The sequence below is a fragment of the Phaseolus vulgaris genome, chromosome 8 (genome assembly GCF_051622355.1).
Source record: "Phaseolus vulgaris cultivar YP4 chromosome 8, ASM5162235v1, whole genome shotgun sequence".
Taxonomy (NCBI): domain Eukaryota; kingdom Viridiplantae; phylum Streptophyta; class Magnoliopsida; order Fabales; family Fabaceae; genus Phaseolus; species Phaseolus vulgaris.
Window position 1 is genome coordinate 56,374,399 of NC_143505.1, and position 144,179 is coordinate 56,518,577.

The 144,179-nt window shown below is 32.5% G+C and overlaps 9 protein-coding genes, 1 long non-coding RNA gene and 1 pseudogene across 22 annotated transcripts; 3 read left to right on the plus strand and 8 right to left on the minus strand.

The window, feature by feature from the left end:
* Positions 1-5,590: 5,590 nt before the first annotated feature.
* On the minus strand, positions 5,591-19,945 carry LOC137824157 (clathrin heavy chain 1). The gene is made up of 30 exons (XM_068629636.2): positions 19,445-19,945; positions 18,892-19,096; positions 17,720-17,808; positions 17,561-17,639; positions 17,296-17,423; positions 16,186-16,284; positions 15,969-16,077; positions 15,075-15,154; positions 14,772-14,999; positions 14,624-14,689; positions 13,933-14,049; positions 13,578-13,775; positions 13,028-13,144; positions 12,801-12,860; positions 12,539-12,625; positions 12,329-12,412; positions 12,107-12,241; positions 11,962-12,024; positions 11,767-11,871; positions 11,579-11,691; positions 11,202-11,454; positions 10,978-11,114; positions 10,617-10,895; positions 9,319-10,321; positions 8,596-9,081; positions 8,341-8,511; positions 8,075-8,260; positions 7,505-7,627; positions 6,345-6,455; positions 5,591-6,220 (listed from the first exon to the last, which is right to left on the minus strand). The coding sequence occupies exons 1-30, from the start codon at positions 19,487-19,489 to the stop codon at positions 6,053-6,055; spliced, it is 5,124 nt and encodes a 1,707-aa protein (XP_068485737.2). The 5' UTR covers positions 19,490-19,945; the 3' UTR covers positions 5,591-6,052.
* A 6,581-nt stretch (positions 19,946-26,526) lies between these two features.
* Positions 26,527-60,579, plus strand: EMB2771 (E3 ubiquitin ligase). Of its 3 annotated transcripts, none has more exons than XM_090293972.1 (37): positions 26,527-26,911; positions 27,140-27,203; positions 30,173-30,257; positions 30,886-31,124; positions 31,265-31,370; positions 31,467-31,625; positions 33,352-33,539; positions 33,620-33,689; positions 36,635-36,802; positions 36,905-37,395; positions 37,710-38,169; positions 38,265-38,603; positions 39,858-39,941; positions 40,812-40,904; positions 41,013-41,072; positions 41,186-41,284; positions 44,129-44,269; positions 44,992-45,072; positions 47,314-47,385; positions 47,630-47,701; positions 48,240-48,333; positions 48,418-48,497; positions 48,661-48,714; positions 48,835-48,912; positions 49,014-49,135; positions 49,227-49,387; positions 49,635-49,711; positions 49,793-49,906; positions 49,994-50,095; positions 50,694-50,834; positions 50,934-51,107; positions 51,327-51,390; positions 51,492-51,631; positions 51,723-51,880; positions 58,550-58,628; positions 59,054-59,152; positions 60,027-60,579. In XM_090293972.1, exons 7-37 carry the CDS (start codon positions 33,358-33,360, stop codon positions 60,402-60,404), a joined length of 4,527 nt encoding a protein of 1,508 aa, XP_090150098.1. In that variant the 5' UTR covers positions 26,527-26,911; positions 27,140-27,203; positions 30,173-30,257; positions 30,886-31,124; positions 31,265-31,370; positions 31,467-31,625; positions 33,352-33,357; the 3' UTR covers positions 60,405-60,579. The 3 variants fall into 3 exon arrangements, 2 of the variants coding, with proteins under 2 accessions (XP_090150098.1, XP_068485763.2); XM_068629662.2 differs by having other exon boundaries at positions 26,554-26,911; positions 31,467-31,630; XR_016514891.1 differs by lacking the exons at positions 49,227-49,387; positions 49,635-49,711; positions 49,793-49,906; ... (7 more) ...; positions 59,054-59,152; positions 60,027-60,579 and having other exon boundaries at positions 26,554-26,911; positions 31,467-31,630; positions 48,647-48,714; positions 49,014-49,074.
* Positions 34,388-35,981, minus strand: LOC137825595 (BTB/POZ domain-containing protein POB1 pseudogene; annotated as a pseudogene).
* Positions 60,580-61,318: 739 nt separating the features above from the next.
* Positions 61,319-65,354, minus strand: ESK1 (trichome birefringence-like protein (DUF828)). Its single transcript, XM_068631602.1, has 5 exons — positions 64,006-65,354; positions 63,732-63,903; positions 62,968-63,173; positions 62,697-62,855; positions 61,319-61,955 (listed from the first exon to the last, which is right to left on the minus strand). The coding sequence occupies exons 1-5, from the start codon at positions 64,677-64,679 to the stop codon at positions 61,607-61,609; spliced, it is 1,560 nt and encodes a 519-aa protein (XP_068487703.1). The 5' UTR covers positions 64,680-65,354; the 3' UTR covers positions 61,319-61,606.
* Positions 65,355-73,295: 7,941 nt separating this feature from the next.
* Positions 73,296-76,231, minus strand: LOC137826126 (2-oxoglutarate (2OG) and Fe(II)-dependent oxygenase superfamily protein). Its single transcript, XM_068631984.2, has 2 exons — positions 75,152-76,231; positions 73,296-73,823 (listed from the first exon to the last, which is right to left on the minus strand). Exons 1-2 carry the CDS (start codon positions 75,938-75,940, stop codon positions 73,497-73,499), a joined length of 1,116 nt encoding a protein of 371 aa, XP_068488085.2. The 5' UTR covers positions 75,941-76,231; the 3' UTR covers positions 73,296-73,496.
* Positions 76,232-85,431: 9,200 nt separating this feature from the next.
* Positions 85,432-100,601, plus strand: LOC137823895 (transducin family protein / WD-40 repeat family protein). 11 transcript variants are annotated; one of them, XM_068629212.2, is made up of 24 exons: positions 85,432-85,721; positions 85,943-86,076; positions 86,598-86,682; positions 86,965-87,018; positions 87,365-87,456; positions 87,565-87,668; positions 88,535-88,607; positions 89,274-89,721; positions 90,484-90,819; positions 90,957-91,163; positions 91,305-91,403; positions 91,500-91,572; positions 93,438-93,565; positions 93,697-93,982; positions 94,056-94,279; positions 94,358-94,485; positions 96,754-96,871; positions 98,603-98,658; positions 98,986-99,079; positions 99,158-99,341; positions 99,411-99,476; positions 99,549-99,742; positions 99,816-99,878; positions 100,323-100,601. In XM_068629212.2, the coding sequence occupies exons 1-24, from the start codon at positions 85,674-85,676 to the stop codon at positions 100,428-100,430; spliced, it is 3,402 nt and encodes a 1,133-aa protein (XP_068485313.1). In that variant the 5' UTR covers positions 85,432-85,673; the 3' UTR covers positions 100,431-100,601. The 11 variants fall into 11 exon arrangements, 8 of the variants coding, with proteins under 8 accessions (XP_068485313.1, XP_090149959.1, XP_068485316.1 ...); XM_090293833.1 differs by having other exon boundaries at positions 99,549-99,766; positions 100,323-100,570; XR_016514800.1 differs by having other exon boundaries at positions 85,466-85,721; positions 93,435-93,565; positions 93,770-93,982.
* On the minus strand, positions 90,351-99,928 carry LOC137823896 (uncharacterized). Its single transcript, XR_011083178.2, has 2 exons — positions 99,790-99,928; positions 90,351-90,810 (listed from the first exon to the last, which is right to left on the minus strand). It is a non-coding gene; the product is annotated as an uncharacterized LOC137823896 (long non-coding RNA).
* A 1,840-nt stretch (positions 100,602-102,441) lies between the features above and the next one.
* LOC137825698 (small ribosomal subunit protein eS26y) lies at positions 102,442-104,393 on the minus strand. Its single transcript, XM_068631434.2, has 5 exons — positions 104,323-104,393; positions 104,136-104,228; positions 103,952-104,036; positions 103,722-103,855; positions 102,442-102,731 (listed from the first exon to the last, which is right to left on the minus strand). The coding sequence occupies exons 1-5, from the start codon at positions 104,323-104,325 to the stop codon at positions 102,657-102,659; spliced, it is 390 nt and encodes a 129-aa protein (XP_068487535.1). The 5' UTR covers positions 104,326-104,393; the 3' UTR covers positions 102,442-102,656.
* A 4,837-nt stretch (positions 104,394-109,230) lies between these two features.
* On the minus strand, positions 109,231-112,668 carry LOC137825855 (zinc finger CCCH domain-containing protein 29). Its single transcript, XM_068631641.1, has 2 exons — positions 112,093-112,668; positions 109,231-111,640 (listed from the first exon to the last, which is right to left on the minus strand). The coding sequence occupies exon 2, from the start codon at positions 111,628-111,630 to the stop codon at positions 109,579-109,581; it is 2,052 nt and encodes a 683-aa protein (XP_068487742.1). The 5' UTR covers positions 111,631-111,640; positions 112,093-112,668; the 3' UTR covers positions 109,231-109,578.
* An 8,170-nt stretch (positions 112,669-120,838) lies between these two features.
* LOC137825394 (uncharacterized) lies at positions 120,839-122,316 on the minus strand. Its single transcript, XM_068631067.1, has 4 exons — positions 122,182-122,316; positions 121,546-122,095; positions 120,969-121,363; positions 120,839-120,844 (listed from the first exon to the last, which is right to left on the minus strand). The coding sequence occupies exons 1-4, from the start codon at positions 122,314-122,316 to the stop codon at positions 120,839-120,841; spliced, it is 1,086 nt and encodes a 361-aa protein (XP_068487168.1).
* Positions 122,317-132,465: 10,149 nt separating this feature from the next.
* LOC137825804 (jasmonate-induced oxygenase 2) lies at positions 132,466-135,588 on the plus strand. Its single transcript, XM_068631593.2, has 3 exons — positions 132,466-133,307; positions 133,934-134,264; positions 135,161-135,588. Exons 1-3 carry the CDS (start codon positions 132,808-132,810, stop codon positions 135,407-135,409), a joined length of 1,080 nt encoding a protein of 359 aa, XP_068487694.1. The 5' UTR covers positions 132,466-132,807; the 3' UTR covers positions 135,410-135,588.
* The last annotated feature ends 8,591 nt before the right edge of the window (positions 135,589-144,179 follow it).

The following is a 144,179-nucleotide window of genomic DNA, read 5'->3' on the forward strand; positions in this document are numbered from 1 at the left end:
GATCAGGTCAAGTCAATGCCTCAGACTTACCAACAAACATTAGTGGTAATGGCAAACCAAGTTTTTAGTTTTATCTCATAACCTTATTTGTTGTTGAGATAAGTATGGACATTTCAATAATTTTACCTAATCTAACCCTTTAAAGTTGAACTATACTACCAATGAAATTTGAATAATTTTGGATAATTTGACATAGAAGTCCTAGGAATACAATTTAACATGATATGTTAAAATCTATTGATAATTACAAAATTAAAAAAGACACTTTTTTTAAGTAAGTTAAGTTTCTCAATCTTAAGTTAAATTTGTTATTGTAATAAAATACTTTTACAGAGTTTTTTGAAAATTAGGGTTTTTGAAAATATATTTTAAAAATATAAGAAATATATTAAATTTGTTACTTATTTTATTCATGTATTCTATATATAGAGAGAGCAAAATGTAATATAATATCAAATATTAATAATATTTCAATCTCAATTTCCTAAATATAAATAATAAATATATTTTTCTTTATATAAAAGATATTATAACAATTCAATCAATTTCCTAAAAACTAATATAAATTTCCTAAAAACTAATATATTAAGTAGATATTTCTAACATTCTATCATGCCTTAATATTTGTTTATTTGAATTTCAAATTTCAAATTTGGTTCTCCTTTTTTTAGTATTTGATTTTTATCCTCCTTTTTTTTTTAATTCTTATCTTTCTCTTTTTTTTTTAATGTGATCACATATTCGTCTAATTTGACATTATTCGTTGAATTTTTTCTTTTATCAACCTTAGGTAGTGATATTGAGTTTTTGATGGATGTTAGAATATGGTTCTACATCTATTTTCTCCTCTTGAACAAGAGATATTCATATTGTTTTTTATTTTTATCATTCTTTTATATCTTCTTTGTTTGTAGTCAACTCTTCTTTCATCAAGTCCAAAACAAAACTTTTGTCTTCATATGAACTTTGAATACTTCTAGGTTGTTTGCATCTTTAATCATACAAAGTTTGTTTTCAAAAGACACCTTATAATCTTTCTCTAACATTTGAGCAACATTTAACCAATTTTGATTAATCTAAGGAACATATAAGACACCAAAAATTAATTTGACACCTAAATGAATTTCAATTACAATTGTTTTTTTTTACCAGCAAATTACAATTGTTCATATACCTTCCGCGATAATTTGTTCATCATTCCCAATTCTTATTCTAGAAGTATCTTATTTGTTGAACTCTTTGAAAAGTTCTCAATTATGAGTCATGTGACTTGTGCAACTATTATCTATAAGTCAATCTTTTGTAGATTTGTTGGTTATAACACACGATGTTGCAAGAAGTAGTTATTTTTTTTATTCGTCATCAACAATCTTGACATCTTCTTGAGGATGTTGATATTTACATATCTTTTCTACATATTCCAATTCAGCATATTTGTGGTATTTTGCATCTGACCTCCACCAACACTTGTTGTATTAGTAATTATTTTTCTTGTAATGGGGACTAGACGAAAAACATGTGTTTTTCTATTTTTGTTGTATTTGCTCATTTTGTAATTTTTCACTTCGGAAGCACTTTCAACAATATAAAGTAAAGTAACTTCAGAAGCATGATCTTCTCTCATTAACATTCGTTGTTCTTGTTTTTGCAAGACATGTATCACTTGTGTCAAAGTAATTATTGACCAATCCGTGTTTTATAACGAAGTAATAAATGTTCCATATATTTTTTGTATTGTTACTAAAATTTTCTCAACTAATATGGAATTAGGAAACTCCTTACCTAACTTTTTTATCTTATTGGTAATACCCAACAATATGTTTGATTACTATTTAATTGTCTTAGACTCTTTCATTCTTTACAACTATAATTTTCTTATCAAATTTAACACTTTCATACCCGAAATCTTCTTCTTTCCTTAATATTCTCCTTGCAACCCAAATTTTTTGAAGTGACTTTAGGGTCATGATTCTAGTTAATATCATTTCTGAAATACCATCAAACGAAAATAATTTTACATTTGTCTTCTTTATTTTTTTTTTCTTTTTACAATTTGATTTGAACCATGACGAAATTTTCAAACAACAAATCAATAATATAATCATTTTCTATTATAGCTTTTGTTATTTTCGAGAGATTTCCTTCACCTTGCATTGTACAAGTCTAATAAAAATGACAATTCTTGACACCATTGGGATTTAGGATTTTTATTTATTTTATTCATGTAATTTATTTATATATATATATGACAGAATATCAAATATTAACAATATCTCAATCTTAATTTTCTAAATTTAAATAATAAATAAATATATTTTTATATTTATGTAAAAGATATTATAAAAACTAAAATTCGTTTTAAAACTAATTTAAATAAAAAACATTAAGTAAATATTTTAAATAATTGATACTAATGACTTTACTCATTATAAATGACAATTATATCAAAGGCCACATATAAAATATTCTTATATATATAAACTATGCTATGCTTAAATACAAACACTTAGAAGAAATGAAAAATTAGAAATAAATTTAACTATTAATACATAATATTGTTATTGAGTTTTAACAAGTCATTTTTTTTTTTTACTTTTTTGAATAATCGAACTTGAGAATTAGAATATTGATGTTTAAAAACAGTATGTTTTTAATATCTGATTATAATTTATGTTTTGAACTATTAAAAATAAATTTCAATTTAGTTGTAAAAGTTTTTAATTAATATTTTTATATTGATTTTTTTTAACTTTACACATGCGTAAAGGGTATGTAAAGAGTATAATTATTAGTATACAAGTATTCAACAAAAACGAAATTTAAAATTACTTATCATATAAGTAAATAACAAGTACAAATATGATATTCAAATACATAAGGATGTAGTAATATAGTGCATACAAATTGTCATCCTACCATTAGTAGTTGTAAAATAAAAATGTTATATTGTGAATTAAAACAATAGTAAGTTAAGGTTTATACTATTTGATTTGTTGCGAAAAAGAAACTAATATATGTCAACACCAATTACATGGGGAGTGATACACGTGTATATTTCTAACTTATTGGATAAACACATTCACATAAGCACTTGATAGGACCAGTGGTTATGATAGGATTTAGATTTAAGGTGATCAAGACTAAATACTTTTTTTCTCTTAGGATGTCATGAAATGTTTTTAGATTAAAATTTTAAAGGAAGTTAAAAACTATAATATATAAATAAAATAATAACAAAATATTGTTTTGTAATAATATATATATATATATATATATATAATAATGATTTACATTAAAGATTGAGATTCTAAACATAAATTATTTTCTTATTTTAGTTAGCAAGTCTTGATGTTAGGTGTAAGTTTTGATAGAAAACATAATTATGTGTTATTATTATTGCGATTTTATACAGAATTATAATATTGAACGCTATTGGTAAATATTTTTTATTAAATATTACGTGTATAGTTTTGATAAGTTAAAACTTTCCTTTTTTTTAAGAATCATTTTGTATTAGTCTTTACAAAAAAAAAATATTGATACGTGATTTATGAATTAAAATAGCAACATGTCACTATTTTCTACCAAAGTTTTTGTCTATGTCGAACAAGGATTTGAATTGAATAGAGTATAAAAAATTTATGATAGGGGGATAATTTACACTAAAATTACAGATACACTTCCTCGGTTTTTCACCCACATCTTTAAACGTTTTCCACTCTTGTAGAGAAATTAAGAAAGTTTAATTTCGTCAAAATTTGTCTGTAATAATTACCCTTAATTAGATAACTTCTATCTTTATTGAATGATATAGATTAAAGTAAGTTAACTTCATGTTCCTGGACGGGATCTCCGTTTTTTCTTTTTTCTTTTTTTCTTGGTTCCTCGGAATCCACGTGACAGGTATTTGCAAATAGACTCTATTACTTAAATCCCTTTGAATCTGAGTAGGTATATCAATTCAGACTAAGAATATTTTTTTAAAGAATTGTTTCTCGTTGCTTGCTGCTCCTTCTTTTTTTCTTCTTGTATTTGTTTTCTGGGACTCAATTGAAAGTAAATTTGTAAAAATAATTTCGACAATCAAACAAATGTATAAAATTGAATAATATATTAATAAAATTGTAACTTATTTTTGTGTGATAATATTTATTTATAGTGTTCATAATTCGTTTATAAATTGTGTTTAATGTATATCTTTGTTGAAACAACATTATTTGATTTATCGCATACTATTGAATATATAGCGTATTATCTAATTTATCATGTATCTCTTTATTAATATATCTGATTAATTGATTTATGATATCAAGTAACTTGTTTCATTGGATTCATACTTTTTAACTTGTATCTTTGGGCCTTTCATTTTACAAAGAAAAATTCTTCCTCCACTTCCATACCTTTCCTACAACTCCATATAAATTGTGAAAAATCAATTTTAATCCTTTTTAAATTTTTAAATAATTATAAATGAAGCATAATCTCACATTTTTAAATAACTTCAATCACACCCTGCTACCTTCCTTTCAGCTGCAACACTTTTATTCTTCTTCAGCAGCAACATTTAAGAAAGCAATTTTATCATTTGACATGTTTTAATTTATATAAATTCACACTTACCTGAGAATTTGGACTCTTATAGTTAAAAAATTTCCTCTAACAACATTGTAAAAATTATATCAAGAAAATAATTATTGTTCCACTTGTAATGGTTTCATGGGGTGGACTATTATTGCAACTTGAAATAAATTGTGAACCCTCCAAACCAAAATTTATTTTATAGTGCTTAAATAAGAAAAAGTTATGAGCTTTATACTTCATTTTTTCACCTCACTAATTGTTTTTTCTATATTTTGTGACTTCTAATTGTATGATAAGCAAATGAAAACACAACCCCCACCGATAAAAATATCACAAAACTTACTTCAACCATTACAACATTCACCATCAACCACCACAAACAATCACCACCACTTGAAAATGAAAAAAAAACATACTCTCCACCAGGGAATTGTTAAAAAATTTAAAAAAAGGTGTCGAGGTACAGAAAGAATTTACCCTCTAGAGATGATTTTAGGTGAGGCACAACTCAATTCAATTGCTTCTTAATCATTATTTGTGAAATGTTTAAAGTATAATTATTTGTTAATGACGTCATTAGGTTTCGTGGGCAGGAAGGAGATAATGTGCCGAGAGTTGTCCCAGTATAGATGGTCCAAAAGACCTTGTCAAAAAAGCTTTCTCTTGAGTTGTTTTGTCTGTAACAAAATAAATTTATTAAAAGTTTGATAAGTCATAAGTTAAATCAGAATTTGAAAAAAATCTTATACATATCATATGTAGGAAATACATATTAAGGAACGGCTCTGGTGTCCTAAGTAAGATGGGATACATCATTCTTTTTTTAACTCCATTTCAAAAGCATGATTTGTGCAATGGCAGAAGTAATTCTCCCATACAAACTCCACCATCCAATTAAGACTTTGTGACATTTTATTGATAATGCTCAACATATCAGGTGATGGATATCTAGTCTTTATGGAATAGAAATAGTTGATTCATCGTAATTGCGACTATAGGTGAAATCAAATCACAATAAAGCAGCATGCCAACAAGATTTAATTAGGTAGCTTCCACAACTAGGAAGTGCGGAAATCTAGGCTTTGACATGCATGATCAACCTGGCTGTTAAGGTCGTAAATTTCGTATATACTAGGAGTAATTCATTTTTTGTTTGGTCTACCTAAGGCTAACTCATTTAATACAAGAAAAATGGTAGAATACAGAAATTTATGGTTAGCTAGAACCAGCACAGCTCAAAAAATGCCTCAACTACAACCCAGAAAAACAATAAACTTACAACACTATTACGACACAAACTAAACAGAAACTTCACATTATTTTAACTTGGAACCTCCCAGCACCACCAGAAGCAAAGAAAGAATGCTGCATCCAAATCACACAAGATATTCTATGCAAAACTTTGAAGTTCCTATATATCGCTCTTCATAGGGATCGAGTTCATGCTACACTTGCCACCATGGCGTACATGTCAGTAACTACTGCCCATGGGTGGCATGCCATAAGGAGGCATTGGGGGCATCCCAAGTCCACCTATTGGAGGAGGAGGAGCAAAGCCTCCTCCCATACCTGCGGGGCCTCCCATTCCAGGCATTGGTGGTGCAGGCAAAGCAAGAGGCAATAATTGAGCATACATGTTCTGCAACAGAAAGCAAATCTCATTCATATCAGTACAAAATTCAAAAGGCAGAAAGAAAGGATTTGTCGACACCAAACTTTTCTGAACAGTCAAACTGCTGGCATAAAACGGCCACAATAATTACCTGTTGTGCAACTACATCCTTTTCTTCTTGCTCTTTAACCTTCACTTCGTTTTGTGCTTCAATTTTGTCCTTCACTAGCTCGTCGACTTTGCCAGTGTACTCACGAATAAACTACAACAGGCAAAAAAATGAAAATGAATATTAGAGAAACCTCTGGATAAGATGGAAATAAATAGATCCACTCCAGCTCAATGAAAGGCTGAAAGAGATAACTGCATCAATAAATCAAGATTTTCTTGCATAACTGTGTAATATCGCAAGTAAACAAGACCAAACACAATATTCAGAACTTAAGCACCACTACGGGTGCATTTGGGTAAACTTGTAATGTAGTACCAAGTACTTAAATGTAAGTGCCTATATATAAATTGGTTTTGCAATAAAGGAGGAAGTAAGATTAACTTGTTTCCCCATAAAAGTATTTAAAAGGGGCAGATTATGATTGCAACCCATAAACTCAGCTTTGCAAAGACGATAAAATTCACTCCTGAATAGCCAGCATGATTCTCAGGGAAATATCCATAGCTTTGCCGTAAAATTAATAAATATGTCAACTGAATTATAGCTAAGGTTACCAAACGGAGATTAAAATCATAAATAGCGAAGCTAATTTTTAAATAGTGAATCGTAATTTGTATCAAGTTGTAAGATTAAGAAAGAATGAAAAACAAGTTCAAATATATGGCATAGATGATATATAGTGTTCAATGTAATCATTCTGAATCAAAAATAGATAACTTGACCATGAGTCTAACAGAACAAATTGTTAGTTATATCTTATTTTTGTGAAACCTCTATTTTAGAATAATAACACCTAGTCAAATAGAGTGCATGCGTTAAATGAGAGAGTGGCAAATACAGTTCTGCAATAAGTTCAGAAGTTCTCCTTCAATCCTTTTCATTTAACAATTTAAGCCTGTATAACTTTAAATTTCTTTCATGAAAATTGGTAAAAGAGAAATGAAAAAGGAAAAAAAAATAACAATGACCTGTTGAACCGTTTGTCTTGTATCAATGATAAGAAATTGCTATAATTAAGATTTTAAATCAGTTTACATCTTATGATACAAATGGATGCTGCCTAGTTGAATCAAGTTAATAGTGAATCATAATATTATAAATACAAGTGATAAAATTAGCATCATAAAATAAAAGCAAACCTGCAATATATATGGGAAGGCAAAGTCAATCATATTGTGCATCCAAGCTAGTTCAAGAACAATGTCTGCCCGGATCAAATCATAGCAAACAAATAGACATGAGGCAAAACATTCCTTCTTTCCCTGTGTAAGATATGAAAAGAAAAATTAGAAATCTCAATTGCATGCAAATAAAATACTGTCATCATCCATAAGGACAAACAATAAAGCTTGAACCCTCAGGTAAGAAGCTTCAATGGCAATCCTTCAATCAGTAGTTTGGGTTATAAGACTAACATGCTCTGGCTAAACAAACAAGAACTAGGCTTTGACAAAAAGAAAATACTAAACTCTATGAATCAGATAATATTCGTCCATGACTTAGAATTGAACATACTGCAAGAGATACCAGTAGTTTGCAATAAAATAACCATTGCTGTGAAGAACAATGCAGAGTAACTATGTATGCATAGAAATGTACAAAGCATGATGTTATAATTATTAAGATAAACACATTATCCAGGAATAACAGTAAACCTAATTAAATAAGATACTGCAAGAAAATAAGCAATTTGAAATTGAATTTAGTACCTGGTCGATGAAATAAACAAGCAACTCCTCAGCAAGTTCACGCTCTCCAGATTGTGAGGCTGTCTCCATGGCGTCTTTGTATAGGTTATCCTTCTTTGACAAAGTAATAGACTGCTTCCACCTACCTGCCTTCTTGTAAATATAAGCAGCAACTCGTCTCATCTCAAGAAGCTCGTGCTTTTCAATCTGCATCATCAATAACATTCTATAAGGTTTCCAAAACTGAAACCAAAAAATAGCTAAATTTTAAGGCAAATGCCGCTCACCTTTTGGGCAAGGCCTATTTGATCAAAGTTATCATACAAATCAATTGACTCGCGCAATCTATCATAGTCTTCCTCCTCAACATATATCTCATTCAAAGCTTCATTAACAGCAGATACATTGCTGCTTTGAACTGCAACCATATATGGTTTCACAAGACGGAGGTGACCAGCCTATAGCACATTAAAGGGAAATTGAATGTTAGTTATATGGAAAGCAACATAATATTTAACAATTTTTGCCACTATTGGTTCTACCTTCCGCAAGATGTCAACAACACGAGCATGATCCACACGAAGTGCAAGGACATTCAGAACATCATTTATAAGATCTGGATGCTCTTCCAAGTAGAAGTGCACGGCCTTGTAATACAATTCCACATTAGCAACTTTAACAACAACATCTTTGAATTGCATGTGATCCCATGCTTCAGGTGAATGGTTCATGATGGTAGTTGCAGCATTATCAAACTCATCATATTGTATATACAAATAGGTCAATTCTTTCCAGTGTTGTTGTTCATCACAAGCTCGTATAAGTTTGGGAATATTGAGCCGAGTTGAGAATAGTTTGATATGCTCCATAAGCTTCTCAGGGCGGTATCTAGCATACAGAACTCCCAGCTCGGTAAAGATGCCCATATGAGCCCTTTCTAACCCTAAACCACTCTCCATGAGAGATATTAGTTCATTGAAGCAACCTCTATTTTGGTAATATTCACTGACTTCTTCCAAGTCATCCACCTATAAAATTAATACCATGATAAGCATTGGAAAGTCAAAAAGATCACTACCAGCATTATAACAGCACAACACCCATCCAATCATAAATCAAGTGCATTTACTACATACTTCCAGGGAAACTGTTTCACCATCACATACTGAAGAACCAGATCATCAAAACCATAAGAAATTAGGTAAACTTTTCCAATATATTTTATATACACACAGTTCATCAAAAAACAGAAATCAACACATTACCTGAATAATAATGTTGAGTCCACAAATCTGGGCCAAACGAAACTCCTCTGCATCAACACAAGCAAAGCAAACTTCCTTCCATGTCTTTGAGCTGTTAGCTTTCCTTGCTGCATCAACAGCACCTTGAAACTGTTTTAATTTGACCAGTGTGATGGCCAACTTGGCCCAGTTAGATATAAAAGCAAATATGATTTTTGCAGCCTCGTATAATGCTTCATCATACAATCGGTCACCAACAGTTTGAAGATTGGCAACATTTGGCATAAGAATGAACTCCTCAATGTCACTTAGCCTATCAATCTTTGCATATGCATAAATGAGCTCACTGTCAACCTTGGGTTCTTTTGCTTTCTGTCTTACCATCAGCAAGTATTTCACCAAGTCATGGTAAACATTGGCATCTTCAGCAGCACGGATAACATCTAAAAATTGTGTAGCGTCATCTGCTCGTATAAATGATTCAATTGCATCACTTACTAGCCCGTCCCTGAGTTGAGCCTTGGCCACCTGACTCCAAACAGCATCTTCTTCAACTCTGAAAGCAAACTCTACAGCTCTATCAATGCTGTGAATATTATCAAGCAACACATTGACTGCTTGAACATTCAAGTTGAACTTCTTAAAAATGGCAAAGGCTTCCTCAAATAACTGAGCTTCTACAGCCATTTCTCCAACTGCAGGCCCATCAAAATTATCCAATCTATTAACATAATCCATAACTCTGGATGGATCGGCCTTTATTGCTGTCAAAATAAGAAGATTCTGCAAATTAAAGTTCCCACTGAATGCAGAATTCTGAAGCACAATCTTCTCAAGAAGTTCAATCAGTTCATGAGGCAGATCAGCTGTCATGAAAGCCTTAACAGCTGCAGAAACTTGCTCAGGGCTTGAGCTTTCAGGCAAAGCAGTGGATACAACCTGATCAATAAGTTGCCTTCTATAGTCATTATCAGGATCGAGAACTTTGGCCCACAGATCACCATCCATTCTCTCAACAACATATCTGTCATCACAATATAAGCATGTGAACATTGGGCCCAAGAAAATTGATTTGATGGATTAAGGATCACAAAATATAGGTTCTTTTAATATGAGGGAGTGCACTTTAAACTTTAAAGTGCAGTTATAGCCATCCACTTATAGGAAAATCAATGGTTGAGAATATGATAAAATACATGTACATGTATGACAAATTTTGAAGCTGTACCAATTTTAACCATTGGTCTTCTAATTAATGATTGTAACTAACTACACTTTATTTTTCAAAGTACAGTCACTCTGGAGGAGCCAATATATACCTTGCTTGCAGTTTGAACAAAGAATTTTTATTGGTGACAAGGATAAGTTCATCATCACATTGTCCTCGCCGATAAGCTACAACAGCTAAGGTGGGATCACGTTTCTCACAGTACTTGCCCACAACTCGAGAATCGTAGTATGGATTGGTTGTGAGGAAATGTTCTGGGTTGTTGTTGCTATCAATGATAATTTTACCCAGTGCATTGTGAACATGTACATCCTGGCTTCCCTCACTAACAAGGTGTTCCAAGAACTGTGTGAGCAGACGAAGCCGATTCCTGCATATCAAAAAATAAGGGACAGGATAAATTAGAAACGTGAGTACAAAGCAGCAGGACAAAGGCAAAGGACAAACACCACCTCTTCTCGCATTCCTCCACAAGGGGCTCCACTGGCAGTAACGAACGGACAGAAAGAATCAAGCCTTTGATAAAATCTTCTGGGCATTCATCATCCAACAGCTGACCCACAACTAAGGGTGCATTCCCTGGGTTTACCTGTATAGAAAAAGGCACAAAGTTTTATGTAGGCAGAGAGAAAGTGAGCAGATAGCACTCATGAGGTAAGCAAGACTACTACTATACCTTCTGAACATAGCCTTCAATGTAGCGAAGCATGTTGCTTGTGTACAGATAGTGTGTTAGATCTGGAACAAATCCAAAGCGATCGCAAACATTTATCAAAGGTCGTGCATCTGGAAGCTTAGCCTCCATCAGAAAATTTTTTGTTTTCTCAGCATCATAGAAATTTGATTCTCTAGTCACGCGCTCAACCTCCTTGATTTGACCAGTCTTTGCTGCTGCCTCAATGTACTTAAAGTGAATGTCAGGATCCTCACTGTTCCATATTATTTAGAGAACATACATCAGCAGAAATATACCGGACAACATCTCAATTATAAACAAAGTCAATTACCAACAGAAAAAAAAAAACAACTTTTCTTTCTGAATGAAAGAATTACCTGGAGCTCAAGTAAGATCCAAGGAAAAAGTACAATCCCTCATACGACCTAAACTGCTCAAAAATTTTTATGCAGGCATCAACACCCAATTGTTCACAATATTCTTTGGCAACCTGAATACACATAAGAAAGCTTTGTCAACAACTATTGGTAGGTTCAAGTCATAGAAGACAAGGACATCGCCATACCTGCACAATGATCTGAAGGTTTCCCCTAAGATTGGCCAGCAATAAATCTTTCATGCACTCTAATGCCCATTCTCGTGACAGTGTACCAAAAAACTCTACAAGTGACTGTAGCAACCACACAATAAGTAAGTATTTTAAATACTCACATGAATTTTAAACCCTAAAATAGATTTAAAAGCAGAAAAGCAAATAAACCTGAGGTTCAATTGCATGTGTATTAACAATCACTCGTTTTACATCTGGCAACTCTGTGTAATGCTGCACCAAGAATATTGGAATCAACAAACATCTTGACTTTAAGATTAAGTGCCATAATAGAGCACATTTGGAGAATCCTTACTTGCAAAGCTCGCACATAAAGACCAGCTTTTTCACAAAGTTGGGCAATACGAGGACGATCATAATGGCTGAACATGCCATTAGCTAATATTGCATCGGCAACATTGGGGAAAGTCACCAGATTTATCTCCAACACCTGAACAGCCATTCACAATATCGTATCACTTCAGAGAAAGAATTATGAGAGTAAGAGGCCCACAAAGATGGGAAACAAAGGCTGCACCTTAGTCTGAAGGAACCCATGTTCTGGTAGGTTTGGTTTTAAAACATCAAGGAGAAAAGCAGTTGCCTCTCGGATCAGATTTCTCTGAGAAGAAAGTAACCAAAATGAAAAATACAATAATTTCAAGAACCATTCAGTACTAAATCAATGACTATGAAACTACAATATCGCATTAACATCACAATTGCTTAATCACAACATGTAATCAACCTGAAGAAAGAGATCAGTTATAGTGTTGTAATCAACTGGGCTACCTCCCTCCATTTGAGACATCATTAATGCAAAATTTACAGCACCCTGCAAGCCAAATTGAAAATGGTAACTTTCAGCAGAGACATTGTCAACTAGATGAACATGTTCAGAACACGGTACACATCTAAAAAGGAGGCGGACAATAAGGGAGCTACAAAGAAATGGTTCAAGTTCAACAAAAAGAATTATATAGTATGAACTGCAGAGTTTTCTCTCACACCTGAGGATCTGTCCGGAGAATTGTTTGCAGGAGGAAGAGGTAGTCAGGTGTGTATCCAACCTATAGCAACAAATAAGTATCATAATGTTCAGGACAATTGATTACAGAAAAATGAAAAGGTAATACATGTAATGCTATTTATACAGGTTAACAAAATGCATGCTATGATAGCATTAAATGATTCTGTGAATTAAACATCAATGATCTTTGATGAAGTAAACAAACACCTGTTTAGAGTATATCAGAATTTTGTCAAACTCCCTTCTCTCAGCAAATGCAGCAACAACTTTTGGTGTAGCTCTGGCTTTGATATATATTTTTAAAGCAAGATCATTATCCACAGTCTACAAGGGAGCATGCACGTAAATATTATTAGAATACAACATTTTTCAATAAACCAGTCAGAGAATCAGCACCCTATTTTGGATACAATCAGAAAGATAAAATACAAACAAAGCCTCTGGACTCGATTATAAGAAAATCTAACTTCTTTCACACTTCTTAAGAATAGTAGTTAAGTTCATTTAATATTCTTGTTTTCATACAATAAAGAGGTACATTCCCTAAATTACTCACAATTATATTTATTGAGAATGGTGCTTAGATTAAAAGATAAGGTATTTTTGAAATAGTAGTATTAAATAAGGTTTACGGAATTGGAATTTGCTTACATGTAAGTCCACCAAATATGACCATTTTGTGCTTATCATTGAGTTCAGAGGGAGTAATAAATAACAGAATAAAATTTAATTCTTCAAAATTTTAATGCAACCTAACCTTGACAAGATCTCCTAGTTCCTCACTGCATTCAAGCTTGTCCTCTGCTAACCAATTCTCCAACAGATTTTTCTTGTTCTGATTCACAACCAACCGCGACAGTTCTAATGATTCAAAGGAATTCAGCTTTCCCCTAGTTAAAAGTGTTCCAAAATACTGCAACAGTGGAGGAGTTTGCCCAGATTGCACAGGAACACTCTGCCATATAAAGCGCATAATAACATTTTAAACATTTATAAAACGAAAGGACAGCACCTAAAGGCTAAACATAAACAAACAGAAAACAATACTCTGTAAATGAAGCAGGAGAAAGAAAGAGAGAGAAATATCAGATAGCAACATCCTATCAACAAACCTGAAATTTTGCAACTGTGTCAGGAGTTCGAAGTATTCCTTGTGGAGATTCAGCTGCAAGCTCTGCAGCTTCTTTATATTTTGTTTGGGCAAACAGTTCGTGAAAACGTTCCACTACCTGTAATGTCAACAAGTTTGGATATCATTCCATGAATAAAAGAACCAAAAATACAATAAGAGAGAGCGTTTCTTAAGATGCTAAAACATAGCACAATCAAATAATCAATATTAAATGTTTTAGAAATATATAATTGAAAAAGAGAGAGATTAAACCACGTAAATTGCATTGGTGAAGTAAATGACCAAAGAAGCAACAGATCAACAGCATCATGAAGGTCAGTTACATGCCTCCCAAGACTCAAGCACAAAACTTTTACAAAATAGAATCTCCAAAATAAAGGCTGACAGTTCAAAACAAATATGCAACAAAAACAGAAAAGAAAAGAAATGTCTGTCAAACACCTATGAAATATACTGAACTAGGGACTACTAAAACGAAGAATAATTAATCATTGAAGTATTTCACATTTTATTGCAGGTTTCTAACCCGACTTCATGCAAGTGAGCATTGAGCAGTTCATCAAACCCAAGAGATTAATTCAAAAGGCATCCAACATCTCTGGATCTCACTGATAACACACCCTTGAAGAAATATATTATTACTATAAGTGAGGTCTACACAATTGACATACCAGTTTCTCAGCACCAGGTAGATTTCCTCTTTTAGCAAGACTAACTGCTAGCTCCAAATTGTTTAACTGTTAACAATATGTAGTTTGTAAAAATACCATTTCATACCCAAATTTACAACAACAAAAAATAACAAGGTCAGAAACATACTTGACCACTGACAAAATTCACAATGGTTTGTTCATTAACAGTGGCCAATAAGACCTGGCCTCTTCTGTTGATGGCATAAAAGCCTCCCACAGATGTAGCTTCTGAGGTCAAAAATATAGGATCAGGACTGATTCTGTTCCTGTATACAGCAGTAGCTGTCTCCAAATCATAGACAAATAGTAGGCCAAGTTTTGTAATCACGTAAATCAAATTGTATTTGTGAGATATCTGCCAAAAAACAAAGTAGGGATCAAAAATCTACACTGTTTATAAATGAACAACAAGTTCTAGCAACTTCTGTACCTGCATGGCAACTGGAAAATCATCCGCAAAATCAGGGGGGAAGAAAAGATCTGCTTGTTTCTTTGTAAATGATGGTTTCCCTGTCAACAAATTTGTAAAGTTTGTCATGGACCAACTATTTAAAAAGCTTAGGTTGGTAGGTGAAGTGAAGATGCGTGAGTGATTTCATATTGCATTTCCAACATGCCCTCTTGTGCTAGAGCCTTTTGGGCTTGAAGCATGGATAATCAACAGGGCCCCCTGTCCGGTGCTCATGTTCAACTTTTTCTCAGTAGAAAGAGGACAGAAAGGATATAACTTAACCATATTATTATAGAGGCTCTGATAAATATCTCAAAAGCTTAAGCTGTTAGGTGAAGACACGCGTGATCTAACATTACATCTCTACCAATTCGAGTTCAAGAAGGATGATCAGTTCAATCACAGGTGATACAATGATGCACACAGTTCAATTTCTTAATACCCTTATCCATCTTAAAAAATACGTTTCAATATAGTGCTATGAAAATTAGCTACCCAAACTACTCACTTCTAATGAATATTTACTGCTTCATCCACCTCCAACTTTCAAACTAACACATGTTTATAATTACAATTGGAAACCCAACATAAACTCAATACAATTATTAGATGCATAATAAACTCTGTTTATTGCTCAAACGCATGGTAACAAATGGAAGACAATCCTCACAGCATGGCCTAACAACAAAATATAGCAGGGATATAAGTTATGGACAATAACCAATTTCAACTTCTGATATACCATGAACATTAAAATTCATCAAGTCAAGATAGAATCAATTCAGCATACAAGACAGATTTGACTGTAAAACATATATTGCCCAGACTAATTACATAAGAGATAAATGTGAAGGAGCTGAAAAATATGCAGACCTGGCTGAGCACCGAGTTCTATAACATGCAACTTCGATGTAACCTGACCAGCATTAAGTGTCTTTGAGGCAAAAGAAATCAAAACAGAAGGGTTTTCATTTCCAGGAACCTGTCCAAAAACAATTAAGATTTACCAAACACGTAGTAGCATATGCTATTCATGAAATATTAAGTAGAAATTGAACAAAAAATGAGCCAGATAGTAAAAGAAACGCACTTTATATTGGGCAAATGATGCAGCATGAGCTTCAAGAGCCTGACTGCGTTGTTGATCCACAGAGAAAAGTTGCATGTTTCCCTTAACCAATTGAGGCCTCTATAATGCAAAATAGTATTAATAAATACACCAAAATAGATCAGGCTTGTTAAAATCAGTGTAAAAATATCACAATTCTTACACAATTATACACAAATAAAGCCGGCAGAAACATGGGTGAAGACTGGTAATGAATGAAAATCCTAAATTATAGTTGAAAATTGGAAATGCTTCTCATCATGAGATAACTATTGTCGATAGCATGTGATGTTGGTGCTATTTGCAGCTTAGCATCACAGAGTGGAGAACAATACAGAAAGTCATAGAATATAATATCATGAAGCATGTTGTCACCACTACACTGGAACAGGGAGACCTTTTATTTTGCTGATCATTTTCCTGGTAGAACAATAACTTTTTCAGTTGTTTTCATTATTTCAGCCCCATATTTTCATCAAAACAACCTATGAGGTTCAAAAACCTAGTTTGAAGCTTGATCAGTGCAACACCCACCGTTCTCCCACCTGTTTTCATACAAACAGCCAACACACAGTACTCAATGGTGTTGTTTCTGACCAAAACCCTGCACTTTCTAGCAAAGCCTGAACATAACCACTTCTCTGTTGATTGTTCTGATGGGTAGAAGAAAGGCCGTGCCAGCCTTTTTCTCTGTCCAGTTGCTCACTCTTTTTTTTAATATTTTCCATGTCACATTCTGTTCTTCTATCTGCTCACCCCTATGATCCAACTAAGTGTTTTCTGTTATGATTTGGTTTTTTCATTTCATTGGACATCCGTCAAGCAAGCATGGCATCATCTACTTGGAGGCTTAAACTTGTTTAAGAATACGATTTTGATTATTACAATTATATCTTTCCCTTTATGTAATTTTTTTTTTTTTCACTTTTGAGCACTTATATATGTGTAATGTAATTATTTAACTTGAACCTATAACCTTCACAGAATAACTATCACCCCCCTACTCATATTGTCATAACATTTAAAAGTTGACAATTCCACATCACTATTTGAGATTGATAACTACGACTAAAACAGGAACCAGAGATATACCTCAGGGGAACCAGGAGCAATGCCAATCAAGACCAACCATTTTTCTGAAGGGTCACATCGATAATTAATTATCTGGTTGTTTGCCAAATTTGCTGTTCTCTCGAACATCTTAACAGGTTCAGAATCACCTACAAGTTATATAGATCATGAAGCATATACCAGTCAAAAATTTGCAGAAACTACAAGCACACTGTACAAGAATATGTAAACTGGAAAATAAAGCACCAGTGTACCACACAAATGCATTCAGTTAAGCAAATGTTACCTTCAATAGACCAGTGGTATACAGAGGTCTGTGTTACAAGACCCAACATCTTGGGGCTAATCCACTTCCAAAAGACAACCTATATATGATTATCAATGTGTTAAAATATTGAACCTGTTGTTATAGTGTATGTACCCATATAATTATAATTATAGTTACCTGCTCAGGCATCTGATATGATTTCATCTTTGCTTTCAGCTCAATATTAAATATTTGTAGATGATCTTGAGTCGTCCCTTGCAGTTGGGCTTCAAGAGAATGATGTAACTTGTAAGTGAAGATAATCCAGAAGTAAACAATATTTCAAAAGCAACACAACAGAAGCACAAGACAACAAACTGAAAACTTCAATGATTTCTTAACGTTTAGGAGCATTATGATCTATGTACATTGCATCTCATCTTACTACCAATTATTTTATTTCGACCATTGGAAACCTTGTCAAACGTGACATCATGAAAATTATGTATTATTGCAATATTTGATAGGCCTAAGCACAAGTACAACAAACTGAAAACTAAAATGATTGCTTAACGTTTATGAGCAATATGATCTATGAACATTGCATCTCAGCTTAATACCAATTATTTTATTTCAACCATTGAAATCCTCGTCAAACGTGACATCATGAAAATTATGTATTATTGCAATATTTGATAGGCCTATTGTGAAATTGGGTTTTATTGATGTATTAGCAAAATTTTAAAAAATGGGGAAAAAACATTTATCAGATAATACTCGTATATTTTTATTAAAACTAACCAGAATAAAGTTATTGTTTACACGTAATTTCTTTCCAATATCTACATATATAAACACTCATCTAATAGAGTCCATCTTTTTTCCAATAAATATTATTATAGCATTCAAAAACATTATATTTTAACTTCATTGTATAAAATATAAAATAAGGAGACCTTTCATCTTCTTAAACCAATCAAAGATACATGCTTGACAGTTATGTGGCCCCTAGGTATCAAGGTGCAAGTAAAGTACCTTACTGTGCTACAGAAATCTAATAATCATAGTACTAAATAAACATACTGTGGATTACTAGACATGTTCAAATGCTTCTGGTCAAACTAATCAAAATTTAGCTGTTTATTTCAATTCATCAAACGATCTGGTCCACAAAAATAAAACATCTACAGGAAGCAATATATATATAAAGAAAATTGTTCAAAGAAATCAAGCTTCCAATGGATCTTGATATCCACAAAGAAAGAATTCAAGTCAATACCAAGGTGCCAGATAAACGATGGAGAATATTCGTAAAATAACACAACTACAAGTCACAAATTCAGGAGAAGATTATGAAACACGTGTCTTACCTTTCAAAGCAAGGATTCTAGAATTGGGATTCATAAGAGCGGAATCCGCAGTGATAGGCCTCCTCAAAGGCTGATTTGGCATGTTCATATCAATGATAACCACGCTATTCTGTGGAGAGGTTTCTCGAACACATATATACTTATCCGATTCCATAGTCACGTGTGTGAACGTGATGAATTGCGTATTGATGCCAATGCTCGGCAACTGCAATCATAGGTGAGATCATATCACACAAATCACGACACTTAATTCACTAGTAGCAAAACAAGTCATCAGCAACATCGAACAATTATGCTTCCCACTCTCCAGTTCAGAATACGAAAAACAGAAAAAGAAAACTCAGATCTGCACATACTTAAGGTAAGCAAACTAGTAAACTAAAATTGCAGAATACTCGACTAGGAAAATTAACCAAGTTAGCAGCTAAACATCGGTAATTATCACAAGCGACTGCACTTGTTGTTACTTCCAGAAAGAGAACTGTAAATTGCATCAATAAACAGAGAAAAACAAGGCTCGCGTGAAAGAGATCGAAGGAGGACAAGAACTCACAGTTAGGGCTTCTTTCATGGTAATCGGAGCATTCGCGGCCGCCATGGTGGCTTAGATCGAGGAACAGAAAATCGAAGAATCGGATCTGCAACTGGCGATTGAACTCGTGAATTTAGAGAGGAAGAGTGAAGGAGAGTGGAGAGAGCTTGAGGAGGATCCAAATCGCTGCGAGATCTGAAAGCAGCGGAAGCAAAGACTTGGACCCTCTTCAAAGCGAAGAGGAAAGAGAAAGAAGTGGAAACGAAACGGGATATTGGAGTCGTGACACGAATAAAACGAGGGAGAGTGGAATTGAATTGTTGTTTACACTGACGAGACGATAAGCATAGATCTCGTCTCCTATTAGACACACCGAGCAAGAGAAACCAAAATATTTAGGAGCGGTAATAAACTAATAATAGTGTAAAAAAAAAGGAAAATCTTTCAAGAGGAACTGTAGGAGCCGTGTCAACGTGCCTTGCTGCGATGGCTTGCCTTGATTTTGAACACGTAGGAGGGTGTCTTGTCTTTTTCATGTCCGTTTGAAATAGCGCAGAAAATAAAAGAGGGTTTTTCAGAAATATTGTTTCTTTCAATTCCAACAAAAAATGCTTGATTTTCTTGACTGTATGCTGTAATGGGTTTAACATGGATTGTTTTCGATTAGGAGAGGGAAATACAAAATTATTTCATAAGAAAATTATATTTTATGTAATTATATGTTTTTACATAACTTTTTAAATTTTTAAATTTCAGCTTAAGCTAATTTTAAATCATAATATTATTTTGTTTTATTCACAAAATATTTTAATTTAAGTTGTCCTAAAAAAAATTATAATCATGTTTTTTTTTCTAAATTGATATTAAAATCCAACAAAACACCAAGGCATTTTTTTGAATTCTGAGTAACTATTAATTCAATCATCTAAAACTGAGGTGCAATCTCGTATCTTAAATAACATCCATTTTTATCTATACTTGAAGGTATCAATCTCATAAACATTATTTCAATAATTAATTGGAGTTGTGTGACTTTTTGTTAGGGGTGGTAAAGTGGGACAGGTCATGCAGGCAGGCTCGCGGCCTGTTAGTCAAAAACGTGGGGTGAGCTTAGTTTTTCAACCCATTGACCCGCTTCAACTCGTCGCACATAACCCGCAGCCCGCGTTGTTCGCCTGCTAACTCGCAAAAAAAAAAAATATGTGTTGACTTGGGTTGGGTTTGGCAGTGATAACTTGGTCTGAAAAAAAAATGTTTTTGAATTAACTGTGTTAACTGTAATGGTGTTTATATTTAATGTTTTTGAATTAGCTATTTTTAATGTTTTTGAAATAGAAGAATATTAATATTTGATGTTTATCTTAATTGATTTATTGATGTTTAACTACGTTTGAAATAGAAGAAAAAAATATTGATGTTTGATAGTAAAAAATATATAGATTCAATTTGACAATTTTTCAAGAGCAAAAAGTAAATAATATTTTCATTGAATTTCTACAAAAAAAAAAAAAAACAAATGTGGGTTGGCCCTTATGAGGGACAGGGCAGAGAATCTAGCCCGTGTTCATTATGCGGGGCGGGCCAAGTGCGGGGAGGGGTGACCCGCTTTGCCATCCCTACTTTTTGTTATATATGAATGTAAATTTGTTGTCAATTAGGATTGTTTAGGTGTCATTGATGACACTCTTATTCGTGTCAAGGTCCCATAACCGAATGCTCCTCATTTTCGTGGAATAAAATATTGGTTAACTCGTAACATATTTGCAGCTTGTGATTTTGACATAAAATTCACATATGTTGTGGCCGAGTGGGAAATAACAACCTTTGATTTGAGGATATTTAAGGATGCATTTGTACAAGATAAATCATTGGTCATGCCAAAAGGTCAGTTGAAAGTGGTTTGGAATGGACAATATTGATTTGATCACATTACAATGAATTCAATTACGGTAGGAAAATACTATATTGGGGATGTCAGTTTATGATCAAACCCCAACTTATAACAACATATTGCGGAGTTCGATACCATTTGAAAGAATACTCCTGAAGAGGTCCACAAAATGTCCACAAACTGTTTAATCACTTCATTTTTCACTTAGAATTTTGATTGAAATAACATTTAGTGTGTTGAAGAAACGATTTCGAATTATAGTTAGTGGAATTGAGCCTCATTACTCATTAGATACTATGACAAATATAATTTTAGCATGTTGCACCCTTCATTAGAACTTGATAACATTGATGTATTGCAAAAATTACCAAATACATTAACTACATGAACGTAAATGCCATTCCAAATTACATTAACAAAAGTCTGTAATAATTGTTTTTCAAAATACACAACTATAAAGTGAAATCAGTGGGTTCCAAAAGCAGTCATGGCTTCCAAAACCGACCTCTCATGGACTGTAACTTAAGCCTCGTGTTGGGTCTTGAAAAATTTGCACTTGATCTGGTTGTCCTTCGAGCTAACTGAGATGGTTGTGAAACTGTTGGTTGAGTAGGGGGAGACAATCCTGGTGCACTTGGAGTTGCCTAACTTGGAGTTTGCTGAGATGGGCCTAGTGCATTTGGAGCTTGCTAAGATGGGCCTAGTGCACTTGGAGTTGCCTGTCTTGGAGCTTGTTGAGATGGGCCTGGTGCAAATTGACCTACCTCCATTAGAGCTTAGTGAGATGGCCTGCGGTGAGATGGACATGGCTGACTTGAAGCTTGTTAATATGGTTTTTCAATGCATGACTTTCTGTTGTGGCCAAGCTTATGACAAATCCCACTTTTTTTTCTTTAATCCAGTTTGGCATAACTGACTCTTGTTCTTTATTACCTCCCATGCCTCCAACTTTCTTTACTTTTTTGGTCTTCCAGGCATCTTCTTGGTGGGAGGTGACACAACATCTAGCATGTTAGTTTTGTCCCACACTTGTTCGTCGTTCACTGGATAGATAATTGAGTTGTACACCTCTGTGTATGTTTCCTTTTTAAACCAAAATTAAATGAAGTTGACTGCATCCACATTAACAAATTTCATTGTAGAAAGTGCATGACAATAAGGTATTCCAGTTAACATCCATTTTCGGCATCTGCAGTCATGTATGTCCAAGTTAACCACAACTACTATTATTTTAAATATATAATCAGCCATTAAGGAGGCAAATCCAACCATATTATTTAATGAATAATACTCTGACATTTTATTTAGTGCAGAAGTGTCTCAACCATGCATCTATAAGCTTTAACTGACCCTGATGAAAAAGGCATGTATGAAGCACACCAATAACAAAAGTACCAGCACATGAACACACTAAAAGAACAAGTATGTGTTTTATGAATGCTTCCATGGGAGGCACTGCAATAAGATTTTTGAAAGCCTCATCATTGATTTCCTTTATACCCTCACCTCCCTCCCCCATGTTTGGGGATATGTGCTCTCGGTTGCCCTTCACATTAAAGTTTTTAATTTTTTCCTTGGAATTTCTTTTTGAAGTTCGAGTACAAGTGTTAAACACAAAACCGTTGCACTGCCCCAGGTATCATATATTGAATGACAGACAACAAACCCTGTCAAATGTCATATACAAAATAGTTATATGAAAATTATACACAGACAAAATCAACAATTGACAACAAAGAATATACTTGTTGTTGGTTAGACATGAAAGTGATGCCTTCACATACTTATAGACCCCAACATTTTCAATTAAAAGTTGCAAAAACCAGGTCCAAGAATCTTTGCATTCAACCTCAACCACAACATATGCTAGTGGTAGCATCTGATCATTTGGGTCCCTTCCAGTTGTTGTCAACAATTAACCACCATAAAAGCCTTTCAAGAAAGCACTAATCTAAAGCAATTATGGGTCTACAGATATAAAGCTATCCTTCCAGGATTTTAAGCAAACATAAAATCTGTTAAACACTTTGAACCCATTTATGTCTTCAACTTTTACTTTAACTGTGTACCCCAAATTGAAGCGCAACAACTCATGTGCATAGTCATAAATTCGTTTGTACTGCTCTTGAAATGAACCACGAACATTCTTCAGCGCCATAACCATTGCCTTTTGAAATTTTGATTTACTTATACTTGTGTTCCATTGTTTAACAACTTTATTCCTTACATCTGATAGCTGTCGTTTTGCTGTCAAATTAATATGATTCTAGCGTAGACTTGTCTAACACTAGAGAGATGATAGTATAATTGTGGACAAATGTCCCCAAGTCGTCTCCCAACGAATCCAATAGTAAAATCAATTGACCAGGGTTTAAAATCTATCTGCAAACAATAAAAGTTAGCAATAACAATAAAGAGAAAAAGGGGGTTTAAGATAGTTGTGCATAAAATATAAAAGAGATTAAAATAACAAATAAAAAGAGGTTGATCCCAAGTTTTTCCACCATTGAATTCTTCATAGGTTCTCTAAAGATTAATCTTTTTTCAATCCTCCAACAGAGCTAAACCAGATTGAACATGCGCCGATCTGATTCAACTGAAACTCACCAGTAAAGCATGCGTCTACTAGTTTAATCAATACCCACTTTGTTCCATGCGTATACTCCATGGGAATGCTTACCTCCTCTCCCTTGAATCATGCGCTCAAGAAATTAATTAGAACAATGTGAACTAACTAAGAAACCAAAGTTTAAGATAAGGAAGACTCTCAATCATGCGTTCAAGTACAACCTCTCACAAAAACTAGTTTTCCAGGAGATTAGACAATAAAAACAACTGTTATAGAGAATTAAAAATCGAAACTTTTATTGAACAAAACCTCAAAACTCAATGGGGAATTACAAAAGAATCAACCAAAAAGGTTTAGGCTTCCATGCGGAGGCAAAACAAAAGAATTACTAAGAATAAAATAAACTAAGAAAACCCTATGAAGCTCTCTCCTTTCTCCTTGATGCTTGTGTCCTTTTATAGGCTTTTCACCTCCAAGGATCTTGAGAGAATATTGTAGTTTATATTTTGTTAACCGTTTCCAAGTTTCTATCTTTCCATAATTCTTGTATTTTGCAGAAGATTTGCTTCCAATTCTGTTTTTGAGATATTGTAGATTTTATTTTCTCTTTCTTCTCCTCATAATTTGTTTCCTGTTTTGGTTCAAGAAGCAACTTGGACTTTTGCATATTTGGCCCATTCACAAAGGTAGATGCTTCCTCTGGATAATTTACTCTAAAAACACAAAATTAACAATAATAATAGTTAAGGTCCAAATAAACCCAATTATAAGAATATTAATTAAAACAATGAATTTATTTATTATTATAGTCAAATAATCTATGAATAAGGCTAGTGAGTGTGAATAAATATATGCTCATCACTTACATCATTACTTCTTATTTTTTTATCTTGACTTAAAGAAGACTCCAACCTCCACTCAACCATTTAGTACTCAACAAATCAACCTTAAATTGCCTAACACATGTATGTACATAATTTTTTTTCTTAACTGCCAAGAACTTGTTGAGGGTGAAAACCCACAATATGCATACCATTGATTGTGTCCTTGTGCTCCAATACAACACACACAAACTATTGTACTATCATTTTTACTAATTTCAAGTTCCTCCCTGAACGGACAACATAAGTTTTAATGACATATTTAAATGCTTCCTTGTCTATAAAATAGGTACCCAGATCTTAGGAAAAATATGCCATGTTTTTTGGCATTTCAAAGGATGAAAATTTACCACCAATACTCATATCCTCCTCACCATCTTCAACTTCGTCCATGTTGTATAACTTTTATGATTTCCACTTTGTATCTGACAACACTTTATTATGCACAAATGTTACTTCACTTTCATCATCATCAACACCCAAATTTTGCACATCATTTGTAGAATTTGGTTACAAACCTTTTATGGGATTATTGGTTTGTCTTTTACTTTTGCGCCTATGCCTACCCTCACCCTTATTTGTAGTACCCTGACTCTCACCCTCACCCTTATCTGTAGTAGCCCTCACCCTTATCTCTATTACCCTCATCCTTTTCTCTAGTACCCTCACACCGAACTTCAATTTCACCTTCAATAAATTCAACTTCCTTTAACCAAAAAGAATCTTATGACACATGCCCACCATCATATCACATTCCATGTCTTCATAAATAGTCGCACCAATACCCTGACCACCACGACCTTCCTCTTCCTTCTGATATTCCTCAACCTCACTACCATCATCCTCAACATGACCTTCAACACCTTCTGGTTCCACATCAACACGACCTTCCTCCTCCTCCTCATCGCCCTCAACCACACCATGATGCTCACCAATATCCACACCACCACCATCCTTAACATCACCTTCAACACCTTTGAGTTTCACACTAGCACGACCTTCCTCCTCCTCATCATGAGGCTCCACACCATCCTCAACATCACCTTCAACAACCACACTTTCCACACCATGAGCCTCCACACCATCATGCTCACCAATATCATCTTTCAAACCACCAACATCACTTATGCATTTGAAACAATGTGCAGTAAAAATAAATGAACTTCAACATATGTATTTGCAAGTTTTAGCATTTCTATTGCACCACCATCATCAACCAAAAAGCTGCAATCTATTTTCCAACCCTTCACAACCTTTACGTGAATATCACATATCCTATACAGTTAAAAACCCCATCTCCTATCCTGTTAAAAACTCCATCTCCTTTACAATGCCAACTATTTCAACGTAACTCCATCTATCATAGTCACATGACTATGTTGATGTATCACCACCACCAACGTATCTCCCATCACAAAATGTCCCACTATGGCCACTTTCTAAAATTACTATTCATCTCGCAATTAAAAAAATACACTTTGAAAAAATAAATCTAAAATAAATTATTGTGTTCTAAAAATACAATTTAAAAAAAAATGAAAATGAAAATCTTATTAAAAAAACAATTTCAAAATGTAAAAAATATGTTATAGAAAATTAATTAAAAGAAAAAATCTGAAAATATATTCCAATTTATTTTCAGAATTAAAAAAAGTATTAAGAAAAATAAAATCTAAGAAATATGGGATTCCAAAAATATCTTTGACCTCCCTTTTATTTTAAGGTTATGTTGCCATTTCACATCAAAATGGGATGGAAATTTAAATATAATGAGGTATAGGAAGTAATTGTCAAAATAAAGAGCGGGAGCCGAAAGCCTACTTCTGCTGCAACACATTTCATTTCACCCATCTTCTTGTGCTCCATACTCGTCACCACCAAACTCATGCACGATAGGAACTTGCTCTGAGCTCCGAGAAAATGTCGATAGGAAAACGTTGCCTAACTGTGTTGGGCGAGTTCAAGCCGTTTGGCCTCATCGCGGAAGCTCTGGACGGCAAACCCCCTGGCACTGTCACTGACAAGTACGATTACTTCCTCTTCGATCCAGAAATCGCGCGGGACAGAGACGCCGAAGATGAATGCAACGACGTTTCTTTGGCACCGAGCAGTTGTGGCGATCATGAACTTTTCATCCGCGGCAATCGGTAATTTATCACAAAACCCTCGGTTCTCTGCTTAGTTGCTTCCGAAAGTGCGGAAATGAAGTTAAAGGAATAAGAAAAACGAAGTTGAATCTTAGCCTTCCTTTTGAAGTTCTGTTGTGTTCTTTTGCTGCTGTGGCTTTGCTCCGCATGGTTATTACTTCGTCTGAAGCTGCATTTGGTGCATCGCATTGGATTGCTTTATCTAACGTTGTTGCTGTTTTGTGGTAGGATTATATGGTCGACGGGTGCGAGAGTGTTCAAGAGATTTACCTTGCCATCTGACATTGTTAAGGTACGAGTTTCGAGTTTTCATACCTTGAATTTGAAACGAGACTCTTTAAACCCCTATTTAGAACATGTACTGATAAATTTTGTCCAGTGAACTGAACATTGTTCATGGAGGAATATTATGGTTTTCGTTGTGGACTTTTCATCCCTTTTTTGTGTGGGAATTTCTATTTGAAATAGTTCCCCTACCTTCGAAAGTCCACATCACCTAGGAAGGAGTTAAAGCTAAGGGTCCATGTACCCTCCACTGTGATGTTTTTAAGGACAAAACCATGATATAAACATTTAACTTTAAAGAGGAGAATACATCAGATGTCGTTATTAACCCTACCGATTATATTTTCGTTAACTTAAGGTTAGGACATTGACCCTAGGAGTGAGAATGAAAGGCAGCATTTCAAGTCACTCATATCCCTTAGGTATATGTTTGTTTTGTTTCACTAAAAAGTCTAACATCGTTTAAGAGTAGAGGCGTAGTGTAATTTATGTACACTTTTCTCTGTGAATCCAATGAGATGTTTTTTAAAGAAAAAACTATGACGAAAATACCAAATATCTAAGGGGATAATACCTCGGATATGACCAGTGTTATTATCTTAGCAAATTTGAGGTCAAAACAGTAATTTTAATTCTGAGTGAAGCCAAAGTTAATGGTTTGAGTCTGTAGAGAAAATGTTCTGTATTGTTTCAGCTAGAAATTTACTAACGCATGTATGGTTCGGTGGGGTTCTTAAATGTGATTAATTTTTGCAATGTTTACTTTAGTACTTTAATCTTATTCCTCACAAGGAGTAACAAAATTTCTGCCTATGCTGCTAGTGTTTAGAGGACATACACATTGTATAAGATGAGATCCAGTGAATATAGCAGCAAATAGGAAATAAACTTTTAGAAGATGAAAGTGTAAATTAGTAACTAGAACTTTCAAACTGTAACAGTTAATTCAGGAAATTTGGATGATAAGGATTAGATTTGCATGGGCAATCTTCAGTTTACAAAAAAAGTTTAGTTTTAATGAATAAGATAAGAGGATGAGTATGTTTTAGGACTGTAAGAAAGGAAAATACTATATGGCTTTGAATATATAGAGAAGAGAACACTGGTCTCAAGCCTAGGTTCAACAATTCAAACTTTCATTTACTTTATGAGCAGTTTAATATTCAACTTTTTGAATTCTCCCAGTACATTGAGATCTTATAAAGGAAAAAGGGTGAACTCATTAATTTCATCAACATTTCTATACGTAATGGCTAAATAAACCATGTATGTTTTAATACCACTTTAACAAACTACCAAATGGGAAAGCATGGAGTTCCTAGGCTTTAAGTCCCATTTTCAACTACTCCAGTGTTAACACTAATCCAACACAATTTCATTTTATTCAAAAATCTTCTTAACCTTACAAGTTTGCAACCTAACAAAGCTTTTCAGGCTACGTGTTTTGTGTTGCTTTTATTCTGATGTAGTTCCATTTCCATATCTTTTACTGCATGGTAGCTATGTTTGAAGTAGGTTTGGTGTGGTTGGTGAATATTGTGTGTGTGGTAATAACTTTGGAGCATTTCCTTTTTACTAGTTTTTATAGATTTTGGCGGGAGTAAGGAAGAGGTCTATGATGTACTAATAAGACCCCTACACTTAAGATGTATGTTAGGAGACAAAAGAGAGGTATCACACTTGATTGGAATAAGGTGGTAGAATTGGGGGACCTAAGAAACTGCTGACATGACCTTAGTGGTATGGGGCGTGCACAAGTTGTTTGAGTGAGAGAAAGTATAAAAATAAGTGTTGGAGATTCTACATAGATTAGAGATATAATCAAATAATATTATATAAACGGGTGCAAATTTCACCTTACAAACCGGTTTTGTAAGATTGAGTTAAGCTTAAAACCCAATATCTTAGATGGTTTCAGAGCCTATCCTAGCGAGGTTTGTAAGGATTATATGTTACCTGCTATCATTGGAATGCTATCCAATCACCCACAAATATCTAGTCTCACGCTTGAGATATCTAGTCCTTGACGCGAGGGTGTATGTTGGAAATTTTATTCTACTATGGCTAATTGTATTCCCAATTGTGAATCTCATTGATTACGGCTGGAACATATGTTACTAATACAATTAAAGTTGGTTGTTCTATAATATTTTTCTGGTTCTTATCATGTACATTATTAAGAAGTGAGTTTAAATCTAACTCATCTTCACAAAACCAATTTGTAAGGTGAGGTTTGCCCCATTTATATATTGTAAATTGACTTTATCTCTAGTCGATGTGAGATTTTCAACACACACCCTTCATGACCAGATATTGTGGGTTGTCTGAGAGTGACAACGGGGTGACACAATAGATCCATCAAACTTCACTAGGATAGACTTTAATACCATATTAGTAGGGGAGTTTATGCCTAACTCAACCTCACAAAATCGGTTGTAAGGTGAAGTTTGGCCTTATTGTATACTGTAAACTGACTTTATCTCTAATTGATGTGAGATCTTTAACATATATGATTTATGTTGTTGTTTGAATCCTATCACTCACTCAAATATTTGGATTTTAAGGCATAATATTTTTGCAAGTAGAATAGTTTTTATATTATCACTATAGTGTTCAAAGGTTTCTTTTGTGGAATTTATTTGATAGGCATTCATACAGCTGCTGCTGTGATTCTATGCTTTGTTGGCCTTCTTTGTTTAAGGAGGTTTTATCTTCTTCCATTTTAATCCTTCTTTCCCCATAATGAAGTCTTCCTTCAAAACATTGTCTCTTGACTTGGCTTTGGGTTTTCAAATACTAAGGAGGTTAAATTTTACCCAATCAGCCAATCACTGCAACATTGCATGCAACGATGAGCAAGTGCAACAGTGGAAGACCAAGTTTCAAATTTGTTTATTTCTTTTCACTTTTAGTAAATGTGATGCTTTTGTTGCATTTACTGAGCAGTTCTTATTACTAATTATTTTCAAATTTTAGGTGTGCTGGTGCCGTCTCAGTCATATAGCTGAAGCTCTTCTATGTATATTACAAATTGATCGTTTGACCATCTATAATACATCTGGTGAGTAATAAATAATGTTCAACCATCATATCATTCAAAAGGAGAAAAAAACACGTATGACATGGAATGGTACTAGTTTCTGGCCTTGTTGCTAAAAAAATTATTGTACTCATTGGAAACATGTTTCTTTTACTCATTATCAGTTTAGAACTAGAACCAAGAACCAAAATAACCAACAATCCTTGGGATTCTAGTAAAATTTCACGATTTAGTTAATTGATTATAGCAAATGACAAAACAAGACAACCTAGCCTTTTCCCACAAACAAATATCTCATTGAATAAAATTGGACACCTTAGATGGTCATGGTTAAAAGGTGGATGGGATAAAAAGATATTAATAAGGCTACATTAAAAATTTGGTCCATTTACTTCATACCCCTTTTTGTTTTAGTTCATACATTAAAAAAGACATTTATACATTGGTCCTTGCAATTTGCCAAAATTATCATTGTCAGATCTTTGTTGAGGTGCTGTCTTTAGTAGCCAGTAATGTAAAATAAACATTAGTCAATTCTGTGAACAAACATTAGCCAGTAATGCCTCTTATATATCAGATTGCCAATATTTCAAGTTTTCAGTTTTTGTTTTTGGTGATATAGTGGCTGAAATTTTCATCTGTTTTATAGGTGAAGTGGTATCACTTCCACTTCCTCGTACAATCACATCTATATGGCCTCTTCCTTTTGGTTTATTACTCCAGCAAGATGTTGAAGCAAATATACTGTCACGTGTTCCTTTTTCATCTACAAGTCCTTTGCTTAGTACGCGTGATATGCTGCTTAGTGCATCTAATCATATCCAAAGGGGCGAGGGTACTTCAGTATCCTCTCATCTCATTTTGATGGATCCACTGGATGAACTCCGAGTATGTTATAACAATCTACAGATTGTTGCTGGAATTTCATCTTTCTATGTTTTATCTTGTGTAGTTGTGTTGTGACATATTTACTTCTCTAAATTCTTGTCCTGGTATTACTTATTGACATTGTTTTACTGTCACTGTAGCCAACTTTTATTGAAGAAAGAGGAAAATTGAACATGATGAAGGAATATGACGAAAAGACAATTTGGACAAGTGATCAAGTCCCACTCATGGCATCCTATAATAAAGGTTTCTTTCATTGAAGTTCTAACAATCAGATCCTGGTTTCCTTCTGAATGGCTTGTTGTCTTAGTAGTTTTTGTGATGGTGTTACCCTGAATTCAGGAAAGATGCAGCACTCTTTGTGGGTTGCAGAAATTGTCAATTCTAATGTTGACGAGGAGTCAGCTGGTAGTTCATTACCTATAGACCCCATGAGTGTATTGCCAAAACATTTGTCCTTTCGGAAAATATGGCAGGGAAAAGGTGCTCAGACAGCTGCTTGTAAGGTTTGACATAGGCTATTAGACTTCCTCATAATTTTCTGGCTATTGTTCATCTGTACATTTAGTTAGACATTTGGTTTTAAATGGGAAATGCAATTAATCAGTTAATGGCATGGTTGTTTCCTGTGTTTTTCAAATATTAATGTGAAAATAATGTAGATGCTTTATATGACCTCAAAGCTGTTTATATGTTTTTCTAGCATAGCAGATGATTAATTAATAATTTAAAGTTTGTTAATTAAATTTCTTATCAGTTGAACATATTTAGTACATTAAAAATCATTATTCAAATGTTTTTTAATATTCTATTTTGATTTTTAATCTGCTTATAGAAGCAGACCACCTTGTTGTGGTGCTGTTCTGTGGCCTTTATTCTATATATACAATATTGTGGTACTGTTTGCCTTCCACTTTTTATTCTTTCTCACTTGGCCAGCCATCTGACTTTTGTTTCTTTAATTCCATCTTGCCTTGCATATTCTTAACAATTTCCAATTTTTAGTAAGATCCTACTTCTATGAATTTTACTTAGTTCCTTTTAGGGAATGTTGGATTGCTCACTTTTTCTGGAAAAGTTACTTCTCCACCCCTCAGAAAAGCTTTCATCATCAGATTTAATGTTATTACCAAGACAGAAATCTGCCATAAAAATTTGGCAGATGGTACTGCAGCCTATGGTGTAAGTAAGGTAGCCAAAATAAAATATCATATGCCTAAAAAGCATTCTTGAAAACTTCAGAATATAATAAATAAAATAAAACAATGAAATATATCAAGAACAAACTAGAAACATTTTGAAAAATACAATTTGTAGAAGTACAAATTATGCATTTCACAAACTTAAGAGTTAACATCATAAGCCTCATAGCAAAGTTCAGAGAAAACAAAACTCACTAAAGGTGTGTAGAGAGACTCAAAACAGAGGAATTGAAAGAAAATTTTAGACAAAGAAAGAATACTTACAGAGAATAGAAAAGTAAATGGAGGTGAAAATAATAGAGACGCAAAGAATCATGAAAGGATCAAAGAAACAGACTCATGAACAAAGAGGTAACTTGAGTGAACAAATTAGTTAGTTGCCATAGATGGGGTGTTTGTTTGACGTGGGGACGGGTTGTTTGACTTTGTTGGAAGTGACCTCCTCTACCAAAGATGGTAAGGTATTTTGTTGGAATCCAATTCTCCTTTGTCCAGTAATCACCATTATTTAATGTTTTAACAACATTGGTAAGATTTTTATCGAAAGATATTTTGAACATAAAAAAAGCTAACTTGCCAATCCATTAATGATGTTTTGTTTAACTATGTTGTCCAAAATATGTCATTGTTTTATTATTTGAAGAATTATTTTATTCATTTTAGTTTCTAACTTGTTTAGAATGACGGTGTATATTCAGTATAGGTAATAGTGTATGTAGTATATACATGCTTCCAGTTAGCTATCACAACAGTTGGTTTACTTACAACAGCTGTCAGTTAGTACTGTTGTTTTGTCTTTGAACACTGCAATGACACATCTTGTAATCAAAGACCTTTTGATGAAATGAAATACACTCACAATCTAAATCTCTCTAGGTTCTTTTAGATTTTGCATAGAACATTGAAATTAAAAGTCAATTAGATAGCTGGATAGATGGATTGGATTCTCCTTTCCTCTTTGGATAATTTATCTTATTTTTTAGTTTTATTTTTTTCTTTTGACTCTTTCTTCAAATGACTACTAGGTCTTCATGGCTACTGATGATGATGCAACTCCTGTTGTCTGCTTTTTTCATCAAGAACAAAGAAAGTTGTTAATTCTTAGTCTTCAGATTGTTGAAATAAATAATGAGGTTGTGTTTGATGTTAAACCTGATATGGGATGGAACATATATGCCATTGCAGCTTCACCCGTGACAGTAACCCGCCCAAGGTACATATCTCATCTATTTCTGCATTGATTTTACAGTAATGGGCATAAATTCTAAGTTTCTTCAAATCTGGGTTTTTCAGGGTCAAAGTAGGACTCCTTCCATATTCAGACATAATGGTTTTGGCTCCTGAAAATGTTTTGCTTCTCTATGTAAGCCTACACTTAAATAGACACATATTGATTGAGTCATTCTTCATATCTTTTTAATGTCTTTCCTGACTCCTGGTATTTCTCTCAGTCTATATACTATCATTTTTGTGCAAGTGTTTTCCATTAAATTGTGTTCTGGTTATTATTCTTCGCATAGAGTGGATTTGATACCTCTTCCGAGTGATGCTTGTATCATTTTTTTGCTTGCTGTTAGGGCTTAGTAGGGTTCATGATTCCCTTGCTTTGTTTTTATCTTTGTTTCAACTTCCAATTAATATGTACATATAAAAATTTCTCTCTTTTTATCATTTTCTTTTATCGTTGAATGTTTGAAGTTATTAAGAAGTGGACTTTAAGCCTAACTCAACTTTATAAAATCAATTTATAAGGTGAGGTTTGCACCCACTTATATACTATGATATATATTTATGTCCAGTCGATGTGAGATCTTCAACACTCCCTCATGCTGAGACCAACCAACTCGTGTGTGAAACTATATATTTATGGATGGTCCAATAGCAAACTCATAGTCAACACCAAAGTTCACTAAGCCCTTCTCTTGCATTCTCAAAAACAGCCCAAGGCAATGGAAAAAGCTTTGTTGATCCATGTTGCAGTGTTCTGATAAGAAAAAACCTTGACCACCCAAATGGAATTTATGAGAATAAAATCGGCCCGATGGGAATAGATTGGTGCACTCCGTCCACTTTAGATCCAAGTAGTACACCACATTGTTGCCAGGGAAGTTCAAATTCCACCACCTTCACTGGGCGATATTTGTATCATTGTATGCCCTCTCCACAAAATGATGATTTGAAGATGCGGAGTCTTTCGCAGCCAGTGCTTGCTAGCGGGGTGGAGCCTCAACCTTGAAAAATAGGCCCTCTAGGTACAAGCTTAGAAGCAACGTCATGGTCGAAGTAAGTACATGTCAAGACCTTCTTAAGCTTTAGACAAGTCATATAAAGGAAGCGAATTAAACGGGCTAGAAAGCAATCCAAGACTTCTCGCCTTTCTTCCAGTTTAGGGTACTGCTATTAAGACCACTTCATCACAAAATCATGTACAACATCCTCTAAGGAAACCTAAAGATCATCACTTTCATAGTATTGCCTCTACTCAAGCTAGGGGCAAGGCCAAAACCTCTTCCTAGAACTTGGTTATATCCTTGTACCGACCAGCCAGATACTGCTTTGCAGCATCAGTCAATGATTGGACTGCATCAGCCATTAAGACACTAGAAGGAAGCTCCAAATAAAGCAATGCATAACACATCCAGTAAAGTAAGTGCTGTAGTATTAGTCATGGTGTTACTGAAAATAAAATTCAGCAGCTATGGAGCTTCTTCAGAGGCATTAATTTTGAGGGTGACATGTCTCTGCTCAAATTCCCTCATCCCATCTAAGAAAACCTTATAGAAGAAAGGACTTTTTTGCAGCCAGGATAGGAGAACTTATATGCAGCGTTTTAACTCTTACAACTGCACCTACAGGGTAGTCCTTGCTCCAGTCTGAATCAACACTGTTAGTAGCTTCATCACTAGAATTAGGTTCTTCAACCATTGCAACAACATCCTCATCTTGGTATTCACACTCATCCAAATCAGGTTGATTTCCGTTCAATATTTTCTTGTCTGGCATCAAAGCAATATCCACACTGTTCTCCTTTTTTACATCCTCGTGGTGGCGCGCCCTATTGACAATGGTGGTGCAGTCAACAAGATTGGGTCAGAAGTCAATTGGGTCAAGCATGATCTTGATTCGGAGAACCCTGTCGAAGAAGTTATTATCGTTGAAAGCGAAGTCGAAATCGGCGTCAGAAGTGGAACCGTCGCCGGACCATTCGGACTCCATGGCCACAACCGGGTCAAACAAATCCAAATTTGAATCCTTCATGCGTCTAACGCATAAATTAACCTAAGATAAGGTTGAAAGAAGAGAAAAGGAGAAAACGGTTTTCCTTTTGAAGGGTTTATTAGGAAAAAAGTAAAGGGGTGAGAGAGCGAGTCTGTGACAAAAAAAAGCAGTATAAGTTTTCCTATCTTGGCTGCAAAAAGTCTTTTCTTCCATAAGCTTGTCTCAAAATGGGATGAGGGAATCTGGGCAAAGACATGTACCCTCACAATTAATGCCTATGAAGAAACTCCATAGCTGCTGAATTTTATGTGCAGTAACACCTTGACTACTACTACAACACCTGCTTTATTGGATGTGTTGATGACAGTTAATACCATATTAAGAAGTGAACTTTAAGTCTAACTCAATTTTATAAAACCAGCCTATTAGGTGAGGTTTGTACCCATTTATATACTATGAAAGATTTTTATGTCTAGTCGATGTGGGATCTCCAATAAAAGTGAAATTTATTTTATGTTTAATGCTAAACGGGTATTCCCTCTTAGTATTGTTGTGCTTATAGTTTTATTGATTGCTATATAACTGATGTTGTAGATATGTATTCACTTTTATCGACATATGCTTTTGTTCCTTGATAAGTATTGGATATGGTTTCTCATAAATATAGCTATAGGGATGGTAACTTTAATTTTAGTTTGTTTGGATGAGCTTCTCAAAAAAGACTTGTAGAAAAGAAAAAAAAAAGAAAAAAATGAAATTGACTTCTCCGAAAATTAAATTTAGCTTGTGCATAAGCTAATTTGTAGAAGCTTTCTCAACTTCCCCATAATTTTATTTTTAACTTGTGTATATGCTAATTTTAACCTATGGAGATGTCAATTTCATTTCTCTCTCTTAGAAGTTCTTTTGGAGAAACTTTTCTAAAAAAATCCCATAAGTTCTTTTTTGTATTGATTTTTTATACTTTTTACAGCTATCATCAGCCTTTCTCAGATTCTCACCCTTCCCCTCTGATAATTTATTTTATGACTCCATCAAGATTGCTGAAGCATAAAACTTGTTTAATAATATGTTGTGTTTATATTGTAGTCTGGGAAGCAATGCCTATGCAAATATGTGTTACCTTGCTTAAATAAAGATAAGATTCTGCATAATCTGGAGTTTTCAGAAGAATCTCTTCTTCCCAATGACTTAAAGATCACTGGCCTTGCTGATGCTGTTGAGGGCCGAGTCAATGTGATAGTAAACAATAGGCAGGTATAATAATGACTTGTATTCAGGGATGATCTCTTTTCATTTTTTTATCTTGAAGTTGGCATAACCTGTTTACATCTTTTGACATCTGCTTTGCATATGCAGATCTTTAGATGTGCATTACGTGAGAGTCCTTCATCAGCATTAGCTAATGATTGCATCACAGCACTTGCTGAGGGTCTTTATTCTAGCTTTTACAGACATCTTCTTGGTCTTTTCTGGAAAGATGATGATCCAGCTCATTCGTCAGAAGCTGAACCCATTGTTGATTCAGAATGGAACTCTTTTTGTCATGTAATTATGCAAATTTGCAGAAAAAGTAAAACTATATGTCAAAAGGGCTCTGACTCAGTCCCACATTCTGCATGGGACTTCCTTATTAGTAGCCAATTTCATTATAATTTTTGCAAAGTAAACTCCATACTTGGAATACCTTGTGCAGTGTCACTTGATCAGCAGGAAGCAAATTCCGACAGGTCATTTGTAGATGACCCACAAAGTTCTGAAAAGCCATTTTATACTGATCTGTTAAGGGAAAGTATGGAGTCTCTTCATGGACTCTATGAAAGCCTGAAACTTGATAATCTTCGCAAAAGGTATATCTCTGATATTGTGAATTATATATTTAGGTTGCCTTTTCATTTTAGTCTCTAGTATCCTAGCTAATGCATTTTCTGATTATCTCTTACTTCTAACCTATTAGGTGTTTTGTCTGGTCATACTGCCCTGTTTGTTTGGGATGCAGCTAGTTGGCTGGTTGACTTTAGTGAACGTAGCCAATAATTGATATTACCTTAGGCTGTGAATTCAGTGTTTGTTCTTTAGGCTGTATTTTTCCTTGTAATTACCACTTTTAGTTTTATCTTAAAATATATGATTCTATTTGATAACTGCTGCCTATCATCTACAGGGATTTGGAGCTTCTTGCAGTTCTCTTATGCAACATTGCTGAATTTCTGGTTGAGGAAAACTACTTGGATCATTATATTCGTGATTTCCCTGGCCTCAGTAAAAAGTTTTTGAAGTCTGGAATGTCCATTTCAGCTAAAATTTGTCCAAGTTTATTCAGATGGTTTGAAAATTGCTTGCAATATGGGTGTCATTATGCTAATATGAATGATATTCCAGCTTTAGTGTGTAAAGAAGGTAGTTCTGTGGTTAGCATAGCCCGTAAAGTAGTTTGCTTTTATAGCATATTATCTGGTGCTAAATTGCTGGGGAATAAGCTGTCTACTGGTGTTTACTGTAACATTACTATGGGATCACATTCTTCAAAGGAGGAACTTACTGTTTTAGCAATGGTTGGTGAAAGATTTGGACTTCAACAGCTGGACTCACTACCTTCTGGCGTATCTCTTCCACTTCGTCATGTAAGTTTGACTCTGTTGGTGTCAGTCTGTCAGAGTTTCGAGTTTTAACATATTTCCAGAGAATTTTTATGTCTAATTGCTGTTATGCCTTGTAGGCATTAGATAGGTGTCGTGATTCACCTCCCAATGACTGGCCAGCTGCTGCTTATGTACTTCTTGGTCGACAAGATTTAGCGATGTCAACTTTGGCACGGGAATGCAAATATAGGGGCATTGAAACACCAACTAATGTGAATGTAATCTCTATGTCCACACCTTATGTGCTAAATCTGCATCCAGTGACAATATCTTCTACTATTTCTGATGCAATTGGATTGGAAGGAGCAAAGTTTGAGGATACAGATTCAGTTGATGGGTCTATGACTGATGGTATGGAGCATATATTCAACTCTAGCACACAGTTGCGTTATGGTCGTGATCTTAGATTGAATGAGGTTAGTTATGGCACTTCACATAGGATTTTGGAACAAGACTGATTTGATTATTTTTCCTTGATACATATTTTCAATCCATGTTGTGGCTTGTATCATGTAAGATTATATAAAAGGTTATGGCTTTTGCTCATTTATTGATTATCAATCACTTTGGCAAAGTGCTGTTGCTCTTTATTGTCATTGCTACTAGCGAGTCCAGAGGATTTTTTTTTCATTTTTTTTCACCTTTCAATTATGGATTTGGATTTGAAACGAATCGATTAAAATGAATTTAAAGTGATTTGAATATTATGGATTGGATTTTAATATTTAGATTTTTTGCACACCACTGGTGCTGCATGGAAATTTTTTAATGTTAAGCCTTCTTGTATATGCATGACATCAGATTGCTTGTAGTCTTGCAAATGAGAAATTTTTATGCTGATTTTTCTTCTTGCGTGGACATTTCTGATCTTTCAATGCATGCCTCAATTGATGAATCTTACAATTTATTTGTTGGAGATCCCATATTTGTAACGTGAGATTTAAACTCACTTATGTACTATAATTTTAACACCCTTATTCACACCAAGGACTAATATCTCTAGTTTGAGACTATATATTTGTAGGTGGTCCAATAGCAGGTGACATGATAGATTCAACAAATCTTGCTAAGATAGACCCTGATACCATCTTAGAAAGTGAACTTTTAATCTAATTTAACCTCACTAAATTGGCTTATAAGTTGAGGTTTGTACCCACTTATATATTCTAGTTTGATCCTATCTCTAGTGAATATAGAATCTAAGAAAATGAACTTTAAGCTTATATGTACCTTATAAAACTAGTTTGGAAGGTACAGTTTCCATTCATATTAGTTTGATCATATATCTTGTCCAATGGAGGACTACCAATACACTCACTGACCATCTCGGACATGAAAATAAGTATTTATTGGTGATCTGATAGCGGGTAACACGATAGAACAAATCTCGCTTAGATAAGCTTTGATTCTATCTTAGAAAGTAAACTTGAAGAACATAACCTCACAAAATTGATTTTTAAGATAAGGTTTGTGCCAAACTTATATATTATACCATATTTTTAGTCAATGTGGGATGTTCAACACTATTAATACATGTATTTTATAGTTACTGATATCTTAAACTAACATTTTACTAGTCCGCTTGTAAGGTAATTGATGTATATTGTTCTAAGTTACTTACAAACTTATTTCTTTATTTTCTGAATCATGGCTATGGCTACTTTTACTAGGTTAGACGCCTTTTGTGCTCTTCAAGACCTGCCGCAATTCAAACATCTATTAACCATAGTGTTTCTGATCAGGACCTCCAACAGGTATGTGTTCCTGTGATGTTTGATTTATTTGTGTCAACAGTTTTGTTTATAATATGATTATTCAATCACCTGATATGATATCAAGTCTCGTCCTGCAACCTTTCTTCTTTGGTTAAATTTCTAATATACGCCCAGTGTAATCCTGATCTTGGTGACTGTGACATGCATGTATCTCAGAAATCAAATTTGCTGTTCTGTACTGTCATATTAACTTTAAGGGGAACTCTTGGCCATTTGGTGCAGTGCAACATGCCTGGTTTATGTAAAAAATATCTCCCCATTATAAGATGTTCACAACCCACTTTTATGCTGAAGAACTTTTTTTTTCTGGGCGGCATTGATATTTTAGATATCCTACATAGATTTGGGCTTTTCATACATGTCTTTGGTCACATTGCCTGGTTGTTTGTTCCCTTTTTTTTATTTTTGTTATAAATTTTGTATTTCTTCGGAGTTTTCATGTTCAGTTGATTTTGTTATTATCATCATATTGAAGTTATGATTTATATATTAATTTCGTTACACTATTTGACCTAATTATTTAGGTAAGATAAAAATAATTAATGTACTCTCATTTATAATTGTTACAGCAACTAAATCAAATCCATACAGGAAAACGGCTTGGTTGAGCTGGTAGTTATCCCAATTGTGGGCTAAACTATAATTCTTCAATGTTTGTATTTGTTTTTCAGTTAGTAATTTCTTTTATCTTCAAGCAAATTTTATTCTTGAGAAAAAAAATAAAGTTTGATTAAAATTATCTGCTGTACGTTGCTTCCTGTTTGTAATTTATTTCTCTAGTTGAATGGGTGCATTTTTATTTTTCTTTTCAAAATCTACTTTTGATTCATTTCTTTTACTTTTATAAAGGCTCAGTTGTGGCACCTTGCACAAAGGACCACTTCACTTCCTCTTGGACGTGGGGCATTTACTCTTGCAACCATATACACACTCTTAACTGAGGTTCTCTTTACATTTAACTTGTTTTTTTCTTTCCTATTTGCCTTCACCGAGAAATTTGAAATTACTCCTGGAAATATACTCTTTATGATCAATTATGTCTTGAATTAGGCTTTTACTGTTCCGAAGCTTGTATTAGCTGGTCGGTTGCCAGCCCAACAGAATGCTACTGTAAGTAGATATCATATGCTTGACAGTATCTGTGCTCTGTAATATTTGTTTTGACTTGAACTTATTAGTTTTTTTTTTATTTGTTGACATGAGTCATGTTTGTCTGTTCACAGGTTAATCTCGATCCAAACATCAGGAACATACAAGAACTCAGGTCGTGGCCTGAATTTCATAATGCTGTTGCTGCTGGACTTAGACTAGCCCCTCTCCAGGTTTAACATTGTTCCTCAAGTTACATAGTTTTGAATAGTTTAACCTTGTTTCTGCCAGGAAATTACTATTTTTTTATAAGAAAGAAATGTATTATGAAAGGAAAGGTAGATACAAAAAGAGGATACAACTTCAAGGTTTAAAATTATACAACCTCTAAAATAAGAATATAAAAATGCTAAGAAATGTACAACACAACTTGCCAATCTCTTGAGATCTAACAAGGACACGCTTAACTCCCTTAAAAAGACTTAGTTATTGTTGATATATTTTGATTATGGTAATTTGGCAATTGTTGATATTGTTAGATATCATTAATCATTGTACTTAGGCAATTATATGATTGCATAATTATGGCAATTGGGAAATTATTTTTTCTGTAGTTATTATCCACTATATAGAATAGTACACTCTGCTTTCTCTTCTCATAGTGGTATCTAGAGCCTAACAAAAGGTAATCCTATTTTGGTCTTTTGGGTGGACTGCTTGTTAGCTTCGACTGGCAAGTGTACCAATGACACAAGTATGGACATCTTTCCCATATAAATTGATGTAATTGTTGGTGCTCACAGTTCATCGTTGTTATAATTATAGAAATAATCCTATATAATTAAAAAATATCTATATTATATATGCATTATTATAAACATTTGTCATATCTTTATTATTAAAGGATATCAAATCTCTTCTATTTATTGTGTTGATTCCGTTTTCTCAACATAAATAAAGCATCCAGGTTGTCTCAGAAAAACATGGTTTCACTTTGAAGTCTGTTTTTCCTATAGTTTTACCGTTACTGTTTGAACTAATAAGTAAAATGATCACATTAAATCAAACACAACAAAACAATAAAAAACTAAAACATATAGTTTATGATTTTTTGTTTTTAATTTGAGATAATAGATTATGGAATCAATTTTGTCTCAAATCCCTCCCTCTCATTCAGTCCATTGTAAGTTCATCCACAAACATTGAAATTCATATTAACTAAAATAGGTTAAGTCAACTTCATTTGCATGTAACACTTTTAAACTAATTGTAGTGATATAATTCCTCGATCTACTAAGAGTAATTGAAGCATTAAGTTCAAAGAATATAGAAGAATGCATGCATCAAGAACAGGAAGTTTTATTCCAGTATTCCTGGGCTCATTTGAGTACAATTCAATAAATCTCAGTTTTGCCTACATTTGCATGATTCCTTATTTTGAACACAGCTTTTAATCATTTCATCAATGGTTATTAGTTAATAAAAAAAATTAAGGGACTAGAAGACCACTCAATCTCATGAATACAACTTATATTGATTTAAAAGACGATTCTATTATAGAGGGTTCTCATAAAGTTCATCTATCTCTAACCTAAGTAAATTTAGCAAAACGTGATAAAAAATTGATCAACAGAAAATGTCATGCAGATGAATGATGATGATTGTATTGAATTTTAAAGGATGCTCTCCCAAGGTTTCAATAGTCAGTGAATTGGATAAGAATTTTGGTTTTAATTAAAAGATGGATGTGAGGTCAACTATAAGGATTACATGATGTCTTTCAATACAGTTAAAAACAAAAGCTTCAAGAATATTATTTACCATGAGATCTCCCTTGACGGACTTTGTCTAAGTTCTTTTCCTCCATCTCTTCTCCTTTTCATTGGATAAAAAAAACAACGAGTCTCAGCATTTCTTCATAATTCAGCGTTGGTGCTATGACTCCTGAAAACATGATTCATTGTTAAACTATTGTGTTGCACACAACATTAAAGATGCTGACGGCACGATCAAGTTTTTAGGTGTCAATATTTACCACTTTTAGGGTGTCAAACCTTTTTTTTTTCTCTGCAAAGATCAACAAAATTAAATATTTACCACTTTTTAGGTGTCAAACCTATTTGTTTACTAAATTTACATATTTTTCTTCAAGGTTTCAATGATCAATTGGCCTTTTCTCTTTTTATTTTCTTATTTAAGTTAAGCATATAAATTCTATAAATATGAATTTATCATGGGCGTCCATGCGGAGACGTTTTTTTCTCCGAAAACTGTATCTCCATTTTTCGTGTAGTGTCACTGTCCTGCTATTTTTCTGACACGTTTTTTCTTCTGTTTTGTCACTGTTGTTGCTGCCCTGCTGCTGTCTGCTATCATCAATTTTATTGTGCCTGCCTTCACTGTGCTTTACCCCATTTTGTGTTTCACGAGACTTGAAGTTTGGGAACATGCACAGGTTCTTTTTGTCAGGGATTCTTAGCACCATCAAGGACTTTAGCAACCCCTCATGAGTATAATTGCACTCTTCCCCACCTTGATGGTTCCTTGCTGAGTACTTGAGTAGAATAGTATTGGGACCTATTTGAAAATTGGCCAATAGTTCCAGGGACCTAGTTAGTAATTTAACCTAGAAAATATGTATTAGAATTTTGAAATGAAAAATCTGCTCTTCCTACCCTTTCCTTTCCCTCCAAAACCCAACTCCCAGAACCAAAGGGAAGGGGTAATTGGTCCTTTTCTTTGCATGGTAAATTGTGGATTAAATTTGTCTCCTGGTTTAGTGGGTAACAAATTCAGTTTTGTGTTGATCCTTGGGCTTCTTTCTGTTTAGAACTTGGATTATTTAAATTATTAAAGAAATTATTTATTTTTTGGTGCTTTTTCTGTCCCTTTCTTTTTTTGCAAAACAAACGTGACTGTTAATGGAATCTGTCAGATATTAGAGACGTATACCAAAAACTTAAGAGGCGTCTTAGTGTTTTAAAGCAATAATTTAGTCTAATCAATGTTTTTACTTATCAAAGCATTTGGTTTGAGTTTGCATATTTCTTATAAATGCATATAAATCCCTTTTACAGGGAAGAATGTCAAGAACATGGATTTTGTATAACAGACCTGAGGAGCCAAATTCTGTTCACGCTGGACTTCTACTTGCACTAGGATTGCATGGATTTCTGCGTGTATTAGCTGTTACTGATATCTACCAGTATTTTTCTCAGGTTTAATTCTCTAATGCTTCACTAGCATTTCATTTTATTCTAATAGTGATGATTTATTGTTACAAAATAAAAATACTTATTCTTAAATTTCTATTGAAAATAATGTTACAATAGCATGGATTATATGTTGCAGCTGCTATGAGCTCAATCTTTACTTTTTTGGCCCATTTTTTATAGTTACCTTTCGAGTCAGATTGCGTCTCATTATTGATTGAAAGCTGCTAAATTTAGGGTAGTTGTTGCTAGTTGCCAAGCACTATAGTCATGTAATCTTGCATCGCTGCTGCCCCTAGCTACAGGAACTGCATTGCAGTGTGTTTGTGTCTGTTGTGCCTGCAATGCAATTTAGCTTCAAGTTTCTTTTGGTGGGGGGTTGGCTATTTAGTTGATAAAGGTGCTAGTAGGTAATTGAGGTCGCTGATGGAAAATAGACTGTTATTTTAGAGTTCTTTTTAAACTGAAATATTCTTATGAGAGTATTGGAGTCAGAATTAAATTCAATGAACTAAAACATAAGCTGCAACTTGAATTTTCTAATGGTGGAGTCAGTAAAATGTTTGATTTAGGGCCTTATTGTCACTACAAAATGGTTGATGCCATATAATTCTTTTAATTTCAATTAACTTGAGGACAATTTGTCCAACCGTCCTTTTTATGTTATATTGTCATCTTTCAGCTTTTCCATTTTGTATGACAAAGTGATTTTTCCAACGTATGTCCAGGAGCATGAAAGTACCACTGTGGGATTGATGCTTGGTCTTGCAGCTTCTTATGGAGGCACAATGCATCCAGCTATATCAAAGGTATTATGAAGCACAATTTTTCTGATGAAATTGATGCAGATCTTTGCTCTCAGATGCTAGATCATAGTTTCATTGCACTAGAAAATCAGTTTTCTTAGTAAGTGAGTTTATGCCTAACTCAACCTTATAAAATCGGTTTGTAAAGTGAGGATTATTCCTAGTCAATATGAGATCTCCAACACACTCTCTTGTCGAGGAATGAACATCTAAAGCGTAGAATTGAATATTATTAGTAGTCTAACAAGAGCCCGATAACAGTGGATAGGTTCTGATACAATCTTATCTTAGTGAATGTATGCCTTACTCAACCTTATAAAACCAGGTTATAAGATGAGGATTGCACCCCACTATATTATAATTTGACCTTATTTGTAGTCGATATGAGATCTCTAACAAGTTTTAGTAGCTTTGAAGCTCTTCAAGTTATCTTATGGATTTCATTGTTTTTTCTTGATCACGAAGGAACTTAACATTTTAATGCAAAAGTACAATTTGATACCTTGGAACTAATGTAGAGGCATGGGCATCTTAAATGCTCGTTGTTGTCAAGGTTTCCATGAAAATTAAATCTTGGTTATCCCTAGTGAAATATTTTTCCCTGAGCATGGGAAATGGTAATATTTTAATTTGAGTGTGGTAAAATAAAATAATAAGCCTCCTTAATTTATATTTTTACTTAGAACTAAGTTGCTAAGTGACTGTCAAATTTACTTAAAATAACCAACTTGTAAAGTTAGGGCCCAAGCTTTATAGGAATTACATTTGTAATATATATAGTTGATGTAAGATTTCAACTTACTCCTTCGCACCCAAGACTGTACTCCTTCACACCCAAGACTAGATATTTGGAGTGTGAAAAATGTCGGTGACCCCTCTTATGCTTAGGAATAGATATCTAAAACATAGACTAATATAGACGACCCAGTAACGGAACTAGTGTAGACGTTGATGTCATCTTAAAATATTGGGTTAGGGCTTGGTTTAATCCTACAAGACTAGTTTGTAAGGTGATGTTTCCTTAAGCCCTATAGGGAATAGGTTGCCTATCTCTAGCCAATCTAAGATATCAACTGATGCAATTTACAATTCACAATTTGAATCATTATTTGATTACCTTTGTTTAGGAATTAACATTAACCCATAAATATATAGAATATTGTGTTTTATTTGTTCTCTTTTAATGCATGAAATCTATATCTTTATATTGCAAAACTTTTTAGATAGCATGTATACTAACTAATCCCTCATCTTCTGAAGCATTGATACTTCTATTTGCTTCATGCATCCGATATTGATTCTCTAGGATTACAGGCAGTGACAAGGGGTGACCTGAGGATTCCATGGCCACCCCAAATTTTTTGAATTTTCTTTAAATTTTATACATAAAATTACTTTTTGGGCCCCCATTGAAATAAAAACCTGAGATATTCTATATTGGTCACCCTTCTACATAAAATTTGCCTCTGCCATTGTCTAGGATACTTCACTGATACGAATCAATAAAGCATCCACACTTATGAAGTATCAATACTTTTATGTCTCACATATCTGATACATGTTGGTGAGGTGAAGTGTCCCTACTTTTAAACATTTATATCCAATAAAACAAGAAACATACAAGTATGGATGGACAATATAGTAATATGGAAACATTGTATGACCATAAACTGTTAGAATAAGCATTAAATATAGGTAGTAAGTAGTTGTATTGGAAAACTGCTATATGCTGTACCTATGAGCTGTACTTATCTCTGTACCTAGGACTCTAGTTCTGGTTTTTGTTCTTTGCTCTTCCCTCTACTCATTGTATCAGAATTCAATCAATATAAACATGAGAACATCAGAGAGGTGTGGTTAAACTCTCTCAAATGTAGTCTACTTTATCTATCTCATGTTAAACCAAAGAGGAAAATTGTTCTCTTTATGAATTGTTGAAAAAAGTAATGAGATTGATAGTGTTATTTCTATATATAAATAATATAAAGTAACTTATGATGACAATGAGTTATAATTTATTTTGGAAATGTCTAAGAAATATATTTTTAATTTGTATTTGTACAATTGTAGTTATATATTTATTATGTTTTATGGGTTTTTGTACATTTTTAAATATGTATCTTGCACATATTGTATGCTGTTAATTTTAGAATAACTGGATTATCATCTTGTATGAGTGCATTATATTATCATCTCCTTTGTCCCTACTATGTTTGGAGAACTGATAAAATTATCCACTCTCAGACACTTTATTTTCACATTCCTGTACGACATCCATCTTCCTATCCAGAGTTAGAGGTTCCAACCTTGCTCCAGGTATCATTTATTTTATTTTATTTTGTTCACTCTAGATTAGCTTCTTTCCCCTTCCCTTTTTGCTGGTTCTTTCCAACATCAGAAGAGGAATTGTAAATGCCCAAAGTTGTGGCTTTCCCTTGCTTGCTTCACTGTATCTCCTGAAGAAATTCATTATTCTATTAATAAGATTAATTTTGTATGCTATATTTTTATCACCACCCAGTGATTTTTTTTCATGTTGAAAGTTTATTTTATTTTTCAGTCAGCTGCATTAATGTCTCTGGGGATTTTATATGAAGGCTCAGCTCACCCACAAACAATGCATGTTTTATTGGTAAATATATTTCTCATCTTCATCTGTTTATTCAATGCTTGAACTTATGCCTGAATTATTCTATTCTTGCATGCCATCAAGATAAAGTCAACATGAAGGTAGATTATTGTTGTACTATTACTATTTATTCTGCTGAATTCTATTGCTTTCTTGAACCATTTAGCCAGTGGGTATGATTTATGCCATTGTTGCCTTTCCCCCCTTCCATTTAATGCAATTAGCTTTGAGTTTTGATATATTTGTAATTCATTATTATTTGTGCACTTGTGTGTTTAGGACTTAGTTTACCTAATTTGTTTGCTTGCGTAATCTGTCTGGTCTGTACATATTCATAGTTTTCAATAGCAGTGCATAAGTTTCTTTCAATATTCTTTTGTTTTGCATAATGCCTTTTTATTCTAAATAATAATACCTAGATCTTCTCTGGTTGATTAAGGCTTGCAGGGTTTCTTATCTACTAAATTGTTTGTCACCTATGTTTCTATTTATTTTCTTCTTTCAACTGGTCTTCCCCTACATCTGTTTTGTAATTTTTCAGGGTGAAATTGGGCGTCGAAGTGGAGGTGATAATGTTCTAGAGCGAGAGGGCCATGCTGTTTCTGCAGGATTTGCACTGGGTCTTGTTGCACTGGGTATGAGAGCTTAAATAAGTTGCAGGTTTTGGATTTTGGTTACAGTTTTCTGATCTTTGCCTAACAAAAATATGTTGCCTGAAGGACGGGGAGAAGATGCACTTGGTTTCATTGACACATTTGTGAATCGTCTGTTTCTCTACATTGGTGACAAAGTACACAATGTAATGGAATTCTCAAATTTACCTATCATTACTTCAGTCATTTTGTTTCTATACTAGTTAATGAATTTTAGTTTTGAATGTCTGCGGTTGTGATCTTTCTTCTGGCGCTTTAGGACTAATAATGTGTATAATTCTATATAATGATGAAGTACTTCTGCAACAGGAGAGACCTCATTTTTCAACAGTCTCAATGGACGAATGTCGTGGTTCTGCACAGGTTCAGAGAATTCAATTTGTGATTTTTTTTCCACAATGAAATAAAAGAAATAAAATTATATGAGATATTATTGTTGGGACACTCTTGCATAATTATTTTAAACATTTGTATTTGATATAGATGATGGATGGGACAACAGTCAATATTGATGTCACTGCACCTGGAGCCATCATTGCCATTGCTTTGATGTTTATGAAGGTGCTTACAATAAGTTATAGATATGGCAACAAAGTCTTTATCTGCTGCAATTTAAGTTGTTTTCTCACTTTTCTGACTTTGCTCTGTATTCTTTTTGACAGACAGAATCCGAGGCTATTGTGTCTAGGCTCTCAGTTCCCAATACATTTTTTGATTTGCAGTATGTGAGACCTGACTTTATAATGCTCAGAGTCATTGCTCGAAATTTAATAATGTGGAGCAGGTTTGTACTGGTTTCTTTAGGTTGTTGCAACAATGTACTTGGATCTGTTTGGCACCCTTTTGATCCAGGTTTGCTGCATATTCTTTTTCAGGGTTCATCCCTCAAAAGATTGGGTTTGGTCTCAAATTCCTGAGATTGTCAGATGTGCTATAGAAGGGATTGGAGGTGATGACAATGATATTGACGATATGGATGCAGAGGCTTTTACGCAAGCCTATGTTAATATAATAGCTGGAGCTTGTATATCACTTGGTAAAATGTTCTTTAGTCTTTGCACTCATTTTATGATAAATTTAAGAGAGTGCTTGGTTATTGATATTGTCCAAATTCTTTACATGAAAACATTAATCATGCTAATGAATGAAATTATTTAAATCTCCATTGCTTCGATTGTCCTTTATGATATTTTCTCATCCAAAGTTCCATCTATCTTTTTTACCACTCAGTGGTTGTGGTACTGTTTGGTCTTTGTCTTGAAGTGTATTCTTAACCATGTTAGGACTGGTGTTTGCTGGCACAAGAAATGAAAATGCACAGGAACTACTTTATGAATTTGCTATTTACTTTCTTAATGAGGTCAGTACAGATTTATGCTGCCTAGCTCTCCAATGCAAGCTAAACGATTGGTTCTAAATGGTTTATTTTTTTATCTTGCAGATCAAGCCTGTCTCTCCTACAAGTGGAAAGGTTTTCCCGAAGGGACTCTCTCACCACATTGATCGGGGCACATTGGAAACATGCCTTCATCTTATTGTTCTTTCTCTATCTGTGGTGCCTGCTTCCTCCTTCTGTCCACTGTCAATTAATTATTTATTAAGATCATGTCTAAAATTCTATGGTTAAACTTCTGTATACCAGGTGATGGCTGGGTCTGGACATTTACAGACCTTTCGGTTGTTGAGATTTCTAAGGAGCAGAAATTGTGCAGATGGGCAGTCAAGTTATGGCATTCAGATGGCAGTAAGTTCTGCAAGTTATCTTAGTGTTTGTAAGTTTTACTTTAAGAAATAAAATCTGATGAGAAGCTGGCTTTGGAACTTGAATTTTAAAAGGGTTGGCTATTTACCTGCTCTACTTTAGGTGGCTGGAGGTGGTTTGGTATCATCGTGCTAAACAGCTAATGATCTTCAAATTGTACTTTTATTGCATGCCCACAAGTTTTGTGTCTATTTTATAAAGTTTCTCTACATTTTACACATATAGCAGTTGTGCTTTAGATAGAAAAATCAGTGGAAAGTTTTCTTCAATCATTTGGTGTCTGATGAACCAAAAAGTCTATGCTTACGTAATCATGTATGTTAAGTTTCTTCTGCTTGTCGTTATTATAAACATCAATAGACAAAAGGTTTTTGGAGATTCAGATAGCTTTTATTATGATAGTAATATCAAAGTATCTCTTTGGAATTCATACATTCCCGTGCTTCATTTGGTAAAAAAATTTCTTTACATCATTACATGATCTATATATGCTTAAATTATTTCTTTTTCACACGAGTTTGGTAATTAGCTTTACTGAGTCTCCCTTCTGAATTATTTTTCTATAAACCTGCTGTTTTAGGTAAGCTTAGCTACTGGTTTCTTGTTTCTTGGTGGTGGAATGAGAACATTTTCAACAACCAACCATTCCATTGCTGCTTTGCTAATTACTCTATATCCACGTTTGCCAACTGGTCCAAATGATAACAGATGCCACCTTCAGGTATATTAGATGGATGGATCTACTCTACCTTGAAATAAAAGCTTATATGTTCATTAGTTTACAATTGGAAATTATTTTCTGAAATGAGTTTTTTGGAAGGCATTCCGCCATCTATATGTACTTGCAACAGAGGCACGATGGATTCAAACAGTTGATGTTGACACGGGTCTGCCAGTTTATGCTCCTCTTGAGGTCACTGTCAGAGAAACTGAGCATTATGCAGAATCCAACTTTTGTGAGGTCACCCCTTGCCTTCTGCCAGAACGATCAATTGTAAGTCTGAATGTCTGGGTGGTCTTTATGAATGAAATTTGTGGGGTACTTTGATTTGTCCTGTTCACTTTATCTGTTTTCTTGTTTCACATTTCTTATGTTCCTGATCAATTTAACCCTTATTTGATAGCTTTGGACTTGTATATTTCCTAGTGTTGAAGCAAATAAAAACATTCGTAGCCTTGTATGACTTATTTTTATTGCCATTGATGGTTACAGTTGAAAAGAATACGTGTGTGTGGCCCTCGCTACTGGCCTCAAGTAATAGACTTTACCCCTGAAGGTAAACATAAACTATTATGCTGTTTATATAATCTGTTACTGATTGAGGTTTTTAGAATTATATATTTAAACAAGTAACCCTAATCATGCATTGAATAACAGATAAACCTTGGTGGAATTTTGGAGACAAGAATAATCCATTTAATTCTGGTATTCTTTTTATCAAAAGAAAGGTTGGAGCTTGTTCATATGTTGATGATCCCATTGGATGTCAGTCACTGCTATCACGTGCAATGCACAAGGTTTAAATTACATAGTGTATGATACTGCTAGACATGTTTTTATACTTTATACAAGTGTTATCTGCCCATTTTATTTTATTGCTTGATCTAGGTGTTTGGCCTGACAAGTTTGAAAGCATCTGATACAATCAGGGACATTCGTAATGGATCTGATTCTATCACAGTTGATCAGTTGGTTGGTACTTTTTCATCTGATCCTAGTTTGATTGCTTTTGCACAACTCTGCTGTGATCCCTCTTGGTATAATAGGTAAGCTCATATCTATCGATTATTTTAGCATCCATGTTCTGTTTGGTTATGTTTTTATGAGTCTTTTATTCTACTTGTTGGATCTATGTATTGTTTCTTAAATCTTTTGATGAATAATTAACAGTTTAATTTTATTTGACTTGAACAAAAGGAATAAATCTAAGTATATGACATTTCATATGCATGTTGGAACTATCTCTGTAGAAAATTAAATAAAGAAAGAAATTGTCAAGATAGGAGAACACTGATTGCTCATCCATATTAGAAAATGTATTCTGTACTATGTGGAATTTAACATTTTTATTTAAGAACTTTTATTAGAGAAATATTTTGAAACACATTCCTTTGTACATTTTGCTAGGGGCTTGGGTATTAAGGAGTTCATAAATTTCAAAATCAAATAATATGGGATGTTTGGTGGGACTTAATTAGCTTTGTTCTTCCCCTCAACAACCAGTTTTTAAGGGGAACGTTCCGGAGTGTTTGGTTACAGTGGAAAGAAATAGATGAAATATATTTCTGAGGTATCTTACAAATGTGATTACAGTCTCTATTTATAGACTGTTTTACAACCTAATTAAGGAAAGAAATAATAGGTAATGAAAGCAAGAAATAATGGGTGTTTAAAGCTGTACAAATCAAATTACTAACAAATTTGTCCTAATAAATATAAAATGGAATATGCACTTAATTATAACATAATTCTCCTGATTATGCAACACTCCCCTTCAAGTTGGTGAATGTATATCTATCATTCCCAACTTGCAAGTAAGATCTTCGAATTGTTTTGTGGGAAGTCCCTTAGTAAACATATATGCCAATTGGAGTCTTGAGGGATGTACTCAGTGGCTATAAGACCATAATCCAACTTCTCTTTAATAAAGTGTCGGTCTATCTCTACGTGCTTTGTTCGATCATGTTGAACCGGATTGTGTGCAATACTGATAGCGGACTTATTATCACACGCCAAACCCATAGGAGCTTCATATTTTATTTTTAGGTCATCAAGTATGATCTTCATCCATAAGAGTTCACACACCCCTTGAGCCATGGCTCTAAATTCTGCCTCTGCACTTGATCTTGCAACTACATTTTGCTTCTTGCTCCTCCATGTCACCAGATTTCCACCCAAGAACATGCAGTAGCCTGTGGTGGATCTCCTATCAACAATCGATCCTGCATAGTCAACATCAGTATATACTTTCATGGATAAGATTTCCCCCTTTTTGAATAACAATCCTTTTCCTAGAGAGGCTTTTAAGTACTGAATAATTTTATCTACTGCCTGCAAGTGTCTTTCTCTTGGATCATGCATAAATTGACTAACCACACTAACTGCATAGGCTATTGTGTGAAAGATAAATGAGTTTTCCCACAAGTCTTTGATATTGTGTCTTCTCCACTTTTGGGTTTTCCTCATCATTCCCAATCCTATGATTTTGCTCTATTGGCACTCTAGTGGGCTTACAACCCAACTTACCAATCTCTTTGAGAAGATCAAGGATGTATTTCCTTTGAGAAATAAAGATGCCCTGTCTCGAGTAAGCAACCTCTATCCCAAGGAAGTACTTCAGCTTCCCAAGATCCTTCATTTCAAATTGAGCAGCTAGTCTCTCCCTCAAATTTTGTTTTTCAATCTCATCATCACCTGTAATAATCATATCATCTACATAGACCAAAAGTAGAGTGAGTTTACCATTCTGAGAATGTTTTATAAACAGAGTATGGTCACCTTGGCTTTGTCGGTACCCCAAAGATACCATAGCTTGAGTAAACCTTCCAAACCAAGCACGAGGTGATTGTTTAAGACCATATAGGGCCTTCTTAAGTCTGCACGCCTTATTCCCTTCATTAGCAATACCATAACCAGGTGGAATCTCCATGTATACTTCTTCCTCCAAGCTTCCATGCAAGAAGACATTTTTAACATCAAATTGATGCATTGCCCAACCAAAGTGTGCTGCCAGGGAGAGATAATCCTGACGGTATTCATTTTTGCCATTGGAGCAAAAGTCTCCTCATCACGATAAGCCCAACAAATACTCGCTAGGATAGGCTCGAAATGACTTTGATACCATATTAAGAAGTGGACTTTAAGTCTAACTCAACCCCATAAAACCGGCTCATAGGGTTGAGGTTTGCACCCACTTATATACAATGAAAGGCTCTAATCTCTAGTCGATGTGGGATCTCCAACAGTTACTTATTAATTGGTATCACCGTATCAAAGTTGATTTTAGTGTCTCATAAAGAGCAACCTGTGGAGAGTCTGATTCAAGCAGTGTGCTGTGCTAGCCACAGGGATATTGATTTAGAGGTCGTGCCATGATATGGACTTGAGTATTATGAGGTGTCTAAGCTCGATGTCGAATAGCATAATAAGATGTTTGTTGGAATACTTAAGTGGTTTGGTGGTTCTCCTATCTTAACAACTAGCTTTTATGGGATGGTTTCCCAATTGCTTGGGTGGTTATTATCAATATCACTTCAGTCAAACAGTACAATACTTTTATAAAGAGGGGGAAATAATATGCTACAAGGGCAGATCACAACATGAAAGGAAACTACAGAATTCCTGTCATAATATCAGTGCAATAAAGTCTGGTTCCCTAATTTACTGAATATTTACGGTCTAATCTAATCACTTAGATATTTACAGCAAATAAATTAAATTGGTAATATTTTTTACCAGATTATAATAGATGTTGACTGATTCTGACCGAAGAACGAAGCACAAAAGGTTGGAATATGAGAAATCCCCAACAATTTCAAAATAAAACAAGAAAGTACATATACAAGCAAAGGGAACTCTGAAAGCTAATCGGTGTAGGTGAGCTGTCCACTCTCTTTGCTGATCTGTAAGTCCGATACAGACATGTGCTGAACACAAGAGAAACTGTGACAATGATTCTGTCTCAGTCATAAATTCAGAGGTAAGATGGTGCCCTTGGAAATGAGGGCATTCCATACAAAAACCTCAAAATAAAAATAGCACATTGGCACAATATTTTTCTTTTCTTACCAATTACTAGTTACCAAACCACCAAAAACATATATGCAGAAACTGATCCAACAGACTGGAACAACCCCAATGCTCAACTGAAATGCCAAAAAGTTCATTTCGAAGGAATGGTGTGAAGAATAAATGAAGCAGTTTCAGAATTGGATCTACCCAACACATCAGGAGAGAGAGTTGTTTTAAATCATCTAACCCAAAGAGTTGAGTTGTCCACGCAAAGTTTAGACCTTAGATTAGAATTACAGATTGCCAAGGCAATCTCACCCTAGTGGAGAATGTATGAGAAGCTGAAAGTAAGATTTGCAAGTAAATACACAAGTAGAATTAATGTTGCAGATTTTTATATCAAGATTAGAAGCAAAAGGTGCAATAGCTTCTCTATCATATAATTTTCTGAAAAAAATGGAAATTTCAGAAGCCTAAAGAATCAACAACCACTGCCAAACCTTTTCACAGTAGGTGGTAGGGATCAGTTACATTAGTCAAAGGAGGCCATAATATTTTATTTTAAATCGTGACTAATTGTCCATATACAAAGTATTAGTTTCTAAATCCTTCCAATCAATAGAAAAAAAATTCTTTTTGTCTCTAAAGTTTTCCTGATTTAGTTGTAGTCCTCCAAAAAAAAATTTCACCTATTTTCATTCCTTTAATTTGGAAATACTCCCTTTTTTATCCTCAAGGTGTCTTTTCTAGCAGTTTATAGCTGTCATTAAATGTAAGGATAACCACTTTTAGAACTAAAAGTAAAGTGGTGTGGAGATTGTCAAATGAGCGCAAAGAATAATGAAAAGAACTATGCAAGGAAAACAAAACACATAAGTGGAAGCAAAGTCTCATTACTAAGTAAAGATGAACAAATTATTAAAAGAAAAGAAAGAATAGGGTAAATCCCTTGTGTATATTGAACACATAGGGTTCTGTTTATATAGAAAAAGAAACTGTTGGAGATCCCACATCGACTAAAGATGAGAATATTTCATTGTATATAAGTGGGTGCAAACTTCACCCCATGAGTCGGTTTTATGGGGTTGAGTTAGGCTTAAAGTCCACTTCGTAATATGGTATCAGAGCCATTTAAAGCCTATCCTAGTGAGTGTTTGTTGGGCCTATTGTGCCACTTGCTATCGAGTCATTATCGGACCACCCATAATATGTTGTCCCACGCACGAGCTATCACTCTCGGCGTGAGGGGTGTGTGTTGGAGATCCCACATCGACTAGAGATGAAAATATTTCATTGTATATAAGTAGGTGCAAACCTCACCCCATGAGCCGATTTTAAGAGATTGAATTAGGCTTAAAATCCACTTCGTAATAGAAACATATGGGCTAAGCCCATTACATAAATAGAGATATCTAGCAATATCTATAATATCTCATAATATCTAACACTCCCCCTCAAGCTGGTGCATATAGATCATATGTACCCAGCTTGTTACAAATGTAATCAATCCTAGGCCTTCATAAGGGTTTAGTAAAAATATCTGTTAATTGATTATTTGAATTAATAAGCTCAGTCTTGATATCTCCTGATATAATCTTTTCTTGAATGAAATGACAATCAATCTCAATATTTCCTTTCATGAAAAACTGCATTTGAACTAATATGAAGAGCAACCTGATTATCACATATAACTTATAAGTGTCATTTGAGTGACCTTTCCAAATTGCAATTCTTTAAGTAACTGTTTAAGCCAAATAAGCTCACAAGTAGCTGAGGCCATAGCTTTATATTCTGCTTCTGCACTAGATCTCGCTACAACACTTTGTTTCTTGCTCTTCCAACAGATCAAGTTATCACCAATGGAGACTATTGCATAATTAGGAGAATTATTCTGTAATTAAGTGCAGATTTCATTATCTACTTATTAGGACAAATTTGTTAGTGATTGGATTTGATTTGATTTGTACAACTTTAGTCACCCATTATTTCTTGCTTTCGTTATCTATTATTTCTTTCCTTAATAAGGCTGTAAAGAGTGGGTTCACCAATAAAAATTAAACCCTAACCCTGTGCTCTAGATACCATATTAAAAGAAAAGAAAGAATAAGGTAAATCCCTTGTGTATATTGAACGCATAGGGTTGTGTTTATATAGAAAAAAAACATATGGGCTAAGCCCATTACATAAATAAAGATATCTAGTAATATCTATAATATCTCATCATATCTAACACAAATAAAGAAGTATACAACTGTCAAGCTTGTGGCATGGCATCACCCAAGAACGCAAACAACTAACGCTTGTATAGGAGATGGGATGGTACAGAGCTAGTAAGAATAGAAAAACAGAATATAACTAACAATCATGATTGATTATAGATACTAGACGGTCTACTGCTCTATGAGACTATCTACTACCAGACGCTCCACCACTACGTCAGACCATCTACTACTAGACACTCCACCACTAGACACTCTATGATGATAGAGTTCCAAACACAACCTGCATGAAGTATTTTCTAATTAGATGGATAGAAATAGGACAGAAAATTGTAGAGGATTAAAACTGAATTTGAAAAATAAAAATCTTTCAGAATAGCAGCCCATTCAAGACAAGTAGCCCATATACCACATGAAAAGGCTCGAGATAAGAAATCAAATGATTCTCCAATTTCTGTTATTGCTTATAACTTGAAAGTAATATCATTCTTGAGACATCTAGAATGTTGTGCTGTGATCCCCTGCTGCTGCTATCCCACTATCATTTGCTACTGTGCTGCTATGCACCCTTGCTGTCCGTTATAACCTTTCTGTTAGTGCTGTTTTTCATTCTGATTGTATATAAGTTTCCATCCTATCATTTATTTTGAGCTGTAAGTAAATATCTAGTACATATGCACTTGTATCACTGAAATATATGAATGAAATGGGGCTTTTCTCCTCCATTGTCTAGTCTACTGTTCTATTGTCCCTAATATCCAAACCTTTTTTAAATTTTTTTACCCTTAATTCGATTACCTTTTGCCATAAAACATTTCTTTGGAAAAATGGCATGGCAATAATTTTGGACAGCTGGTTACCAAGATATAATCCACATTTATTTGTGGCCTGTGAGAAATCTCTCGTTTAACTGAATGAATTATATTATCCCCAGCCACCTGGCTAAATAAAATTTCTTATAATCCTGTCACCTCTGGGAATATGGAGGCATATTTAGTCTTAAAATTATTCTTCAAACCTGAAATACCACACAGAAAATTAATATTCACTTTGACATCATAAAAGCACAAAACATTATCGGTTAGATGAGGTCATCTTAGCCGAATATTGTGATTGATTGGTGGTAGGGGAGCCTCATTTGTGAATATTAGTTTGACTATGTGGAATTTCAGTTCACACAGATACAATACATTTCATGCTGTAAAGTGATGCAGAGTGTCAGGTTACTTTCATCTATCTTTGTATCATATTAACCATGCATGCCTGATTGAGGGTTTCCTTAAAAAAGGTTGTTTTCTTTTTTCATTTTTGGTTCTTAAACCATTTACATTCTATTATTCCTGAGATTCACATTGAAGATCATAGATGATGATTCAAAGAAGATTTAAGTATAACTAATTATGCAGACCTCTTGCAGATTGTATGACATTCTTCTTTTTGTATAGATGGTGCAATACCTAAATAAATTGATGAAAATGCTTGCAGATCTGATGTTGATTTCAAGGAATTTTGCTTGCAAGTATTATTTGAGTGTGTGAGCAAGGATAGACCAGCTCTTTTACAGGTAATATATAAAGAAGGTTAATTTGTATATGCTAAATTCAAAAAATAGTGACGGCCCAATTTAAATCTTTCTATGCTGGTTGCATTTCCATGTTGATCATACATGCCACAATTCAAATAACTGTCTTATCATAAGTAAATATTGTACTAAATAATCTCTTCTGTTTTAGATTTCATGATGCTAATCTGATGTGCTAAATTACTATAATTATCAAATAGCGTGGAATTTAATGAGCTTGTCTACATGATATAAACATTTGAGATTAGTAGTGTCTTATTAGAGACATGATTCTTACAGTGTGCATGTAAATAAATAAAATTTGGTCTAATGTCTATGCTTCTGTAAACCATCAGATAATCAGATTTTGCACTTTATAAAATTTGAATGTTATGATGTTCTGCTTTATTGATGGGTTTATTATGCAGGTTTATTTGTCATTGTACACAACTGTTGAATCTATGGCCGAACAAGTTACTAATGGTGCCATTGTTTTTGGTGACTCACTCTCTATATCTGGTTTTAAGGTAGTTCTATGCTTAGTCTTGATAATTATACTTTCTTTTTCAAATAATAATCTATCTCTAAGCTGGTTTTAATGCTCAGCTCTTTAGGTACACAGCTGTTTTCTTAGCGATGGTGATCTTCGTTAGGATTTAAGTACAATAAAATAAGAGAGTTCAACTTAAAGGACTATTCCATTAGGTGGGAGAACCTCGATTTGTAGGTACCATACCACATCAAGTAATACTCAATGTGAGGCTCGTCACATTGCCACCCTCTTTAATAGCCAACATCCACGACCACCTTCACTCTATCAACACTAATCCGTTAGCACCCCTTTTATCTTTGATGGCTTCACTCATCAATTGGTTTTCTATTTTTAGCTCTTCTCATAAACCAACTCTAAAAAAAACACCTATAATTGTTAGGATTTAAACCACGAGGAGAACCTAACATAAAATACTAGTTCATTAAATGGGAGTACCACATCAAGTAGTTTATTCCACTCTATGTGTAACTCCTAAAATATCTGATTTAATACTATGGTTTTTGCCATTGGTCTCATGTTTCCGTAGGGCTAGACCGAGTTAGATTATACTCATTGCTTTGAAATCTAATTGTGATTTGATCTTTAAATCAAAATAAATCTTAATTCTTTAAGTCTTAAATTTCTGCACGAGGGCGAGTCTTGATGCAATGGAAGATTGTTTGCTTGTGTTTTTGATGTATCAGTCATGGTTGGTCATAACTAAAATCTGCCTCTCCTGTCCGCTAAGTTGGTAGCATACATTTGACCCAATCCAGGCCCTCATAATGGGCGGAGCCTCATGCACTAGGCCGCTGGCCCACTTCTTATAAGCATGTGTGTGACTCGATGCTAATTGTTTCTGCTTGCAGCTTGCACTAACTTATATCGAGGCATTGATGAATGGAAAATTGTCTGCTCCTAAAGGAGGAATTGTTCAATCAACATTTGTTGGTTCGCTTCGGAAGCAGGTGGAAGAGCTCCTAAATTGTTCCCAGGAATTGAAGGACGATTTCCATAACTACTTGAAACTGGGAAAATGGCCTGATGGAGAATCCCAAGATAAACGTTCAATACTTTTGTCTTGGTTCCTTCAGTGGTTTGATGTACCAGCATCGTCTGTAATTAGAACAGCTATAGATAGAGTTAAACCTAAGCTTATGTCGTCATCTTCAGTTCCCTTGTTGCGTCTGTTTTTTCCAAGAACTCACATTCATGTGATCAGTGAGATAGATAGATGTTTCTCATGATTGTTTATCAGCTGTAATATTTATTGTTATTATTATTATGGTGATGATGTCAACTGTAATCTTTTGATTTACAAATGTTAATGTTCAGTAGTCCTACACTGCAGGGTGATGCAATTACTAGCTAAAGCTAGTCTCATCTAGCTAGAGCTAGTGCAAACAGGTCATCTTTTTCATAGGTTTCTTACGTATCTACAATTTTTTGGTCACATTTTAAAATATTGAATTTTACATTCAAGCCTCATTCAATAGAAATCAATATTTAGTAAAATGTGCTTGCTATTATTTTTAATATAGCTCTATTAAGTGATATTAAGAGCTCATTTATTTAGCCTTTTTCATGAAAAAAGCAATTTCATTTGAAAGGCGGAAAATGAAAATTATTTTGAAAAAAATATGAATCTGATGAAAGCTTTTTTATTATTTTTAAAAATTGCCGTGGCTTTTGATAAAGAATGAGATTAACTTTTTAAATGATACTTTTTTATAACTAAATTCGAATAAAAAAATTTAATACCAAGGGAACTAACTAAGTTTAGTGGAAGAGGTACTTCATAATAAGGCAAATAATGTTTCAATGTGTCTTGCATAAACCTTTCTCACAGAAGATACCAACAGGATATAAAAAGAATAGCTTGTTTCAATAAGTAATTTCTTTTTGTAATTATAGAATTATTTCTTTACAAACTGGTCGTAAATTTGAAGTTAGGCACCTTTTTATTTGGTCTAGTTTTTTAAGGAGCCTGGCCTCGGTTTATTTGAGTCAAAATTAGATGCATTTTCTGAAGTATAAAATTTATTCTCTAATCGAAGTTATCATATTTTCAAACATGTACGGACGTAGTATCATAGTATATAATTATGTATAAATTGACAAAAAAAAAACTATTTAGAAACTGAAAATTATTGTAAGAAAATAAACTAAACTTTCTGTTTTATTTTCTCTTCATTCAAGGGTTCATTGTACATTTAAGGATCTTGCTGTGTTTCCATACATGGCTAAATTGGCTTAAGAAAGAAACAGAGTAACAAAAGGAGGTAAAAATGCCCAATTCCTAAAAAGAAAAAATGTCGAAAAAAGGTGACTAAAAATTACAAAAACTGAAACAAATGTGAGGCATTCAAGGGAAAAAGGAGAAATAATAACAATTATGGAAATAGTGAAAAGGAAATAAAAGCAGGTGTGAATATATCTTTGGTGTAGGTCAAGATTGAGAGATGATCCGTGCATAGAGGAACTCATTCCAAGTGTCAGGTAATCCCGGCAAACACCAATGGATGCAATCTGCATAATTAGTTGGATCAGCTTGCTGTTCCGGAGTTAGCATTTTGCCTTGGCGTATGGTGTAAACAGAAGTGTGCGCATCTTTTCTCAGCTCTGATAAAGTGGTGATGTTAATGAAGTACACTGGCACCTTCATTGATTCGGTCACATTGTTGGCAATTGCAAAAAGTCGACGATCTGTGCCCACATTCAATGGGGTTGACATGTTCACAACAGGAGTGGTTTCTTTAGCACATTTTATTCCATCTGGGTTGTTCCAGTTCTCAGGCCTACATAATCACATGGTTAAATTTATATTTCAATCCAAAGTGTCTTTAAAAACTATATTCTTAGTTTATGAGGTGCACATGGTAACTTTAAACTTTGTAAAAAAGGAAAAATGTGGTAGCGAGTCACCACCAACACTAAACTATCAAAAGTTAAGACACCAATCATGTTAAATGGTTTACACTGGAGATTGTCCTACCCAATGGCATAACAAATATGTTGTTGTGTACTCTAAGTTTCATTGATTAACAGTTGATGGAAAATTGCAAGTGGGTTAAACCGTTTGGTACTAAATGGTGTCAACAACTCATAGGAATGGATTAGTAGATTAGTTTTTTCAAAGCAACAAAATGATGGTCCAAGTTACCAAATATGAAAAGCCAAACATTTCAAAACTATACTACTGGTGAATAATATGTGTTATATCATGTGGTGTTCCTAGATCATTTTCACCTCATTAACAGGTGAAAAAAGATGTTAAAAAGAAGAGAAATAGTGTATGTTAAAAAAATAATATTCGTTTGTATCACTGAAAGATGCTTATAGAGTTTTTTTTATTGGATATGACTCAACACTTAGTGACAGAGAGAGACTTCGATTTTCTTGTGCCTGCATGTCTTTATCCATAATTCTATATTACATATTGCGTCTACATCACTGTTTCATATTATGAAATGAATGCAAGTTGATTCTTCAAATTTAAATATGAAAAAGCATAAAGTTAAGATGCGGTGATTAATTACTTTATATGCAGAGGGGACGTGCTGCTGAAGAAAACTTTGGTTCTGTTTGGGTCAATGTTGTCATCTACCCATTTTGACCATGTCTTGAGGACTCTCTCATATGCTATTGGCCGAGGAACTTCATCGTACTCCGTGGACCCTTCATCAAATGACCCTCGTCTGTTGCATCACACAAGAATACTCAAACCCAAGAATTTCCTTGAAAATTACGAAACCTCAAAGAAAGGGAAAAAAAATTAATGGGATAGAGTGAGTTATGATGTGTGCTTACAAGACTTTCATTGTGAAAGTGTTCATCCACCAAATGTAGGTGTTGAAGATCAAGTAGTCAGCATCCTTCCAATTCACTCCATGCTTTTGGATCGATTCAGGCATGATTATACGGTTCAATATGCTGTGCATTTTTGGATCATCTGAATTTGACTCTACAAGGAATGGTGCCCAATAGAATTCCACAGTGGTAACATGCTCTGGCTCCTACACAAACATAACAATGTGTGCTTTCTAAGCCATGTTAATTCAATATTCCCGACAAAATGTGTGCTTTCTTAACTACCAAGAGATAGCCACAATCCGAAAACAAGAACTTTCACACAAAGGCCAAAGAAGTAGGTAGCTTGGAACTTAAAAAATTTCATATCAAATTCAGGGCCCCACCACACTCATGCACAAAATGATTCCAATACATCAAATGGGGCTGAAATCTTGGATCACTATAATCTCAATAAATTCTCATGTTTTATATCTAACTGAGTATTTTTAACTTCTTCATTGGAAAACTCACCTGAAATAAAAATTCACTCAAACAACATCTTTTATACAAAGCATGTTTATAGGAGTTTTTCTAGAAGGTCATTATAGGAAAGAGAAACTAAAACAAATGAAATTAAACTTTTTCGATAAATTCAATTTTTTTCCTTGTTTTTCTCAAAGAAAGAGTTGATGTAGAAACTCATCTTTCATTCCCATAATATAATGTCTTTCTTTATAGTCTTACTTCAAGAACAGGAGAAAAGGAGAAACTGAATTACAAACCTCGATTTTGAAGATAGCAAGAGAACCAGTCTTGTACCAGGTCTTGTTATGTGAAGGAACCGCAGAATTGACCATACAAACCATTGATTCCCACTGGTTCCTATTCAGTGAATCTCCAACAAACATAAGCCTCTTTCCTCTGATCTTCTCAAACAAAAGCTTCGGTTTGAACCTTATCAAGTTCATAAAAACGCAACCAATATAAGAACACTGCAAAAGAAAAAGACAAAAACTGAGAACAAAAAACGGAAACTAAAAGAACATAAATTCATACTTTGGCAGAGAACAATCTCTCGGCTTCCATTTCCAGTTCTGGTACAAAGAATCAGGTCGTCCATTCTTCATGCATGTCACTTGCGAAGTGAGAAACTCACACTGATCTTCTTTATACAAAGGGTGTGTCTCGTTATCCAAAACCCACTCCCCAGTGTACAAGTCACAATCTTCTGGAGGCAACTCAACTTTCTCTTCTTCCTCTTCCTCTTCTTCTTCCACTTCTTCCTCTTCCTCCGCACGTGGCAGTTCAATCTTCTTCTCTTTCTCCACAGCAGTTTTCAAATCAACACGCTCTTGTGCCTCATCAGAATCTTCATCCTCACCGCCACTCTTCTCTAGTTGCGCCCTTGAACTCTTGGAAACCGTGACTGCGACAGTGTCTTCCACATCCTTCTCAGCCTCCCTTTGAGCAACACCACTCTCTTCCACGTCCTTTCTTGTCCCCCCTTGAACAGAATCAACCTCTTTCCGTACTCCTTCTTGTGTTTCATGCGCTTTGTGACTCGAAAATGGGAACTCAGCAATAGACTTAACGTCCTCACTGTACATGAAGAGACCAAAGAGGAATATGGAGAACACCACCACGAAAATGGAGAGGTTGTTGCTCTTGCGGCCCTTCATCGCCCCCGTTTCTGAGGTGAATAGAGGAGTTTTTCTTCGAAGAGGCTGCATGGGGGAGACGGAAGAAAGAAGTGATATCAGAAAAACAACAATAATCTCTGAAGAAAGAAGAAGCAAAGAGAGGTAGAAATATAGGGATAGGAGCAAGGAGAGACATTGAAATTCTGGTATTAGGTTGGGTTTGTTCGTTTAATTAAGGTTTGGTGAAATGGTCTTGTCTTTGAAGGATATAGAAGTGGTTATTGGTGGAGGGAAAGTTGTCTTTCACAATTCTCAAGCTAGGAGCTATCTACATATTTTTTTTAATATGTGTATAAGTACTTTACTTTATTTTATTGTTGTTGTAGTTTTGGTTGAGTTTTTTTTATAAAGCTTTCATGTGGTTGAGTTTGAAGATGGAAGTGGTTGTTCTTGTGTTTAGGAGAATACGTGAAAGGAGGGGATTGAGAGGAGTGATCTCAAAGGCAGCTTCAAAGTTGGTAGCAGTCACAGTCTGTATAGCAAAGGATGGTGGTTTTTGGAGCTTTGGTGGACACAATGTTGCTGTCTTTCAGTTTTCACTCTTCAGGTTTTAAGGTAACTTTAATTGATGGTGAGAGAGAGAGTTGTGTTGTGTTGTGTTGTGTTGTGTTGAGTTGAGTTCAGAACCCCACTCCAAGGATAGAGTGTAGATTCAACAAATCTTAAGTCAACTAATCTAAAAATGTTACTTGCTGCATAATTTCTAAGGTTCCCATCAAAACTTTCAAATTTAACATGACAGATAATATATAATAAACAAACAATAATGTTACCTTTATTTTCTCTATATTATTTATTATATTTCATTTCATAATGAACAAGAGAAATTTCTTTCAAACAGAGGATAGAGGGAAATAAGCATAACATGGATCGTGTATGTGTATCGATTTATGACTGCTTTTAAACGTAAATGTAAGTTACATTTGTTATTATCAACTATGACTTTAAACAAAGAAGTTGTATTAGAATTATAATTTTTTTTTATTTATTATGATTCTAAATGAAGAAGTTGTGGGATACATAGTTTTTGTTCGTGATTAAAATTAAAGTTGTGTTTTAATTTTAAGATTTTTAGTTAAATGATTTTTATACAAAATTCCCTCACTGACTACCACTATTTTTCTATTTAAAACAAATGTTTTGGTTTTTTTATTTAATAATTTAAAAAGAATTAAGATTAATATGTATTTCTAAAATGAAAATTCACATTATAAATATTATATTCCATGCTTAATTAATACACTAATAAAATAATAAGCTAATAAATCAATAAACTAATAGAAGAATAAATTAATGCACTAATAAATTAAGGCACAAAGAAAGCAATCAATAACAAACTAATAAATTTATAAATTAATAAGATAATAACTAATAAATTAATAATGAACTAATAAATTAATAATCTGAATTTATCAAAATAATGAGTTAAAAAGCATTAATAAAGTAATAATTAATAAAATAATATAAGAATAAAATAATAATAAATTAATGTATTAATACATTATTAAACCAATACATTAAATTAATAAACTAACAAAATAATAAATTGGTAAACTAATAAAGTAACAAAATAATAAATAAATAATTAATAAAATTAATTTTGTATTTTAAAAATTGAAGAAGGTAAAAAGAAAATATTACTGTATATATTCCATGTAAGAGTTTATTATTTTAAAAAATTTAAATGCTTCAGGCATATCATTTTTTCGTTACAGTACAACAGTATATATGTTTTTATAAATTGATTTTCGTTAGTGAAATCTTTTTGGTTTATTTAATTTAGTAGTATAAGTTATTTATGTTGTTGATATTATGAATAATCAATGAAAATAATGAGGAATAAATTTATTTTTTAATAAACATTGCATAAATAATTGTGTGATTGTGAACAACATTTTCATCCTCAATTGTGTGCCCTTCCTAAGTGAGTTGTTTGGATAAATGTGAGATCTTAATTCACCACATTATAACAAACCATTCATGTGCCACAATCCAAACATGTTGAAAAAATAAATGGTACACTTTTCAAGTTAGATTTGCATTAGACCAAATTAAAAGGTGACATCATTTAAGAGGATGTAAAAAAATCTATTAACTAATATACTTCTAAAAATATTTTTTTTAATTACTTAATGAATAAAATAAATAAAAAATAAGACAAAGAAGAAAAAAACATTCCAGAAAAAAGTGGTTAACCAAATTTTTTTATTATTATTATACTATTTTGAACATTTTAAATTTAATCTTATTTAATTTATTGTCAGAAATCACGTGTAGAAACAAAAGACATGTATATATATCATAGTAACATCGTCACAATTAAATTAATAGAAAAGAATACATTGACTCGTTAAAAAAAATTCAAACTACTCAAAATAGTTAAAATTTTTAACAAAATCACCATAATAATAGAACTAGAACAAACTATTTAACCAAAGTTTTTATAAGCCAAACTTAATTTTTAGTGTTATACTATTCTCAAAAACAAAGTTACAAAATGCACAAGTGTAAAATCCTGATACACAACTACACTTATCAGGTGTAATCTTCAATTAACAAGATATTCTTTAGAAAAGAATATACTTAACAATCTATCACTTTACATCTTGGAGTTTTTGTTTTTAAGAATTCTGAAAATTATAAAAAAAATAACCAAATGATTGATTATTTCAATCAATAATAAATTATATGTGCAAACAGTGTTTTAAACATCAATAAAATAATTAATTAGATTTTAAAATTATTGATTATCTTATTTATAATTATGATTAAGATAATCAATTATATATATGTATATAATTATATTAATTGTTATAATTTATCGTCTCAAAATAATTATTTTAGCATAATCAATGCTATCCAACTTGATAATTTTCAAAAGGATTATATTTTTTAATAAAAATATACATAATTAATTTATAAAATAGCTAAGAATATTTGGACTAATGAATAATTCACAAACACTCCCCCACAATAATAATAATAATAATATATGTAATGTAATAAGAAAAAAACAACTTTATTTGTTCGATAATAAAAAGAAAATAGCTGAAGTAACCGACCCTCCAGTCTAGCTGCATCTCATACCCACCAAATTATACAATATTATTTTTAAAATATTTACACAATAATTTATTATCTTAAATGATAAACATTATTTTATCTTAATTTGTCCTAGCATTATTCATATTTTACAATTATTAAAAACTATTTATTTAATTAATTTTTATAAAAAAATAACTATATTAACCATTTTTAATCACATTAAATGAAAAATAAAAGGAAATATAGATTTTTTTCAATACTCTCATTTTTTACATCAAAACACAATTTAGTTTATCAATTTTTAAAATATTTGTTAACAAAATAAACACGAAAGGTGAAGTTATTATTTTAATTTTAAATTCTCCCAATTAAACGTTTTTAAAACTGAAAAGAATAAAAAAATAGTTAAATTTCGGTTTGCCCAAGAAAAAAAAATAAACACGTGAATAGTATTTGGTTCGGTCTTTATTTATTCTGTGCAGGGGGTGTCAACTGGGTGATTGAATATAAGAAAAAAAATAATAGAAGTTTAATTAAAAAAGAGCATTTATTACGTTAAATATGTAGAAACTCTTATGAACTTATTTATAAATAATTAAAATATAATAAATGTATTGAATATTCTTAGCCATCTAGATTTTGTGAACTTTCTATTACTTACTTTAATGAAGATTGACCCAATGCTTACCTCCATTTTTCCCATGCAACAAATATATTGCATCCTTTCACAACACCCCAAAATATATTAATATTTTAAAGACAACATTGTCTCCAACTTTAATTAAAATTTCAAGTAGCTCTTAAAAAATAGTATTTAGTGTAGATTAATTTGTTCTTCTCCAATTCCGTGTCAAATTTATTCTTCTGCTGCTAACTTCCATTATAACGGTACGACAATTTTGTCAAAATTTGTCACCAATGCCCTGTTCAAGCTTTTGAAATTTTTATTTATTGAAAAATTTCATACTTATAAGTCTATGTATATTTTAAACAAAATCCACAAAATTAGGGTGAAAATAAGTTCGATCCATGCTCCACTAAAAATGTAACATGGACTCACTAATCTAGTTCGCTGATCCGTTTAGACCCGTTCTGCATAATTCACAGTTTGCTGACCCGTTTAGATCTGCTGACTTGTATAAATAAAAATAATAATAATTAATTTTTTAAAAAAAATCATATCTCACCCACACATTATTATTGTAGTGTAACTTTTATTTTATTTAAAAAAAATATTAAATTTAATGTACCAAAAAAGAGTATTTTTATTTTAATCATCTAAAGAAATTAATATTAAAAAGAAGAATGAATTTAATTTTAAGTAAAGTTTTACATTTAGAACTTGTTCATAAAAAAATAATATAAAAAAGAGATTTCCTTAAAATATTTTGTAACAAAACTTTTTGATAAGATACTCTCATACATTTACATACATATAGGAGGAGAAAAATATATGTAAAGTAAAACTTTAATTATTTTTAATCAAGCCTTCTAACAGCTCTCCTACTTGAATGTCTTTATATTTCTTTTATCTTAATTGAATGAATTAAAATAAGCAAGAAATTTTAATTTTTTAACAGCAAAAATATTTTTTTATAATTAAATTTTAATTTTAAAAAAAATATTTTCATTATTTGGGCTGGTCCACAGGCTCGCGGGCTAACTCTTATGTGGGACAGATCAGTAAATTGAGCCCACACTCCTTGTGCGAGACGAGCTAAACGTGAGACGGACCTATGCGGGAGAGACCAACCCGCATTGTCACGCCTACATAAAATAAGAGAGGAGAAATGAAAAATAAAAAAATGTAGTTGAAGAGTTAAAAAAAATGCGAAAACTATAACTTATTATTTAAAATCAATGTTTTGTCCTAGATATATAGTTGTCCTCTACTTACAATTTACAATTGAAGTGTAAACTATGTTCTTTGGGGAAAGATAGAGGAATAAGCAATTTTATTTTGGTGGGTGCAATGTTTATTAAGATGCAAAATTAATACTATACTATGATTTCATTTGAGGATGAAAGATAATAAGAAACAAACTTTAAACTTAATTTATGAAATGTTTTGATTTCTAATCGATATAAGATCTTCAACATTCCTAACGTCGAGACATTCCAACTCGTGCATGTGACTATATATTTATGGGTAGTTCAATTCAAAAGTGACTTTACATTTAACTCAACCTTACAAAATCGATTCATAATATGAGGTTTACACCCACTTATATACTACAAAATATTTTTATTTATAGTCGACCAATAAAATAAATTAAGAATGAATATGATAATAAAATAATATGAGTATAAAAATATATAAACAATACATTTATCAAAGTTATGCACTAAGTAATGTAGTAAATAGTAATTAAAAAAATATAACAATAATGAAAACAATAAAAGAAGCTTCATTCTCACATCTAAGTATTTATCATCTTCTAATTTAATTTAAGACGTAATTAGAGTGAAGTGTTAATTTTTCCCTATCAAATTGGTGTGGTGATGATTAAGTTATTTGCAAGAGAAAGATATATATAAACTAGAAGGAGATTATAAGAGAAACTTCCAAAAGCATCAAAGCTAAACATCTGATTAAGTTTGAGATGTATACATCATATTAGCTAAACGGCAACATCATTGTGTCAAAGCAAACTAAAACCATTAACGACTCCTACATAAGTATGTGGAAGATCATCACCTAATTCTAACTAACATGGCAAAATAAATAATGTAACGGAAAACACCACTAATAAAAAACACAAAATCATTGTGGTCCAACCCCAAGGATCACTCATCTTCCATGCTCACCACTACTTTTTTCTTTTCTTCTTTCTTTCTTAGTTATTCATACTATTCTGGGCTTTTCTTCCAGCACCCTATAATTTCCAAGTGCACCCCCATAACTTTAAAATGTCCACTTTACTTTTTATAAAAATGACTTTCTAGAAATCTTTTTAGAATTTCCAAGATATGATTTCTATGATTTGGCAAATTCTCACTCCACCTCCCTTTTAAAAAATTTAAATAACCTAAATGATGTGTAATTTCATATTTTTAAATAATCTCTGTTACACCTTCCTTTCAGTTGTGGTAATGTCAAATACAACTAATCAACCCTCTCACACACACTCAAATGATGGAACTACTCTCTCAAATAGTGCGACCGAAAAAGAATGAAAGTGTTGCGGCTGGAAAAGAGATATGTCGCTGGAAGGGAGTGCGGGATAATTTTTTTTTTTTAATTTTGTACTCCATTTTTTCACCTTATTGGTTTTATTTGTGGATTTTGTAACTTTCAAAAAATTGAAAAAAAAATAAACCAGCACTAGTAAAAACACCATTAAATTTATGTCAATCACCAATGTTTATCCGGTACAAATAATCATCACCACTTGAAAATGAAGAAAGTGACATACTCCCACTATATTCAGAGGAATATTAAAAAGTATGGAGATGCATGTAGAATTTGCCACAGAATTTTTATATCAGAATTTCTGAAACAGGATTTTCCAAATAAATTTTTCTATAACACATGAAATACATTTTTGGTTTTTTATTGAACTTTATAGAATAAAAAGTTTAAAACATATGATATCTTAAAACATATGATATCTTTTAGAATGAATTTTTTTGGAATAGGTTTTTCAAAAACACACTAAATAAGTTTTGGAACGAGTTTTTTGGAAATGGAATTTCTAAACAAACTTTCCAAAACAACTGAGGAATATAGTACGGGGTGCAATTTGTAGTTACGTTTTTGCACTTATATGGTTTTCATTAACATCGGTTGAGTTGGTAAAAAGACAAAATTAATCTTGTGCATTTCAAATTGCATTTCTTTCTAACAAGGACAAAGTAAGAATTTTAACATTTAGCGGGTGCAGGAGAAAATCATGGGGTCTAAAAATCAATCCTCATTTTCATTTTCAGTTTTAGATCTTGGTTTCTTCATCCTGCACCTTACAAAATTTCTTGGTGCAACCCTATACTTTTTTAAATGTTTTTTTTTTATAATTTTTAAAGTGCTTCTAGATTACCTGTTAAGGAAATTTTTCGGAACACGTTTTCCAAAACTTCTGAAACTGAATTTTTGAAATTTCCAGATTTCTGGAACGGATTTTCAAAATTAATTTTTAAAATTCATGAAATATATTTCAAAAGAAGAAACGATTTTCAGAATATAATTTTCAAAACTCATGAAATATATTTCATAACAAGTTTTTTGGAACGTATATTATACATTTTAGAATGAATTTATAAGATTGAATTTTTTAGAATAAACTGTTTTTGCAATGTGTTTTCTCTCTTTTTCTGCAGCAAGGTGATGATGTACCAAAAACAGGAGCAGCAGCGGCAATAGTGTCAACAACAGTTGTGTGGTGCAGTGATAGAAGGTATTTTAGTCTTTTTCTTGTTAGTAGTACGGTGCATAAAGCAAAAGCCCTAAATCTTTACCTAAACAAATTATAAGTACAATACACTAGCTTTTCAGAATTCAACTGAAATGCGCCACTGGTGTAAAAAATACATTGTCATTCTATGGTAGATTATAATTTTATTAGGATTATTTTGAAAATTTATTGTTCTTACAAGGTAAGTAACTTTTTAAGTCCAAGTTGTCCACGGCTCTCCAGTCCTCCGAGCCGAATGGGGTACATGCGAAGTGAGTAGGGAGTAAAAAATTACTTTTGACGTTTAGTCTCCTCTGGTATTTATACCTTTTGAATGGATCTCAGCTGTCATGGACCTACTTGTGGGTTTAAAAAAGGGTCTAATCATGTATTACCACTAAACTGGCTTAATTACGGTTAATTGTGGATTTATGGGTTGTGTTTGGATTAAGAGAGTTTGTCGGCCTTCTCAGTCATTTGATCATGTCGGCCTACTTGTCTAATCGACAATACACTTGCCCCAGGCTCGAGCAAAGCGATTACCATTCGGTCATGTTGGCCTACTCGACTAGTAGACAGTACACTTGCTCCCAAACTCGAGTTGAGTACCATTCGACCATGTCAACCTACTAAGCTAGTCGACAATACACTTGTCCTAGACTCGAACGGAGCGATTACCATTCAGCCATGTTGGCCTACTCGACAGTACACTTGTCTCCAAACTCGAGTGAGATTATTACCATTCGACCATATGAGTATACTCGACTATTCAACAATATACTTACCCTAAATTTGAGTGAAACGATTACCATTTAATCATTTCGGCCTCGGCCTAATTATCTAGTCGAGAGTACGTTTATATTTAAGATAAGATTAATCAGTTAACAGTATAAAAAAAAATTACGTTGATAATGCGAGAAAGTTGAACTCAAATAAAAATGTTTTGTTGAAAAATATTGATTATTTTAGAAAATAATTTAAGTTGAGTAAACAAAAATATATTTAAAGTTTTTTTATCGTCACTATTTTTTTGTTCTTCATAGACAGATGGATATTCCATAGGATATTGAATGTTTAATTAATAATACTTGAGTGAAAGATATAATTGAAGGCACTGTATTGTGATGGCAGAATTGGACCCCAGTCCTTGGAGTAACTGACACATATTCCATTATAGATTGAAAGCTAAAGTAAAAAAATAGTGACACACTTCTCTAACTTCAGAATCAATCCAATAAATAAATGAAGCATATACATCTCATTATTGTTGTAGTCCTCACATTTTTCCCTTTCACCCATCTAAAATTCAACCCTTACTCAACCAACATCACTAACACATATCAAATTAATGAATCTCACCAAAACAGATGGCTGAGAAGAACAAATAACAGTATTATTATGAGCTTCATCTTCAACTTCTAACAACACGGTACCTATCCAATGGATCTTTGAAAATGATGAGTTCGTGGTAGACCCTCCAAGCGTAGTCCTCAAAATCAAAAGAGTTGAACACCCTCTCTTCTTCTTCTTCATCACCACAATTATTTTCCTCTTCAACTTCTTCTTTTTCCTCATTATTGTTGCTTCCAAGGGTTGCCTTGGGAAGAAGCGGAGCCACTCTGCTTTCTGTCGGAAGAGTTATTAGCAATGACATTGTTATGCAGCGTGAGCCTTTTTCTTCTCCCACTGTTGCCACTGGTCTGCCTCTAACTTTCTTCAACTTCCCATTGCTCCACACCTACACAATAAAATTGCTTGAATTCATATATAGTAACCCACTTTATCAATGCATCATCACCCCTTAGGAGTGGTATTTGAGCTCTCAAAATTAAACAAAAAATAATAATATTTAACAGTACATGATAGAAAATTGTATTAACAACGAATCTTGTAAACCTTTTAAGGAATGCAAAACCAAGTATTAAGAAGATAAAGACACAAAAACACTTGAGGGACACCATGTTTTTTCTCTCTTTACTTTTCTGTAGTGGAGGAGATGGGTTTCCTCATGCATTTAGCATCTGAGATTTGAGGGTTTTGCATCGTCCACTTTTTCTGAGCTGAATCGATGATTTTTCTACTTTAGGACACATCCCAATGAAAAATGAAGAAAAGAACAGAAACCGACACAGGAACATTGCTAATCAGACTTCATTATGACCAGCCTGGGTATAAACAAGGGGCCCGACCAACATAAATTATCTGCTGGATCAAAATCAGGATTTCTATGATAAAATTTACCACTGAAAAGAATAATGGTTATTTACGGTAATAAAATTATTTTAATTACAACTTCATTATATCATTCTTAAAAATACAAAATAATGTAGAATGGCATCGCCCAAATAACATTTATTTATCTCGTTTCGTATGACCCAACAACTAAAAGAAGAGTCACTTTCAAAAACAAAAGTGACTGACCAATATTAATTTGTTTGTACTTTACTGTTTTGACTTTATATATAAAAATCACAATTTTTTTGTCTTTAAACAAGCAAAATTAATGCATTTTAATATGTTATTAGTATAGTGTTAGCTTTAGCCTTTGCAGAATTGCTAGAAAATCAATTTGGTGATATAAATCTGTCAAGAAACAGAGGAGTGTAACTCTGGTGAAGTACAAACACGTATATTAATTAAATTAATTAATAATTAAACCTTAAGAAAAGGAAAAGACATGTCAAATAACTAAAATGCTGTCTCATTAGCTGGAATCGCATGGTTGAAGTAAAACGTTATTAGTTGAGTTAGTCTTTTCAAGCCTTGTTCAAACTTCAAATTAGGGAAGTTTCAAGATCAAATAATGCATGCACTACAGGGACAGTAGGGTAATTACAGCTCACAAAAATAACTTTAAACTATAACCAACATGATTACGTGACAAACTGACAATCTCACATATGAGCTTTTCCCCCAAACCGCACTAAGTAGGAGAAACAAAAAATAAATAGAATATTTTAAAAGCAAGAAAATAACAGAACATAATTAACAAATGTCCAAACTATAAAGCAAACAAAAAGATTTATTAATTAATTAAAAAACATAACCTAAAAATAATTAATTTACCTGAGCAATATCACCAACAGTGACCAAAATCGACTCCACGTGTGGCAGCACAGAAACCCATCCCGAATCCGACAGCATCGAGTACTTCTCATTCCTAATCTGGTACTGTAGTCCGATTATAAACGGGTAAAACCCACCCGATTTGTTTCCGGGCACAGACTCCGAAATCCATAGAAGAGAACGTAAGCGGGTCGGGTCATCCCCTAGCTGGTTCTCGCACCCCAAGGCATTAGTTAACTCATCAACGATCTTCAGCCCCAGGTTCTCCAGTGCGCGTGCGAACTCGCGCAGAGAGACTAGACTGAACTCGCTCGACTCAGTGGAGCACGCTGAGTCGAAGCGGAATGACTCGCCGAGTCCGTCGTCGTCGTCTTCGTCGCCTCGGCCGTAGCCTAGAGGCCAGCTTTCAGGGATGAGAGACTCCTTCTGATCACGAGGGAGGTCGAAGAGGGCGAGCGCTTCCTCCTCGGCCACGTTGGCGAGTTCGAGGGGAACTGAGTGATCTGTGAGTTGCGCATAACCGAGTTGCGAGACGCAGGAGAAGATGTCTTTTAGGGAGGAGAGGGAGGGGGGACGCGTGGCGGCCGAGGAGGAAGAGGAGGAGCGGCGCGTGGGGAGGGAGAGCGTGGGCGGGAGGCGGTGGAGGAGGCGCGAGAGCGCGTCGGCGGCATCAGAGGAGGACAGGAGGTTGTCGTGGTGCGCCGCTGGGGTTGGCGGCGGTGCTGAGGTGGCGCCTCCATAGAGGTTGGGTAGGTGTTGGTGTTGCTGCTCTTGAGTTGAAGACGCCATTACGTGAAAGAATAATAATAATAAATATAAGAACAGTGTGAAAAATTTAGGAGCTGTGTTGTTGTTCTTATATGTTGAGCTATTTTTGATGAGTCGGAGCGTGTGAATACGGGAAACAAAGGACTATTCACACGTGTGATGGTGCAGTCTCCATTTCCCTTTTTCCACGACTCTCATAAGGTTTTCTTGCTAACGTAATGATTATTTCTAGTGGTGCTTCCAAATGAGACAATTTAGTTAACAATGTCCTCGTTGGCACTCGTTGAAACCATTGCGAATTTGGGTTGGGATACTTTTAATCGCATTTATGGCTGAATGTAGCTTATGGAAATTGGCAACAAAATTATTGATTATATTAATAGTATCTCTCTTCCGCAGCTGTAAATGTTTTATTTTTTATTATAAATAATGAATTATCTCTTAGAATGAACTTGAATGGATAATGATAATGGGAATGCGAGAGCAAACATATACTAGGAGAATTCTAATATTAGGATTCTAGAAACCTTGAATTTAGTTTAGAATGTGCAATAAATGATTTAATTAAATATGTGATATAAAATTGAAAAAAAAAAAAGATTGGGCGGGTGTTCCTACTTTTATATAATTCAATTCTTATTGTTTTATATTTTATAATATGATTCTACTATCAAACACAGGGCTGTTTGTACTAACATTGTATGATCTTATAAAAGTAATATGTTTGGTGTGTCTACCAGTCAGTGTTAAATAAACAAGAGATAAGGAACAGTGACATAGAATATCTTGAATGAAGCGATGAGTCTAACCCTAAAACCAGCACCTTCATTCCATAAAAAAATGGTAGCTTTAGAAGGTATGCAGGTTTAGGGTTAGGGGAGATAGTTAGTGGCAGCCTTGTGTGTGTTTTTTTCTGATGGCAGCAGAGGACATGTATTGGTGGTAGTTGGACTCAACAGCTGGATAAAGGTCTCACCTCCCTGTTTGTTTATTCATCTTTTTCTTTCATTTTTTACATCAAACTTATTATTTTTAATTTTAACAAATTAACAAAATTAAGAAGAAATATTTTGAATACACTTATAATGAAACGAATTTAAAAAATGGAAATGGAGAAGAAACTCAATCGTCTTGTTTAATAACATATGTGATTTTCAAAATTACAAGTTCGGCTTCATTTTAAAGTTGCTCATTTTATCTTTGTCTTTTAGTTTTCATGGTCTCTAGGCGCGGTAGTCTCCGGTTGGTTCTTCCATTTATCGATATGAGTGAGAAACCTCCAAAGATACTCTGACGATCAAGTTAGTCCGAGTACAAGGTGCAGGTGAGTTGAGAGTGAAAATTACCTTTGGCATTGGGTCTCCTCTAGTATTTATACATTTTGGATGAACCCTCGTGGACAAGTTTGTGAGTCCAAAAGAAGACTCAATTATGTCTTAATCATGATTTACCACTGATCTGACTTAATTACAGTTAATTGTAGATTTACAGGTTGTGTTTAAATTAAGGAAGTCTTTCGATCTTCTCGGTCATTCGACTTTCTCAAGCTTCTCAATCCGGTAGTATATGTTATGTAAAATCAAAAAATTTTAAACTCTATCTAAGATCTGTAGTAAATTTGGCTTTAAAACGAACAAAAACTGGTTTTCCCGAGGCGTGAGTAATCACTGTCCGTAAGAACTTATCCGCGGTATATTGCGCAAGTCCCCCAGGATACAACAGGAACCTCCCGGTAATTTTCGAGGATCAGAACTAGCAAGTTTCTCTTTAAAAGAGTAATACCCAAATAGAACCCAAAATTATTATAATAATAAAATAATGAGGAGAGAGAAATTGAAAAGGGAAAATGGAGAAAGAAGAAGATGGTGAACGGAGGTTTGAAGAAGATGAAAAAGTGAGAGTGTGAGTTGCATTTCTGAAGTGGGTGGAACTCTCTTTATATAAGGAGAGGATCCAAGAATCCGTTGCCTCTTCACAACTACTATCGTGGCACGTTCCATTGACTGGCTGCCGGAAACGGAGCAACCGCTGAAAGATTGGGGAAGACCGCGGAGACGAAGGAACGTAGCGAGAGTGAAGGACGTGAACCTTCCTTAGACGTGCGATCACGATCCAGGATGTAGAGAGGGCAACGAGCGTGACAATCTCAGTAAGTTCCAGTCTCTACTGCACTTCCGAGATCTCCTCCAACGGAATCGAAAAACTAGGGTTTTCCACGCACAATCTGCTTTCCGTTTCACACACTCTGTTTTTTTGTTTTTATTTTGCTATATTAGGTTCTGTTTTACAACTATCCCCCACATATTGCAAAAGATAAAACATAGAGATATAGAAAGAAAAGGTTATGGGTTCATCTAAGATGTAATGCATCAAAGCTGGTATAACATGCTATATGAACCAGTCTTAGATTGATGAACTTAATACATAGTGTAGTTGGTATAGCAAGCTATATGAACCAAGACACTTAGTATGTGTTAGAGGTTTATCAGTCACAATACACCCCCACATTACTTGTTGTTATGGCTGTGTTACGCTACTAGGCCATGCACGTGCCCAGTATTCATGAGTGTTATAGAGATTTTGCCAAGATCTCATGCAAGCAACCCCACTTGACACTCATATAGGTGATTTTATCAAGTGTATGCTGCAAATCATACACCACCCATAAGAGCTATGAAAATCATTAAAACTTTGTAAGTCGTTAAAACTCTTTTACCTCTGAATTTTAACCACAAAGTTTATCCTCTCGATAATGCAGTAACTAGCACTTTCACACACACCGTAGCAATGGACAAAATTGATTTTAAATCAATATCAGTGCTAGCAGAACTAACAAGTGACTTGTTTTTACCCATATGAACCTTATTCATGGGATCTCCAATCACAAAGGTTGGGTTTCCATCACTTGTTTGTTTGCAAGTGGCTTAAGTCTCATTCCCCTCGATGTTTCTAAAATCAATTTTCTCCCTAGGGGTTTTGTTAGAGGATTTGCCTGATTCCGTTCTAACTTGACATAGTCAATAGAAATCGTTCCACTCTTTAACAAATGTTTCACCAAATTGTGTCTCAATTGTATGTCTATTCTTTCCATTGTAGTTTTTATTTTTAGTTATAGCTATTGCTGATTGGCAATCACAATGCATTGATACATATGGGGTTGGTTTCATTCCTAAAGGAATGTTTGCTAAGAAGTTTTTCAACCACTCAGCTTCACTACCAGCCATTTCTAGAGCAACAAACTCATATTCCATTGTTGATCTTGCAATAATAGTTTCTCTGGCTGATCTCCATGTAACTGTACCACCCCCAAGTGTAAATACATAACCACTAGTGGATTTTGTCTCATCTGAATCAGAGATCCAGTTAGCATCATTGTACCCTTCTAGCACAGCGGGAAATCCACTATATTCAATGGCATAATTCATTGTACCTCTCAAGTATTTCATGAGTCTCGCAAGTGCATCCCAATGATCCTGACTAGGACATTGAGTGTATCTACTCAATCTACGTACTGCATGGTCTAGAAAAGCTCATTAAATGCAATAAGCTCCCAATTATCTGGGCATACTGAGTTTGAGAAATAGATTCTCCTTTGTTCTTCTTTAATTTAGAGTTAGCATCATTAGGGGTACTCACTAACTTAAAGTTATAGTAACCAAACTTCTTTAGAAGTTTCTCAGTGTATTTTTCTTGGGATAGTAATATACTATCTCCCTTCCTTATGATTTTAACTCCTAGAATCACACTTGCTTCACCCATGTCTTTCATCTCAAACTTAGATCCAAGAAACAATTTTGTTTGAAAAACTATATCATTGCATGTACCAAAGATTAGCATGTCATCCACATACAAACATATAATGACATATTCACCATTTTCAGATCTAGAATACACACATTTATCAGCATCATTGGTAGAAAAACCTTCACAAAGTAAAACATTATCAAGTTTTTCATGCCATTGTTTTGGTGCTTGTTTCAAACCATACAAAGATTTTAAAAGTTTGCATACTTTTTCCTTTTGACCTGGAACTACACATCCTTCAGGTTGAGTCATATAAATTTCTTCTTCTAATTTACCATTCAGAAAAGCTGTTTTAACATCCATTTGGTGAATTACTAACTTATGGATAAATGCTAAGGCTAGCAACACACGGATAGAGGAAATCCTAGTAACAGGTGCAAAAGTATCAAAGTAATCTATGTTATGCTTTTGAGTAAAACCTTTAGCAACTAATCTTGCCTTATATTTTTCTATGGATCCATCAGGATGGTACTTCTTCTTAAAGATCCACTTACAACCAATGGGTTTTGCTCCTTTAGGCAGATCTACTAAGGTCCATGTATTATTTTTCTTAATTGAATCAAGCTCAGTTTTAATGGCCTTATCCCAATGTTTAGCATCAGGAGTACTAGTAGCTTCTAAAAAACTTATTGGATCATTCTCAACTAGATAAGTATAAAAGTCATCTCCAAATGAGATTTCCTTTCTCTGTCTTTTACTTCTCCTAACATCCTCACTCAAGGAATCACTAACACTATTTATAGGTTGTTCAGATGTACCACTACTCTTTAGAGGAAAGATGTGTTCAAAGAACTCATCGTTTTTCGTCTCTACTATAGTGTTACGTTCAATTATATCACTATTAAGAACTAGAAACCTATAGGCAACACTATGTTCTGCATATCCTAAGAACATACAATTAGATGTTTTAGAGCCTATTTTCTTTATCTTAGGATCAGATAACATCACTTTAGCTAAACACCCCCACACTCTTAGGTATTTCAGATTAGGTTGATAACCTTTCCACAACTCATAGGGTGTTTTACCAGTTTTCCTATGTGGTATCCTATTTTGTAAAAAACACGCAGTAAGCAGATATTCACCCCATAAATTATTAGGAGCATTAGAATTAATAAGCATAACATTCATCATTTCTTTAAGAGTCTTATTTTTCCTTTCAGCTACTTCATTAGACTCAGGTGAATATGGTGGGGTTACTTCATGAATAATACCTTCTTTTACACAATAGTCATTGAATAAAACATATTTACCACCTCTATCTGATCTAATTCTTTTAATTTTCTTATTCAGTTGATTTTCTACTTCCGCTTTATAAGTTAAAAACATGTCAAAAGCTTAATCCTTATGTTTAATTAAATACACTTTGGTGTATCTAGAAAATTCATCTATAAAAGTTACAAAATAATTTTTACCACCTCTAGACATGGTTTGTTTTAAATCAGCAAGGTCGATATGAATTAAACCAAGAATTTCAGTTTGACGTTCTACAAAGTGACATGTTTTCTTCGTTATTTTAGATTCTAAGCATACATCACATTTACTATTTTGTTTGTCATGCATGTTGATTAATCCTAGTCGTTGCAATTTCATAACATACAAAGAGTTCACATGTCCTAATCTAGCATGCCATATATCATACGAGTCAACAATATAAGCAGAAGATTTAGATTCATTCATAATTTCAGAAATGTTTAATACAAAAAGGCCTTTATCACAATATCCCTTTCCCACAAAAACATTGTTTTTTTTCATAACAATCTTGTCAGATTCAAATGACACTTTAACCCCAACTTTGCTTAGCAATGCCACAAAGACCAAATTAACTCTAATTGATGGCACATGTAGCACATCATTCAAAGCCAGAGTTTTACCAGATGTGAACTTCAAAAGAACTTTTCCTTTTTCTAGGACAGGAGTTGTCCTGGAGTCACCGAGATATACTTGTTCTTCTCCATCCCCCACACTTGTGTAGGAGGTAAACACATTTCTGTTTGCACAGATGTGTCTGGTAGCCCCAGAGTCTACCACCCATTTGCTCACATTTGTCACAAGGTTTACTTGTGAAATGACTGCCACAATATTATCTTCCCCTTCGGCTAGATTTGCCTTAGGAGGATAGTCGTTTTTGGCCCTATGTCTGCACTGAGGTGCATGATGACCTGACTTTCCACAGACAAAGCAATTACCTTTTTTCTTGAAAGTGGGGTTAGTTCCACTGGGACGAGAGAATTTGTTATATTTCTTTTTATGATTAATTTTTTTCTCGTACCTTTTTGGAGCTACTTTTTCTTCTACCACGTTTGCTTTGGCAGACAGAGTTTTGGCCTTTGCAGCAGCGCACTCCTTCCTGTTTGTGTCTTCGATGATGATGTGGGTGATCAGATTTGATAATGACATTTGTTTCTGTTTATGCTTCAATTGTTGTTTGTAATCCGTCCAAGATTGCGGGAGCTTTTCGATCAGGAGTTAGGACACGAATTCATCCAGCAAGGTTATGCTTTCAGTTTTGATATCTTCAATCAGCTTGTGATATTCGTTTATTTGGATTTTGATGTCTTTGCCTTCGATCATTTCCCAGCGGTAGTAGTTTGTAATTACGAACCTTTGTCTGACGATGTCTTTGGCAGTATATTTGAGGATAAGAGAATCCCAAATATCTTTCGCATTCTTATAAGAAGCATAAACATCGAACAGATCGTTAGATAACACACTAAGTAAAGTGTGACAACATACCTTATTTGCATGGATCCAGTCGTCAACTTGTTTCGCAATCGTGGTTGAGTCGGGTTTGACAGTTGTAAGTGCAAGAGCAACTCCGTACATGTCCAATAAGGTGGACATGCGTTCCTACCAACGTCAGAAATTCTGACCGGTGAAGACTTCAATTTTGGAGACATCCAGAAATGGTTTCGCAAATATGGTTTGCGTTGCGGAAACCACATTTGACGGTCCCGTAGCAGTGTTATTGTTGTCCGTATTTTCAGCCATAAGTCCTTACGTTTGTAGTAAATTTGGCTTTAAAACGAACAAAAACTGGTTTTCCCGATGCGTGAGTAATCACTGTCCGTAAGGACTTATCCGCGGTATATTGTGCAAGTCCCCCAAGATACAACAGGAACTTCTCGGTAATTTCCGAGGATCAGAACTAGCAAATTTCTCTTTAAAAGAGTAATACCCAAATAGAACCCAAAATTATTATAATAATAAAATAATGAGGAGAGAGAAATTGAAAAGGGAAAATGGAGAAAGAAGAAGATGGTGAACGGAGGGTTTGAAGAAGATGAAGAAGTGAGAGTGTGAGTTGCATTTCTGAAGTGGGTGGAGCTCTCTTTATATAAGGAGAGGATCCAAGAATCCGTTGCCTCTTCACAACTACTATCATGGCACGTTCCATTGATTGGCCGCCGGAAACGGAGCAACCGCCGAAAGATTGAGGAAGACCGCGGAGATGAAGGAACGCAGCGAGAGTGAAGGACGTGAACCTTCCCTAGACGTGCGGCCACGATCCAGGATGTAGAGAGGGCAACGAGCGCGATAATCTCGGTAAGTTCCAGTCTCTACTGCACTTCTGAGATCTCCTCCAACGGAATCGAAAAACTAGGGTTTTCCACGCACAATCTGATTTCCGTTTCACACACTCTGTTTTTTCGTTTTTATTTTGCTATATTAGGTTCTGTTTTACAACAAGATCAACCATATCACATAAAATAGATAAATATCTTGTCCATTAAAAATAAAATGTTAGATTATTAATTATAAAACATTATTATTTTTCAGCTCCAAATTTTTTAAAATAACATAAAAAGTCATAACTAATATTATATTAAGTTTTTTTAAAAAAAATAGTTTAATAAATTTGAATAAAATATTTGTAGATAATATGATTGAAGTAATTGAAATGTAAAAAAATTATTTATTGAAATACTCTCTATCTTAAAATTGAGAAAAATTAAAATTAAAATAAAGATTAACACCTTTATATAATAATACTCTAGGCTAGAAGATCTGAATGTGGAGGGTACGTGGTCCCAAGTTTCAATTTTTCTTCCAGGGATGTTAGTTGATAAAATTGTTTGATTTTATGTTGTGTGAACATGTATAAATATTATATTTTGATAGTTTGAAAGTTAAATATTGTTTTAGATGTTGGAAAAGTTCTTGAATGGTATGAATTTTTAAATGTTATGTGATTGAATGATATGTATTATATATGAATGATGAGAATTGTATGAAATTGATGTCATACATTTGGGATCATGTATGAGTTGTTGTTTGATGACATTAAGTATGAAAAACTTATGTTTAACAGAGATCCTCTAGTTTCACTGATAACTAAGTCATATAGACTAAGATATCAGGTGGTGAGAAGTTGAGAGGAAGTTCATACACACTGGATCCCGCTGTAAATATCAACATTGAATGTTTGAACTTACCTTGATCCTTTCTCTTGGATTTGTTGGTAATATTTGGATCAGATATTAGTCTTTGGTAGGAGTACACTTAATGAGTCTTCCAAAAGACAAAGTGAGATTGAAATGAAATTCAATGATTGTGATTGAAAATAAATCCATGTGAGGTCTATATGAATGATGAAATTGATATTGAAATTTTATATGACAACATTTAAAGAAATGTTTATAAATGATTAGTTTGATGAACTCTTTTTGCATGAATTAGATATGTTATGAAATTTCTTTTCATTAGCTTACCCATACTATTCTTGTTGTGTTTGAACTGCGATGACAATATTACGTAAACGAGCAAATGATCATACAGTGTCGGAAAGTGTGAAGGGTTTTAAAATATAATTTTGAACCTTATATTGTTAATATTTATATATTTACAAGTCATAATCTTATAATAAAAATATTTTGAAAAATATTTTATGTGTGTATTGTGTATTAATATACAATATGATTATAGAATTCGTCATATAAGCACTTATACATGCTATGTTTATTTATAATAAGAGAGAAAAAAAATTATATATGCGATTTCTATATAAGTTAAAGACTATACTTACCGTCATATGAAGAATTTATTTAAATAAGTTTCTATTTACATAATAACCAAATCAAATTATCCCTCTTACAAAAATTAATCGTCGAATGTGTTCCATATAATCATATAATCAACAAGAAATCATCGTATTCATTTTCTTAAACTTTGTGTCAACAATTTTAAAAATAGCTAATTCAATGCACTTGTAATATTATTTTTTAAACGAACTATATTTCTAAAAATAAAATAAAATTCAAAATCAACATAAAAATAAAAAGCAAAATATTTTCATTTAACTTTTTGTCGGTTACTCGACATTCTTACATCTGAAGATAGAACTGGTATATATTAGAAATGTTAAAAAAAGTTTACAATTTAGAACTACTTGTAGAATAAGTTTAATAATTTTTACAATAAATACCACAGAAATCACGCTAGCAGTGATTTAAGATTAGATGCCAGTGAACATTATACTTTTAAAAAAATAACTGTGTTAATATTACTGTCTACGATAAATTTATCAGTTTTTATAATAATTAGTTTGAGAATTATATGAGTAATATTGTAAGGAAATTATATTAAGAATGCGTATCTAATTTTTTTTTTAAAGAAGACATGTTTTCTTTTATTTCGAAAGGAGGTAAAAAGAGAAAAAACAAAGTGGCTTATATGAGTCGGTATTAATTTTCGAATTTCGTGTTACTAATACTACTTGGTATTCCGGCGTCAGATCAGATCCCCAAATTATCTTTGAACTTTAAAGGTTGAAATCTAACGGTCCATGTGACCCTTAAGGTTTGGCATCACCGTCCATTTCAATAAGAAAACGGGGAGGATCAGACCTGCACGGTGCACCATACTGGTGATTCACACGGCACCAGAAGCACCAAGAAACAGAAAATCGGAATACGAAAGCCAGAAGAAGCTCTTGGATTGATCGTTCTCAACAATGTTCTCTCGATTATTCCACAAATTACCACCGGAACAACGTCCTCAGGTACGTGCTCAATTTCCGCCATAAACAAACGCTATTCACGCTCATTGCAGATTTTAGCATCTTCGATTTTTTCCTTGTAGTGGTTACGAATGCCGGTGCTCAATGTTAAGGAGCCTTTTGTTTTTTGGTTGACTAGTGCATTCATATTTTGAGTTTATATTTCTATGTGAACACAAATCCTGAAACTGATGTTGTTTCTGAGCGTTTTTCGCGCCGCTCAGCAGCAGGACGTGGGGCACGGCAGTGTTCCGTCGGGAAATTTTGATCCACGAGTTGTTTTTCACTATGGCGTTCCATCTACCGCGTCTATTCTTGCTTTTGATCACATCCAAAACCTATTAGCAATTGGAACACTGTGAGTTATTATTGGTTGTGTTATTGGCTTTGCGTTGGAACAACGCGTTCTTTTCATGTTTTCCGCCTTATTGGAATTCTCCGTTCGAATAATGTCGAAATGGAAAATTCCTTTGTTAAACAACTGACTATTTTTTAAATATATGATGCATGTTATTGGAACATGTTGATGAAATAATACGTTGTGCACTTTATCTTGTTATTGGAGGAAAGTTTTTATGTTTTGTGTGCCTATGAAATATTACTTTTAACTATGTTCTTTTTTTTAACCATTCATAATTTCATCATTCCATTGTTGTGAAGATTGAGGAGTAGCTTATTAGCTTAGATATAGGAACAGCAATATAGTACAGAAGTTTTTTTGTTTTTTTAGAATATTACAGTAGTTATTACTACATTGTGGCGTTGAGAGCTAGACAGTAGTTACTAGCAATAACTTGTTACTGCACTGTGATATCGAGAGCTAGACAGTTTCGATTAGTGGCTTTTTAGTTGACTTTAGCATTTTCCTCCCTCTCGTAGCGATGGCAGGATAAAGGTGTTCGGTGGCGACAATATTGAAGGGATTCTGATCTCTCCCAAGCAAGCATCCTTCAAGAATTTAGAGGTTTGTAATTTTGGACCAACGTTGAAACCTGAAACTAAAGAGTGATGTCTATCAGTCATTTAATCTTGTATTGTTTATTACTCCGATATTGTTTTGCATTTTTTCTTTGAATATTAGCATCTCTAGAATCCATGTGTATGCCACTATGTGTGGGTATGGCATGTATTTGCATGTTTATTCATGTAGTGTTGTACATTAGTTAAACTTTAGAAGTCCAATGAAATGATTCTGAGGAATTTCATGAATAATATTATATCTTATCTTTTTGAACTTTTCTCACAGTTCTTGGAAAACCAAGGTTTTCTTGCCAGCGTCTCAAATGATAATGAAATACAGGTACCTTACAAGTTTAGTAGGGTTCTTTTAAACTGTCTATATGACCAGGCACCCTCCGAATATGCTTTAAAACTGTTTGCAGTAAAATATGTTTTTGATATACCAAAATATTTTGATATTCTATTTTAATCCTTATAAAAATTTAATTCGTTACTAGTTCTTACATTTTAACAGAAAAAGTGTTTTTTTTACTGCTGATGAGGGACTAAAACCAGATCACTTTGGCATATGAGCGTTCTTTCCTTTAATGCTTTTGTTGTTTAACAATGTTTAACTTTTATACCTAGTTGTTTCCTTTCTTATGTTTCTTTCACTAGCCTGCTCAGTATGTTTCTGCTAATGGCAGGTTTGGGATTTGAAAAGCAAACAAATTGCTTCTGCCTTGCACTGGGAATCCATCATAACTACTTTCTCTGTTATTTATGGCACCAGTTACATGTAAAATACTTGTGCAGATAATTTTCTGTCTGCATTTGCATGCTACTTTTTCTAATAAAATCTTTGTAAATAGGTTTATAGAAATTTTACCCTCTTATTGAAATTCAGGTATGTTGGAACTGAGCATGGGATGGTATATGTGTTGATGTTCGATTCGGAAGACAGAAAAATTAAAATATTGCCCTATTATGTTCCCACAAATGTTATATCTGGTAAGTACACATTCTCGTTACTCATTTATACCATATGAGTTGGAAGTATGACTAGTATTTTTGCAGCTGCTAAAGTGGCCAGCTTAACAGTGTTTGGGGAGAGAATTTTCTGATCCAAACTTCTGACTAAGATATAGGGCCACTTTCTCTGGATGCAGAACCGAACCCATTAACCCCAAATTTTGAAATGACCCTGTTGCTGTGCACTAAAGTTTTTATTGCATGCTTGGTGTAATCTATCAACTTTCTTGACATGGGTGATGTGCACCCAGAGACTGCGTTTAGGGCCGTATGTTTATTACCACACCTGAAATTTTATACAGATGTTCTATAACCAGTTGACTTAATCTTTAAGCTGTTAGGTGATGACATAAGATTTTTTATTAATCTTTAATATACCCCTTCGCCAAATTCATTTAGGCTTAAGCTGTAATTAAAGTCAGATTCAAAACTATCTTATCTTGAAATTAAATTTTTGATGGTTTATTCAGAGAGGCTTTTATATCATGTTAAGGAATTGCTTGACCAAAAGGTGTAAAAGCTTTGACTATCACGTTAATGATGTAGTACTTCATGGCGATGTTTCTTGTGTACTTCTTTTAATATATTGCATCATATTGATGCTTTTTTAAATTTCTATAGATCTTTATTAATCAACTTAGTAAACCTTGTGATAATATTCAACGAAATCTCTTTAATGGAGCAGATTATTTTGGTATGTCATAAATGTAACATAAGTTCCTACTTCCTAGCTAGGCATAAGCTTGTTGTTAATATATAATTTAGACTTTTTTTTGCGTGGGTAATCAAGTAGTTTCTCAAAGTCTAACATCTAGCTTGTTGCAAAATGTTTCTCGCCTTTGCAGAAGCAGCTGGAATGTCACTTGATCATGTTTCAGTTGTCAGAGTTCTCCATCAACCATGTTCTGACGGAAACAGGCAAGACAGGAACATACTTAAAGTTTCTCTAATTGATTTCCTTATGTTCTATGAAGGAATTGTGAGACATGAGTTTTAGGTAATTTTGCATCTCAGATTAGGCTAATTGATCATTCTATTAAATAGTCATATATTTAGGCATTTTCTAAATCATGAGTGGGAGTAAGTTTGAGCTCAGATAGATTGGACCGCAGAACATGGTTGATTTATAACCATAGGACAAAATTTTCGTTTATAATGATTTTTGAATGAAGTATATATGCAATATTTTAGCCACGTTTTTAGGGGAAGGAAAAGTTTTAATCACTTTTGTTGTGTGGCAACGGACTGTACTTAGGATTCTCAATTCAAATTCAAATGCTTGGAGTTTCCTTTTGTTTGAAATATACAACATGGAGAATAAACTTAATCCAGATGTAATTCAACATGGAGTTTCTTCTTGTTTCAAATTCAGTGCTAATTGCTTGTACTCTATTGAAGACATCATCACAAAATTAATTTATAACATGTTTAACATTCATTGACGCATATATAAGATACATTCTTACAAGTGTGTGCATAGTAGCGTATATATATTTTCATGAATTTTAAGGGAACTTAACTTTCATATAATGTGTTCGGTATGTTCATGTTTTAGTTGATTTAATTGAAATTGTCATTTTGCAGATTGCTAATTGCATATGAAAATGGTTTGATGGTACTCTGGGATGCTTCTAAAGATCGAATTGTTCTCATTAGAAACAACAAAGACATCAAATTAAAGAGAACAATTGTGGCTAGTTATCCAAATGACGTTAGGCTTCAGCTTTCTGATGATAAAGTAGACCGTGAAGAGCAGGAAAAGGAGATAAGCTCTCTATCTTGGGCATCTAATGATGGATCAGTTGTTGTTGTTGGTTATGTAGATGGTGATATAATATTTTGGGATTTGTCAAGTGCTGACTTCTCCCTGGATCAACAACTCAAAAGATTGTCGAATGATGTTGTCAAGCTTCAATTATCATCATCTGACAGAAGACTCCCTATTACTGATCTACGTTGGTGGGCCAATAACAATGGTGGGAAACTTTTTGTCTATGGTGGCTATGAGATTGGGTCGGAAGAAGTTCTGACGGTAAGCTTCATATGCATAGTGGCTGTTTGACATTTGTTTTTTAATAGTTATTGTAATAATTGAAAAACATCATGATGTTACATTTGCAGGAGATTATGCACAGATGAGAAAAAAAACTCCTTTGTTTTGGTTATAGTTGTGGTGTTTGAATATATTAACAGCAAAAAAAGGTCATAATAATGAGTGCCCAAGTTCAAGTACTCACAAAATTCTACCTAGAAAGGTAGTCTTACTGGGTTAAGGGTGCAAGATTGAGTGAGGTTGTCCCTTGTTAGGAGAAGCATGAGTTTTATCCCAGTGGTTGAAGAGGTTAGAGAAACATTGTCAAGGATCTATGCTCCTTTGCCAAAAAAGACCGATTTCAGATCTTCAATTGAAGGATTAGATAGACCAATTCCTACAAAACAAACCGCATTAAAAAAGAAAGGAAGCAAACGGTCGTAGATTAATACAATAAATTAATATTGATCTGTGTTTTTTTATTCTCTTTGAGCTTTTTATGGTTATAAGGGCATAATATACATCTTATTATCCTGATACAGTATATGAGAACTTATGGAGCAAACACTGTTCATCTCTTGTTCATTGTTACTTTATTTTTGTTGAAGAACAACTTCTATTGAAACTGATTGTTGCTATAATTAGTATTTCATTTTCGCTACATTAGATTTGAAAATTGGGCATGTCATGCCAGTTTCAGTGGCCTGTTAAGTTTCATAAATTTTATGTAGATAATTAAATATGGCCTTTTCATGTTTACAGGTTCTGAGCATTGATTGGTCCGGTGGAATTGAAAATCTAAAGTGTACTGGCCGCATTGATGTTACTCTTCATGGTTCTTTTGCTGATATGGCTTTGTTATGTAGTGATTGCCATACTGAGGGAGCTTGTAATGTGCTATCTGTATTGACAAGTCCTGGACAACTGGATATTTATGACAATAATTGTATATCTTCTTTGATGTCTCAGCAAGAAAAGAAGACTTCTGTTCCCACAATGCAGTATCCCATCCTCGTACCCACTCTTGAACCACACATGACAACTGCAAGGCTTGATGTGGTATGTCAAGATGTAAAGTCATTCAAAGCCCTGTTCAAGGTAATGCACATGTATTAGATCTAAAGATTCTTTCTTTTCCATGTCTAGTTGATAACCTGTTGTCAAACATTGTATAATGTTAAGCTTGCAGTGTTTGATTGTCACAACTCAATACTAATAGCAAACAATGTCTGTAGATTCTTAAAGCTGGAAAGCATCATTCAATACAAAATCAGAAAAGTATTGGTACAAAATGGCCTTTGAGTGGTGGTGTTCCGGGTCTGCCTTTCAAAGAAAACCATCCTATCATTCAAATATATATAGCAGGTTACCAAGATGGATCTGTTCGGATATGGGATGCCACATATCCTGCTTTATCACTTGTTTACGATATCAAATCTGAGGTTAGTGATCAGCTTATTGTGCAATCTACAATCTTTTATCCAGTGGTGATTTTCCCCCAACCTCCACCCTTGTTGCATTTGCATATTTATTGAAACTCATATTGGAAACATGCTTGTCAACGTGAAATATATAATTGGCAGGTTAATGATGTTAAAATTGGCAATGCAAGTGTGCCAGTGTCAGCATTGGGCTTTTGCCCTGATACTCTACATCTCGCTGTTGGTGATGAAAGTGGTGTTGTAAGATATATAAGTATTTAGAATTTTTCATTCTCTTTTTATTCAATAGTCTTGACTCTCAAATGGCTGGTAATTGTATCATGTGGACATATGTAGGTACGTCTATATGTTCTAATAAGAAGCTCAAATACCACATCTTTGCATTTCGTGACAGAAAATGGAACTGAAGGTTGGGTACTTTTTGTTTTCTATTTGAATTGCAAACAAAATTTCTCTTTATTTGATTCAAGTGTTGAATCGTTTTAACAATAGCTAATCTTTATATACCTTGCTCCATTGCCATCTTGTAATGACAAGTGTAGTGGAAAAAGTTTTTGTTTGTTTGAAGAGTGTTAGACATATCTTCCTACATTGGAGATCTACTTTTAAATCTTTTTTACAAAGTTTTGTGGGTGACAAAGGAGAATGAGGCACTTTGCAGTTATGCTCTGTCTTGGAGTATTTTGCACCTACTTGGGATGTAATGCTAGAAATTTAACTTGAGCTCTTTGCTTCCTTACCTATCATGGGATAGGGTTTTTTCCTAATAATAATGCAATTGTCGGAGATCTCACATCAATGAAATATATGAACAAAATTATAATATATAGATGGGTGCAAAACCTCATCTTACAAAGTAGGTTTTGTAGGCTAAAAGGCTTAAAGTTCACTTTTAAGATGGTATCAGAGAATATGAGAGGCTATCTTAGGAAGGACAAGATGAACTAGAGTGATGTAGGTACACCAAGCTCGTTGGGATGATTTGGCTGAGTCAACTATGCAACACAATTATGAGGCATGCAAAGAGAGGGTTAGAATAGTAGCATTTCCTTCCTCCATAAACACATTCTCCACCCAAGCTTCTAATTTAGGATACTATTCTGGCAATGAATCAATCGTATGGACCATGAAACTGTCACTTCATCATAGTAAAGTAACAATGAGCTAGATGAAGGTCAATGAAGTCTCTCACTTCATCTCTCATGGATATATCCAAGATTGAACATGGCTTGTGCATTGGATTGTGATTTGGCATGCATGTAAGTTTGATTTGGACTTAAAGTCCACTTTCTTAAAACGGTGATGTTATTGGCATGAGGAGGTATGTTAGACTTAAAAGTTCACTTTCTAAGTCATAATAAAAACAATAAAAGTGAAATATTACTATGACTGGTTTCCCATAAATCTATCATCCAATATTTTCTGCCTTGAAAATGCTTCCACCAGATTAATGAGAATCTAGACAAGTGGACAGAAACCATGAAACATGCCTAACACAACTAGTATGAGGAAGAATGACATTGACTCACTTATATTTTTACCAGGAACTTATAATCATAATGCAATTTTATGTGTATGAATAAGCTATGTTTAGTGAAAGTGTAGTACGGTAAAAGACAACTATTATAAACAAACAAAGCCAACACATGTACAAGTTTTATTTGTTTGACAGGTAAAAAATGTAAAGTTGGATTCAGGGGCCTCCAGTTGATTGAGAAAGATTACATTAATATAAGTTTGCTTAAAGTCTCGGGTTTAAACTCTAAAATGTTTTAAATACTCAACTAGTCTTAATGGAGTTTCCTCTCTCCCCCTTTGTTTCCCATGATTTTTGCAACCTTAGATTTTGATGCTTTGAATTTGGGCTGTTATGAACAGTAATCAGTCTGAATGTGTACACATACACAAATATATAGGAGGAAAAGTTACTCTGACTAGTAGTTCTAAAAAGTAAATCATTTTATTGATAGATTAAAATAAAATGAAAGAAAGCTTATGAAGTTACTTTTGGAATAGTTTGATCCCTCTTCTTATATATGCATGTAGTTCATATGTATGTATGTATGCATTCTCCATGTAATCATGATACTAATCAGTAAGCCATGTCAATAAAAAAAAAGGTGCTTCTCTGATTTGCTCCCTAATTGCCATGAAGAATTTGAATAGCTTGATTGACATGACCTAAGTTACTTTTCATGAATCTGTTTATGCTAAAAAATGATTTGATATTTATAAATTCAGACTTTAACCTGGTTTTTTCTATTGGGGCAGCAGTTCATGACACGCATCAAGGGGATGGACCTCATTGCAAAGCTGTGTTTACCCTTCAAAATTCTGCTGTATACGGCTTACAATTTGCAAACCTTGGAAGAAGACTTATTGTTGGATATGAACATGGGCAGGTGAGATATTGATTAATTTTTTCCCCTTTTGAAGGAATTTATTTATTTTTTGTCACCTGATTGAGTTGTTGAGTGGCTATTTAAATTAGCGCTGAGAGTTCCAACTTATATTTTTCTAATCCACTTTACAGGTGGCTATGCTTGATATCAGTTCATCAACAGTTTTGTTTCTTACGAAAACTGAATCTAACACTTCTTCGGCAGTTGTTTCTATGAATGCAAAATTTTCAGACAGTAGCTCGAGTAATACACAGGAATCTGTATCTGATATTTCTGACAATCCTGAAATGGGGCTAATCTATGTTGTGACAAGGGATGCACACTTTGTTGCAATAGATGCTGTGACAGGGAATGTGGTTTGCAGTAGGACAATTAGCCCCAGAGTACAATCAAATGCAATTTCAATGCATATGATAGGCAAGTAATTTTTTAGAGAATTTGAATCATAATCTGTAAAAGTTTTATTACTTATGTTGCTGTTTTATCTCAGATGGTAGTACTTCTGACCTACCCGCTGATAAAGTATCCCCCAACTCACCTCAGAAGAGTGATTCTGCAATGAAAGCTAGCGTCCAATCTCAAAATGCACAAGTTGAAGTTGAAAGTTCTACTACCGTAGAGAAATCATATTTGGGGCAGATATTATCGAACTCACTCATTTTACTTTGTTATGAGAATGAATTGAGCATACACACTTTAAATTTTGTGTTTGAGGTGCTGCACTTCATACCCATCTTCCTTCAAATTTCAATCCATTCCTTCTTACTGGTTAATGAAATTTCCTAGTTACAGGGTAGTAGTAGTAACTACTTTCGTAAGGTGAACCTTGTACAACGATGCTGCTGGACTACAATCTTTAAGAAAAATGAAAAAGAGTGTGTTCTGGTTCTTCTGTATCAAAGTGGGGACATTGAATTAAGGTGAAATGCTTACTTATACTACACTGAATATGTATTATTCTTATACTTTGTTCAGGGTAACTGTTATGAACCAAGGAAAACGCACTCAAAGATAAACCAAGAACACAAAATCTACTGAATAATTTCTGTATTATTATTTCTGCACTTAGAACATCCACAAAGGAAAACTGTTATTCCTTTTACGCAGGACTTTCCCTGTCTACCCAACTGAATTCAAAACACACCCTCACTAAACCGGTTGGTCTTTATTTAAAGACCACTAACCGCTACTAACCACTACTTTACAAATCATTAACCGTTACCTTACAAACCACTAACCGCTACTAATCACTACTAACCGCTACTTTACAAATCATTAACCGCTACCTTACAAATCAAATAACTAACTCATGACTATTCTAATTCTAACTAACTCCTGCTCTATGTGTATCCTAACAATACACTCTTCCAAAAAACAACCTTGTCCTCAAGGTTAGAACCATGGAACCTTGATTCCGTGGCTCATCTTCATCACCATGTTCTTTATCTACGCTTTCTGAAAGTATTGTGATATTGTCTATTATAGGGGGGAACCCATTGGCTACTGCATGCAAATTCAGGTCTGGAGGTTTAGGTGGTGGTGGGGATGAGAGAGGATTTTGTATAAAAGTCTTTGAACCCAGTAAGTTGAAATTCCAAGATTCTGATGTCATTGATGTTCTTACCTTCATTATCAAATCTTGATCCAACAATGATTTCTTATGCATATTATGTAAATCTGAATTTGGGAATAAATTATGCTTGGTGGCATCTCCACCTTCAGCTTTCTTACTGGTTTTCTCTATAATTGGATTATCAAGAAAAAGACATTACAGCACATAGTCTTCATTCTCTTTATTGATGCATCTCCTTCTGCCCTCATCATTTATGTTTCTCTTGCAAATCTCACTTCATTTTTGGTTTTTTCTTCGCTGCAGATGGTGTGATTCTTCATTGCTGAACCTTCTTCCACATCTCGGGTCTTCTTCTCTTCATCATTAACAGATTTCTCTCCTCCCTACGACATCTTGTCACTCTTCTTGTTGTTCCACAGCAATTCTTTAATTTCTTTCTTTTAATTTCTTTCAAGTCTAGAAGGCTTTCCTTCAACGTTATGTCTGCTTTAACAGATTTCTCTCCTCCCACCGACTTCCTATCACTCTTCTTGTTGTTCCGCAGCAATTCTTTAATTTCTTTCAAGTCCAAAAGGCTTTCCTTCAACGTTATGTCTGCTCTAACAGATTTCTCTCCTCTCTCCTACCCCCTTTCTTGATGTCCCGCAACATTTCTTTTATGTTCAACATGCTTTCCTTCAACCTAGTAATATCTGTCTTTAGGCTGTTAATGTCTGTCTTCATCTCCACCATTAACCTCCCCTGTTCGCGGGTTACTTTCTCTAAAGCCACGGTTCTCTGTTCCATTCTCACTTCCCTTTTTTTTTTATCTGGCAGGTCGGACCAATTTGTTACAAACCAAGGAAAACGCACTCAAAGATAAACCAAGAACACAAAATCTACTGAATAATTTCTGTATTATTATTTCTACACTTGATACTTAGAACATCCACAAAGGAAAACTGTGTTATTCCTTTTACACTGGACTTTCCCTGTCTACCAAACTGAATTCAAAATACACCTTCACTAAAACAGTTAGTCTTTATTTAAAGACCACTAACCGCTACTAACCACTACTTTACAAATCATTAACCGTTACCTTACAAACCACTAACCACTAACCGCTACTTTACAAATCACTAACCGCTACCTTACAAATCAAATAACTAACTCATGACTATTCTAATTCTAACTAACTCCTGCTCTATTTGTATCCTAACAGTAACACTATTCAGTTCATGAGTGAAGCCACATTTAAATGAAAATAGTCAACATAATCCCACCCATCAAAAAGAAAAGAAAATTTCCGACTTTGTTTCTTTAAAAAAAATTGTGATGGTCTATATAAATTATATTATTATATATTATTTCGTTAATTTTATATTATTTCTTACTGGGACTTGGATTACCCCACATCCCAGTATCAAAGTCCCAGTGTTGCTGCATGAAGCATACTTTATACTCTGTAGGGGAAATCGTATACTTTTGAGCTCTGAATCTGTAGTAGTTATTCTAGAGATTGTTGTGTTGTTGCTGTACTATTCTAGCTTTTTGCGATGTCATGGCCCACTTAGTTATATTCCCCACTCGCCTGTTTTTTTATAAGTCTAGATGGATTTTATCTCACTTTGAGCAGGTCCTTGCCAGCTTTGGAAGTGTTGGGAGAAATTTCTTTGATGTCATTACTCAGATGGAACTTGGAAAACAACATGGAGAAGACAATATGTTCTTCATCAAGTGGAAAAATTATTCTGGTTTGAAATTTTTTATGTTTTTCAATGAAGCTATTTTCTTATATGCTGCCAACACTTACATGATCTATCTGTTGTCTTATGCTTGATATGTCATTTCACATCTGAAAAAATTTAAAATATTTATGTATCTGTAGGATACTGAATAATAAAATAAGAGTATACTGTAAGTGGCATTGGCAGATTCTGTGTTCCTAGGTCCCATTAGTTGGATTTGGACCAGATTTCATCTTTATTTAGCTTAAAAGAGATTATTTGTATGTAAAATCCCTACTGTTTTTAGTTTATTTAGATTAGGGAAAGGAGTTCATTCCTTTGCCTTTTAGTCTGCTATGTTAGTGTATAGTTTTCGTTTTATATTTCTGCCTTGTAATTCGTATTCGATCAAGGAATGGAGAAAAAACAACTTTCTTCCTAATCTAGAATACCAATTGGGCAATTAACCAATATATTTATTCATTTAAAGATATTCAAACCGTTAATCATGGAAGAAATGTAGTAAACTGAGTTTCATTCTGAAACAGTTAATAGCAAAAATTTCTTGTTTACTCCATTTGCTCCTTTTCCCTTTGTGGTATAAGGCTTTTATTGTTTTTTTTGTTTCCTCCTTTGTCAGATTTTCTTGCGAGAGAAACCAATGTTCCAGTTTAGCAGTGATCTAAAATAACTAGCTTTCATACCTTATACAAGCTACTACTACAACAACTTAAGAAATATAACTTGATTTATCTAATTACACTGAATAATCCATGTTAGATACAAAACTGTTTTTGAACTTTTTCAACTACCATCTTGAACAAAAGGGGAAATCCATTCATATAGTGTCAAATCCTCTATATAATCAATTATTTAGAACTTAGAAGTTTGATCCTTGCTGTCGTCATTATTCTAATCCTAAATAGTAAAAAAATGGGTAAATGGTGCCCCTGCCACTAGGCCTTGGAGATGTATATTTCACTGCCTTCCCTTTACTTTGAAAAATTACACTCACTTCCTATGATAAATTAATATATGCTACGCTTTGATCTATTTTAAAGCGAATGAGCTTCCTATGGATGATATTTTTTTCTCTCTGACTCTGTACATCTTCAACAACAATTGAAATATTATTGACTTTGGAATTCTTAAAGATGAATTTAAGATTTCGGTGAAGTTCCAAAACCAAAACCAAAAGTTTTTGAAATTTCATTTCTTCTAAATTCCTAAAATCAATAATATAATTTTAAAATTAATTGTCACTGACGCTGAAATTTAGAGAAGAAAAATATCACTGAAAAGGTCTTTAATAGTTATTTACCATCACTAAGAGGTATGTTCATATAAAAAAGTGTAGTATATTTTTATCAGAACTGACGACAGTGTAATTTATAGGGGAGTACAGTGTAATTTATGGGGAAAGGAATGTAGTTTATTAGAAACATTGAATTCCAGCACCACGTAAGTGGCCTGGTTCACCGTCCTTTAAATAATGGCTACTGTGCAAGGGTGTTAGATATAATGATATAAAACCATTTGTGAGTTTTCATCTAGCAGCTTTAACATCTATACTTCTGCTTTAAGGAAAAATAATAATTAAAACCACCATACGTTTTATGGTTTTGGATTCTTTAAAAAACATTTTGTACAGACAGTGCAGGAAAACATGTTTCAGGCAACTCCTGCTGTTCCTAAAAATGAAGTAATTTCAAGGTTGTTTTGTTTCTATAATCAACTCATGGCTATATTGTTTTACAGGTCAATGGAAATGAAACTGCTTGCATGTCACTATTGAACTATGAAAATGAGCTCTGGTAACTTCATCATTCCTCCCTATTCGGACCATATTCATTTTATTGAGAAATTAGAAGTCAATTCTTAACCCCACAATTTAGAGCACTATCGTTAATGTTCAAACCATTGGATAAATTGTTTCAACATAGCAAAACTTCTTATGAAGTTATGACAAGTTAAATGAAATCCAATTTGAGGGCTGCTATAAAAAAGAGCCTGGGACAACCGACAGGTGGCTGCCAAATGTGATCAACCTCCCTAAAAAAATGCTTGAGAAAATTATATCTATATAGTCTCACTAGTACTTAGAACTTCGGTTTCCATTATGAGTTTTCAAATTCTTGTAGGATTCCAGAGTCTTTTCCTTGTCTTCATGATGAAGTTCTTGCAGCTGCAGTAGATGCTACAGCAAATCTATCTCAAAACCAAAATGAAAGACAGGTCTAGCTTTTTCAGGATTGCAGTTCTCTCCCATTATTATTTTTTTCTAGACTTGTAATTCAACTTATCTTGCTATAGGGAGCATCTGGTATCTTTGTTAATATAGCTAAGAACCTTAAAGCGGGGAAAGCAGATCAGAATGCAAATGAAGCAGTTCATACCAATAGATTGGAAAATTTAAAACAATTATTCTCTAGTCCTCCTTTCTTAAAGTCTTCCTCAAGCACAGTAGATGACCAAGATCCTTTTTCCCTTGACATAGGTTTGTCCTTAACATTTTCTACTGCCAACTATTCTTAATTTTCTTAAAATGGTACCTTATCTTTTACAGATGACATTCAAATTGATGAACTTGTAGTCTTTTCATCTCCTAAGAAAATCGATATTGACAAGAGAGGTACATCGTATTGTTTTATTTTCTCCCGAAAGTATCATATGATTTATCTTGAATATTGAGGTCGCCTTGCAGATAAAGGGAAAGGAACGGACAGACCGAAATTATTTGAAGATAAAGGGAAAGGAGCAGACATACTGAAATTATTTGAAGCTAAAGGGAAAGCAACCGACAAGCAGAAATTATTTGAAGATGCAAGCACAGACTCGAAACCAAGAGCTAGAACAACTGAAGAAATTAAAGCTAAATACAGAAAGGCGGGGACAGGGGTAAATCGTAGATCTGAAAACTCTGTAAATTACGCATTTTAACTCACATATCTTGACTTTTCACTGGTTTCAGGATGCCTCGGCAGCAGCTGCACTTGCAAAGGATAAACTTGTAGAGCGGCAACAAAAGCTCGAGGTATATAATTATGTGACTCCTTTCTCCATTACCTGTATCTTATTTTTCACAATTTCAAACCTCTTCTTTTCAAAGAACATAAAAAGCTGAATTGACAAAAAAAAATCCATTTTAAACGAGGCTTTGAAAACAGACGTTTCATGTTTCATTTTAACACGTAGACGATAGTGTCGGGTTTATCTTAATATGATTGAGGTCCCATTGAAGTCTGTTAACACACCTAGCTGCATGAGTCATAAATGTTTTCTCCTTTTAATAATAAAACTCTCACTTCGGTTCTTAATTACATCGTTTAATAATTAAAGAAATATTCCTTAAATTGCCAGGTTCATTCACAAGATTAGTACTATGAGAAATCAAAGTGTTTTACTATAAATTAAAACTTAGATGGAATTCTCCGAAATGTGTTTTTTTCTTCTTATTTCTAACCATTTCTTTAACTAGTTGCTCAACGAACGTACTGAGGAGTTGCAAAATGGTGCCCAAGACTTTGCATCCTTGGCAACTGAACTTGCTAAAAGAATGGAAAATCGTAAATGGTGGCAGTTATGATTGGTTGCATGATTTCTTGCTTTCGTCAATATGTACCGTTTTGTTTATTTCTCGTAAAAACGCATTTGGTCTCACGTGATGCGTGCTATTATTATTATTATTTTTTTTTTATTTTCATGACGAATAATTATTAGTGTAATTTAATTCTTGTGTACAGAGCATAATTTTCAACCTTGTATATTATAACAATATAATAAGCCTCAGTAAGTCGCATGCCGCATAAAGCATGTGAAGGTAAATTGAGATATTCTAAAATCACTGATAAAAAATGTGAAAAATAAATTAATGAAATAAGTATTCGGTATTTTAATTTCATAATGTTTATATAAACATGAAAAGTAAAAACTGATTTTTTTTTCTGGGAAGCTTGACATTTTATGTATATTTTTTTCTATCTTCAACATAGTTAATCACATTATTACATCGTAAATGTTTTTTTTTCTAGCTTTGTTTCTTTGTATTCTTTTAAGGTATAACAAGATAAACTATTAAATTCTCGATATTTTGTCATTCATCTGAGTTTTTTTTTTACATGATTTTAACAATTTGAAAATAAATATTAAAAAAAAAATAACAATAAAATTACATTAGTATAACTTTCACTGATTAGTTAACTATTTTTTCACTTTTAATTAAATGATTTCGACCTCAACTCACCATTAAATTGAAAAGTCATTTATATATTAATTATCAAACTCAATATAGTATTTAAACTTATGACTTATTAATCACTAATAAAAATATTAATAAAACTATTCCATATTTTAATAAAAAAATAAAAGGATATATTTGTAGTATTTTAAGATAAAAAATTTAAAATAATTTTAAGTAATATTCAAAAGACACAAAAACATATGCGAATAGAAACTTGAATGTTAAGTTCTAACTTTTAAATTTAAATTTAATACCATTTAAACTTTGAATCAAAAATAATTATCAATATACTAGTCAAACTTTAAAAGAATTATAAATAGTTTAATTAATTTTAATATTATTGTTTATTCTTGACAATTTTTTCAAATAAACACAATAATATGTATAATTATAATTCAATAAATAGTATAATTAATCCAACGTAGGATTCTTGTATATCCTTAATTTTTTAATTCATCTCCCACTTGACTTTCTAGAATGCAACTTACATTGTAAAAAATTCATTCCCAAATAAATAGTTTGTAACCCAAAAAATTAGTGGTAGGTTGGATCAGTTTTATACATTTTTTTTCATTAAACCATTTCGATCAAGCTAACCTTAGTTCACTTGAATTGGATCAAAAGATTAAAAAAAAATTGTTAAAACTTTTTATTTTTAAAAGAAATCGTTATATTTCTTAATGATAATGAAAATAGACTATATACTTGTCATAAATTAAACATCTGATTAAAACAAATTAAAAATTAAAAATAATATACAATTAATTTTGGTAATCAAATTTATTTTTAAATTCTAACATATATCAATCAACCATGTGTCAATCAAATTAAATTATATTTGACCTGTTAGAAAGAAAATTCAACTTAATTGAAAGGTTTCCAATGTATTAGTATTTAATAAATCATACAATAGAGAACAGGAAACAAAATGTAATAAAATTAAGAAAAGGTCCAATTTAAATGAAACTTGGCATTTTCAGATTCGATGGTAAAATTATTCATTCACGATGAACATCTTACATATCGTTACATCCTACAACATGTTATCCTTCAAAGATTTCCAATAAATCATGTAACATTGTTAATAACGAACAGGAAACAAAATGTGAAGAAGCTAAGGTTCGATTTTGATGAAAACATTACGAGATTCCACTTCAATGATATAAACACCCAATGTAGAAACGAAAACTTAAAAGGAGATTTCTTTTTCCAAAATGCTGCAAGTGATTGTAATATATCAGGTTCCTCTACCATGATATAACACCCACTTTCAATGAAAACTTGAAGGGAGAACTCGTTAGCAAATTCCTAAATTTATCGTATAAAAACGCAATCTCGTATGAAGGGAGAGATATCATTTTCAAATTTCTGAATCATGATATATATCAGGTTCCACTATCATAAAAAGCCACGAAGTTGTAACCAGAAAGATATTATCCAACTACTAAAGCAAATAATTATAACAAAATACCCCTACACTCCAGAAAACTGATTTTCAAAAATTAGGAAACAAAGGAAAATTTCTTATAAATTTGATTCAGCATAACACAGACTTTTCCTTGGGATTTGCTCTCAGGTTCGGACAGGAGCTCCTGCACCAGCGGGACGAGGTGCTTGACCAGGCTGACCAGGCCTTGGTGCATCATCCTGAAGTTACAAACAAATTCATCAAAAACAATCCAACAGCATGAGATACATGAATTCTTGATCCAGAATACATATTAAACAGCCATGGCTAACAATTTCATATCCAAATAATCAGTGTATAATGCATACAAATATAGCACATATTCCTAATGAAACTAAATACTTTGTACATTCAAAAGAGATATATTTTCTTTTTAAACATTAACTAACTCATTGACATGTATGTGTGTAACCATCAATTTCTCGTCAAAATATATAAAAGCAGATTCAATTATTTATATTGAGTTATGAATCATACAGCTCTAATGTAAAAGTAGAAAAAGAAAGTTTGAAATGATTGGGTTCAAATCTCACTAATGTCATACTCTCCATCCACTGTCAAGAATACCATCAATATCGCCTATAAATATTACTCTCCTATGTAAAACCTAAAGTGATGAAAATATTTAAATAATCCAGGAATGTTGAATATCCAACATTTTAGTCTTAAAATTGTAGGATTTATTCAAATTGGGAGACTACTAATTATTATTTCAAATACTTCTAGAACTCCTGGATTAGTGTTTTCAACTTTAACAGGAGAGGGTAATAGTTCAAGAAGAAAATTGCCAATTTACTCCGATATCAACATGACCAAATGGGGGATGTGGAGGGTAGGACTCAACTCCATCAAGGTAGTACAAAATAACCAAATAGTGTTTTAATATAACAAGTGTTTCTAGCATATCAACACTGTTGTACGATGAAAATACAATCAAAAGATTCAATATGTACACTACCAAGTAGTATCTTCTACTCAAGAAAATTATCTAGAGTAGTGTACAGTTTCAGTTTTTTTAAATTTCAATTAATGAAACACTAGACCAAAACCAAGTTTATCTAAACTATCCTTAATTCAGTAGCAAAAGGCGAAAACACAGCACAAAACAAGAGTTATATTGAAAACAACAGAATGGAAATAGGGAAAACAAAAATAAATTAAAGAGTTACCCTGCGCCTGATGAATCGCTGAGGAGGATCACGCTTCCTCCTGTTAGTGCGGGATCGAACCCTAACAACATGAGAGTGGATAGCACACGAAACACAGTACTGCATCTTCACGTACAGTTTGGGAAGCGTGTATTCTAAACGTAATAACAATGAAACATAAAATAAGTAACATAAAAATATGAAATTTTCACGAAAATTAAATAAGAGAAGGTAAAGAATTTTAGTATTACGCTCATAGACACAAGCCTCCTGCACATCTCTGACAGCAGCCTGTTCAACAATGTTCCTCACAAGAAACCTCTTGATTGCCTTGTCCTGGTTTTATTATTTTCATTATTGTTTAGAGAACGCAAAAATTTAAGAATCGAAATGAATGGAATTGGAAATTGACAGTGAAAAAAGTGAAATGAAAACCTTAGGGCAGCATTTGCCGCAGTTGGAGCAACGAATGAACTTGACGTGGCCGCGACCGTGCTTGTTGCGACCTCCATTCCTGCGCTTGAACGTCTGCAGAGAAAGAGATCGATCGAACAATGAGAAAAAGAAAGAAAAAGGGTTTCAATCAAATTGCAGAAAACAGGGAGAAAGAAAAATCTTTGACCATGGTGAGTGGTGACAGCAAATTGCTCTCTAGGGTTCTTGGTGCTGCGGCTGCTAGAGTGAAACAAATTCACAACAGCGTAGTCCAATCCCTTTTATATGTCAAATTCTAATTAGGTTTATTTGACTAATTTTATTGCTGAAACTGAACTTACTCTTCCTAAATAACATTCTTTCATCTTCTAATACCTCATTTTTTTATTTTTAATAAAAGACTTTCGTCTTTTTTTATATTTTAATTTTAAAATATTACATTGAGTAAAACTTCAATAAAATAAGAAATTTATGAATTAAAATTTTAAAATATAAAGAATAAAAAAATAAATTATTGTTTGTATTTCTTTTTTTATGAATTTGTTTATTTTTCATTTTAAAAATTAAAATTTATATTTTCATTTAATTTTAGTGTCAGTATGCTATTTTTAAAAAATGAGAAAAGTCACTAATGTTTTATTGATATACTATGTTTTTAACCTGTGCACGGAAAAGAAATAGAGTATTAATTATTTATTAATTATTATTTTTTATTTTAAAGAGCATGTTTATATATTAATGATTAATATAAAAAATACATAAATATTTAAATTATTTAATTGGACTACGTAGATGTGTAGGAATTTTTATTACTATGTAAAATGTGAATTATAAAGAATTAAATAAACAATTTATATAATTAAATATAAAGTCATTTAACATGTTTAGGGTTTATAAAAATATAATTTATATAATTATATATAAATAAATGTAAATGTATATAAGAAAATAAAAAATTAAAAGAAAATATTAATATATAATAAATAAATATCAACATATATGAGTAAATAAAAAAATTAAACATACTAAAAATAAAAGCAATCTAAACACATAAATAATAGACATAAATCAATAAATTATTCAAACGGACACAAAATGAGTAACAAATGAGTAACAACAAACAATTATGTAAAAAAAATTCATTCTAAAAATAAAATAACTCAAATTTCATTATTTGTTATGCTAATATTTGCTTAAAAAACAATTTTATGACTTTTTTTTAAGTCATTTAACATACATAAATCATTTCATTTCGTTCTAAGTTTTATTGACTAACTTAAATTTTACTAAACAAAATGATTGACATTTAAAGTAATTTCTATTATTAATAAAATTTATAAAATAGTTTTTAAATTAATATTTAGTTATCAAGGTTTTGGCTACCAAGTTTATAAAATTTATAATATAAACTAATTGATAATTAAAATTTTGATAGCTAAATAGATATCAATTTAGAAATTAGTTTAAAAATTTAATTAGTATTAAAAAAATTTAGATGACAATAAATTTTTTAGTCTATAAAATAATATATAATTTAGTTAATATAATAACTTATTTTTTTCTCTAAAATTTGTTTCTACTTAATTTTTTTTTAGTGTAATTGGTTTAATATTTGAATACATAGAAAGTAGTTACTGAATTTGGTGTGACCAATTATTCATTAAGTTGTAATTTTTTTTTTTTTAAAAAAACAACAATTTAACACTCGATTTATTAAACTATAATATTTAAGCAATAATTCATATTTTGAGACTAAATAAGATTTTTTATTTTTTTAAAGAACTAAATTAACCATGTTTTGCACAACCTAATTACTTTTTTTATTAGTTTTTCAATAGTCCATGCTTCAACTAAATTACAAATAGTTTAAATTAATTAAACAAATATAGTACTCATACAAATAAAATAAAAAAGTAAAACATAATTATAATGAGAGAAAAAAAGTTATAATTATTTAATGTCATTAACGTGAATACTTTCTTGTGAATTATTTAATGTTATAAAAAAATAGGTTTATAGTATGTCAAGAAAAAAGTAGAAATGGTTTGAGACTTTATAAACTAAGAAAGAAAAGGAGAAACAAAGTACCTAAAGTGTTGTTGGAGAAGGAAAGAGATTATTTTAGAGCAAAATGTTTGAATGCAAACAAAAAAAACTTTGTTTCCCTTTTACCTTTCTACTTGTTCTTCTGAGAGAGTGACATTTTAAGATAATCCTCAAGAATTTGTGAAACCCATTAAGAACTTTAAATGCTAATGATTAATCATATACATAATTTGTCTATAAGTTAAGTATTTCATTTTTTTTAAAGTTTATATTGTATTATTGATGTCTGATATTATTATTGTAAGTTTCAATTTTATTATACCATTTTCGTTGATTAATGTTGGTTTGATTATATTTAACCATGATTGGTATGTTTTTATTATTTATCAAACGATAAAAGAAGATTTACCGATTAATTTTGGCGAAACATAAATTTTAAATCGTGATAATCATTGTGAATATAGTTTTTGGTAATTTTATTTTTTAAAAGAAGATTTTTTTATTTCATACCAAAACTAGTATTAGGATTATTAATTTAAAATAATTAGTAAAAAAGAATTTTACTTTGGACCATTTATTGATTATCAAAGGCTTTCCGACTTTCTTTTTAACAAATTATAGAAATATTTGTATAAAGCTTAATTATATATTTTTTATTACAACCATATCTATCGGTACTATTATTATTATGAATATTATTTTTACATTTATTTTTTCATACAAATTTCTCTACGTTAATTTTTATGAAGCGTGGACCAATTAATTTTTATTAGCCGTGGAATATTTTTAAAAAATAATAATTATAAATAATATAGAGTTGATTGAAAATGATATAAGCTTTCTTAGGGTTCTTAAATGTTAGGGTCTATTGACTCAAGTTTCACAAAGGTTTGAAATGTGCATTTGTGATGGAATGATTTGGCTAGAAGAAAAGGAGATGTGTTTTTGTATATTTGGTTCTCACTTTGACAAAGACTTTGGTAAGGTATTGGTTGGTTATTGGGTTAATCTTTATGGGTTCTTAAAGGTACATTGAAAGAGTATTGGTTGATGAAGTTTTTATTGGTTGGCAAAAGTTTGCATCATGTTTTTGAGTTAGAACTTGTTGGAAATGGACGGAATTTTGGTTAGAGTAGGTTGCATGAATTATAAAAGGGATTTCATATGTTAAAATGTTCAAAAGTTGTGTGTTAGGTGTTGTTCTTAACTAATTTTAATTTTTTTAAAAAAAATTGTTTTAGTTTATGTTTTGGTATGAGTTGATTGAATGGTGTAATCTAGATAGAGAGGTTATAGGTTAACCTAAGATGATATGAGGAAGGAGGTCATGTTCCTCAAATATAGAATAAAAATAAACGACAAAAATAAAACAAGAAAAACAAAAAAAAAAAACTGAATTGAAATTCAATTTTTTTTTACTTGTATACACCTCATAAAAATAGGTAAAATTGATATTTATAAATTAAAAAAATCATATTCTAAATAATAATAAACATAAATAAAATATATTTGTAATAAAAACATAATTTATCTTCAAACAGATAAAGAGAAACTTCTATAGAGAGAAAAAAAAGTAAAAAAAATAATCCGAGATTCTTTTTTAAATAAGATGCATTCGATAAAAGTAAAATATGTTTATTATTAAAATGATAAAATGCATTACTAATGGTTTGTTTGAGTAAAATTGGATTTAGACTCTTATAGTTTTAATATTGTGAATTGAGAAATGAAATCAAAATAAAAAAAATTATTTTAAATTATTTGCTAAGTTATGCATTTTTTTCTTAAATAATTTGTAAATTCGATAAATGCTCTGCATGATAAAACAGTAATATAAAATATTGCTAAATTTAAAAATAAAATAAAAGGAAAATAAAGATAACAAATACTATTAATTTATAAATTAGAATAACTCAATTCTTTCACAATTATTTCTGTTTAAATACTTTCTAAAATATAACTCAAGTTTAAAATATAACTAATATAAATCTGGAAGATAAAGACATATTTATCTCTTGATTTATGTCTTTTATATTAATATATTGCGGTATAGATTTGCATATACTCAATTCAGTTAGACAGCGGAAAAAAATACTTATTATTTTATTTAATAAGTTAAATTTGAATGCCATATTAGTTTTATTTTTTTATAATTTTAAATAAATTATTTTTATTTTAAAAATTGAAATTAAAAAAAAACACCTTATGTTATAGACGTAATTTATATTTATTTATTTATTGGTATTTTACTAACATGGCATGGATATTATCCTTGAGAAATTGAAGCACGTGGGTTGTTGAACTCATACAACAAACCAAAACGAAAACCAACTCACTCAACCCAAAGGGACCCTCTCACTGGATAACAATGTTTCCCAACATTGCCTTCATTTCAAACTTCTATCTTTCTATTCTTCTCTCACACATAAATAAAGTCTTATATATATTTAATGCATCCATTTTCATACATGAATCAAATCCTTCATAAAGAAGACTTATTCCACACCTATATTTCATTTTCTTTGTTCAGTCGTCATCCATGACTATTACAAAAATCAAAATCAGTATACAGATAATTGCAATTTAATGAGATGGAGAAGGAGTTTTACAGCTAAAACTTTGGCCTTTTTTTTCTATCTGTTGCATTCCAAGTGTCAACCAATGCTCCGGAAAAGGAAGCACTAGATTAGTCATCACCTGTTTTCCTAAAATGTTCCTTTTTCTACAACCAATTTAAGGAGCAAACACTATTTTCCCTTTCAAAATCCTTATATGTGATGTTGAAAATTGTTTTTCAAACGTTTTATTAATTCGGTGTGAGCTTTTTAAAACCATAGAGGGTCAATATAATAAAATAGAAAATAATTAAATTAAAAAGAAGATTCATTTTTGAAGAATTTGACCCATTCATGGTTCCAAACTTGGGCAGGTGCCGCCCCCCATATCCACTTAATTTTCTTTGACGCATGATTGTTTATAAGGAATAAAGTATTTTATGTAAAAAAAAAAGGAAATTGAGAGGAAAAGTACTTGAAAGAATGGATAAGTATTGATCAAATGGCATAATATATATAAAAAGAATTGTGCGACTTAATCAATGACAAATACTTTGGGTCCACTTGATAGAGAAAATACATGATGAACCCCGTAGAGAAATACGGGGAATAGATTATAAACTGTATAATACAATAAAAAAAATCCACCATCCTTTCTTCATCGTTTCTTCCAAGTCTTCTTCTTCTTCGTTGGAACTCCGTTCAAATCTGTGGATTAACCTGAACTTTGTGTCCTATCACTAACTATACTGTGTAAGGTTGGATAGTAGTGGCAGTTCAAATAAATAAAATAATTAAATAAATAAATAAACTTGTCAGCAGAATAACCGAGGAGCCCTTGCTCATGCTACCATCTGCTCCTGCTCTATGTACAGCTGCTCCACCCACGGTGGCAGCATCTCTTTACTCAGATCATACTGTTGTCTCTCACCACCAAACATGTCGGACCTCCTCTCAGAAGGAACATCCTTAACCAAGGAATGAACCCATGAGACATCTGGCTCAACATGTTCTGGGTGAGCTATGGGGGAAGCACTTACCCCGTTGTTTCTGAACCCAAATGAAGCAGATCTCCTCAGCTTGTTTAGCTCATCTCCGTTCACACCCCAATCCAGTTTCCCAGTAGGGGAACTCCAATCTGAAAGGGTAGAGGACACCCTGCAGGAAGGGTTGGAAGGTGAAGACAGGCCAAGATGGTGGATTGCAGCGCCGCGATCGATGAAGCTTTGGCTTCGCTTGGCGAAGGCGGCAGACCTGGAGTTCATCACTGCAGCTGCCACAGCAGCTGATGAGTCAAACCCAAAAGCTGAGGGCTTCCTCACAGGCGAGGAAGGGATGTTGGAGGGATAACTCGCACGAAGGTGGTTCATGTTTTGGCGCATCTGAAGCCCACTTTGGGTGGGTGTTGAAGTCTGCACAGAAAGTCCATGGAGTTGTGACAACATAGAAGGGTCAGCAGAGGCCAACAGGTCATCGAGGTTGGTTGGATTCAAATCAGCAATCCTATTGAATTCCTTGTTGCGGAAAGACGGGGAAGAGATCCTGGCGATCTCTTCTATCAACTGTTGCTGCTGCTGCTGTTGTTGTTGGCGAGCTGGACTGTCTAGACCGAACAGTTCCATCTCCATCTCCAGATCCCTGGCGCTCAAAGCAGCCTTGAGTCGGCTACCAGGGAGCTGCAGGGACGGTGGAGTAAGGTTTATTTTGTTCTGCCACAAGTTTCCACTCTTGGGAGATGAAGCTGCTGCCAGTGGAGACATGGGTGGGGTTGAAACAGTTGGCATGGGCAAAGATGTGGAACTGAGAGCCAATGGACTCATGGCTGTCATGTCTAGTGCAGTGGAAGAATAGGATTTTGGTGAAGGCATAGCTGAGCCGGTGGAAGCATACACAGGGCGTAACTCTTCAGGTTTGTGGGCAAAGAAGCAGACTTTTCTACTGCAGCCGGTCTCGTCCTTGCAAAGCCTTGTTCTGTACTGGGCAGGGTGTAGCCAGGACTCAAAAACACCGTGAGCATACTCACAGGAATCAACCTTCTGGCAGGCCCCTTTGCGGAATTCTGGGCAAGGAACACAGCTATAAGGGTACTTCCTTGGGTCTCTCCTCCTTGCGTTCTCCCCCGGATGAACAAATGGACACTCGGTCCAGTCATGGGAGTAGGCCCTTGAGCAAGGCTTCACCTTGAAACTGTACATCCTAAACTCATCGCTTCCGTACACATCGCTGTTGATATCTGGCAAGGATATATCAACAGGATACTCTTTCTTGTCACTTCCTTCTTTTTTCTCACCACCTTCTTTTGCTGAGAAAGGAGCCGAGAACATCTGCAGCTCCATCTCCTGACTCATCACTTCATCTCTTTCACCACCCCTCAGGAACAACTCCATGGCCTTCCTCCGGGATTTGGAGGAAGAATCAAAGGCTGGAGCAACCAGATTAGCCGGCTTGTTTCCGGTAGCATCAAGGGATTCAGCATCAGCCCCAGCATCTAGCAAGAGCTTGACAATCTCGGGTGAGGATTCAGAGCCCCCAGCGGCAGCACAATGGAGAGCAGTGGCCCTGTCAGAGCCACAGGCCCTGTTCACATCAACAGTTCCTGCCTCAAGAATATACTTGAGAACTCTAGTGCTTCCAAACAAAGAAGCAATCATGAGGGGGGTCCTCGTTTCAGATCCCATCTTCTTGGACCCAATCCTTCTACCATACCAAAACCCAGCCTCGTTGACATCCAAGCCCTTCTCATCCACTTCTCTTTTGAAACCTTCAAAATCATCGCATGCAGACAGTTCAAGCAAAGCCGAGAAGTTGCAGAAACCAACGAGATTCTGCTTCTGAACATTATTCTCCATCACGAGCCTCGGGGAAGAAAGCTTACTCTTTGAATCACTACACATATCCCAAATTCTGCACAACAAGGCAACATAATCTCAATCAATAAGCCCATCAATTAAAAAACCCATCATTCACACGGAACAAAAAAAAGATCAAACCTCCAACTGAAAAACAAAATTTTCCAACAACCCCGGTTCCAAATCCCTAGATATGCCCGGCTAGATAACGCCCCATGAAACGTGGTAAACAAATTTAACCAACAAAAGCTAGATCCATAACCAATACTATTCAAGACAACAACTTGTTATTCTAATACCTCAACGGTAAACAAACAAAGCAACTAAAACGGGGAAAAACAAAAAAAAAAAACTCCCAATATCTAAAACAAAGTTTGAAACTTTGATCTACCCAGAAGCAGACCCACGAAGCATATTTCGCAGACCCCCCAACAACCAAAGATCAAGGAAAAACACAAGAAAAAAAAAAGGTTTTAAGGTAGTGAAAGCAGGAGAAGAAAGACATACCCTTTTGAGTAGTGGATTTGAGAGGGGAGTAGGACTATAAGAAGTGTATGTTGGTTGCAAGAGAGCGTTGTTGTTTGAAGAGAGAAAAATCGAGAAGACCTCGATTGAGCAAATATGAGGGAGAAAGAAACCTATGGGAAGGCCTTTTTATCATCAGCACACCAGCAACAGCTATTAGGAAGGAAAAGGAAGAAGGGAGGAAAGTGTGACTTTTCTTCCTCCCTCTTTCTTCTCTCTCCTTCCTCTTTCTCTCTCTCTCTTTGGTCAAAGTCAATTATTCAATGCTAAAGCCAGGGCCCCACCAGCAGCGTTTGCTTAATGTCACTATCTTCCTAAATGCAAATGCAGATGTGAATGAATCTTCAAATGACACTCAAATGCAACTCAAACTTCACATGGACCCGACCTTCCATTACACTACCCCTCCACGAAGCTCAACGGGCAGTTCCGCTCTCACGTGCCTTTTGAGTTCTGATTCTCTTCACTTCTTACGCGCTACACCACTACCATCTTTCTTCTTCCTTCTTTAATCATTTTCTTACTTTCAAACAAAACACAAAACAACTCAAAATATGTTCAATTGAAGAAACAGTCTCAACTTTTTAAATAAAAATCAGTTTTTTAATCTTTACTGGTTATGTTAATGCCATCATCAATAACAGTTTTTTTGTTATAATATTCATGTCATTCAAATGATTATAAATTACAATCCAGAAACACTAGTAAGTGTCGTGTTAAGTTTTTCATCTCCAAATGATGTTGATTGAATATGAAAGAGGAAGAGGACAAATAAAAAAAAATATTTGCAATATCATTCAAACAAAATATAGAGATATTTAACATTGTAGATTACAAATAAGGTGTAAATGGGTCCATTTTGGACGTTATAATGGATGAGAAAACACTAAAAAGGACAAGGTTTGAAAAAGATAATAGGAGTGTGAGTTTTAGATGAGCCTAATCATTCTTCTCAGTGATTATTTTGTTCAAAGAACCTCTCCTATTCATCTCACAGAATCTCTTCAATATTGCACATGCAGAATATTTAAATTCTAGCCAAGGTATACTTACCACACAATTATATCATTGCAGGAAAGATAATGAATTGAAGAGAGAGTTCATGAATTGTGTTATCCATGTCATCACTGTTCACTTGTCATTGAATATTTATATGATATGAACTAAAGGACCTTGCAGAATTATTATATTTAATAAGATTATCTGACATCAAATGATATATTCATTATTTTCATTTAGAACACATAAATGTATTTTTATACAGTTATCAATGTAATAATGGAAATAATATCGTATTCTAAATATGATTTGTGAGAATGAATAATATAGGAAGTGGTGAATGAAAATTTGACTTAAAATAGTGAAGGTGGAATTGTGAGTTCAAAAACATCTCCAACTCCAAATAACACGTACAAGGTATTATAAGTTACCCAAATAAATTTATTTACCAAATATATATACTTTAACAGAATAAACTATGATCTAACTAAACTAATCTCAATCGAATAAGGTAAACGTTATATATAAAAGTATCAAACACATTCTATATATCTTGCATTTCTTGCATTCTCTGAAAGCTTTACTACTTAATACATTCCTGTTTTTACTTCTTATAGCATTGAAAGTGAAAGATCACTACAGAGAAAAGAAGAAGGAAGAGTGACCCAATCCACTTGGTGGCTCCATTAATTTGATGTTGTTACCAGTTAAACTTAGTCCACTCTAAGGTCTATGTAACTAAATAATAATAATAATAAATAATTGTATAATTATGTTAGGACAGAAAGAAAGAGTGTGGGAGGTGTATGGGGACCACAAACGAATGAGTATTGGGTATGGCAGTTCAACACATGAAGAGTTTGAACGCGTTTTATTTCTGTGTTTGGGTCTTTGCGTTGTATAAAATAATATATATATATATATATATATATATATAAAATAATGTTTGATTGTGGTGTGCTTATGTGAGTGGGTAGCAGTTGGGTGACAGAGAGCACTCAGCACTAACAGGATAAGTTTCTGATTCAGCCTTCCACTATACTTTACCTACAAAAACCTATTTCTCTCACACCTTTGACGTGGTCCAATTACTTTTAATTCTCATGCCTCCACTTCAAATATTTTTAATTTTGGGGTGCAGAAAGCAATGGCCCAGAAACTGTTTTTTTTTTTGCACATAGTTGCTTAATTGGACTTGGTGTTGAATAAGTAAGAGTCACGGGTTTAGTATTGTAATTAAAAATAAGACAGATTCTCCCCGCACCAGATCATTTTGGACTGCACCCAATATATATAAAGAAAAATACCAAAATACCTTTATTGAAATGAAAATTAGGGGTGCACCCAATCCACACCCAACCTAGTAGCATTGCACCCTTTTTTCTGTGATCACTTTGAGGAGGCAGCGCGTGGAGAAGACTGTGAGGCAGCACGCGGAGAAGGAGACAAAGCCGCCGGAGAAGGAGATGAAGCCACCGAAGAAGGATTTAGCCACCAGGGAAGGATTGAAGCTACTGAAGAAAGAGACGAATCGTAGAAAGTGAGTGCAGATACTTGACATGAGTAGTATGCGAAAAAGGATAGGAACAACTAAAAGTTATTTGACAGACTCCTTGTATTCATGCCACAACAAAATGTCTGATTAATGCATGAAAACATTTTTTCCACCATTTCCTTATCCTTAGTAACTGGGTGGAAACATAACTGAAATCCAACAAAGTGATCACAGAAAAAAAGGTGCAATACTGCTAGGTTGAGTGTGGGTTGGGTGCACATTTTAGAAAACCCTGATTTTCATTTTATTAAGGGTATTTTGATTTTTTTTATGTATATTGGGTGCAGTCCAAAATAATATTGTGCAGAGAGAATCAGTCTAAAAAGAATTATGATTTTTTTTTTAAAAAAAAAAGCAACTTCTTAGATTTTGTAAAGAGGTTTAGAGATTATTTTGTTTATCCTGTGATTGTATCAAAACTCGTTTTAAATTTGTGCAAATTTTCTTATAATTTTTTTAAAGTTCAAACGTCTCAAATGAAGGTTAACTTGCTAAAGAAAAAATGAAATCTTATGAAAAAAGTTGAATGAATTTGTTTGAAGTGGTATCATGGAAATCATAAACACCATCACTTTTACTTATTAGTTTAAACAACAAAGATTTTTCTTGAAGGGTTATCACTTGTTTGTTATTTTTTTTATGAGCAGTCACATTTAGAGAAAAAATTGTTTTCATTTAAACAAGTGCATGTTACAGCTTAAGTTTGTTTTTGAAGAAACAAAAATATTCAATTTGAGTTTAGTTGAAAAACAGTGAATAACACACTTAAATGATGAAATTCTGTAATGGCAAAAAAGTTATATTAGTTATCATTGTATAATTTGATTTTAATGTATATACTGTAGTTATGGATTTATCTTGTTGATTTTAATTTATATGAAACAAATATTTTGAATGCTGTTTAGTATTAATAAATTTTAAAGTTTTTATACGAAGTGTGACTTCATTAAAATTATATAAGAATAATATGTTATTTTGTGGATGCGATTTTTAAAAAATATTCACACGAGTCTATATATACAATATACAAGTTTATAAAAAATATTAATTAAAGTGTTACTGGAATTTGTATAATATTTAGTTTTAGAGTGTGAGGTTAGGGTATTTGTTACTTTGAATATCCTACATATACATATGTTAAATAATATTTAAAAACATGACTAAAAAGAAATATAAAAAATATGCACATGAGTTAATTAAGTTTGAATATTTAATTTAAAATCATTACAATAATTCACAAAATCATAAAATAAACAAAAGTAAAAAATAAATTAAAAAATAATAATGATCAACCTATTTTTTAAATGTTGAGTAACCATTTTTAAAATTTAATGATATTGATATTTTTGTGTGTGTAACTTGTTCTTTTCACCAAATATTATTGAATGACCAAGATGAACAACATACTTAATCTATGTCGGACATACAAGCGATTCAAGAATGAACATCAATTAACATGTAGAAAGAAAATTTATATAATATGTCAATAACCATGTTAACCATGTTAATGACCCTTTTATTTTTTGTAGTTGTCGTTGATGGATGTCTTGTTATGGACGGAGTATTGGAGGGAACAATGTTGCTTGTGATTGAGATTCTTCTACATCCTAAGCATGTACACAACAATCATCTACAAAGAGAATGTCATAAACGAACGAAAAAAGAGTGCAAGTCTTAATGTGTGGTGGATTCACTAGATAACCATCTTATGTGGCGATCACAACCTCCTTTATTTTACAAAAGATAATGTTGTTAATGTTGATGGTGGAGGTATGTTGAGTTGCATAGTAATATCAATGGCAATACCATATATGGGGAGGTTAAGAGTAATGTTGCAAGGATAAAACTAGTCCAAATTTGAGATAGGACAATCAAATTTGGTCCTTGAATGTGCAATAAAACAACATTATCTCATCCTCCATATTAAAGTTCACGACTTAAGTCTGCTTAAGATATTGAATCATACAAGGACTATTGAGTATTAAAGTCTAATATGCAACCTAAAGAGTACTATATATTATTCAAATATGTTACATAAGAGAGGTTAAGAAACCAAGTATGAATTTATTCATTATTTTTATCCAATATTTACATATACTCATTTCAACCGTTTAAAGACTTACTCATCCTCTTTGTTTATAATTTAGTGTACACTTGAACATAAATATTTTGACATCGTTGAGCATAAGTTACACATCTTAATAAAGACATGTTAACGACTCTGTTAACCATTGATTATTGAACTATCTCTAAAAATCAATTTCTTAATATATTTTTTAATTATTTTTTAATAATTAACATGAAATATACTTTTTGTGATAATTTTATAAATCAAATAAAAAATGTGACAAAGAGGTTGAATGTGAATCAATACATATCTCCTAATTATAGTAAAAATCATACTAGCATAAAAACTAGTTTGAAAAATTCAATATGGTGTTTATTTTTTCATTACTAAGTTTGATTATTTCAATAAATAAATTGAAAAATGATTAATAAATTTTAAAATTTCCATGAGTGTGATGATTTGTTGACATGTGTTTAATGTATAAAAAAACATAAATATAAATATAATATATTTGAAATCATTATATTAATAAATGTTATTTACCAAGGACTTTTTGAATGAACAATTTACTACCAATATGGAAAATAATGGAACAATCAATATTCACTCACAATCATGAAAATTAATTATTTATATTTGCTACTTGTCTTACTCATACTAGAAAAAAACCACTTCATGTTCCTACAGAAATTGGCTTAATATTCGATAACTATAATGATCACTAAAATATTTTATAGGTCCAAAAGTCTATAAATATCATCTTAGGAAGTATTCTTGACACACTCAATACTTTCATTCATTACTTACTTTTTCACATTCTCATACTCATTGTTACTGATGTCAAAGAGTTTTTTTTACAGGTGAACTACCACTCAACTTTCAATTATAAAACTCGATAACTCTTTACAAAATAAGTTAATCGACTCATATGCTCGGATATTCACCTTAAACGATTTCAACTCATCATCAATTAGACAAGTACATTATGTATAATTTTAAAGTTAAAATAAACTTGACTTCTAATATATTATACTTGTTTAATGAACTTCAACACTAACATATTTAAGATATTGCAATCTTTGCCACACTAGTCAATTTGTGTGAACTTTTTCATATGTTGATTAAGACACGAAAGAATTCACCAATAAATTAACGATCATATAGACTTGAGAGATATATATGATTGCTACATAGTATAACATGTATTTATTTAAACTACAAAAGTACTGTATTTTCCCTTCTAAAGTTTAACTTTCATGTCTTTCAAATCACTATATACTTATTATTAAACTTTTTTAATAAATGCTATTTTATTCTGATATCATATATTAAATTAAGAAGTTATTCATTATTATTTTTTCTATCATTTGTTGAATTTATTTAAATATTTCTTTAATCTAGATAGAACAAAATGATTTTTTATTTTGATTCTTTTATAATTGTTATTTTATTTTCATTCTTCTCAAACTTGAGAGCAGTGCTCACATTATGAAATGAGTACATTTTAGTTTAAATATATAAAAAAAAAGTTTACTTTGATCTTTATCCTTCCTAATTTTTTAATAATAAGTTTTGATCTCTCAACATTCATTCTATATAAATAAATAAAAAGTATTTTAGAAATCCTACAAAATTTAAAGACATAATAATAATAATAATAATAAAATTTGAACTAAAATGGACGGGTACATTTAATAATAATTGGGTACGATTAACAAAGCCCGTGGAATATTATTAGTTGCAATCTGGACAAACTTGAAGATAACTCCAAACCCACTTTATACTTTTAATTAATGACAATTTTTTAGCACTTTTTACATTTTTTTACGATAGCGTAGTCAAAAGTTTATTATGAATTATATAATCTAAAATTAGAAAAAAAAATTATATAATTTGAAAGTAAATGTGTTATACAATATAGTGTAACACCTTTTACTTTGTTTTACTAAATTAAAAGTTTGTTTAACCAAAATTCTGATAAAGGAGTTTAATTTATTAGCTTGTAACCCTTTTTATAATCATTTCATGAAATGTTTGAAATCATAGTTAGATTTATTTTTCATCATTTCATTGCGTTTTATTCCTTTCCATCAAGTATCATCAATCAATCATAGGAAACAAACTGGCCGTAATAAAATTAAAGAGAAATATTTTAAGCAAAGGTTAATTTTCCCCAATAAATTACTGTGCCCACATGCTCAAAGGAGATTTTTTTTTCTATGGAAAAGAGAATAAATGTAATCATCTAACTTTCATTTTCTTGGTCTAACATTCTAGAATTGTTCAAGTGGATTAAGCTTTTTGATGGAGAGTGCTTTTTCCTGCATTTCCATCCCTTCTTTAGCCACCCCATAGTAAATTTGATTTTACTATTATGCTTTTCAATAAAATAATATTAAAAATTTAAAAGTAAACTTAATTTTACTCTTTTCCACTTTGTTTTAGCACTTTGCCTCCTTTCACCCAGAATCAGCAGAAGCGCGGCAGCACCCATCCCTCTCCTTCAAAGAACCAACAGTTCACCTCCTTTTCTTCAAACCATCAACAGACCTTCATCCTCTCCCAGCAGCCCCCATCCTCGCCTTCAAAGGAGCACCATTCACTTCCATTGTAAACTCCAAATCACTCTTCAAGCATTGAGCCTCTTCATCCAACACTGAAAAGGTTAGTTCCGGATTCTTTGTAGAGGAATTGTTTTAAAGCATGCATTGTCTTTGTTCCGCATCACCCAAATTTTTAAATATGGTAGTGTGTAGTTAGGTTCCGTATTTAATAATTCGGTAGTCTTTTTCAATAGTTCCAAATTGTGTGAGTTCTGGATTACATAGGTTTTCAGATTAAATAATCCGGTAGTGTTTAATTAGTTCTGAATTATATAATCCGGTATGTGTTTTTGAATGTTTCGGATTACGTACTAGTGTTGTTGGTTAAGTTGGTTTCGGATTAGATAATCCGGTAGTATTAATTTTAGGATTTTGGATTAGCTAATCCGGAAGTGACTTTTTTTTGGAGTTTCACGTATGCAATCTTGTTTAGTTTATTTTGTTTCCCGTTGAAGAACTTTTTTTTATATTATGTGCCATGGTTCACCTATGACAGATATGGCTAAAATAAGAGGTGGTGGATCTTAGGGTCATGATCGAACAAGACCAACGACATTCGTCCGTAGAAGAGATCGAGGTGTTGTGGAGGAAAGAATTGGTGTTGAAGTTAATATTGATAATGACAATCAACAAGAATTACATGATGATGGGCAAGTGGACCAGGGAGAAGGGTTTCCTCGAGGACCTTCTGATATGTCTTTGTTGGTAAATTTTGCTGACCATGTTGCTGTTAAGCTTTGGGATGGTGAGGTAAGAACGAAAAAACCTTCAATTAAATTGTTTTTGTTAATTATTGTTTAAATTGATTTAATTATATTAAATATATACAAATTTTGTATTAGGATCGGGGAGAACTTAAATTGGTATCCCACGGTAGGAAATTACGTAAATTTGGGATGCCTCATGCTGAGATTGAAGTTCTTATACAAAATTCTGGATTATTTAGTCTGTGCAATATAAGCTATGAGGTGGGGGACAGGGGGGTGATTTCAGCCTTTGTTGAAAGGTGGCATGCTGAGACAAACTCCTTCCACCTTCCCATAGGTGAGATGACCATCACACTTGATGATGTGTCATCTCTTTTACACCTCCCCATTTTGGGTCAATTCCCTACGTATGTGCCCTTAGAGTACAACAGAGCTGCAACTATTTTAACTGAGTTATTAGGGGTGGAGAAGGCTCGTGGGAAGGTTGAGATGAGGCGTCCACGTACGATTGAGTTGTCTTCGAGATATATATGCAGAATGTTGCGCTCAAGAGGCTTGGGAGTGTGCTGCTAGAGCTTACTTGTTGCATGTGGTTGGATGCACTATTTTGGCAGATAAAAGTGCCACATATGTATCTGTTTCGTACTTGTTGTTATTCAACAATCTTCGTATGTGCGGTGGATACACATGGGGAACAGCATCACTTACACATCTATATGAGCAGTTGAGGGATGCCTCCTACTTTAACACAAAGCAGTTGGGTCGTTATGTGACACTTGTTCAAGTATGAGCTGATTCAACCCTGTATAAGTATAAAACATAAAACAATTAGACGTTATACATGTTCTAAACAAAGTAAAGGCATTGATATACCTGTTTGATGTTGTATTTCCCAAATGCATTAATGAATTTGTCCAACACTTTACAAATTTTTCTTTGTGCGGAATAATCCATGTGTTCTTCACATATTCAACAAGTAATGGCCACGGTGAACAAATAGTTTCAAAACTTTTAACAAACTCATCAAATTTAGCAATATATGTACAGTCAATGATAGTCCTCCATGAATCCATCACAACTTCCCAAGCCTCGGCAGAATCAACCAACATTTTACACTTTGCTTTAACATTCTTATTGATATGAAACCGACAAAGAAGGTTTCTTGCTTTAGGAAACACAATATTGATGACATTCATCAAAGTAAGATCTTTATCACAAACAATTACTTCAGGCCCCACATGTGATGTCAAAAGTGACCCTCTAAACTTTTGTAGTGCCCATATGAAGTTCTTTTCCTTCTCGCTAGATAAGAATGCAAAACCTGCAGAAAAGGACAAACCTGTACAAGTCACACCAACAATCTGAAGCAAAGGCAGTCGATATTTGTTTGTTTTGTAAGTCGTATCCATTAAGAATACAATGTTAAATGCATTCAAAAGTTTCACAGCATCAGGATGAGTCCAAAAATATCACTAACAATATTGGAAGACTCATGACACGTACTCCAGTGAAGATAGTTGTCACGGTCTAACAACATCATTAACTGTTGTAATTCAGTTCGTGGTCCTCTAACTGATCTCTTGTATGAGTATCTTGCATTGTATACTTGCTTTATTGTTGTCATATTATCCTCATTATTCTCCTTCAAAGTACGTAGTATGCTACTCGGTTTAACCATGCTTTTAGTTATATCAACAAGCATGGAATGTTCATTCTCTTTTAATTTGCCCGCATATGGATGACCAACTAATGTATCATACAAATCATGATTATGAGTACCACATATTACCTTAAGTACCCAACCTTGACCTTTTCCAATAGGTTTACCTCGCAATTTAAAGGGACATTGACATTTTCGAGTACAAGTTACAATAACCTCCAAACCATCCTTATACTTTCTGTAACTACCCCCCATTTCACAGCCTAACAAGACATATATTTTTCTCCATTGCTTTCCATTTGCTATGTCAGACCTAATAATAACAATAACAAAACCAAGTCTATAAGCAACCCTACGGACCCATTCAAGTAAGTCTTCTCGCGAAGGAAAAACCTACACAAAGTTATTCAAACAATATTACAAAATCACTTCTTCAAATTATAAAGCAATAAACATAAATAGAATGAAATTTTATTCACCTCATCTGTTGTAAATTGAGTACCATAGTCCTCTTCAACTAATTCATGTTGATGCACAATATTCATTAATTCTTCCATATATATCATTTCTACTTCATCCGATCTTTTTGTAATCAATCCAACCTCCATGTCCATACTTACACCTTCGTTCACAAAACATAAATTTCTATTTTATTCTAATTTTCATAAATTCACACAAGTATGCAAAATAAAAACAACATTCAATTACCCTTTTGGATTGTGTAATCCATAAGTCAAATAGTACCTTCCAGATTAGATAATCCGTAATGCATTTCACAACTTCAAAGTGACTTCCGGATTGTTTAATCCATAAGTCAAATTAAAACAACAAATTGTATTCTGGATTACATAATCCATAATTCATATTTGAAGTTCTAAAATGACTTCCAGATCATGTAATCCATAATTCATTTTGTACCGGATTACACAATTCGGAAAAGTGAGTATGTTTGTTCCGGATCCGGTTTACCTCCGGTTTAACTAATCCAGATCACTTTAATGTTGTCTTACAAATTGTAAAAATATTCTGGATTATAGGGGTGGATAACATGAAGTTCATTGCTTAAATTGTTACGGATTATACAATCCGGTGATCTAGCGGATTAACCCAATTCGGAAAAATAAGTGTTTAAAGCACCGAAGACTTACCTTACAATGACGAACTGAGAGTACGAGCCGTGAAGACCACTCACCACTGCACAATGCTGGCACCACAACCACGGTTACCACTGGCACTACCACCACAAGCACCACTATCACCACGACTACGGCAAGCAGCAAGCACCAAGGACCAAGGACCAAACACCTTCGTTTTCACTATGCGAAGAAAGGTAAAACAAATTTTCTATTTTTATCTTTTTTTACTGAAAGACAATTTTGGAATTTTAAAAGTGTATGGAGGTGGCTGAAGAAGGGATGGAGGTGCAGGAAGAAACACTCTTTGATGGAAAGATTGAATAATAATAATGGGCCAGATCCATTCTGAAAATTTGTTTATGAGCTTATGCATGCTGCACCTAACAAATTTAGGGTGTTTTTTTCACCATACATTATTGTGAAATAACAAAATTAACCTGGGACACCATATATTCATTGGATGTGTAAAAGACAAAATTGTTTGTCATACCCTTTCTCACCATCATTCCCTTATTGTTGTCACTCCCTTATTTATGTGTTGTTCATGGTAAAAAAGTTTTAGATTCTATTTAAAGGTGTTCTAAATTGGAAAATCTTCAAAACATTTTTAGATTGTATAGTCTAAAATAAAAAAATACTTACATATTGTGTAATTTAAAAATCCTTTTATATAAGACATATGACTTTTAGATTTTACAATCCAAAAATATTTTTTGGATTTAACAATTTAAAAGTTTTTTTCATATAACAAATGACTTTTAAATTATACCATCTGAAAGTCACTTTCAAATTCACAAGTTTATTCAAAATTGCACAATTTTTTTTTCATTAAATTGTTTTTTAAATTATGTAATTTAAAATACAATATTAACTTCTAGATTAAACAGTGTAAAATTTTACTCCAAATTTTGTTTCAAATTGTGCAATCTCACGTACTTTCTCAAGTTTTTGGACAGGAAAGTTTACAAAATATACAATTAAAAAAGCTTTAACAATGCAAAAAAAAACTCCCTAATTTCCAATATAGAATTTGTCTAAAAAAGAAACTTCCTAATTTCGATTATAGAATTTGGGCTGGGCTTAGGAGGTTGAATTTTCTGTACCTTTCGGTTTTTACAATATATTTTTGAAATAGTGATCACAACATTTTTTAATAAAATTTAGTCAATAATTAAAATTGAAAAATTGAAAAATTGAAATGCATTTCAATTATAAGTATTGTTTATTAATTGGAATTTAATTTTTAACTCAATAATCTATAATTAGGATCACATTAAATAGAAGTATAAGTTGTTTAAGCGAAACTTTAATTTTGATTGAAAAATAATATAAAAAATACTTATAGAAATTTATCTAAGTTTTATTTTCATTTTTTTTTCAAAAGAATGTAGTAGAGATTTTTTTTTTCTAAAATGTTTATTTTCATTTGTAAAATGTAATTTGTTTCACAAATCTGTTACTCGTATTGGAATATTTTATTTTCAATATAAATATTCATCGTTTCGTATAAGCTTACGACGTTTACCTTCTTAATATAACGTTATTTAAAAAAATATAATATTGTCAACTGTAATCTCAGTTTGTGCAATTTAAACTTTTATTAATAATAATAATAAAATTCAACCCCATTAAGGTAAGCCTATCATATTATTAGATATGATTTGTGACTCTATATATTTTAAGTTAATTATGAAAAATTAAAGATATAGTTTTTGAAAATGATATTTTAAAAATGGGTTGAGATTTTTTATTTATTTGTATGATAAAAAGGAAATACTTTTGAAGAGGAAGGATTTATTGCACTTTCAATAAATAAACTTTAGGATTACAACATTTTATCCAAATCTTAATTTATATATATATATATATATATATATATATATATATAAGTTTTGCGATTTGATATCATATTGTGTGTAATATAGAAGAAGTACTCCTTAAGCCAAGCAATTCCTGCAATATCAATTATTTATTTCTTTGTAAATTGGTAAAATTGATTTTTGAAAACTTAAAATAAAAAAATACACACATATATATATATATTATTTTGTTTCTTAATAAAAAATTTACTACCTTTTTACTTGTATTTATTAAATTATGAGTAATCCAATAAATGATAAGTCAATAGTTAAGAAAGAATGACATGCTTATTTATTTTTTCCTAATAAAATTATAAATTTTGCTTTTGCTCTTTTTTTTTTTTTTTTTTTTATCTTTTAGAAGAATTATAAATGAAATCATAAAAACATAAAATTATGATAAGAATATAGTCTCTTTAAATGCTAAACTAAAATTTGACAAGGTTTATAGGACATGGAAATAATATTCTCACATACTACTTTCTTAGTAACATTTAATGATTGATTTGATTGAAATAAGAATAAAATGATTGAGCTAAACAACTGCCGTTATTCCTTACATGAAAGACCAAATTCTAGATTCACCATTTATTCCTCTTGTCATTGACACTACAATGTTCTCAAAGAAAACTATGTAGTAACTAATGAAGATGTTCATAAGGTTAATGGTATCAACAATAACATCTTTCTTCCTCATCATCCTCACCATAGAAAGTGTTTGCTTTTGTTTTATTCATCTTTACCCTTAACTCCTATTGTGTAATTACTACCTATCATATTACAATATATAAATAAACAATATTTAATATGACATTATTTGATTTAATTTTTCTTTTAAAAAATAGAAGCTAACACAAGGTATGTATAAAATATTGGTGGTTAAATCGGTGGCTAAAATAGAGGTGATAGCGACCACCATTTTCGGTCGCTAATGAATTAAATTAATTAATTAAAAAAAAAATTTTGGTGGCTAAATGGAGACCGCTTTAGCGACTAATTTGGTTTTGGTGGCTAAATATTTTTCTTAATTACAGCGACCGAAAAAAGCCAAAAGAATACGACTCTAGGGGTAGCTATTTTCAATCAATCATATAGTATATAGTTTTGATCGTTGTTGTTTTTTGTTTGTGTTTATAAGGTTTTTTCCGAAAGTGAAGGCAAGATGTTTGAAATTCCTATATACAGGCTATTAATCAATTTAGAAATATTTTCCGAAACTGGTTGTTGTTTGAATGTAGACAGGCATACAGAGACACATGGATCAATAGAATGAAGGAAAAATATAACATCATAAATATAAGAAACATGATAAACATTCCAGACATATTTCTTCATTCAAACGACCACCACCTCCACCCTCTGAAATCGTAAGTCAAGTCATATTCAACTAAATTGTCTCTAGACAAGAGTAAATATCCAAGAATGAAAAATCTCACCAATAAAGTTAACGTCTTTGATGTGCCACCCCTTTCAATTTGTAATTCAATATTCTTGCTCACACTGTCATCAAGTAGAGTCTCCAGTTTCAAGAATTGGGTAATGACCTGCAATGAATTTTACAAAGTTAAGTTCTACAAAACAAATTAGAAATGAGACTCCTATGTCTAAAGCCAACAACAAATTAATGCAAGCAATCAAATACCTCCGTTCGCACCTGCGTTCTCCTCCCCTCGCACCGTTCGCCTCCGCTCGGCTCCGCTCACACCTACATGCCTCTGTTCGTACCTCCGTTCGCACCACGACCACCACCCACAAATTCCTCCTCCTCCGACCACCGCCTGCAGCTTCCTCCGCACCTTTTTTCACTCCTATCAACAATTTTGGGTATTTGGTGCCCTAACAGCACCTGCAACTTAACTCTGAAGCTTACAAAAAAAACAAATTCCAAATTTTATCTAATTGTCACGTTCCTTTTTATTGAAGGCACCTTTTTATAAATAATATTAGAAACAAGTAAAAAAACTGTTATTAATAAAAAAATTAATAATTAAAAAACTATTTACAATTTAATTCTAATAATTTATTTATTTTTATAAAATTAAAGTTATTTTAAAGAGATCATTTTATTTAAATTTAATTATATAGCGTAATTTACTTTTTTTTAAAGGATTATTTTTATTAATAATAATATTTTGTTATGTAATTTTATTTAGAACTTTTATTTGAGCTTATATTTTAAAAACAATATTTAATAAATTTTATTTAAATTTAAGAAATTACAAATATATTTGACATATATTTTTTAAATAGAAAAAGAAACCAGTAATACAACTAATTATTTTTTAAACGGATGAGTACTCATTAATATTCAAAAGTGTGTGATCCTTATATAGTTTTTTAAAATAAAAATGAATTATTATTATTATTAATAGTAGTAGTAAAATAAACAATTATATTTAGCGACCAAAAGAAATTCGGTGGCTAAAAAATAAACCTATTTGGTGGCTGATTCAGTGGTAAAAATAAACAATTATATCTAGCGATCGAAACAAAATCGGTGGCTAAAACATAAATAATTTGGTGGCTGATTCGGTGGCAAAAATAAACATTTATATTTAGCGACCAAAAGAAAATCGGTGGCTAAAAAGTAAACATAATCGGTGGCTAATTCGGTGGCAGAAAAAAGCAATAAATTTTAGCGGTCGAAATAAAATCGGTGACTAAAAAATAAACATATTCGGTCGCTAATTCGGTTGCAGATATATTTTTCTCAATTTATTCGAAACAGCCACCACTTTAGCGACCAATGGTTTTGTCACTCTCATGTTCGATCGCGGATTCGGTCGCAAAACTAACTAACATGATAAATAATTCAGTCGGTCGTTATTTCGGTCGCAGATCTGACACTACGGGTATTTGATGGCTATTTCAGTTGCAAATTGCGACCACTAATTTTCGGTCGCTAAATTCAGTGACTAAATTGTTATTTCCTTGTAGTGATTATAAATAAGGATTCGTTGTGGTGGAGAGATTTCAAAAGAACTTAGAAGTTAGAGGAATGGAAAAACGAATTTGACGATAATGGCACGTGGGAATTGGGTACTGGGAAGAATGTAAGATTTTGGGAAGATAAGTGGTTGAAGAGATTAGAGTTAAGGAATGAATTTCCAAGATTGTAAGGTCTTTCTTTATATAAAGATAATACATTGAATCAAGTGGGGGAGTGGCCTGATGTTAGCTAGATATGAAAGTTGGGATGGAGAAGGAACCTGTTTGTTTGGGAGTCAGATCAAGTAGATCAATTGTTGTCTCTGTTGGTCAATAAAAAAATGGTCAAGAAAGATGCTGAATTTGGAAAAATTGATAATTGGATTTGGAGGGAGAGGTATTATGGGAGGTATACGGTTAAGTTAGCTTATACAATTTTAAGGAGAGAAATAAAAGGCGGAGATAGTTTAATCTTTGAACAGTTTTGGAAGATAAAGTCTATCTCATTTGCACAAATAACTGCTTGGAGAGTGTTACAAAAGACATTAGTAACAATGGATAATTTGTCTAAATATGATGTTATTTTACTAAATAAGTTATGTTTTGTGTGGTGTGGAAGAAGAGTCTATAAATCATATGTTTTTAATTGCAAAATTGCTTGACTTATATGGGGGATGTGTTATAATTGGTTGGGGGTGTTGACGATTAATCATTATGATACGAAATCACATTTTATGCATAACAAAATTCCTTTCTTGAATGTAATGAGTAATAGAATTTTGAGGAGTACATGGTATCAATAAATGGGGAGATTTGGAAACATAGGAATTAATGTATATTTAAAAATGATAGAGTCGATCACGTAGAAGTTTTCACTATTGCACAAAAAAATGTTTGGTCATGGATAATAGAAAATGAACATGTAATTGATTTTTCTTATTCAGATTGATGCTTGGAACTTTTGGAATGCAAGAGATATATTACAAAAGGTAATTGAGTTGTTATTCTTCTTCTATGTTTTATGAAATATTTTCTGGCTTGTCGTAGACAAGACCATAGTTTGCTTTTTTTTTTTTCTTCTTACAGGTTGTTGAATGCGGGAGGATTTTGGTTTGCGTTTCATTGGTTGGAGGGAGTTCATTTCTTTGGTTTGTAATTTGCAAAATATTGTCAAATGTTTTAGAGCGGAAAGGTTGTGCAGTGTATGCAGGGTCAAAGATCTTGGGTTAGTTTGCTAGGAGAGAAAAACTACTATGAAGGGAAGGAGCCTTGTTGAAATTCAAAGATGGAAGGTTGAAGAAAATATAAAGCACAGATTGTGGCGTTTAATGATTGTGGTTTGGGCTTTAGCATAAGAATTTTTTATTTTTGTTTAGAACTTTTTAATTGGAAAACAAAGTAAGGTTTTGAATGTCGTGTAATGTCCTTATGAAATATTAGATTTGCAAATTGTGATAGAGGAATTACCTATTTTTTTTTTATGTTTTTTTTAAGTTGGACAAGTAGAAATAGATGATAATGATTTAGGTTGTGATGTATAAGGGTTAATGTATCTATGAAATACACTTTTTTTTTTTATCTTGTTGATAAAAAATAAATAAATAATATTGTGTATATTGTTAAAAGTTATTATTATTACTATTATATATTCTATTTAAATTTGCATGCATTTTAAATGTTAAAAACTGTAAAATAATTGATTAATGATATGAAATTGTAATATTATATCATTTATACACTTATTATCATTAAAGTAAATAGTCGGTTTTCAGTTTAAATTTTTATTTTTTTATTTTGTTAGTTTTATTTATACTTCTTTAATGATTTAAGTGATCGGGCAAGTGTTTCTTTATTTCATATTCAGTAATGTTTATTAAGGAGATATGTAACAAACTTTGAAGGGATAAATAATTTTAAATTTATAAAACTAAAAGTTAAAAATATAATATTCATTCTTCAAAGTTAACTGTATATTAACAAAAAGAAAAACACATATTCAATTACCTCAATCATTAACCAAGTTCAAACAAAATTAATAGAATTAAAGTTTTTATATCAAGTTTTTTTTTTATAATAAAAGAAAAATATGTTTTGAAATTATTATCTATCTTTCTTCTTCTTCTTCTTCTTCTTCTTCTTCTTATTATTATTATTATTATTATTTTACTAATATCAATTTAATTCCCATCAAATAATTGAAATTTGAATAATGCCTTAAACGATTTTACGAAACAATGCGAATAGGGATACATTGGGAAGTTGTTTTATTTTGAGACGTTAGCTCATTCTGCAAGAAATGATCGATTACAATTTATCACATTGTGATTTCAATTATCATCTACTCAACTTTTATTCTAGTAAATTAAACACGTTTTTTTTATGCTGTTTGGTTCCGTTGTTTTCCCAAATAATTGATATCATACCTAAATAAAAATTAGTTAAATCCAAACAATTGAATTTGTGTTTAATATATATTTATGAAAGTTAGCTCAATTAATCCAATATGTCCGTGATTTATCAGAAATTTCTTGACATATGTTTAATTTTTATAAATAAATAAAAAAATACTTATTTTATCTCTCTCCTGTCAATATATTTAATGAGGATTAAAATTCTTCAAGTTTTTTATCAAGTTATTATCTAATTTTATATGATATTATTTTCTTTTAAAATTTGATAATATATTTTATTTTATTAAATATTGAATTATATTTAATTGTTAATGATTTAACTATAATTCAATTACAGTAACTTTAATAGTTATTGATGCATTCACTGGCTAATATGTTTTTAAGCATATATTTGCATTAAACTATAGTTTTAAATGACATTTAATTATATTTTTTAGAATAATCCATTATCAAGAATAATTTTCAGAATTCTGAATCCTAGTGGAGACTGATAATATAATTATAATTATAATTAATTTAATAACTATTTAAATTATAATGTGTTGATTCAGTGACTAATTCTAACACGTTTGCATTAACCTATCATATCATTGAACTTTTCATTAGTTTTGTATAATGAACATTATACTCATGCAAACATTGACGAGATTAATCAATTCGCCATTTGAAACTTTATTTGTAGAATGTTGTAGATTTCTTTTTCTTCTAGTTATTAAATTAAAATTATTAATCACTCATGCACACACATAAGTGAGTTATATTGGATTGCAAGTTTAACCCTTCTGGTACACGGCTCTAAGGCATGGAATCTTCTATTAATGTTGCCAATTTTTTTCCCAACAACATGTCAATAACTAATAAACTAACATTCCCATGCAAGATTTAGGTTGTAAAGAATCAAGTGGTTGAAGAATAATATTAGAAGAAAAAAATCCAAAAATAATGTCAAATATAACATTTGAAAAAAATTATCATTTTATATATGTAGATTTTATAGTTTTTAGTTAGATTTAAATTATTTTATAAAATAATATTGAATTTTATCCTGAATTCATTAAAAAATTATCGTGAATAACATATTTACTATAGAATATGTCAAATAGCAATATATAAGTGAAAATAAACAACATCTTATAAGTCAATTTTATAAAGTTGAGTTAAACTTAAATTCTATACTTTCTTAAGATGGTATTACAAGTATTCATAATCTATTCTAGTAAGATATTGAGCACCGTCTCACATTGTCTGTCGGTGAATCACTTTGATACTAAGATACATTTCATGATGTTTTGTCATTTTAATATGAATGTTCCGTTGTCCAGAGCTTGGGGGGCGAGGTGTGTGGATTGTTTTTATAGGTGAAGTATGAAAACATAGGAATAAGAGGGTCTTTAAGAATGGAAAAGTTGATTATTTAGAGCTCTTTGTGGTGGTACAAAGAAAAAACTGGACTTGGATTACATGTAAAGAAAAATCTATTGAGTTCTCTTATTCTGAATGGTGTCTGAAACCATTGGTATGTATGAAATATGTTAAGAAATAGTGCTTCAGATTTAGAGAATTTGTATAGCTAACCTCTTGCTTTAGGGGAAAAGTAACAATGTGTTTTGCAAGTTTGAGGGGACGTTCTTACGTTACAAGTGGACCTATGATTTCTATTTGATGATTTATATTTGATGATTTTCTAGAAATGTTAAATTATCTTATATGACTAGTCAATTCAATATTGCACTTCATATAAAGTGTATTACACTTAAAATTGCTTTTAATTTCTACATTGATATGAAAAAAGTCTTTTTGAAAACCTCAATTATATTAGGCACCACGTGATTTGTAGATGATTAGAAGCAAATGAATTATGTGATTCTTCTTGATTGTTGTTGGCACAGGCTTGACACTTAAACTGAAGAAGAAAGTGCAGATGTCTTCATGTATAGGGAGCAAAAATCTTTGTGATTTTACATCTTTTGTACTTGTTTGTTGTGAAATGATTCAGTTTGCTCCGCTTTAGCGTGTCTTAGTATGATTGTTGTAATTGTGGTGCAAACTAATTCCATATTGTAAGGGTTTTATGCTTTTGTATGATGGTAGAGAATATGACAAATTACTCTACTTTGTACAAGGGTCAAGTCATCCCTTAAATATTTTTTTATTTATTGTTTGCCGAGTAAAAAAAAAAAAAATCCTTTTACTTTTTATTTCTATTATATTATTGAGTTTTTTAGTCACTTAAAATTGCTTTTAATTTCTATATTAATATGAAAAAACCCTTTTGTTCTCTCTTATTCAGTAGAATATTATATGCACATGATTGTTAGTGAGAATCACAACATGAACCATGACTCAAATATTCTACCTATAGAGGCAGACATTTACAATTACTATTTTGATAATCCATAATTTTATTTCTTTTACGTCAACTTCAAGGAGACCTTCCACCGCACCCCTCTCCTCCCCCACTATTGCAAAAATGCCCACTAAATTGTCTCATCTAATTTTTCTTTGCATTAACATATCAAGCATTCACACCTATCAAATCCCCACGAATTCCACGTTTCATTCGCCCCCATCCCTCATCTCTCCTTCTCCTTGCGCCCACCTCTCTCTTTCTCCTCCTCACATTCTACATGTCCCAAATGTTACAATGACATCAACACTTTTGTTTCATATTACTTCGTCACATGTGTCTGTCCCTATATATATACATATATTTATATATATGTCCATCGTATCACGTTTCATAGTATCTACAAATAAACTTTGTAGCAGAAATGACGAAAAACAACAGCCCTCAAGATTGGCCTGAGCCAATAGTCCGGGTTCAGTCCTTGTCCGAAAGGAGCATAGATTCAATTCCTGATAGATATATCAAGCCCCTAAGTGACCGTCCATCTTCTGCTGTTCTTGATGATGATACCAACATCCCAATTATTGACCTTGCAGGGCTTTCCGGTGACCCAGAAGCTCGAGCCTCCACGCTCAGCCAAATCTCTGAGGCCTGTAATGAGTGGGGCTTCTTCCAAATCGTAAACCATGGGGTTAGTCCTCAATTGATGGACATGGCTAGGGAAACTTGGCGCCAGTTCTTTCACATGCCATTGGAGGAGAAGCAGCAATATGCAAACTCCCCAAAAACTTACGAAGGGTATGGTAGCAGGCTTGGAATTGAGAAAGGTGCCATTCTTGATTGGAGTGATTACTATTTTCTTCATTACCTTCCCTTGTCCTTGAAGGACTGCAACAAATGGCCCTCTCAGCCTCCCTCTTGCAGGTATATATTTAATATTATTTCTTCTTTAAAAGTGATTTTTTTCTCTTGACAATTCATTTCAATATCAAAGTTTATTGTCTTTCCTTTACTGTACGGTGTTGGGTTGTTTTATGGAGTTGTGTTTCGGTATCTAACATGTCATCATCCAATTACCCAAAAAAAACTAAATCAGGATTATATATATTATTAAGAGGTGGAGTTTAAACTTAACTCATCTTCATCAAACTAACTTATAAGGTTTGTACTAACTTATATACGATGAAATGTTACAATTTTTAGTTAGATCTTCAACCCACTCTCCTCACGTTGATACTACCAACTCAACTCATATGTGAGACTATATATTATGGACGGTTTGATAAGGGATGACCTAATAAACCTAACAAATAATCACTAAGATAAATTCAAAATAACTCTGATAAAGTTAATTATAAGTTTAACTCAATCTTATAAAACTAATTTATAATCCAATATATATGATATTTTGTATTAATTATTTTTGTCCGACGTTCTATGATCCGACAATCCTTTTGTACATAAAACATGCATGCATAATACAACTTGTTTTTGAAATGGAAGAATGAGATTGGCTTAGGCTATTAATTACTAAAGTTGAATTAATGCAGGGAAGTGTGCGATGAGTACGGAAGAGAGGTGGCGAAGCTGTGTGGGAGGTTGATGAAGGTTCTGTCGATAAACCTAGGATTGGAAGAGGAAGTGCTTGAGAGAGGTTTTGGAGGAGAAGATGTTGGAGCATGCATGAGGGTGAATTATTACCCAAAGTGTCCACGCCCAGAATTGACGTTGGGTTTGTCTTCCCACTCAGATCCTGGAGGCATGACCCTCTTACTTTCAGATGACCAAGTCCCTGGTCTTCAAGTCCGAAAAGCCCACAATTGGATCACCGTGAAGCCTCTTCCTCATGCTTTTATTGTCAATATTGGTGACCAGATTCAGGTCAATACTCTCTCTCTCTCTCTCCTTGTAAAGAATGTTTAGCTACAAATTCATATACATGCATCTGTCACATGGAGGGGCATATCAAATTGTGTGTCATTTTTTTAGTTTTATCCTTCGTCGGATTTTTGGATGCGTATGGTCTTTTCAATGTTTCTGCACACACATTAATTATTAACTATATTTATTTAGTTCACACGTCAGAATACTTCAAGCAAATGTTTCCTTCATTTACTATTTCCTTTCATAAAATTAATAAAAAAATAATAAACTAATTTATAAATTGATATTTAATATCAGTTATTAAGATTTAAAAATTAACTTCAAGTAAAAATTAAGATATATCTATTTCACTGTTTGAGAATCATTGTGCACACACAAAAATGGATAAACATGTTGGCGACGGGAACGATAAGGTCGTTCTTTTATTGGCATGACATTTCTAAATAAATAGGCTGAATCGTGCTTTTGCATTCTATATAAGTTTGTGATCGTGAACTTTATCCTGTATATAGTGGTTGTGGCCAATCATGCCCTCATCATATAAAGATATGATAATTATATACCATATAATTACTACTACATAATTGCACCTAGTAAAATATTATTTCTATCATGACTGTATAAGATGAAATATGTAAATTATGTTGACTACTGAAAAAGGTTAGAGCACGCTCCAATAATTCATACTTCAACTAAAACACTACTGTTTCTTTCTAAGATTGTACTATAAAAATTTAAAAAAAGACACTACACTGATTTAACTCTTACAAACCATGTAAATATGTACTAAACATTCGTAGATCTTTGCGTCCGATTTAAGTTTGCATGACGATGTTAGTTTGAGTAGGTTTATATGAATCTGAAAATGGTTATTTATTGTTGTGTTTGAGAAGGTTCTAAGCAATGGAAACTACAAGAGTGTGGAGCACAGGGTGGTAGTGAATTCAAACAAAGAGAGGGTTTCTCTGGCTTTCTTCTACAACCCCAAAAGCAACATACCCATAGAGCCAGTGAAGGAGTTGGTAAAGGCAGACAAACCTGCACTGTACACTGCCATGACCTTCGATGAATACAGACTCTTCATTAGATTGAGAGGGCCATGCGGAAAATCTCATGTCGAATCGTTGAAATCTCCAAGATGATCGATGATATATATATATATCTTGCATGCATTGTACTATTAATCATATATATGTGCACCAAACAGTTAATCTCTCTTATATGTGAATACTGTACCTAAACACGTACTTGTCTGAACAATTTGCCTATTCCAGGGAGGATATATACAATATAGATATGAAATTGATGTGAGAAAAAGAAAGTGTTAATATGTATGTTAATGGCTGAATAATTGAGTGGTCTATAAAATTCCTACTTCTGTAACTATTTGAGATTTGTGTCCCCATTCCAACCGATGACAGTGATAAGTACACCATGATTTTGAGGACAATATTTGTAGCTGTATCTACTGTATTAATTGTATGAGGCAAAGTTACTTGACAAGCTTGTTTCAAATTCAATGCTCTAAATTAATTATTGAACTCCACTCAGTTTTCTTTTCCACACTGCTTTTGGCTTTATTTCCAAAAGGATATTTTCAAAATGAGTGTTATTATGGTATATATTCTCGTATATATTAAGCAAAATGTATATCACATTTTGTCCCTACAATTATGGTGGTCAAATATAGGATTTTTTGTGTGTGACTGACTTGCTATTGATCCTTGAAATTTTAGTTTTTTTTTAAATGAATTGGGACATTTTAAATATTCTAATTAATTTATTTAATTCTTAGAAATGATCTACCTATTGAGTATCCTTTTAATAACAATATATACATACATACATATATTTATATATATATATATACATATACATATATATATACATATATATATAAAAGAAAAAAATATTTAACAATGCTCCAATTGTGCACACTCCTAACCTTACTTAGTAGCAATGTCCAAAAAATCTAAGCTTAAAAGAAGCAAAGAACTATATATATACATACATACATATATATACATACATATATATATATATATACATATATATATATACATATATATATATATATACATATATATATATACATATACATATATATATATACATATATATATAAAAGAAAAAAATATTTAACAATGCTCCAATTGTGCACACTCCTAACCTTACTTAGTAGCAATGTCCAAAAAATCTAAGCTTAAAAGAAGCAAAGAACTCTCATGGAGCAAATATGTACTAAACATTAACACACCTAAAATATTCAAATACATGTACATATAAGATGAAACACCCTAACTATTATGTAAACAATTATTATTTAATTAAAAATTAAGAGTTTTTTTATCGATAAAAAATAAAATAAAATAAAAAAAACATTCCAAGTGTTTCAACCCGATAACACAATTTTTACAAATTATAGTTCCTTTACACCTAATTACATCAATCTAAGTAAATGACTTGTCCCACATCTATCACACACAAGTGTTAACAACACTAAAAATACACTATGATAGAGAACAGTGATACATAAGCACATTTATTGTCCCCACTTTATATATGACATCAAATAAAATTTACTACACCTTTTATATTAACAATAAAAAATAATATAAATGAGTCTACCTTTTTACTATGAATTCTTTCTATAGTGGGCAACCAATTACAATGAGAATGAGAAAACATGAAAGTTTCCACGTATTTTATTAGAAAGTTTCCACTTATTGTATTAAAGGGGTGATTTTGTACTAATCAAATCGAATAAATAGGTAGTGATTCTTCATACAACTGTCCTCTATTTAAATAATAGAGGGGATAAACGATAGTTGTGGGAGTAGAACCGCTGTCTTTTTTGATGCGTTTAGGTATATATGACGATTTTATCCCACAACCGCCGTTTATACCTCTGCTATTATCCTAATTTGAATTCTGCGTCACTTACGCTTTTGTTCTCTACATTTTCGTTTCTTCTTCTTTGTGCTCTCTCTTCATTTTGTTTCAACTCTCTTCACTCATTGTCTTTTGTAAGTTCTTCCGCTTTTGTTCTCATTGCTTATTCTTTCACTTTCGTTCTCTGCTTATTCTTCCTCCACCCTCATTACTCATTCTTCCATTGGTTCATTGTCTTAGATTCTTGTTTGCTTTCGTCACCACTGTTGTTGTTCTTGTTTCTCTTATTGCTTCCACCACCGCACTCCGCTTTACTTCGCCGCAGTTGCCCTCCACGTCGTCGCTACCCTCCATCGCTACTGCTATCACCATTGCCACTTGAGGTTGGTGTTGTTTTTAATTTTTATGATAATTTATATATTTTATTATTTATTATAATTTATATTTTAGTATTTATAAATTTTTAGGTAATTATTATTAATTTATATTATATTAATTGTAGTTCTTATTAATTTATAAATTTTTAATTTATATTATGTTAATTGTTATAATAGAATTATTAATTAGTTAGATTGTAATTAGAGTAATATATATTATTTTATAAATAATTTAATGATTTATAATTAATATTTTTTATTGAATTGTATGTATTATTAAATTTGTTAATTTTATATTACACGTATATTTATAATTCTTTAATACGTGTTGATATTAAGTTCCGGGGTGTTCGATCCTCACAATTATTTTCTGTGAGAGACTCTTAGTTTCCCGTTTCAGATTTAATACATGTATTTGTCTACTACTTTATAATTTTAATTATTTTTAAAACATTTTTTAAAAAGTAAAAGAGGTTGTAGTGACAATAATTGTATTAAGTATCAAATTGTCCAAATAAAAACTACTAATAGACAATGGTTGCAAAATCGCTATATAATTGGAAAAAAACTGTTATCATTGACTTTTTTTTTCCACTAGTATGATTAGAAAAAAAAACTAATGAAATAACTACAATCACATTTTCATCTCACACTTAAATAAACATTCAACAAACACAATGCTTTTATAATGAGAATAATAGGTTTAGACCAAACTAACAAACTTAGTAAATTAAAAGGAAAATGATAACTAGAATCACATGGCACAATACTTTGATAGAGACGTTTGTGGGAGATTTGAAACACCTGGTGATATAAAGCATAGGGTCACTATCTGAAGCAATAATAAAAGTAGTGAGTGATTGAGTTAACATTATGGGAAGAAAGTATGGTATAAAGGAGAGTAGTCTCTATATGGGTAGGGGGAGATGCATTCATCAATTCTGAAAACAAGTGTGAGAGGTATATTTCGTATGCGGGGCATTTTATGAACACTACTTTTCAATGTGTATATTAAGATAATTTTTTTTTTAATAAAAACACTTTAATATTCATCTATTTTTGGACTCATTACTCCACATTAGCAAAATCTCAATGATTTTTTGCCTAACAAGCAAAAACACTTTTTTTTCTTCTATTATTAGGTCTTTGAATTTTAATCAGAATATATAAACTAATTTTCAGTTTTCGTTAAAGATTGTGTTAATTAATATGTTTAATACTGATTTTTAAGTTCAATTAGAAACAAAATTCACTTCAAACTTGAATATATATCGATGAAAAATGATATTTAAAAATTACAATAAATAACATTTTCTAAATTTGATAGCAAGGTTTTAACTACTAATTATTTAGTTTCTAAATTTGGTAGCAAAAAGTTTGGTTACTAATTAAATACCAATTTAAAAATCATTTAATAATAATAAAAAACAAAAAAATTTTAGTTTCTAAAATGCTCTCTAATTTAGTCACTATAACAACTGATTATTTTTTATCTCTAAAAAATTGTTTTTATTTCATAATTTTCTTGTAATGTATAGACCTTAATTTATTATATTTTATCTATGATTTTTATAACTAGATTACTTTTTGCTTGTTAGACATCCTAACAATGTGATCGAACATTAACTTCCACGAGTATATATATATATATATATATATATATATATATATATATATATATATATATATATATATATATATATATATATAAATAAATAAAAGTGAATTTCAAATTCCATTATTTTGATGATTTGAAATATCTTCTAAAAATTTATAAATTTTAATTCCCTTTTAATTTTCTCATTATTTTACTAAAAAAAATTATATTCACCAAATAAATGAATATTACTCTCTTAAATTACCATATCCAAATTCAAAATAAAATTATTTTTGTATCTCAAATTACTACGTTAAAACTTGGTTATCTGTATCTTATTTACAACAATAGTGAAGATTGATATATCATAAAACATAGAAATCGTTCATTCTTTTTCGATAAAAATAAGAAATAAACATAAATTCAATAATTACCCCCATATCATTGTACAACTCTCTGCTCCATCTCGAACATTAATAGTAGCTATCATAATTATTGAACCTTCTTGGTAGAATATAGCTATCAAATGTAAGACAAATACACACCCACAATTTTGTTTCACAAGAATTTTTATATATAGGGTACTGATTCTTAGTATGAATATGCTTAATTTTTTTTATTAACAAATAAAAAAGTAATAAATAAAAATATTTAAGGAATATTTTAACCCTTTAAAAAAACCTACATGAAATAACAAAAATTTTACATAGAATCTATCATGATAAAAAAAAAAAAACTCTCAAATACTAGATGCACATGATTCGAAACTTGCACTAGACATAAAAAAACATAACAATACACAAAAAAATATATCAAAGTCCTTTATCCCATTTAACAGTGTATTATGCCTTTTACCAAAAAATCACTATGTGGCTTGTTAGTGCACATCATATAAATCTTGACTACTTATTATATTAAGTATGAAATGCTTAATTTGATGCTTCCTGTTTTCAATTTAAATTCATAATATTTATAATAATATTTCAGTTTTATATATGATCAATTTTTTTGTAAAAGAAGACAAATCTTATCAACATTTTCTTTCACGGGGTATATAATTGTATTTTTGTGGTGCATCTGATTCAACATGTCACAATTCATTCTTGCTTTCATGTATCAGAATCAGATTATTATAAGAAACTTTCTTTTTAGTTCGTCGAATCTAGCTTCTATTCCGTTGTATTCTTCCATTGTTTATAGACCCAGCAAGATTCTCCACTTGATTGTCTTCAGTTAATAATCTGAAAAAAATAAGGTACGGATTGATACAATGAAAAAATTATAGACTTGCATAATTTCAATAAAAATATATACAATATTGTAAAAAGTATATTAATTATTATTTTATGAATAATGGTCCCAATTCATATAAGAATTTCTCACATAAACCAGAATATAGACTGGTTCCTCGCAGACCTAGCTCTAGCCAGTGGCCATTGTTGAACAAGACTGTTCAACAACGTGGGTCATTGCTCCTAACAGAATTACAAGAGTTGTTCATAAATAAAAAAAACCCACATGCTACCTTAATCAAATTCATGTCACAGGTGAGCTTTATCTCATCACAAGAAAACAAGTGTAACTGTGTTGAATATTCTAGAGCTTCATCATGCTCAAAAGTCAGTATTGTCAACTATTTATTAAGGTTTTCATAAAAAATAATATACCAATGACTACGTTTTTTAATCACGTGCATGAAACTGTGCACTGACACTTTGTTTATTTTTTCAAAAGGGCACTCATGTTGTCTCATAGTGAAAGTGAATCACCCTAATCTGGATTTGTTCATATGGGATTACGTATATACATGATGGGTTCGTTTCAAACTTTTTCTTTCTTATGAAATATTTTAACACGGAAAGACATGCCACAAACTTCTTAGTTTAACGTTTGTTTCGAAGAAAAAGCACACGTTTCTTTTCTTTTATAATTCATTGCAAAGATTTAACAAGTAACTAACACAGTTTTTTATGAAAGATAAACAGAACCAACTTGTGCATTTGCATGCTGTCAAATTGAATCAATTGTCGTTTGGATGATTTGAAATCTTTGAATCTGGAGAACTCTGAATGGTAGTTTAACCTTTAACGTCAGCGTCGTGAGGGAGATAAAGCCAATCTGGTACCTTTCAATCTTTTCAAGTAAGAAAAGTATAACCATCTTTGGATTCTGGTGAAAATTTTCCACTTGTGTGCAGTAGATCAAGTGGCAAACTGAAAAAAAACAAAATTAATATTAATTTTTTTTCTAGAAGTCTTCTATCTAAATATTTTGCCAAGATGCAAAAGTGATATGTTGATTAACTATATTTTGTCTTTGATGTGGTGAAGTATTTCTAGTAGAGGTGCTAGGTAGGTTCCCTACACGACATATCTGAAAAGGTTGTGCCACTCCATATACATGAACAACAAATTTGACATAAGTTTTGTCGCATTTGATTTCATATCAGTCGAAAAGAAATAGGTGACAAAACACGAGTTTAGTTTGTGTTACTGTTAATAACAGTTTAATAAAGGCAAGTAATGTTCATTGAATAAACTATTTGTATTCTGCTTGTCTAAAATTAGTCATTCAATCACACCAGAGAAGTCACAACATACATGTACGTAAAACAGTGAAAAACTCTTTACATACCCTAAGGGGAACATAGCACATGCATCGATTTAATGGCCAAATTTTAATGGATTATATTAGTGATGGTAATTATCTTCTTGGACAAAATTAGAATTCAGAGATGGGAGTTTAACCTAATTGAAATTATGTGTTAACTTCTGGTTTGTCGGCTAATTTATGCTAAAATAAGACTAAACATGCATAATAAGACTAAACGTGTGTTGGTTTCACTTGCACAAACTTAAGACGCATTTTATTTTTGTTTAAATTATAAAAGGTAACCCATGAAAAAAATATGACTTAAACTTTGATTGAACAACTTTTTCTAAAAACAAAAAATAGATAAACAAGTAAAATAAATTAAACTATAACTCTATAGTTTAACTTACTAAAATTTGGTGTTTATGAGAAAATTTAAATTAACTTTTTATTATTTTATCTTCTAAGTCCTTATGAAAAAATTTAAATGTGTGAAAACGAATGTTTAAATATTGATTATGCGCTAGCTTAGAAACAAACACTAAAAGTTTGGAAACAACATTAATTTGCATCGATTTGAAAATGGGACGCGTGGGTCAATAACACAAAATTATGCTTTTAAGTTTGAAATTATATTAATTATTATTTTAATTATATATTTATATTTATGTTGTTTTGAATATTTTTCTTAGTAATAAAAAACACTTTTAAATTGATAAAGATTATTATAAATAAAAAAATTAATTACAATTTTTATTTTTATTTTTTATTAACGAGACAAAATAAATAAATATAAATCGTTTTAAAGATGATTCAACACTTTTACATAACAATTCAGAAACGACCAACAACTCCTCTCAAAAGAGAGACCTTGAAAGCTTACCGGAAGTTGTCAACTCAAAACCAACAAAGACATCCAAAAAAGAAAAACACCATAAAACTGGAATCAATATAAATAATTTTTTATATGGACATCAATATCAATCAAAGGACACAATATTGTCATGGTAATCAAAATACAAAAGAGTGAGAAACAATCTTAACAAACTCCAACAAACTTTATTCCTATGTTTTTTTATTTAGTGAATCTTTTACTTAATTATTCAATTGTTCTTTGTGAATTCAATATCCGTCTTTAGGGACAAATTATTACTTCTGATAACACGGTACACTTGTTGTAAAAAAGTCATCACCCACTAAAAACATTCATCAAAATTCCTTCCCACTCCTCCATCCTACAAATCCCCTTTAGATCTCTCCATTAGAGAGAATCCTTGTTGTAACTCCTATTCTCTTTCAGACTTCTCCAACCTCCGTATTTAGATTCAAGAACCTCTTTCCACACACCACCGTTGTCTGAGCTCAAACGTCAAATCCATTTCTCCAACATAACCACATTAAATAACCTTAAATCCAAAATATCAAGACCACCAACTTCCCTCCAAGAAGTTTAAGTAATCTTCCTCCTTCTCGAACTCCAGCCTTAGAGAAAAATTTTCTGTAATTTCACAATTTCCTTCAATACCAAAGATGGTATCTTAACAAAGAAATGTAGAACAACATAATAGATGAGAGAACAAACTTAATCAAACAAATTCTTCTTGCCAACATTAAGAATCTACCTTTCCACTTACCTAATATGCTTTTAATTCTTTCCGGCTTGTAACAACTTACGCTCTCTGTCATTTTTCAACCAAAACAGCCTATTATATACCAATATAATGTTTTTCCTGAGTAGATAAATTAAAGAAAAAAATGTATTCTTATTTATAGTTAATATATGAATTAATTAAATTTTTAAAATGTTATCCCATGTAAGTTTCTTTTAACAATTAGTCTAAATAGGATAATTAAAATATACTCTAATATCTTATTAAAAATTAAGATTTAAATTTAACTTAATCTATAAAACTGAATTGGCTAGATAAAGTTTACACTTCACTTCTCTATTATAATTGGATTAGATAAAGTTTACACTTCACTTCTGTATTATAATTGGATTTTGATTGATATGAAATGTTCAAACATTTAGTAACCAACTTTGATTATTTCTTCATTCATCATCTTTATCCAAAAGTAACCTCTAAAATTTACAATTACAAAACCTAATTTCTCTTTCCCATTTTTCTTTCAACAAATAAGGAATAATTTGAATAAAAAAATTTAAGCATTTAAAAAATATTCTAACCCTGTATAAAAGTAAAGTTGTATGTCACTCAGGCACCTGAATCTCCTGTAGTTGCATTTCAGCCCCAAAACTGTTCCATTCTTTTGAGCCCCCAGATCAAATCAGTTGTACATTTACTATTACAAATGAATCTTAAAAAAAAGAAACACGAATATATTGTTATTTTTAAAATTCAAGCATAGAAAGCATTTAAAGTAACAATTTTTATATTCATAATTTCTTTCCACACTCGGCACATAAACATTGGTCTAATAACTTAATTATGT

Bases quoted from the DNA above. Each gene is read 5' to 3' on its own strand.
- LOC137824157 (XM_068629636.2), bottom strand. From the start codon at position 19,489: ATGGCGGCCGCGAATGCTCCGATTACCATGAAAGAAGCCCTAACT. The intron at 11,115-11,201 runs GTATAGTAGTAG...TTTTCTATACAG, and splicing joins TTGAAGGCTATGTTCAGAAG to GTAAACCCAGGGAATGCACC. The intron at 9,082-9,318 runs GTAATGTGTTGA...TTAATTTTATAG, and splicing joins GACTCAACATTATTATTCAG to GTGGATGACTTGGAAGAAGT.
- EMB2771 (XM_068629662.2), top strand. From the start codon at position 26,685: ATGTCGATAGGAAAACGTTGCCTAACTGTGTTGGGCGAGTTCAAGCCG. The intron at 38,170-38,264 runs GTAAGTTTGACT...TATGCCTTGTAG, and splicing joins TATCTCTTCCACTTCGTCAT to GCATTAGATAGGTGTCGTGA. The intron at 38,604-39,857 runs GTTAGTTATGGC...TACTTTTACTAG, and splicing joins GTGATCTTAGATTGAATGAG to GTTAGACGCCTTTTGTGCTC.
- ESK1 (XM_068631602.1), bottom strand. From the start codon at position 64,679: ATGCAGCCTCTTCGAAGAAAAACTCCTCTATTCACCTCAGAAACGGGG. The intron at 63,174-63,731 runs GTTTGTAATTCA...ATGTTTGTGTAG, and splicing joins TTGCTATCTTCAAAATCGAG to GAGCCAGAGCATGTTACCAC. The intron at 62,856-62,967 runs GTAAGCACACAT...GTGATGCAACAG, and splicing joins ACTTTCACAATGAAAGTCTT to ACGAGGGTCATTTGATGAAG.
- LOC137826126 (XM_068631984.2), bottom strand. From the start codon at position 75,940: ATGGCGTCTTCAACTCAAGAGCAGCAACACCAACACCTACCCAACCTC. The intron at 73,824-75,151 runs GTAAATTAATTA...TTTATTGTGTAG, and splicing joins CTGTTGGTGATATTGCTCAG to GTGTGGAGCAATGGGAAGTT.
- LOC137823895 (XM_090293833.1), top strand. From the start codon at position 85,674: ATGTTCTCTCGATTATTCCACAAATTACCACCGGAACAACGTCCTCAG. The intron at 91,573-93,437 runs GTTGGGTACTTT...TTGGGGCAGCAG, and splicing joins GACAGAAAATGGAACTGAAG to TTCATGACACGCATCAAGGG. The intron at 98,659-98,985 runs GTAACTTCATCA...AAATTCTTGTAG, and splicing joins AACTATGAAAATGAGCTCTG to GATTCCAGAGTCTTTTCCTT.
- LOC137825698 (XM_068631434.2), bottom strand. The intron at 103,856-103,951 runs GTAATACTAAAA...TATTACGTTTAG, and splicing joins GGAGGCTTGTGTCTATGAGC to AATACACGCTTCCCAAACTG. The intron at 102,732-103,721 runs GTAACTCTTTAA...TTGTAACTTCAG, and splicing joins AGCGATTCATCAGGCGCAGG to GATGATGCACCAAGGCCTGG.
- LOC137825855 (XM_068631641.1), bottom strand. From the start codon at position 111,630: ATGTGTAGTGATTCAAAGAGTAAGCTTTCTTCCCCGAGGCTCGTGATG.
- LOC137825394 (XM_068631067.1), bottom strand. From the start codon at position 122,316: ATGGACATGGAGGTTGGATTGATTACAAAAAGATCGGATGAAGTAGAA. The intron at 122,096-122,181 runs GTGAATAAAATT...AACTTTGTGTAG, and splicing joins CTCAATTTACAACAGATGAG to GTTTTTCCTTCGCGAGAAGA. The intron at 121,364-121,545 runs GTACGTGTCATG...CCTTTTCTGCAG, and splicing joins TGACAACTATCTTCACTGGA to GTTTTGCATTCTTATCTAGC.
- LOC137825804 (XM_068631593.2), top strand. From the start codon at position 132,808: ATGACGAAAAACAACAGCCCTCAAGATTGGCCTGAGCCAATAGTCCGG. The intron at 133,308-133,933 runs GTATATATTTAA...GAATTAATGCAG, and splicing joins TCTCAGCCTCCCTCTTGCAG to GGAAGTGTGCGATGAGTACG. The intron at 134,265-135,160 runs GTCAATACTCTC...GTGTTTGAGAAG, and splicing joins ATATTGGTGACCAGATTCAG to GTTCTAAGCAATGGAAACTA.